At 55.7% G+C, this 105,877-nt stretch overlaps 4 protein-coding genes and 1 pseudogene across 18 annotated transcripts; 2 read left to right on the plus strand and 3 right to left on the minus strand.

Moving 5' to 3' along the window:
• Window positions 1–202: 202 nt before the first annotated feature.
• On the minus strand, window positions 203–31,559 carry TTLL1 (tubulin tyrosine ligase like 1). Of its 13 annotated transcripts, none has more exons than XM_043562817.1 (14): window positions 31,439–31,546; window positions 28,108–28,139; window positions 27,039–27,097; window positions 25,773–25,843; window positions 22,502–22,618; window positions 16,689–16,897; window positions 15,839–16,019; window positions 15,077–15,211; window positions 14,378–14,486; window positions 9,292–9,435; window positions 6,967–7,053; window positions 5,135–5,298; window positions 949–1,002; window positions 203–476 (listed from the first exon to the last, which is right to left on the minus strand). In XM_043562817.1, the coding sequence occupies exons 5-14, from the start codon at window positions 22,612–22,614 to the stop codon at window positions 347–349; spliced, it is 1,326 nt and encodes a 441-aa protein (XP_043418752.1). In that variant the 5' UTR covers window positions 22,615–22,618; window positions 25,773–25,843; window positions 27,039–27,097; window positions 28,108–28,139; window positions 31,439–31,546; the 3' UTR covers window positions 203–346. The 13 variants fall into 13 exon arrangements, with proteins under 13 accessions (XP_043418752.1, XP_043418749.1, XP_043418748.1 ...); XM_043562814.1 differs by lacking the exons at window positions 27,039–27,097; window positions 31,439–31,546 and adding exons at window positions 30,969–31,107; window positions 31,211–31,328; XM_043562813.1 differs by lacking the exon at window positions 27,039–27,097.
• A 13,675-nt stretch (window positions 31,560–45,234) lies between these two features.
• On the minus strand, window positions 45,235–45,762 carry LOC122473919 (annotated as a pseudogene).
• Window positions 45,763–55,925: 10,163 nt separating this feature from the next.
• BIK (BCL2 interacting killer) lies at window positions 55,926–74,169 on the plus strand. The gene is made up of 5 exons (XM_043562828.1): window positions 55,926–56,060; window positions 70,554–70,694; window positions 72,077–72,184; window positions 72,901–73,018; window positions 73,647–74,169. The coding sequence occupies exons 2-5, from the start codon at window positions 70,561–70,563 to the stop codon at window positions 73,731–73,733; spliced, it is 447 nt and encodes a 148-aa protein (XP_043418763.1). The 5' UTR covers window positions 55,926–56,060; window positions 70,554–70,560; the 3' UTR covers window positions 73,734–74,169.
• Window positions 74,170–78,928: 4,759 nt separating this feature from the next.
• Window positions 78,929–87,146, minus strand: MCAT (malonyl-CoA-acyl carrier protein transacylase). Of its 3 annotated transcripts, XR_006294538.1 has the most exons (5): window positions 86,584–87,087; window positions 85,157–85,244; window positions 82,468–82,685; window positions 79,886–80,842; window positions 79,324–79,518 (listed from the first exon to the last, which is right to left on the minus strand). XR_006294538.1 is itself a non-coding variant. In XM_043562829.1 (4 exons), exons 1-4 carry the CDS (start codon window positions 87,004–87,006, stop codon window positions 79,096–79,098), a joined length of 1,152 nt encoding a protein of 383 aa, XP_043418764.1. In that variant the 5' UTR covers window positions 87,007–87,146; the 3' UTR covers window positions 78,929–79,095. The 3 variants fall into 3 exon arrangements, 2 of the variants coding, with proteins under 2 accessions (XP_043418764.1, XP_043418765.1); XM_043562829.1 differs by lacking the exon at window positions 79,886–80,842 and having other exon boundaries at window positions 78,929–79,518; window positions 86,584–87,146; XM_043562830.1 differs by lacking the exons at window positions 79,886–80,842; window positions 82,468–82,685 and having other exon boundaries at window positions 78,929–79,518.
• A 7,430-nt stretch (window positions 87,147–94,576) lies between these two features.
• TSPO (translocator protein) lies at window positions 94,577–105,565 on the plus strand. Its single transcript, XM_043562832.1, has 4 exons — window positions 94,577–94,666; window positions 102,745–102,955; window positions 104,487–104,625; window positions 105,124–105,565. Exons 2-4 carry the CDS (start codon window positions 102,774–102,776, stop codon window positions 105,310–105,312), a joined length of 510 nt encoding a protein of 169 aa, XP_043418767.1. The 5' UTR covers window positions 94,577–94,666; window positions 102,745–102,773; the 3' UTR covers window positions 105,313–105,565.
• Window positions 105,566–105,877: the final 312 nt, after the last annotated feature.

Consider the following 105,877-nt stretch of genomic DNA (forward strand, 5'->3'; position numbering starts at 1 on the left):
CGGGACGTGGGCCCTTCCCCCGTGGGATCCGACGCCATCTCCAGGCAGATGGTGTCAGAGTTGAGTTAAATCGTGGGACACCCAGCACCAGCCGGAGACGCGCAGAATCGCTTGGGGTGGGAAAAAATCCCCCCGTCTGGGGCCCGCAGTACCGTGCGAGAGTGACCGAGAAGCAGGGCCCCTCTCCCTCGCGAGACACTCCTTAACCTTTCAAAGAAGTGCCTTTATTTATTTACAGGGCTTACGAAAGGAAAAAAAGCTCTAGAAAAAAGGAAATTTCAAAATAGGCCCAGGTGCGGGGAGCATTTGGGAGGGTCGGGCTGCGGTCTTCTGCGCCTCCTGGTGGTCACTTCCAGGTTGTGAGGACGGTTCTCCCCGAGTCTCTCGATCGGCCCCCTCTGGGCCCCAGCGACTGGCCCTGGCGACTTCTCAGCTCCCGGTCGGCCCCGTCGCCCTGCGCCAGCTCCTCATCATAGCTGGAAACAGAGGGACATCTTCAGGGTCCAGCAGCAGCAATGCCATGCACGGCCACTGGCCGCTGAGCGGCGGCGTGGCAAATCCCGCAGCAGCCAGGGAAGCGGCCCGGCCCCCACCCTGCGCTCCCCCAGCCCACCAAACCCTGCCCGAGGCCACAGAGCGCAGGCGTGCTGCCTCGTTAAACTGTTTTCGGGAACAGCTGACATCTTACAAAAGGCTACCAGATGGAACGGCGCAATGACCCCAAGGGACACATGAGTGAGACACCAGGGTGGTGAGGGAGAAAGCTGACGTCTGGAAATATTTTTACGCACAGCATCTGGGGGCAGGTTATGACTGACCCCGGTTGAGATCGGGAACAGGGTGTGAATGACCCACCCGGGAGGAGGGGGCCAGGACAGGGAGAGGCTCACAAGAAAGCAGGGCCCTCCCAAGAAAGGCTAGATCCCGCCTCCACCAGCCTCGACTTACCTGCCCCTCTCCATTAACATTCGCGCACCAGGCCTGTGTAGGAAAGCGCATGATCTGTGTAGGAAACAGAGCCTGGGCTTTCGCCTTGGAAAGAACTGAGCTGGGACCCTGGATGCGCCCGCCCGATGATGACATCTATCGGGGCAGTCCCTGGCCCCTCTCGCCACGATGAGCCCCTCTTACGGGGTCCGTGAGGGTGGAGAAACCCCACTGCACCGCTTGCCGGCCCTGGCAGGTGCAGGCTCTGGCGAACGAGGTCTCCTATCCCCGCCGTGACTTCACATCACCCTCCTGCCTCAGAACAGCGGGCCTTATGATCCCCACTTTCTGTATGCTGTGAAACCTCATTCACGGGGGTCATTTGGTGGCCACGCCCTGACTGAGGACCCTCTGTGATAAGCAGACATTCATGCCAAATGCGACAGGGACTAAGATGCTGAGTTATGTTGCGTTGGCTGAATTTTGCTCACTTTGGGAAAACGGTATATTCCTGTTAAATGTTTATTCCCAGAATCAGAATCTGCACGTTGAGTGTGGTGTGGGACAGAAGCTTCTCAAGCTGCAGAACACAGTCTCTGCATCGTGCTTCTGGTGGCAAACTGGGGGCTGAGAAGGAAGGGCAAGGAGGGGGAAGGCCAGTTTGTTGGGCTTCTCTCTGTCGGGATGGGGATCAGGGCAACAACGGGGGACCCCCGTCTCCCCCGTCTCCCTAAGGAGAGATGATGCCGAAGGGAGGACTCCCCAGGGACGCTGGAGGGTCCGCCTGTGGGGGGTCCTCCCAGGAAGCCTCCCGGGCCCCTCTCCACCCCAGGGACTGCTAGAGCCCCTGGACGCCCCGTTCGTATGTCAGCACCCACCCGTTGGCACCTGCTGCCGGTTCTGTGCCTGTGCTGCTGACCTAAAGGCCGGAGTGACCCCATCCATCTGGCTCGCACTTGCCCCAGCACCTCGCTCTGGGGCGGGTGTGCAATGAGAATGTACTGAATGATGGGGGGGGAGACCCACACAGGGATTACCAGTCTCACTGTGCATTTGTGCTGGTGTGTGCAGCTTGCAAACATGACAGAAACAAGCATTTGGCAAGCAGCTGGCATCTGGGACGAGCTGTTCCCAGGGGCGGGATGGTCCCCGATGGAGCTAATGTGGAGGAGAATCAGGCAGGAGGGTTTTCAAGGGCCCCCTCCCATTCTAGCAGGCTTTCCTCCTGGCTTTTTTTTTTTTTTTTAGTTGACTTATTTTGAGAGAGGGAGAGAGACTGAGACAGCTCGCACAGCAGGGGAGGGACAGCAGGAGAAGGAAAGAGAAAATCCCAAGCGGGCTCTGTGCCGTCAGCTTGGAGCCCAATGCAGGGCTCGATCCCACGAACTGCAAAATCGTGACCTGATGTGAAATCCAGAGTTGGTTGCCCAACCGACTGAGCCACCCAGGCGCCCCTCCCCCTGGCTTTTTGACAAGTGGATGGCAGTCATCGGCAGGGTTCAGGCAGTGTTTTAAAGCCTGTACGAGTGTACCCAGCACCTTCAGACCTGGGCCTGGAGGCCGCAGGTACAGAGGGCGGGGCCTCATGGCTTGAAGGCCGGGACGGCAATCAGGGTGACGAGAGCGCCTATTTCTGGGGGCCGGCGGCAGCAGCAGCCCTGTGACCTTGGGCAGTTAACTGGCACCCCGGCTTCCTCCTCCTCCTGCCGGCACCCCCGGAGGACGGCTGGGAACAACACTCCAGGAAGGCAGAGCACCTAGCTGGGCAGGAAGCCGGGGCCCGCCCTCCTGCTTCGGGAGGGAGGCAGAGGCTGTGAGCCACAAACAGGATTCCTGCCTATGAGGTCATCTGAAGCACAGGGAGCAGTCCTGAATGGAAGCGTCTGGAACTATCAGCTCTGTGCTGGAGCCTTCCTTACGTATGGGGTGGGGTGAGGGCAGCTGAGTGGGTTGGTGGGGGAGGGGGGGTTACCTCTCTGTCTCTCACCTAATGGCAGGGAGGCTCTGACCTCTGCATCTTCAACGGGGAGCAGAGCGCCGCCCTCCCCCGCGATCCCAGCAGCCCCGCCACCCACCACCCTGGGCTGGGAGCTCGCGGATCTGGATCCGGGTCCCTCACGCTGCTGGCGAGAGGCAAGACTCCTCCCCACGCTCTGCCCCCACCTGTCTCAGAGGCTGTCGGGGCTCAGCCCCCGTCTCCTCCATGTCACCCTGCACGTCCCTCGCTGCCACCCCCAGAGGCCCCGCACACGCTCCAGTCTGACTCCCCCCCCCCCAAACTCTTCCTTCGCGCCCTCAGATCTCCGTCGCCAGCAAACCCGAGTCCTCGGCCTCATCCTGGAAACGTCCCCTGCACCTTCCCGTGCTAAAACCTGGCTCTCCCTGAAGACGTTGCTCCCCTGCAGCCCCGCCCGTAGGGGTGCTCTCTCTCCCACCCACCATTCCCCTGGGCCTGCAGCAAGCCCCGCTCGTCAAAACCTCCTTCCCGGGTCGGGAGGACCCACCACCCTCCTTGCGCGGTTACCCAGAACCCTCCACGGCGCTGCCCCTAACTGCTTAAGGCTCAGGCTCCTGGCTCACAACCCCGGCGACCGCAATGACCAAACAGAGGAGACCCCAGTTCCCTGACCCTGCGCCCCCTCCCCCCACGACCTTGTCCTCCCCCAGCTCAGCCCATTCCCACGGCACCTGACCTTGTCCCGTTCAGCAACCGCCATTCCTGCAAAACCCGGACCGCAGACGCTCACCCTGACCTCTCCTCTCCCGCTCGCTTCCCGGGCGTCCCCACCCCAGCAACTCCAACCACCGGGATCTCGGATCACCTCCCACCCCTCCCACTGTCCTCCTCTCTCGCCATCCTCCTTGCCTGACAAGCCCCCAGAGCGGCTCACTTCCCACCCTCTGCTCACCCTGCACTCGGACCAGGCAGCTGACCGGGGCTGGAGAAAACGGTCAAGGGCACCGAGCGCTCGCGCTTGAAGCTCCCCTCCGCCACCCTTGGAGGCTCCGCGCTCTTCTCTGCGGAGCTGACCTTCCACCCTCCCCTGTACCGCTCGCCCATCATCAACGCCACGCAGGGCAGAGGCTCTGCGGTCCAAGCCCCCGCGCCCGCCGCGCCTCCAACTGGGGGCCTGGGACCTTGTGCTGCGAGAAATTCACTACAAATTTCTTCCCTTGTTTTCTTGAAACATTAAACACCCGTTTTTACTTTCACAGAAATACGTAACGTGAACCTGACACACGGGCCCCTTCCAGTTCGGGACACTATCTCCCTTTTCTCTCCGGCTCCCTTCCACACCTCACGGCCTGTGGCGGCAACATCCGTGTGGACAAGCTGATGCGCGGCCCTCCACGTTTCCGGGCTCGCCCACGCTCACGGAGGCAGCCCGACACACAGACGTATGTCCACGCTGGGGGGGGGGGGGGGGGGTTGAGGCCACTGCCCGTTTAACAAGGATTCTGGGATGCGCTTTCCTCCCTCAGCGTCCCCGGCCCCGCGGCAGAGCTCCTGGGCCACGTTCCAGTGGCCACCCACCACCCAGTGGTACGAACGAGTGGTACTTCACGTATCCACTGCCCTCCTGACGCTGCTCCCACTTTTTGTCACTGTCGATGGGCCACACCACCTCTCTAAACCTTTGTTTCCGCATGCCTAAGGTGGAGCTAATGATGACACTGACCTCGGGAGGTGGCTGGGGGAACGAAGCACGGGAACACGGGAGTAAAGCCCTTGGCAGTTTCTGGCATGTGGTCAGCCCTCAACTGCCTGCTACTATTGTTACCATTTCTTGTCCTTCCCTCTGTACAACAGCCCCACTCAAAAGGCGCACAAACTGAGGCTCAAAGAGTTGCAGAGTTCCTCAATGTCATCCAGCTCCAAGTGGCGGGGCCTGGGTGCGAGCTGGGCCCGGGGTGGGGCGGGGGGGGAGGGAGGTAAGCCACAGAGATCTCCTGTTCCCACCTTACAAGGTGCCCAGCGTGTGGCAAACGCTTCATGAATAATTATCAAACAAAAGGCCTAGACAAACACCTAGTTTAATATCCGTTTCTTCGCTACCACGTGATCTATCCCGGAACACCGTTAGTAAAAGAAATACTCGGCCCAAACAAGGCAAGTCCACACGCAACCAGAAAATCCAAGCTGGGCCTTGCCACCCCTCCGTCTGACACACACGAGGACGGCTGCCCGGTCTGCACGCCAACTTACAGAATTTCGTAATTGCCAAGAACTTCCTTCGGGGGTGATTTGTTCCATTTACAGTCTGGAATCTCGCCATTAGGGACTGCGATATTGAGGGTGTCATTGATCAGGTTATACTTAAGGATTCGGTCGTTGGCGGTGCTGGAGGTGAGAGACGGGGACGCGTTCACCTATGAGAGGAAAGGAATCACTCTTCACGTGGATCACTGGCTCCTCTGGCATGAAAACACAGACTGCAGAGGAAAACGCTGGCTACCGCGCCTTTTAGGCAAAACTGTCAATTCGTCCCCTTAACGTATAGTATCTTCAGGCACCTTGTATAGGAAGCGTTTTAGGGTCCTACTTTCATCAGCTGTTAGACGAAATATAAAAAGTCAGACACAGGTTGGGATTACGACCTACAAATCGCTCAGCGCACAGATAAAAATGTTGAGTGAACGCAGATCATAAACCTAACCTCTGTGTCTACCTGTGTGGACACTCTACCCCAAGTATTGGAAGCCACTCAGAGCTTTGCTAGAATCAGCAAAGCCAATTAACCTGAGTAGCATCGTGGGGTTGAAGTAAAAAGTCATGTGTCCCCGGGGCGCCTGGGTGGCTCAGCTGGTTAAGCGTCCGACTTCGGCTCGGGTCATGATCTCACGGTTCGTGGATTCAAGCCCCACGTCGGGCTCTGTGCTACCAGCTGGGAGCCTGGAGCCTGCCTCTGATTCTGTGTCTCCCTCTCTCTCTGCCCCTCCCCTGCTCATTCTCTCTCTCTCTCTCTCAAAAATAAATAATAAAGATTTTAAAAAATTAAAGAAAAAAAAAAGGAATGTGTCCCCTTTGCTCCGCCTTTTAAGCAATCTCAACACTCAACATGGGGCTCGAACTCACAACCCCGAGATCAAGAGTCGCATGTTCCACCGAATGGGCCAGTCGGACGTCCCCAGTGGGCCCCTTTTTGGCGAAGAGAGTAATACCTCACCAATAAAGCAATATTCTGACAAATGGAACCCATCTGATAAACGGAAGGTTAGTCCCCTAAGGCCTCTGAGGAGCTAAGCAACGTCAGGAGTCCTCAGGTTAAAATGCACGGACTGGGTGGAGAGTCCCGCAGGCCCTCAGTCACCAGCTATTTACTCCACTTCAGGCACAGCTGTAAGGACCTTGGTTAGCTGCTTCCTCAGGCCATGGCAGAGTGGAGGCAAAAACCTGCAAGTTACTCGGGTTTCTCCCAAACAGTCAGGCTGTGTCTTCGTGCTGCTGGTAGGGTATCCAACGTATACAGTCAAAGGGGCTGCATGAACCTCAGGCGCCCTTGAAATTACCACTGTAGCATATCATCATGCCCTAATTATCATAAATAGGCTACAATTAAGGTCTGTTATGTTAGAAGGAGTATTCGTCATATTCACAATTAAGGTCCTGGCTCATCAAGGAAAGCTCGACTGCCATTCAAGTGAGTCGCTTTAAAATGGAAAAAAAGGGCTCTGCAGCGCAATGGCTAGCGCACTGAACTTCTGAAATGGAAAAACAGAGCACGTAAATATTTTACACACGCGTCTGTCGATCTCTCTACATATCTGTGTATGTCTCTGCACACGCGGGTTGGGCAGCGTAAGAAGTAACCCGGGAAGAGCTATTTTGGAAGTTTGCTCTCTGATAACCTGACTCTTCCGGCAGCTTCCCGCAGGGGCGGCTCCCACTGTCCACCATCAGCAAACTTGTCCGACCTGCCCGTCTGTCCCCGTCACCTTCCAGAGCCTCACGTGCCCCGGCCCTGCCGCCTGGCCTGAGAGACGGGGCAGAGGCAGCCGGGAGGGCGACCGGCCACACGCGTTCCTGCAGGCGGTTACCTCAATCAGCCAGGGCTTCAGCTTGTCGTCGATGATGATGTCATAGCCATAGCACTCGAAGCAGTGTTTGTCGTTGTTCATCACCGGCTGTAAGACAGGAACTAGTGTCTTGTACAGCCAGCCTCGGGAGGGCCCGGCTGGGACCACCGCCCCGGACACACGGCAGGTCACAGGGCAGGACCTCCTCGGGGTCCCGACGTGACGTGCGGGGTCTCACCACCGAGATCAGCGCTCCCCACCTCCACCCCCAGTGCCGCCTCCCATCCTTCCCCGGCTCCTCCCACAGGGCCCAGACTCAGAAACCTCCCTCGGCCTCTGAGGGCACTTCCTGAAGCGATTACCGGTGTCTCCGGGTCTCACTCATCAGAGGCTTGATCAAAGCAACCATGTCTCTGTTGGCATGGGACTGTCCTCAGAGTGGACAGAAACCCAGCTCCAGAGTCCAGGCCTGTGCAACCTCATCACAGGCCCTTCTCAGGTCCTTAGGGATGCGGGGTGCCAGCCTACGAACCTCCCTTCTCTTTGTTTTTTTTTTTTTTTTTTTTTTTTTTTTTTTTTTTTTAAATTTTTTTTTCAACGTTTATTTATTTTTGGGACAGAGAGAGACAGAGCATGAACGGGGGAGGGGCAGAGAGAGAGGGAGACACAGAATTGGAAACAGGCTCCAGGCTCTGAGCCATCAGCCCAGAGCCCGACGCGGGGCTCGAACTCACGGACCGCGAGATCGTGACCCGGCTGAAGTCGGACGCTTAACCGACTGCGCCACCCAGGCACCCCCCTCCCTTCTCTTTGACAAGCCAATCCGTTTACTAAAAATTTGGGGACTTTCTTTTTAACTTTTTTTGTTCCATTTTTATTTTAAAAACTTTTAAATGTTTATTTTTGAGAGAGAGAGAGACAGAGCATGAGCGGGGAGGGGCAGAGAGAGGGAGACGCAGGATCCCAAGCAGGCTCCAGGCTCTGAGCCGTCAGCACAGAGCCCGACGAGGGGCTCGAACCCACAAACCGTGAGATCCTGATCTGAGCTGAAGTCCGACGCTTAACCCACTGAGCCACCCGGGTGCCCCTCTTTTTAACTTTCAATTCCACTTTATAAACCGTTCTCCAGGTACATAAAAAACCCTGCCAGCCGCTCGCTTACAATGCAGGTCCCCAGGCCCCACCGAGGCTGCGTGGATGAAAACCTGTGGGAAGGCCTAGCAAGCAGCCATGTCACATACACCTGGGGACCCTGCTGCCCCCCACAGTGAGTAAAGCCCACAGACACAGCAGTGAGGCCTTCTCACACATTAGCGGGCGTGTGGACTCTATTTCAAACACTGGATCTAGAACCAAAAACTCCTGAGGGGGAGACAGGCCAGTCCAGCCTCACTCACTGGAGGAAAACTAGGGTGGGGGGGGGGCAGAGGCTGGTTTCCCAGGGGAGTCAGTGGGCCCGCATCTCGCCGGGGAGTGGTCCTACCCCGGCCACTGCCCACACCACCGTCCCAGCAGCCCGTGCAGGACAGGAGGTTGCTAGCTCCCCCGGCCCCCACCCCACTGTTTCCCGGTTTCCCAGAGACGGCCTCCGAGGCTCAGAGGGGCTGGAGCACCCTCCACGGGACGTGCCGCCTACTCTCCGGGCCGGGCCGAGCGTCCTCGGGTGTCACACCCACTGGGCCTGTCTGCTGGGAGCCCCCTCGGCAGGCCTGGGCCCCAACGCCTGTCCCCGCGCTTCCCTACTCCGGGGCCGGGCCTCCCTTTTGCTTCTGAGTCACGGGGTGATGAGCATCTGGGACCCCACATGTGAAGCTCGGGGCACAGCCGCCCGCGCACCGGTGGCCTGCTGTTCATCCCTTCCCGTTGCCTCAAAACCAGCCGCACACCTGCTTCGGCACAGCAAAACAAGACACCAACGGGGACTGCGAGCCAGCCAACGAGGAGCACGCTTGGGGCAACAGGGAGGTGGGTTTCTAGCACCCCGATGTCCGTGACCCCACAGAGCGGGAGGCCCAAACTCGAGGAGGCCACCGCGAGTCCACCTCTGACCAGCAGCTTGCGCCAAAACACGCCCCCTCGATCCGATGGCACGGACGGGCTGCAGGGGACACCGGCAGGACTCGCCCGGGCCGGCGGCTGCCGCGGAAGGCCCGGCAGCCGGTACGCCCTGGGCGGCACCCGGCCGGAAGCTGGCCCCTCTCCCTCCGCCAAGCTGCCCCGGCCTCTGGCAGACGTGTGGCCATGCGGCAGGTGGGCCCGTAAAGGCAAGTCTCCATAGCCAAAGAACCAGCAGCCCTCCCCGTCCCACTCGGTGGCTCCCAGGCCCGACCCCCGCCTTTCTCTCACCGCCACGGCCTTCAGCGACTGCACGATGATCCAGTGGATCTCGTCGAACAGCTTGCCGGTCACCTCCTTGCCTCGGGTGCTCTCCAGGTACAGCCGCAGGTTGTTCACCGTCCACTTGCCCCCGTGGATGTGGTTGTAGTCCTCCTGGCGACGGGAAAGGACACGGGGCCCCAGGCAATGCACCCTGAGGACCCCAGCACTTGCTCTCTCACCCTAGAACGGTGCTGGGTGCTCCTGCCCCGTGAGGACCTGGACCTCCTATGTGGCGCTTGGTTTAAAATACCCACCTGTGGGCGCCTGGGGGGGCTCAGTCGGTTAAGTGCCCGACTTTGGCTCAGGCCGTGATCTCACAGTTCGTGAGTTCGAGCCCCGCGTCGGGCTCTGTGCTGACGGCTCGGAGCCTGGAGCCTGCTTGGGATTCTGTGTCTCCCTCGCTCTCTGCCCCTCCCCCGCTCATGCTCTGTCTCTCTCAAAAATTAAAAAAAAAAAAAAAAAATTAAAAAAAAAATACCCATCTCTGGGCACCTGGGGGGCTCAGTCGGTTAAGTGCCCAACTCTTGGTTTCAGCTCAGGTCACGATCTCAGGATTCACGAGTTCGAGCCCCACATCAAGTTCTGTGCCAACGGTGCAGAACCTTTTTGGGATTCCCTCTCCTTTCTCTCTGCCCCATCCCACTCGTGCTCTCTCTCAAAATAAACTTTAAAAAAAAATTAAAAAAAAAAAAGAACCACCACCTCTGTAGTTCACTCACAATTAGCAATTCATACCCTGCAATGAGGGCGGAGTATGTCACCCAGACCCCCCTTCAAGATCACGACACTCACTCTTCTGGCGGAGACCCTCGCTGGGAGCTGCCCTTGGCTAAGGGGAGCAGAACGGTCCAAGGTCACGCCCGCCCCAGCGGCCCGTAGTCCGTGACGGGCTGATGCCAGGGAATCTCGGTCCCTGCTGCAGCTGCGCCCCAGCTCGACCCTCCCTCTGCCCTGTCCTCACCCCCCTTCCCTCCCCATGTTGCCCCAGCAAACCCCCCATGCACTCATCTCTGCCTCCGAGTCTGTTTCCGGAGAACCCAACCTGAGACAGGCCGGTGCCAGGCACCGTGGTCCAAGAGCACCCCACAACTGGTCACAACATCCCATCTGCGCGTAAGAGGGCTCGGGCTCGGGGAGGTTACCTGACCTGCCCAGGGTTCCACGCAGGCTGTGAGGGAGCTGGGACCCCCCATCCAGAGAGCTCTCTATTTCTCTGACTCTACACGTGAAATCTCTACCCCACTCCTCTTTTTTTGGAGGCAAAAAGCTAAAAATCCCAAAGTACATCTGGAGGTTGTGAGGCTAGGTTTCACTCTCCTAAATAAAAAGTTGAGAACTTTTGAAAAGAAAACCAGCCTAAGAAAGGACAAACACCACCGACTCAAAACGGACTTGGTTTTCATAGAAAAACAGAATTAACCACATTAAAAAAAAATACCTTTTGAGGTCAGAGACACATTTACACGTCAGTTTCACTTACCTTAAAAGACGAGCTACGCAAGCATGTTCACCTCAAATGGTCTCTCTAATAACTCAGTGTCTGTACCCCAAAAACAGGGACTCGGAGAAGTTACAGGGAAGCCAGGCTACCTGCCCACCCACACCTTTCTTTTTCCAGTTACAGATTCTCACTAGCAAGGAAAGTTTACTTAAAAGATAAAGTTCAAGGGGCGCCTGGGTGACTTAGTCGGTTGAGCGTCCGACTTCAGCTCAGGTTGTGATCTCGCGGTCCGTGAGTTCGAGTCCCGCGTCGGGCTCTGTGCTGACGGCTCAGAGCCTGGAGCCTGCTTCGGATTCTGTGTCTCCCTCTCTCTTTACCCCCCCTCCCGCCCCCACTCGCCCTCAAAAAATAAATAAATAAATAAACAGGGGTGCCTGGGTGGCTCAGTCAGTTAAGTGGCCGACTTCGGCTCAGGTCATGATCTCGCGGTCTGTGAGTTTGAGCCCCGCGTCGGGCTCTGTGCTGACAGCTCAGAGCCTGGAGCCTGTTTCAGATTCTGTGTCTCCCTCTCTCTGACCCTCCCCTGTTCATGCTCTGTCTCTCTCTGTCTCAAAAATAAATAAAAACATTAAAAAAAATTTTTTTTAATAAATAAACATTAAAAAAGAAATTAAAAAAAAGATAAAAGTTCTAGACATATAAAGTATACACGGCAAAACACTGTCTTCCACAAGCACAGACCTAAAAAGCGAGGAAATGTGTCCTGCTGTTAGGACTGTAGCAACACTAGTTAATCAGATTTACTCCAGGACACTCTATCAAATCAATCTGCAAACACTGCCCATGTCGGGATGCACCCCTGATCTCTCCATCCCCTTCTCTGCCTGCTGGATTGATCCCGCCTCCCGGTGCCCCCCGCCCCACACTCCTGCACCCCCTCTGCAGCCCTGCAGCCTCCCTTATCATCAGTCTTCTGTGATCTGCCTCCCCTGCTGGTCTCTGAGCCTCCTGAGGGCAGGCTGTCCGAGGGCATCTCTGTCCCAGGTGTCGGGCTATGCTCTGCACCCAGGGACACTCGGGAGATGCAGCCGTAGACTGCTTGACGTGTCAGTGTCCCCTGTAACATCTGTCCTTCATGCGATTCTGAATCGGAGCCACGTGAGGCTACCAGCAAGTAGTCTCCTCAGAGGAAGGACTTCCTCACGTTAAAAAATTAAGCATTTACCAACAGAACCGACAGGGACGGCACAGAGGCTTCTGGAACACTGCAACGATGCCAAGCTAAGGTCCTGCCTTCTGCTCTCTCCTTCCACGGGTTAAAAAAAAGTGACTTCTGTTTCTTATTGATGCAGCAGTGACTCAGCTGACTGGTGTCCTGAGAAGGCCCATCAAATGGAGCCCTCCCAATGTCAGTGTGGCCCTGCAATCCACGGGGGGGTTGGGGCAGGCCAACGTATTCTGCACTGTCCTCAGAGAAACCAAGAGGACTGGAGGCCGGTCACTGGCCACACCCACACCCACTGGCCACACCCACACCCAGGCCTCACTAACTTGGCTACAAAGGGCCTGATGTCATTGCTCAGCTTTCTCCAAACGGCTGCGTCCCCTGAAAACTCATTTTCCCAATTCATTTTTTTTTCAAGATTTTATTTTTTACATTTTTTTGATGTTTATTTTTTGAGAGGGAGAGAGAGACTCAGAGTGTGAGCAGGAGAGGGGCAGAGAGAGAGGGAGACACAGAATCCCAAGCAGGCTCCAGGCTCCGAGCTGTCAGCACAGAGCCCGACACGGGGCTCGAACCCACGAACCGTGAGATCATGACCTGAGCTGAAGTCAGACGCTTAACCGACTGAGCCACCCAGGCACTCCAAGATTTTATTAAGTAATCTCTACACCCAACGTGGGGCTCGGACTTACAACCCGGAGATCAAGAGTCTCACACTCCACTTACTGAGCCGGCCAGGCGTCTCCGTTGTTCCAATTCTTCTGAATAAAGTTCTGGCCAAGCCATCCTTTCTCCTCTAATCTTGACCATGTAACAGTGATGCTCAGAAGTTTGCTCTCACGGAAACCCGAGGGACAGTGAACCAGGGTTGGCCTCACACAGAAGACCGTCAAGGCCCTCAGTAAATGGTGGCCATTGTCATTTCATTACCAGCAAGGTAATACCAGGGATCTGTTTGCAGATGAGGAGGCCCAGGGAGGCCGTGCGACTTGCCCAAGTCACACAGAGAGAAGTGATAGATGGAGGACTGAGCCCATGCTGCTCTGAACAAACCCTTCAGTAGGTGACTCAGAAAAGCTTGGTTTGGGGGCGTCTAGCTGGCTCAGTCGGAAGAGCATGCCACCTTTTTTTTAATATATTGTTTTTAATGTTTATTTGTTTTTGTAGGAGAGAGACAGAGCCTGAGTGGGGGAGGGCCAGAGACAGAGACGGAGACACAGAAGCCAAAGCAGGCTCCAGGTTCCAAGCTGTCAGCACAGAGACTGACCCGGGGCTCAAACCCACAAACTGCAAGATCGTGACCTAAGCCAAAGTTGAATGCTTAACCAACTGAGCCACCCAGGTGCCCCAAGAGCCTACAACTATTAATCTTGGGGTCATGTGAGCCCCACAGCGGGCATAGAGATTACTAAAACAATAAACTTAAAAAAAAAAAAAAAAGAAAGAAAGAAAGAAGAAGCTTGTTTTCTATCAATGCTTACCCTCTTTCCACTCCAATTATACAAAAAGGACCAGGATACTCAAGGCCTCCAATCAAGCAAGATCCAAACAGAAGAGTCTTTCATAAAGAAATGAGACCTTCAGAACATTTTTGTTAGGACCAGATTAAAGCCCCAAAGCCCACACAGAACCGACAAGGTCCTGGGGCCCGGCCTCGCTGGCCTCACCGGGTACCTCTAACTCCACCACCCTCAGTCTGGGGGCTCCAGCCACCCTGGCCGTCTCTCAGCTCCTGCAACACTCCTTCCTGCCACGGGATCCCGGCACAGGCTGTACCCTCTGCTAGAACGTTCCCTCCCCACCTCCACCCGGGTAACCCCTGCTTATACTTCAGGTCTCTGCTTGAGCATTTCTGCACACGGAAGCCTTCTCCGGCCACCTGGACCAGGGACTTCATTCCATGCTCTTCCGGATCTGTGTCCCCTAGCTTGAGAGCACGCGGCTCAGTTCGTGATGACACATTCACCGCTGTGATTACTTGACGGCCGTCTTCCCCTACGGGCCAGGCTCCGTGAGTGGGGACCATCAACGTCGCCCTGGCCACTCAGCACGAGACCAACCCAGACAGGTGCTCAGGGAGACTTTGCTGAACGAATGGCCATGCAGGAGCCCTCTCGTGAATCCTTCCGCCACCCCCATGAGGGGGTAACAGGATCTCCTTTCACAAATGGAGAGACCGAGGCCCCGAGAGTTCCAACGGACGGGCCCGCGGCCACGGAACCAGAAGGGCTGATGTGCCAGATCCTTAAAGCTCCCACTCCTCACGAGTGCCAGGGCATCTGGAATCCGGCTCCCGGACCCGCTTCGCCCGCGCACGCGAAAAGAAGGAGAGAGAAACCCACAAAAGCAGCCCATTTCCGTAAGCTGCAGCGAAGGGACGCACTCACCCCGTGCTTCTGGATGGCGACGTTGGTGAGATGAACAAACATGTTGTCCAGCTCGCTGGTGCTTGGGGTGTACTTCACCGTGCAGAAGCGGCAGAATCCAAGTTTATACCTGCGTGGGAATTCAGACCGCGTCAGCACGCTGAGGAGAAGCACAGATGAGACCGAACACTTTGCTCTCTTCCCAGAGCCGCTGTTTGCAGCATCTGGGGGACTCAGCTGGTCGGGCGTCCGACCTCAGCTCAGGTCACGGTCTCACGGTTCGCGGCTTCGAGCCCCGCGTCGGGCTCTGTGCTGACCGCTCGGAGTCTGGAGCCTGCTTCGGGTTCTGTGTCTCCCTGCTCTCTCTGCCCCTCCCCTGCTCACACTCTCTCTCTCTTTCTCTCATAAATAAACATTAAAAAAAAAAATAATAGAAAGACCTGCTTTTTGATTCAGGCCGTTAAAAGAGCTGCTTTTTCATTTTTCACGGTTTTCTTCTAACGGTCACGCTAAGGTACAATTCCTAGGCCACAGGACTCCCCCACCTAAAGTGTATGACGCAGTGGTTCTCGGTATACTGAGACTTGTGGGGCCACTACCACGATCGAGAAACCCTGTGACCGCCAGCCGTCACCCCCCACGCCGCTAATCTGCTTTGTCTCTGAAGGGCTGCGTCTCGTGAGCTGCCGACCAACAAGACAAAACCCCAGCGACTCTCACATGTAACAGCGCAGTGGGCGGTACGTAGACACCAGCACGTACAAGCGCAGGTCAAACTTCCTCCCGCCGATCAGCAGCGGGTTGTTAATGTACAGGGAGATCACGTAGGCCTCCTTGGTGGACTGGGTCACAAACCTAAGGGCGGCGGAGACGGTCAAAATTAGATGGCAGAGTCCAAAGGCCCCCATCGCGTCGGGGGGAGAAGACGGCGGTGAGCTGGCGTCCACGTGGGAGCCCCCAAGCCTGAGACCCCGCCCCAGAGGACAGTGCCAGCAGCCCCCCCCCCCGGGAACCCACCAGGGAAGTGCTCCCTGCGCCTGACCCACCTGGGTGCCGGCAACGTGCACTCAAACTTCAATGCTCCGCACAAGGAGGTGACCCTGCCACGCCCGGGAACGGTGAGCCACCAGCCCTCCGGGAGAGAACCACCTCCAGCATCTCTGTACAGTTCAGGACCCGCAGAGGCAGGGTGGGCCCCAGACAAAACTGCCTGGCCTGGCATCTCAGTTCTGGGGAGCCCTCAAACGCTGGGCAGAGACCTGACCTGACGCGGCCTCACACTACCCCTGCTACTGATCACAGACACTCCTGTGTTCGCCTGTCCCATCCCCGTCTTGCCCCCGTGATGGTGCTGCTACTGTCCCCAGTTTACCCAGGTGAAGCATGTAAGCGTCCACAAAACAAAAGGTACTCAGACGGTAAGTGTAGACAGGGATTCAGACCCACACACCCTGGGCCCTGATCTTAAGCAGGTGCACTCACGACGATGTTTTGCTGTCCCGGGACCACTTTTTGATCTGCGAGAGCTTGTTGATCAAAAAGATGCCCTTTCCCTGGGCTTTGCCACAAGGTTTCATGATCCAGGTGCTGGAGGGGCTTTTCCTGAACTCCTCCACGAACAGGTTGTAGTCCGCGGGCAGCATGTAGGTGACCGGAACAAAGTCTGCAAGGTGAAAAAGAGGACGATGGCAGGTGAGCTAGCCCAACAGCGGCCACGGACGGAAACACACTGCCACGGCCTTTCCGGAGGCTGCTTCATGCCCTCTGCCCCAAGCCAGCGCCTGAAGATCAAGGCCCTGTGCCGTTCAGTTCCCATACAATAACCTCATCGCCCGTGTGCTAAGCGCTTTACAAACCTGTAATGCCCACAGCAACCTGTTGTCATTCCCATTTATCAGATGAGGAAACGGAGGCCCAGAGAGATTGGCTATATAATTTTTCCCAGGTAGGTAAAAGGATTCTGGAACTATCTGGCAGGCCAGCCCACCAGATAGAACAGGGACACGCCGTTCCGCCTGGGAACAGCCAGATGCGGTAGTGACCGCGAATTCCAAAACGCAGCTTGCAGCTCACGCCGTTTCCCTCCATCCACACACCGGGGACACTCTCTCCCTCGCATGCACCACACTCCCTGGGCACCCATGGAAACTCAGATCCCAACGTGAGCGCCAGCCTGCCCATTCCAGACACACGTGGAATGAGAGAGGCGCCTGTCACAGCTGGCACGAACATGTTCACCCACCAAAGCCAGCAGTCGCCATCCCGGTAGCTCGTGTGACTAAGGAACTCTAGGATTCATTTAACACGCGAGCCCAGTGAAAAAGGCACAAACCCAGATAGAGGTATTTCCCGTTTTCATCTTTTTCTGCCAGGGGACTCCCTTCTTTCTCCAGCTCCTTCCTGTATCTTTTAATATTCTTCACCATCAGATCCTTCCGGGTCAGTTCATAGTGGTTCGGAAAATGGTTGACTATTTGATCGTCTGAGAGCCGATAGCCAGTTTCGACACTAAAAACGTTTCGGATGGTTTGCACACTCATCCTAAAAGAGAAGCACAGAAGGGACGTGCAGGGCGAAAGCTCAGAGGAGGTCCCCGTGGTGGCAGTTCTCATTAAAGCTCGCGACCAGAAGGGCTGGCCTGTTCCCTGAGTCCCAGCACCCAGACCCGGAGATGCCCGGGCCACAGCGGCACAGCGTTGGGTCTGGTGACCGGCTGTGACCTGAACCTGAACTGAGGCAGGAGCAATTCTGAGTCCGTCTTACAGTGGGCGGTGTCATTGCCCAGCACAGAGGAGATACTCGATAAATGCTTAGTGATGAATCAATGACACCATTGACTGCTGATTACAAACTAATGAAAAATGGCCTCCTTCAGACTCTGAAATCAGGAAAACCATTTACACAGTATTTGCGCCCAAAGTCAAGAAGCACCCGGACCACTTTAAACCAAAATCACAGGGCAGGGGCGCCTAGGTGGTGGCTCAGTCAGTTAAGCGTCAGACTCCTGGTTTGGGCTCAGGTCATGATCTCACAGTTCGTGGGTTTGAGCCCTGCTCTGGGCTGACAGTGCAGAGTCAGCTTGGGATTCTCCGTCCCTCTCTCTCTGCCCTTATCCCGGTTGCGTTGTCTCATCTCAAAACAAATAAACAAACTTAAAAAGAAAATCACAGGGTGATTTAAGGGCTCTGGGTCATATTCTTGTAGAAACCGATGACAGGCCAGCACCCGAGTAAATGAGGACGGTTGAAAAGGAAATTGATTCCCTCTAATCCTCTAAGAAACCCAGCCTCCCGGACACACCCCTCCACCCTACCAGCCCCTCAGAGAGGCAGGGAGGGAGGGGGGGAGCAGGAAGGACTGGACTGGCACTCACAAGGGAGCCACAGGCAAGGCAGGCTGGCATGGCTTCTTGCTCTAGGCCCCCACCCCACCCCACCACACCCCGGGCACCAACCTACAGAGGGCCCCAAGCACCCAAAGGGTCTCTTCTGAGTCTATGATCATTAGAATGATGGGGGAATTTTCAAACTTTTAATTATGAAAGAGCTCAACCACAAGCAAAAGCAGAGAGGAAAGTGTAAGAGAATCCATTGCTCACTTTCGGGGCTGCAACCAGGCACCCAGTCTTGTCTTGATTGTACCCCACCTGTGCCCCACGGCACTGGCTTATTTGGAAGCAATTCCCAGACACGAGATTCCAACCAAAATGCTCCTGTGAGAATGTCTAACAGTTACGGACTTCTTAATACGTGATATCCTACTGGGGCGCCTGGGTGGCTCAGTCGGTTGAGCGTCCGACTTCAGCTCAGGTCACGACCTCGTGGTTCATGAGTTCGAGCCCCACGTTGGGCTCTGTGCTGATGGCTCAGAGCTTGGAACGTGCTTCGGATTCTGTGTCTCTTTCTCTCTGCTCCTCCCCCACCTGTGCTCTGTCTCTCAAAAATAAATAAATGCTAAAAAAAAATTTTAAAGAGAGATACGATATCCTCCTTCGTACTGCTGTCACAACTAAAAACAAGCAGCAGTGATTTCTGGATATCATCAAATATTAATCAGCGTTCATATTTCCCAAGTCATCTGATAAGTATTTTTAGAGCTCGTACAGATAAGGGTCAGGCCTTCTGATGAGTTGTTCTCTCTCTCCCGACTCGTTTAACCTACGGTCTCCCTGCTTTCTTTTTCCCTAGGCCATCTGTTTCTGGAGGACCCTGGGCCACTTGCCTTCTAGGTCCTCACACGCTTCTTCCTCAGCCCAGTGCCCTGGCTCCCGTGCCACCTGTCAATCAGGAGTCAGACCGCAAGGCCCGGGGAGCTGCAGGGCCATTTGGGGCACACCTACAACTGGGCCCGCCACGCCGAAGTGCTCGTCAGCCCTGAGCTCAGCGGCTCCCATACTGGGCGGGCCTAGACCCTTAGGTCCTTAGGGGAGACAAGATGGTGGACCCTCTGCTTTCATTTCTTCTTCCTGTGTTAGCAGGAATATTTCTACAAGGAGAAATGTCCCTTCATCAACAATCTGGATACCCCAAAACATAGCTCATAGAGGAAAGACTAACTAAATGCTTGGTTCTTGCCCTTTATTTATCGGTTTTCAAGATAATGAGCTGCTTCCCTACCACTCTCGGGTATGTGATGATATATTCTGGGTACCTCTTACTGCAAAGTGAGGTGCCTGGTGTTAGCAACTTAAGACAACAACCATTGGATCAGATCTTGTGGTTTTGTGGACCAAAACATTTTTTAAAATTTTTTAATCTATTTTTTTTTTTATTTTTTTTTTCAACGTTTATTTATTTTTGGGACAGAGAGAGACAGAGCATGAACGGGGGAGGGGCAGAGAGAGAGGGAGACACAGAGTCGGAAACAGGCTGCAGGCTCCGAGCCATCAGCCCAGAGCCCGACGCGGGGCTCGAACTCACGGACCGCGAGATCGTGACCTGGCTGAAGTCGGACGCTTAACCGACTGCGCCACCCAGGCGCCCCAAATTTTTTAATCTATTTATTGAAAGACAGAGAGAGAGAAAATGCGTAAGCGGGGAAAAGACAAAGAGAAAGGGAACGAGAGAGAGAATCCCAAGCAGGCTCTGAGCTGTCAGCGCAGAGCCTGACGTGGGCCTCGAGCCCACAAACCGCGAGATCATGACATGAGCTGAAGTTGGATGCTCAACCCACTGAACCACCCAGGTGTCCCTGTGGACCAAAATTTTGGGCAGGGCTCAGGCGAGCCTGCCTCTGCTCCATGTGGCACGGACTGAGGCCACTCGGTGGTATTCAGCCAGCGGATGACCCCATCTGGAGGGTCCAAGAAGGCGTCGTTCGTATGTTTGGCACCTTGGTGGGCACGGCTGGAAGGCCAGGAGTGGCTGTAACTACCACACACAACACAGCTCCTCCAGCCAGAGAGGCCCCACCTGGCAGCTTGGGGCTCCCGCAGACAGTTCCCATAAAGGAAGGGGAAGCTGCTAGTTTCTTAAGGCCTGGGCCCAGACCCGTCTCACCTCGGCTCTGCTTTGGCCAAAATGCTTCTGAGACCAGCGCCGAGAGGCCTTGAGAGCTTCCTCCCTCCCTCCTGGACCCCAGCCGCCCCAGGAGGGCAAGCCCAAGCCAGCTGGCTGGAGGGCCACGAGAGATCTGTGGCGAGAAGCCACTGTGGTCTTGGCCAACGGCATCCAAGACCAGACAAGCCCCGGCTGGACCCCCCAGGTGACAGCAGGGGAAGCCCAGGCAGGATCAGCTAAGTCCTGCTGGACCAAAGGAACCGACCAGCCAAACCGATAAATGCGCGTGCTATGCAAATGGTTGTTCCAAGCCTTAAGTTCTGTGGTGTTTGTTACACGCCATCAATCTGGCAGTCGCTGATTAATGCATCTCCCTAGCGCAGCCCTGACTCCCATGTTTCACGTGCTCCTACTTCCTGCCCTATACTCAAGCTGTGATCAGAACACAGATACAGTTTCATAATATGTTTTTCTTCAGATTTTTTGTTACACGATTTTCCAAATTGCTTTATAATTGTCCTAATTATTTTCATGGCTGCACCGTAATCCACTCGGTTAACTTGGTTACCTTTTCCTAACCATTTGACATTTAGTTGTTTCCGGTATTTTACCCTAACCAATTTTTAAGACTCGGTACACAGAGTGCTTAGGACAGGAGCTCTTAAGGCACCAAAGAGCCAAAGTTACACAGTTCCGCTCTTTTCTCTCTCTGTCTTGTGAAGACTGGCTCCAAGATGCTTCTTCCGTGGTAGGAAGCAGGGAGTCGCTCGACACCCTCCCCAGCGCCGATTAATTACCCAGAGAAGCCAAAAGGGCTCGCTGAGAACTGGCTAAGCCCATGGCACAGAGCCGTGGGACGCAGAGCGTAAGTACCAAACTCTCTCCTTTCAGAGCTCCCATGAAGCAGGGCTCTGGCTACATTTTTTCGCTCTACCTTCGAGGACGTGAACCCGATGCCAAAGCCCACACAGGGGCTGCACTTCTCTACCAGCCTCTCCCCGTCTGCATTCCATGCTCCCCCGGGGAAACTGGATGGTGGTTTAAAGCACAGGTATTCTCAGCTGCCAGGGGAGCAGAGAAAGGGTCATCCCTGCAGTGGCTGCTGGAGATGGAAGCGGGCTGCCAGTCTACACCGCACCTGGGCCAGGGCCGGGCTCTGGGAGGCTGGGACCAGCCAGACAAGGTCCTCAGTGTCATCGGGTTCACAGCAGCGCAGAAAGACGGGACAGGCGGGGAAATCCCAAACCCTGGCACGCGGCACTTGCTGCACAGCACTGAGGGGAGCCGTCTGGGAGGCTGGAGGGGCACAGGTGGCTTCTAGGGCAGGAGGCTCGAGGAGTGGTGTGCGAAGGCCAGCGACCGGTGGCCGCTGTCACATGCCACACGCTCTGTGCTTTACTGACTCATTTCAGGCTTCCGACAGCTGTGTTTGAAGGGAAAGGTCAAGTCCTCTGCTAAGGGCCACACAGGCAGCAGCGGGGGAGCCAGGGTGTAAAGCCAGGCACGACTTGGCTCCAGCGTCTGGACGTCTAACCGCCGGATGCGTGGCGTCCCCGAAGGATGGGCTGAGGAGGCAGAGAGCACCGCCCGTCTTAGCGGGTCGGCAGGGGAAAGCGTGCCGGCGGCTGCACTGGGGCGTGGGGGGGAAGGAAGTGGCTGGAACAGCAGGGAGTGGGTCTCAGGGAGTGGGGGACGCATAGGGTAAAAAGGCCCCCGGAGACCCACCAGCTCCCCTCCCTCAAAGGTTCGCTCAGGGCTCCGGGCGCGGGAGCTGCGGAGGATGGGGCCCGGCGAGATGACCACGGATCTGTGTTCGGGCGCACGACCCTGCCAGAGGGTGGAGGCCGGCCTGCGGCGGGCAGCACACCAGGCCCAGACAAGGGAGGACACGGGACCTCAGCCCACGAGGAGGGGGAGGCGGGGCGGGGGCAGGAGGCGAGGACAGCTCCCAGCTTTCTGGCCGGAAGGAGCACCACCGGGGAGTCAACACAATTGCTCTCCCGTTCGTGCGTCTCCCTCGCTTTTCGGTTGTCGTTACCCAGTGCAGCCAGCGCCCTCTGCCCTGCGAGAGGAAGCAAGGGAGGCACAGGCCCCTCCCCCGCGGTCCCCTTCCCCAGCGCCGGGCAATAAGGCACTGACTGGCGCCGCCAGGAGGGGCCTCTGGCTTCTCACCCGACCCCCCACGGGACTCGCCAGGCCGGGTTGTGCAGAACCGTCCTGGGACTTCAGACGCCAGGCTGGTAAACGGGAGTGTGAGGGCACCCCGCAACGCGTGCTCCCAAAGAGCTTGGGATGAAAGATGTGTCAAGGGGCGGGGGCGCCCCTCTGAGAACACAGCCTGTGCCTGGGCTACCGCCATTCACAAGACTGGTAAGAAGCCTTCAGGGGCGCCTGCGCGGCTGAGTCAGTTGAGCGGCTCTTGATTTCCGCTCAGGTCATGATCTCGCGGTTTGTGAGACCGAGCAGCCCTAGGGTCGGGCTCCGTGCTGACAGCGCACAGCCGGCTTGGGATTCTCTCTCTCTCTCCCTCTGTCTCTCCCCCGCGCGCACCTGTGCACGCTCTCTCTCAAAAATAAATGAAAATAAATGTTAAAAAAGAAAAAAGCAGGCTTCGGAAAAACAACCAAATCCTGCTTTTCGTACTTACCAGTAGAAGTTCCAATCTTCGTTTTCTGTCACTTGGACCCATCCTCTCTTTTCAAAGTTATTTATCAGCACCGACTTCTCGATATCAGTGACCCATTTCACTTTCCCTGCCATAATCCTGGAAGAAGTCAACTTGTTAGAGCTTTGAAACGGCAGTGGCCACAAGCTTCCCCTTCGCACACCCCAAGTTCGACCTGCTGGGCAGTGGTTCTCAGCCAGGGGCCACTCTGGCCCCCAGGGGACATCTGGCTGCGTCTTTTTTTTTTTTTAAGTTTATCTATTGATTTTGAGAGAGAGAGAGAGAGAGAGAGCAGGGGAGGGGCAGAGAGAGAGTGAGAGAGAGAGAGAATCCCAAGCAGGCTCCACACTGTCAGTGCAGAGCCCGACGCGGGGCTCAAACCCACGAACCTCAAGATCATGACCTGAACTGACATCAAGAGTTGGGTGCTCAACCGAGTGAGCCAGCCAGGCACCTCTGACCTCGTCTTTTGTTGTCACAACTGGGGGCAGGGAGGCTTCTGGCATAGTGAGTAGAGGCCAGGATGTTGCCCAATACCCTGCAGTGGACAGGACGCCCCCCCCCCCCCGCCCCAAAGCAAGTCCCCTAGGCCAAAATGTCAACTGGGCCAAGACTAAGAGATCCTGGCCTAAGCGGGGGAGAAAGACAGTAATCGGATAATTGCCACCCAGTGTATATCACGAGGCACGAGGCAGGGACAGCACTGGGGCTGTGAGAGCCACGGCAGGAGCTGCCCATCAGGGTGGCTGGGGAGAACCACCCTGAGCAGGAGGCCCTGGAGCTGACTTCCAAAGGGTGGGAGAGAGCGCCTGACCCAGCGTGAGCACCCCCAGCGCCCCCAGCGCTCCCTGCCTCCTCCCCTGCCCCGCTCCAATTCACTCTCTGTAAGTGCCGGTGACGCTTATGTGTTTATCTGACCCCGTCACTCCCGTCTACCAGTCTCCGGGCTCCCCAGTGAGCTTAAGATACGCAGACCCCTGCCCCTCACCTGCTTCTCCTTCCCCTGCTGTGTTCTCACCACACTGGTGGACTGCTCTGCCCACACTCCACCCCGGGACCTTGGCACATGCTGGTTGTCTCTGCCTACAGCACTCTCCCTCCCTCTCAGCCTGGCTGAGCTGCTGCCCACTCACCTGCCAGCATAAGCGAATGTCACCTCCTCCACAAGGCCTCCCTGACGCCAGGTACACAGGCACACAGCCCCTCAGCACTCCTGCAGTTCTGTCCCAGCTAGAGGGCAAGGGGGCCGGCCTTCTTCCTCGCTGCTTCGTGCCCAGGGCCTAGCACTGTGCCTGGGATGTGGTGGATGCTCCATTCAGACTGACCGACTATGGCCCCAGGCCTGTCAGTACCACGGCGTGACTTGGACAAAGTTAAAAGGTGGGCACCCAGGTCTGTGCTTGCTTTCGGAGAGGGAAAGAGAAGGCACTCCCGTGGGGCTCTCACACGAAATCAGCCCACTGCCTCCTCAGAGGAGGGACTGTGGTAAGAGCGCGGGCTCTAGGGCTTGAGTCTGAGGCCCAGTTCTGACACTCACTTGCTGTGTGACTCTGGACAAGTTACTTAACCTCTCTGAACTTCTGTTTCCTTAGGCATAAAATAAGAGTAACGACAGCAACCACCCATCTCACGGGGTTATAGTAAGGATTAACTGAACGAACACGTTAAGGCACTGAGAACAGGGCGCTCAAGAAATATCTGGTGTTATGACTGTCATCGTCCCCCTTATGGGTAAGGAAGCTGAAGCTCAAAGATTAAGAACCCGTATGAGAATCGGACTGAACGCTGGGGCGCCCGGGTGGCTCAGTCGGTTTAGCGTCTGACTCTGGCTCAGGTCATGATCTCACGGTTCGTGAGTTTGAGCCCCGCGTCGGGCCCTGTGCTGACAGCTCAAAGTCTGGAGCCTGCTTCGGATTCTGTGTCTCCCTCTCTCTCCGACCCTCCCATGCTCACACTCTGTCTGTCTCTCTCTCTCTCTCAAAAATAAATAAACATTAAAAAATTAAAAAAAAAAAAAAAAAGGAATCAGACTGAACGGGGCGCCTGCGTGGCTCAGTCGGTTAAGCATCTGACTCTTGATTTCGGCTCAGGCCATGATCTCATGGCTCGTGAGATCGAGCCAGCACAGAGCCAGCTTGAGGCTCTCTCTCTGCCCCTCCCCCGCTCGTGCCTGTGGGTGCCCACGCTCGCTCTCACACGCTCTTTCAAAATAAATAAATAAACATCAAAGAAAAATCATACTGAAGGGACCCATGGTGCCCTGATTTGAATTGAGGGTGACCCGACTCTGAAGCACCACCTCTTTTCACACAGTCCTCTGCCTCCCTGGCCTTCATTAGGATGATGCCAGTGGCCATGGGGTCAAGGTAATCGTCCTCTGTGAGCCAGAAGGTGCCATATGACAACGTAAGGCTGTTAACGTGGAGAGTCAGCAGTCACCGCACAGAAACGACGGTAGGGGCAGCTCGGGAGCCAGATCCCCACGGCTGTTACCCCGCACCCCTCACCGAGCAAACTCCCCACAGTGTCAAGACCCACAGTGGAGCCCGGGAGCCCGGTTCCCCACTTGAGTGCGGCCTCTAGAGCCTGCATCCCTGCCCAATCCGGCTCCAGCTCTGCTCTGCCCCCTCCAGTCCGACTGCAGACTCCAGGCCGGAAACGCCCACATCACCACCACCACCACCACCAGCAGGGGCGAAGTCCTACATCTCAGCGTGCCCCTGCCCCCTGGCACAGGTGCTGACCCACCCCGGGTGACCCAGCACAGTGCCTGATACCTGCCCTGTGCTTTAACAGTCAGCAAATACTTCCGGGGGGCCGGGGCGGGGGGAAGGGGGGAGTTGTCCTGGGTGGCTTAGTCGGTTAAGCATCCGACTCTTGATTTCCGCTCAGATCGCGATCTCGCAGTTAGTGAGATCGAGCCCCACGTCGGGCTCGGTGCTGACAGTGCGGAGCCTGCTTGGGATTCTCTCTCCCTCTCTCCCTCTCTCCCTCTGCCCCTCCCCTGCTCATGCTCTCTCTCATACTCTCTCAAAAATAAGTAAACATTTAAAGAAAATGCTTTCCAGGCACGATCCCCAAAACCAGTAAGGCAGACCGGACAGATATTCTCATCCTCACTTTACTGAGCAAGGACACGGAGCCTTCAAGGGGAGGTTTTCCTGGTGTGCCCCCGCCCCCCCTCCCCGGCTCCCCCTTTCCATCGTGTGGACAACGGGTGCTAAGGAAAACCAATCGCTCAGGCCGGACCCACCATAGGTACTTATGGAGCCAACAGGAACGTCCAATTTCTCTCCTTCAGTGACTCGTGCTGCGGGTTCTTACCTAAAACAAAATGAACACGCAGACGAAATGTACACGGCACAAGACCAAGAGACAGAGAACACCGCAAGCCGGCGCCTCGCCACGGTATCCGGGACATACGTCTTCTGCCGAACAAGGGCACGCCGCCAGATGCTTCGGGGCCTCACTGTGCTAAGTATCTCTGAATTCTATTACTTTCTGGCTCCCGCGGCCTCGTTGAGCTGCCGTGACACTCCTTCGTTTCGCGCACCCCTGCCTCGGCGAAACACCACCACCTCCCCGCTGCTGCTCCGGATCCAGCTCCGCCAATCACACAAGGCGCGGTTTAAAGGCCGCCTCCCCCAGGGAGCCGCTCTGGTCACCTTTTCCCTCCACCAAACCTCCTGTATCCCTCTCCTGGGATACAGTCGGCACACAGAACTTCCTGGCTTGTGTTTTAGTTCTCTGCGTACGTTCCTTCTAGAAGTGTGCGAGGTGAGGGCTCTCTCAGTCACCTGTTTCCTTCTCATCCCACCGATTCTTTCTAGGTTCAGGTGGGAGCCTTTGCAACAGAGCTCACAGTCCCTTCGGCCGGCCCCATTATCTCCAGATGGCGGGCTCAGTCGGTGAAACACGCGACTCTTAATCTCCAGCTTATGAGTTCAAGCCCCACACTGCGTGTAGAGATTACTTGAAAAAAAAGGAGGAAGAGGAGGAGGAGGAGGAGGAGGAGGAGGGGTGCCTGGGTGGTCCAGTCAGTCAAGGGTCTGACTCTTGGTTTCAGCTCAGGTCACGATCTCACTACGAGTTCGAGCCCCACGTCGGGCCCGGTGCTGACAGTGCAGAGCCTGCTTGGGATTCTCTCTCTCCCTCTCTCTCTGCCACCACCCTGCTCACTCTCTCGGTCTCTCTCTCTCAAAAATAAATAAACTTAAAAAAAATTAACAACAACAAAAAAGGAGATCTGGACACAGACACAGGCAGAGAACGCCATGTGACGACACAGGGTCGTACAGACACATGGGGAAGACGGTCACGGGAACATGAAGGCAGAGATCACAGCGATGCTGCCACAGCCAAGAAAAGTGTGGGTCCGCCAGAGGCTGGAAGAGGCGAGGAACCCGCCCCAGATTCTTCAGAGAGACCGTGGCTCCACCGACACCTTGATTTCAGACTTCTCGCCTCCCTGAGCCACCCACTTCGTGGCCCTTTGGCAGTACGGCCCTCGGAAACTTACGCAAAATAGAACCGTCCCAGACACGAGGAGACGAAGAAGAAACTTCCACCCATAAAGGGCTTTAAATACGCACGTGGGAGCGAGAGCACAGCACAGTGATGGGCGACAGGGCAGACCAGTTATTGACGGTTAAAAAAGAAGAGAAAGAAACGAACTCAGGCCACCTCTCCTTTAAAGACACACAGGACTTCTTTTCAGAAATGCACCGAACCAGCACGGCCACCACCACGGAGAACCAACGACGAGGCAGCCTGGGAGGGGCCAGAGGACCGGATGGCAGGTTCCTCTGCACCTGAACCCTGGAGACGGTTCGTTTCCGGTGCTCGCACGCCCACGGGTGCTCACTAGTTCTCTTGGGGCCTCGGCACTCCCCCCCAAAACGGGAATGAAAGCCACAGGTCCTTCATGGTATTGCGGGGGTCACGGCACGGTCGGCAGGTGTGGGCCTGGCACACCACAGGGACTCCGGTTCACTGGGTTGGAAACGAATGCCTCGGCTCTCCCTGATTCGGCCCTGCACACTCCTCCACTCCGCCCCACCTGCAGTGGGCCCACCGGGCCCTTGGCTGGGTGCTGGCGACCCTCCCCACCCTCTCGGGGTCGGTAATTGCATTTATATGCTATCACTAGAAACAACGGCTACCATTCACGGAACACCAGGACCCACGGGGCACAGAGCTGGGCAGTTTGCACCCGCTCTTCGCTACCACGGGTACCGTTCTGGCTCCCGGGCTGCCGGGGGGCAGGTGTTCTCCCCATTTATAAGATGGGGACAGTGGGGCTCCGAGAGGAACGGGCAGAGCACAGACAGCAGCCTGAGGACACCCACACTCGCCTCCCTCCCACAGTGTCGACTGTCAGTTCACCCACAGGGCCGGGGGTGGGCTGATTCGTCTCTGTCCCCCCAGCACCCAGCCGGGGCCAGGCACAGTGAAGGGGGCTCGAAATGGTCTGCGGAACAGGCGAAGGAGCCAGCTGGCCAATCCGCCCCCGGCACAGAAGCTGGGGCTGCCTGCTTCCCAACCCTAAGAAATACTAAGCCCTTTGCCTTAGAAAAATCAAGAAATACCTGACGTCAGATGGTCTTCCTGTTACTTCCTCCTAGAAGAGGGAAAAAAAAAAAAAAAAAAAGCTAGGTTAACAGTAGCTTGCAATGAACTTGATAGGTCACCTCTCTAGTGGTTCCCAGGAACTGCGCGTTAAAGCCATTCGGTCTGCTGCTTTTCAAACTGAACGTCAGAAAACCTAACCCAGAAAAACAGTCAGTTGTGTGCTGATCTCTACGCTGACCGTGCTCGAAATCATAGCGGACTGTTGTCACCTCCTAAGGTACGTCAGCCAGGCAAAGGCATTCGGAAACCAGGCAGTTGACAATTTTCAGAACACGACGTGGGACCCACTCCTGGGGCCGGTGGGTGGGACCTTCGTAAGCTTGAGGACAGGCTGGCACAGGGATGGCCCTGGGGTCTGTGCTTCGACAGCCTAGCTTCTTTCTCACCCACCCCCTCAGCACCGACAGCCGCTCTGTGCTGGGTCCATGACGGGAGGCACAAAGCTGCCTGGGACGAGGTGCCCGTGGACGGTGTTGATCCAAGGAGGCAAGAAACACACCCCATCCGCTGAGGGCCCCAGCGGCAAAGTACGTCGGAGCCCCAACAAAGCTCAACTGTGGTCCTGAGGGGGAAGTAGCTACTAATTCATCCAGCAGCAAATCGTGCCAGCTCTACTCCAGAAGATTCCAGATCTGTCTATGTCTCTCCCCAGCGTCCCCGTAATCCCGGATGACCATGGCAGGCTCCCACTGGCTTCCCTAGTGCCGGCCGCACCCCAACGCACCCATTCTCCGCCCGGCAGCAGACTGACCCCTTTCACACGCACCAAGCAAATCGCGTCACCCTGCCCCTAAGCCTCCAGGGGCTTCCAGAATAAAGCACCCAGAATAAAGCTGTCAGTCTGCCGATGACTTGCAAGGCGGACCCCGTGAAATCTAGGCTTCCCGTCACCTCTCGGGCCTCGTCTCCAGCACCCTCCCCACGCGCCAGCTCTCTTCAGCTGCTCACACCCACCAAGCCGCATCCTGTTTTGAGGCTTTGCTCTTCCCCCTGCATCTGGCCCCTTCGCAAAGGTCAACCTTTCCGAGTGGCCTTCCCAATTCCCAACCACTCACCACGCTGTCGCTTTGCTTCCTGGTGGCACCCCGGCTGTGCCCAATCGTTCGGTCCGGGGCCAACTCAAAGCATGGCAGCAGCCGCACCACCAGGAGCTTGTTAGAAAGACACATTCCTGAGCTTCCCCCAACCCCTACACCGACGCACACGCTCAGACTCTCTGGGGGTGGGGCCCAGGAATCTGTATCTTAATAACCTCTCAGGTGAGATTCCTACCCCTGCCCAAGTTTGAAAAGAACTGGTCTAGGGGCGCCTGATGGCTCAGTCGGTTGAGTGTCTGACTTCAGCTCAGGTCGTGATCTCACGGTGTGTGGGTTTGAGCCCCGCGTCAGGCTCTCCGCACTGTCAGCACAGAGCCTGCTTCTGACCCTCTGTCCCTCTCTCCCTGCCCCTCCCCTGCTGGTTCTCTCTCTCAAAACTTACCCAATAAACATTTTACAAGAATCTTCAAAAAGAACGGGTCTAGTTCATGAACTCGGTTCCCCGGTGACTCCCTATCTTTGACACACACATCTCCCACCAGGAGAGCAGACATGTTGTTCCGCATTATTGCCTACTGAATCCCCTGCGTCCAGAGTAGTGTCTAAAAACAGCAGGTGCTCGGGGCGCCTGGGTGGCGCAGTCGGTTAAGCGTCCGACTTCAGCCAGGTCACAATCTCGCGGTCCGTGAGTTCGAGCCCCGCGTCGGGCTCTGGGCTGACGGCTCGGAGCCTGGAGCCTGTTTCCGATTCTGTGTCTCCCTCTCTCTCTGCCCCTCCCCCGTTCATGCTCTGTCTCTCTCTGTCCCAAAAATAAATAAAACGTTGAAAAAAAAAAAAACAAAAAAAAAACCAGCAGGTGCTCAATCAATATTTGACAAATTAACTAAAATAAAGATGGGAATTCCCTCCGCACACCATCAAACAAGTGCTGTCTGCGCCAAGTAGAGAACGAGGCACGGCCCAGCCCCACAGGGGCCGTCAGCCCTGCAGGGGACAGAAAACCAGTAAAAGCACCCACAGATCCCACAGCTTTTGCAGGGGCCTGAAGCAGACCTGGAGTTGGGCGGATTTCTGCTGAGCGAGAGAACATCTCCGGGAATAGCTGGACCTACAACCCCAGGAGGACACAACTTTGCCAAAAGGCCTTTCACACCCCGGAGTTATGACTACAGCCAGTTACAGCCAGGACAGCCATTCAGGAGAAAAAGCAGACAGAGGGAAGCACTTCCATTCATAGAGTCACTGCACTTTTCTGGGTCCAGCCATAAAAAAAAAAAAATAACAACAACAACAACAAAAACCGGAGCCGTCTCTGTCTCCATCCCCACTACCCCTCCCCCCACAAACACTCTGGTCAGTATCACTTTCCACAAAGTCCCAACGAGCCCAGGATTCTAAGGGCATTTCGATTCCTTTCCGGCCAGTCTTCCTTGAGAAGGAAAAAAAAAAAAAAAATGCCACCCTTAAAGAAAACAATAGCTCATAGTGAAAAACAAGGACTTTCCGCACCGCTGGATGGCCACCATCCATGTCCACACCCGACCGGGAGGCAGTGCCAGCCTCCACAGCAACTACTCAGCACTATTGGTAATCCCCCGGGCACAGAGCAAGACCAACCTTTCAGCGCTGCCACAAGCCAGCACTGAAATGTGCTCATTAAATGTTTTCGTGAACAAAGAACCTCTCTGCAAACCGTAAACTGCTTACAATAGGATACTTTTACTTCTCGAACGAATGCCCTGTAATGCCCCAGCTACTCTACCGGGTGCATGGCTACCTACCCACTCACTCCCACTCCCTTTGAGTGATGAGGGCACGGGGAGGGGCAGTGCCTAGGTCCCATCCCTCAGAGAAGGGCGAGCAGGGCGGGGGACACAATCTGCCTCCAGACCACAGCTGCCGCCACAGGTACACCGCGCCCTGCAAAAGATGCCGAGAGAAGCAATCCAGACTGCAAATGAATGGGAAAAGCCCAGGAACGATGAAATGCGGGGATAACCCATATGAAGAAGAATGCAATTACAACGAGCGGGCAGCACAAGGAAAGTCACAGGAACTCGGAGGAAAAACAGGGGCACAGTGATCGGCGCAGGCTTCCCGGGGGCCGCGGGTCCGGCAAGCAACATCTAAACCACACGGCCGCGGCCGCGTAGACCCGGGCGCCCACGCTCGCTCGCGCATGCGCACCCGCCCACCAGGAGCGGCCACACCCTCGTCCGGGGAGGCGGCGGCCTCGGCGGCGGGACCTCACCTGCGGGACCTCACCGGGCAGGGCGGCCCCGCGCCGGGCCCCGGCCCCGCCTCCAGCCCCACTCCGGCGCCGGCAGCAGGACGCCGCTCGCCGCCCCGCGGACCGGCCCGCCGCGCGCCGCGCTCTACTTCCGGGGCGGCGCTCTGGCAACCGAAGACGCGGCCGCTGGCGCCGCGACTGCTTCCGGGGTCACATTTTCCCGGCCGCTCCCTAGGCCCCCCGCCCGCCGCGCGCTCGGCGGAGATCCTAGAAGAGCCGGCCCTCCATCCCCGGGAACCTCGCAGCCTTCAGGACCCGGGAATGAGGTTGAGAAGGGTCGGGGCGCGAGGTGGAGCCTGACAGTGGGAGGCAGAGCCGTGGGGTGATGAGGGCCCGGGGTCCGGTCCCCTCGGCTGCTCAGCTAACGTGTGTGTGCGCTTGGCGCTGTCGGTAGTGCCTCCCTTGGCGGGTGCGTTGTCCTTAGGTGACATGTGCTCGGCACGTAATAATCAGTACGGGGCCTACTCAAAGGTCACCTCATTTGTGAAATGTCCCCTGAGCGTGGCGCAGGTCTAGTTTCTCTAACTGTATTTTGTAAACTCTATTAGGAAGAGGCAGCTTGGCCCAGTGAGAAATTTAAAACCAGAGCCAGACCTGGATTGAGCCCTCGCTCCAAAGTCCACTAGCTTATGTGGCTTTCGGCAGGTCACTTCCCTTATCTGACCTTCAGTTTTCCTGTCTATAGCCGGAAAGAAGAGAAGCAGAATTTTACGTCCCTGCTCTGATACATTCTAGCTGTTTGGGCACAGGCACCTCCGATCCTCTCCATTACAATTTGTCCCCAGAGAAATCTCTGTCTCTCAGGGGTGGAAGAGATTTTAAATTCCTGGTGCATGGCACCTAGGAAGTCGCATCACTTGGCTTCCCACATACTCCTGCCTTATGCAGCATACGTGCCATTCCAGATGCATCACCAGCAGCCAAAATACTAGAAGGCTTGGCGACAGCCAATGGAAGGAGACCAACATCACAGGGAAGAGCAAATAGTAAAAAAAAAAAAAAAAAAAAAAAAAGTTGTGGCCAATATGAAAAATTAACTGGGAGCTAGGTGATCCCAGAGGGAAAAGACAAACTGAGATCATGTAAACGTAGTTTAAAAAGTTTTCAAGGGCTTGGGGCTCCTGGGTGGCTCAGTCGGTTAAGCGTCCAAATCTTGGTTTCACTTCAGGTCATGATCTCACTAGTTCGTGAGTTCAAGCCCCACATTGGGCTCTACGCTGGTAGCACAGAGCCTGCTTGGGATTCTCTCTTCTCTCTCTGCACCTCCCTGGCTCTCTCTACCTCAAAATTAAATAAGCTTTTTTAAAAATGTATTTGGGAGTACGTGGTGGTTCGGTCGGTGAAGCATCCAACTTTGGCTCGGGTCATGATCGCACATGGTCAGTGGGTTGGAGCCCCACGGAGGGCTTTGTGCTGACAGCTCAGCTATCCGGAGCCTGTTTCCGACTGTGTGTCTCCCTCTCTCTCTGCCCCTCCCCCGCTTGCACTCTGTCTTTCAAAAATAAAACGTTAAGAAATAATAGTAAATAAATAAATGTATTTAAAATAAAAAAGCCTTCAAGGGCTTTCCATTGCCATCAAGATAACCAGGTCTTAGTTTTTAAAGTAGCTACAATCTGTTAACCCTTTTCCAGTTTAGCATCTAGCTTCCTGTTGTGCTTAGAAAGACCCATCCTCACAAGTTGTAAAAGCATAACTTGTAAGAGGCTAAAAAGAAAATCAACTAAGCTAAATGATACATTGAAAATGCGTGTTAGGGCACCTGGGGGTGGCTCAGTTGGTTAAGCATCTGACTCTTGATCTTGGCTCAGGTCATGATCTCACCAGTTGGCGAGTTTAAGCCCCGCATCAGGCTCCCCACTCTCAGTGCAGAGCCTGCTTGGAATTCTCTCTCTCCCTCTCTCTCTCTGCCCCTTCCCTGCTCATGTGTGTGTGCTTTATCTCAATAAATAAATAAATAAATAAATAAATAAATAAATAAATAAATAAAAGAAAATGTGTTTTTGAGAGAAAGAGAGAGGAGGAGAGGCAGAGAGGGAGGGAGACAGAATCGCAAGCAGGCTCTGTGCAGTCAGCACAGAGCCCAATACAGAGCTCAAAGTCATGAACCATGAGATCGTGACCTGAGCAGAAATCAAGTCAGATGCTTTCCCAACTGAGCCACCCAGGCAGTCCCAGCCTGTATCTTTTATTGTGTGGATTTTAGTAGCACAAAAATATTATTTTGTAATTTTTTAAAAGCTACAATAAAATAAAGTTAAACTTTTTTCAATTTTGAAATGGCAGTCTGAACATACGTATTTCCCTTCACACCCCCAAATCGCAATGAAAAAGCAGAAGAGATAGACAAATACAGTAGAATATGAATCATTCAGGATTCTCAATACCAAAGGCATCCAAACCAAAGAATTACTCTATCAGGTTTTGTCTTAAGATCATCTGTTTCTCATGGGAATGCAAGCTGGTGCAGCCACTCTGGAAAATAGTATGGAGGTTCCTCAAAAAACTGAAAATAGAACCACCCTACGACCCAGCAATAGCACGACTAGGTATTTATCCAAGGGATACAGGTGTGCTGTTTTGAAGGGACACACGCACCCCCATATTTATAGCAGCACTATCCACAATAGCCAAAGTATGGAAAGAGCCCAAATGTCCATCGATGGATGAATGGATAAAGAAGATGTGGTATATATACACGATGGAGTATTACTCGGCGATCAAAAAGAATGAAATCTCACCATTTGCAACTACATGGATGGAACTAGAGGGTGTTATGCCAAGCGAAATTAGAGAAAGACAAATATATGACTTCACTCCTATGAGGACTTTAAGAGACAAAACAGATGAACATAAGGGAAGGGAAATAAAAATCATATAAAAACAGGGAGGGGGACAAAACACCAGAGACTCTTTTTTTTTTTTCAACGTTTATTTATTTTTGGGACAGAGAGAGACAGAGCATGAACGGGGGAGGGGCAGAGAGAGAGGGAGACACAGAATTGGAAACAGGCTCCAGGCTCCGAGCCATCAGCCCAGAGCCCGACGCGGGGCTCGAACTCCCGCACCGCGAGATCGTGACCTGGCTGAAGTCGGACGCTTAACCCACTGCGCCACCCAGGCGCCCCCACCAGAGACTCTTAAATATGGAGAACAAACAGAGGGTTACTGGAGGGGGTTTGGGAGGGGGGGATGGGCTAAATAGGTAAGGGGCACTAAGGAATCTACTGAAATCGTTGCACCATATGCTAACTAATTTGGATGTAAATTTAAAACCATAAAATTAGGGGCGCCTGGGTGGCGCAGTCGGTCGAGCGTCCGACTTCAGCCAGGTCACGATCTCGCGGTCCGTGAGTTCGAGCCCCGCGTCAGGCTCTGGGCTGACGGCTCGGAGCCTGGAGCCTGTTTCCGATTCTGTGTCTCCCTCTCTCTCTGCCCCTCCCCCGTTCATGCTCTGTCTCTCTCTGTCCCAAAAATAAAAATAAAAAACGTTGAAAAAAAATTAAAAAAAAAAATAAAACCATAAAATTAAAAAAATAAAAATAAATAAGATCTTCTGTTTCTCAGTCATGCCTCTGGGTTTGCTGAGGATCAATGGCCATATCCCGTTGTCACTGGTGCTGGAAGATCCAGCAGGCGGGGCGAGATTCATTGCCCATGTCAGGTGGTCCCCGTGGGTAGAGTGACGACAGGAGATATTACGTGGTGAGGTCACAGCACGGGTTCTGGAAAATCCCAGTTTGTGTGTTTTTGAAGGATAACAATTGTATAAAGTCCTAAGTTGAAAGTGTGCAAATGTAAGTGCATTGGTTGGTAAGTTCTTTTCAAGGACATGACTCTCTTTAGGTGCTAAGATAATGGAGTTCCAGAAATAGTCTTTACCCAGGACGGATCCGCTTCCAGAACTGGTTCTCTGCATGAATGACCACCTGCTCTAAATCTGTGACATAGCTGGGAAGCTGGAAGAGATGCTCCCGACAGACAAAACAGTGAGGAATTCCTGGAAGACGTGTTCAGAACCGATGCATGGGCGGCAACCCCGGTAAGATGGGGACAAATACTCCCCACCAAGCAAAAGAGAAAAGCTCCAAAAAAGGTGCATTTTCTGAACAAAACCCTGGCACACCTCTGAGGTAAGAAGCAAGAGGGAAGGTGAGAAAATACGCATGTGGACAGTTGGCCAGAAAGTTAATTAATGGTGTGGCTGGGTCGTTGGTCTCCCCAGAGAGCAGTCTCCCATTTCACTGAAATGCCTTAGACCGTCTCAGATTGCCCAGACCACCATCACAAATCCCCAGACACTGGTTGCCTTTCACATGCCACAGATTTATTTCTCAAAGTTCTGGAGGCTGGGGAGTCCAAGATCAAGGCACCAGCAGGTTTCGTGTCTGCTGGGAACCCACTTCCTGGTTCACAGGCCATCATCTCCTTACCCTGTCCCCACAGGACAGAAGAGGTGAGGGAACTCTCTAAGGTCCTTTTTTTTCTTTTTTTTTTTAATGGGCACTAATCCCATTCATGAAGGCTCCACCCTGGTGCGCTAATCACTCCTCAAAGCCCCCACCTCCTGTCATCATCACGTCGGGGATTAGAATTGCAGCACATGAATTATGTGTTGGGAGGGGGATGTAAACATTCAGTCCACTGCCCTATGAGAATAAATAGTTCATGAAAGAGAGAGTTCGGACGAAAATATTAAAGAACAACAATGGCACAAAATTCAGCCAAAGGAGAACTGAGCACCAAGGAAACAGAGTTAATACAGTTAATACGCTAGGTCAGGAGACAGCAAACCACTGGCCACATCCAGCCTGCCACCTGTTTTTTTACAGTTCGAGAAAGCTAAGAATGGTTTATACCCATGACCATTTGCAATCGATTGGATGACAGGGAACACGCTAACTTTGAACCCCAATTTAGTGAAAGTTATCCCCCTCCTCCCCCCAAGAAAGAAATTCATCCTCCTCATTAGTAGACCCATATTACAAAAACATATGTATATTCTCAATTATGTTTTTAACTTAATTCAAAAGTTGTGAAAATTTGTGGACTTTGTAAGTGGCAGAGCCTGGATTTGAACCCTGGAAACCTGACCATTCACACCACTGCCTCCCCAGAACATAAAGAGCCGCCTTCTGGAGAAGACAGGTGCATTTTCTAGATGGTGCTCTGAGCTTTGCTTAGGGGCATTCCTGAAACCTCCCCACAAGTCTAGCCAAGGTCCATCATCATTTCCATTCAGCGCCACCTAGTGGAACCAGCACTAACCGGGAGCCTGACTGGCCGAGTTTGCACCCTCTACTGCCCCTGTCCCTCCGTGCCTGGTCTCTCCGGGGCTCCAGGCCTTGGTGGTGTCACCTTAAACCAAGGAGGTGAACGAGAACAGGAAGATCATGCAGGTGAGGCTTTCCGGCCTCGCGCTGCTGGCTCATGGGTGTTCAATAAACCTTATCTCCTGGATGAAATGTACCAGCAATGGCCAGTTTCCCAGGCTGGTTCCAAGGGACACTTGAAATACTGACTTGCGCATCGTTAGGGCCATTTTTTGGGACGATCTGGACCCAGCCCCTTCCCAACCTCTGCTCTCTGTGGCCCTCTGCCCTCTCCGCAGGTGGCCCCACTGCTTCTCAACCCCCCTGCCCCGAGAGGTCATCATGTGGCCCTGATTCCCTTCTCTACCCCCACCATCCGTGTCCCCTACACTGAGCTCTTCCTGCACAGAAGTAGGGACAAAGTCTGTCCAAGTGTCCTTCTTACTAAGAACCACCAGCTCCTGTGGTTCTTAGGGGCCGAGGGCCAGAACCAGCTCCATCATTGGAGGGGCCCAGTGCAAAATGAAAACGCAGGTACTCTTGTTCAAAAATTATGAAGCATTTTAACAGTTACAGTAGCATTAAGCCAGCTGTGGGGCTGCGGGAGCATCAGTTGCCCAGGTGACAGCCCACAAAGCCCAACCCACCGTGTGCAGGACACCGGCCAGAACGCCCCTCACCGAACCCTCACAAGAGTCTTGCCCAGCAAGTGGTGTTCTTCCACTTTTTCTTTTTTTAAATTTGTTTGTTTGCTTATTTAGAGAGACAGAGTGCGAGTAGGGGAGGAGCAGAGAGACAGGGAGAGAGGAAGAATCCCAAGCCGGCTCCAGAGCACGATGCGGGGCTCAAACCCGCAAACCATGAGATCGTGACCTGAGCCAAAACGGAGTCAGGCGCTTAACCAACTGAGCCACCCCGGCGCCCCCTCCCACTTTTTACAAAAAGTGATGGCAAAATACATAGAACATAGAATTTGCCGTCTTTACCATTTTTAAGTGTACAGCTCAGCCGTGTTAAGTATATTCACGTTGCTGTATAATCCCCAGAACCTCATCAGCTCGCAAACCCGAAACTTCATCCACGAAATGATGACCCTTCCGACCCTCTCCCCCCAACCCCTGGCAACCACCATTCTACTTTTTGTCTCTGCAAACTGGAAGGCTCTGGAGACCTTATATAAGTGAAATCATACAGCATTTGTCTTTTTCGCGACTGGCTTATTTCACTTAGCATAATGTCCTCACTCAAGGTTCATCCCTCCTGTAGCCCGGGTCAGGATTTTCTTCTTCTTTTTTTTTTTTTTTTTTTTTTTGGGACAGAGAGAGACAGAGCATGAACGGGGGAGGGGCAGAGAGAGGGAGACTCAGAATCAGAAACAGGCTCCAGGCTCCGAGCCATCAGCCCAGAGCCCGACGCGGGGCTCGAACTCACGGACCGCGAGATCGTGACCTGGCTGAAGTCGGACGCTTAACCGACTGCGCCACCCAGGCGCCCCTCTTCTTTTTTTTAAGGGCGAATGATACTCGATTGTATGTACAAGCCACGTTAGGCTTATCCATTCATCGGTGGATGGACGTTTGGGTTGTTTCCACCTTTTGATTGCTGGGAATAATGCTGCCGTGAACGTGGGTGTGCAAATATCTGTTCCAAAACCCTGCTCCCGATCCTTTTGGATATTTACCCAGAAGTGCGTTTGCTGGCTCACGTGATACTTCTTCAATTTTTTTTAGGAACTGCCGTACTGTTTTCCATAGTGGCTACATCATTTTATAGTCTCACCGATAGGGTGCAAGGATTTCAATTTTTTCCACATCCTCGCTGATCTTTATTTTTTCCTTTGTTTTTGTTTTATTTTTTTTAAGTTTGTTGTTTTTTTTTTTAAGAGAGACCGTGCGCGTGTGCAAGTGTGAGCGGGGGAGGGGCAGAGAGAGGGGGAGAGAGAGAATCCCAAGCAGGCTCCCCACCGTCAGTGCAGAACCCGACGCGGGGCTCGAGAGATCATGACCTGAGCAGAAATCGAGTCAGATGCTTAACGTACCGAGCCACCCAGGTGCCCTTTTGTTTTTGTTTTAAATAGCAGTCATCCTAATGGGTATATTTCCACTTTTTAAAATATGGTCACGCTGCCACCAAGGAGGTCTGCTCACCATTGTCAAGGTGCCAGCGGAAAGCACAGTTGAGAACTTTGAAGGAGCCCCAGCGCCTTGCTCCCTGAGGCCATCGTGAGCCCCCAGTGGCTCCATATGCTACTGTGGAAGCCAGCGACCCACCCACCCAGGGCCCAGGCTCTCACAGACCCGCAGGCCCTGTCCTGCAGCAGGCACAGACCTGTGGTCTAGCCAGGCACTGCCCCACCTTCAGAGCCTCCAGCGGCCCCAGGGCCACCCTCGGGCTTTGGCTCACCGGTGTTTCTAGCACCCCCACGCCAGCCCCTTGCAGCGTGGAGGCCATGGGCTTGATGGTGAGAGTACCCGGACCCAGACTGGGCACCTACCAAGGATGGAGAGGGGCTGCATACTAGGGCCCAGCTCTGGCTTTGTGGTGCCCACTTCTGGTAGGTGGTGAGGCGGGAGGGAGGGCGTTGGTGGGGGGAGGGATTGAAGCCCAGAGGGCAGGCTGCCTGGCCTGGGGCCAAAGGAGTGGAGTCCTTGGGGGCTCAGAAATGATGAGAACCGAGATGGGGAGGGGTTTGAAAGCAGGGAGCCCCTGCCTACCCCCCTCCCTGCCTCCCCCCACTCCTGCCACTGGAAAGAACGCTCTCAAGAATAGTCTCTTTCTTGGTAGTTGTCCAGGACTGGGAGACAACCCCCTGGTGGGCTGTGAGCTCTGTTTAGAGGGTCATGACCAACATTAAAAAGCAAACATTAATTCATTCAATAAATAATTACCGAACGCCTCTCCCATGCTTGGCTCCGGTGGGGACAACACACATTCCGCGGGCCAGAGGAATGATCGGCAAGTAAATGAATAAATACAAACATACCAGGTCGTGTATAAGAGAAGACACACAGGCTCTGTGGGGCTGTGACTTCTGGCCTCCCGGAGGCTGTCACTGGAGGCCTTCATTCCACCCCCAGTTTCTTCTGTCACGTCCTCTTTCCTTCCTCTCTTTTATTTATTCAAAAAAAGTTTTTAAATTTGGGGCACCTGGGTGGCTCAGTCAGTTAAGCGTCCGACTTCGGCCCAGGTCATGATCTCGCGGTTTGTGGGTCCGAGCCCCACGTCGGGCTCTGTGCTGACAGCCTGGAGCCTGGAGCCTGCTTCGGATTCTGTGTCTCCCTCTCTCTCTGCCCCTCCCCCGCTCCTGCTCTGTCTCTCAAAAATAAATAAATGTTAAAAAAAAAAAAGGAAAAATTTTTATTTTATTTTAGAGAGAGGAAGCGCGAGTAGAGGGGGAAGGGGGGGTGGAGAATCCCGAGCAGGCTCCACACTCACTGCAGAGCGCAGGCACCCCACTCAGAACTACCTTCAAATCTCAGTCCTGCCAGCTCTCTGGCTGTGCAACCCTGGGCAGCAAACATAACCACTGGGCACCTCGGTTTCCTATCTCATGACCCTTGTCCCAGGCCTGGCACACAGCAGGGAACCTGGCCCAGGGGTAGCCAGAGGGGCCTAGAATGCCACAGGGCCCCGTCCAGGAGCCTGGGCTGTTGGGAGCTGAGCCCAGCCTCCTCCCGTCCCCAAGTCAGGGCTGGCACGGGGTAGCTGAATGGGGAATAAACACAAGAACAGGGTTTTGGCGACACCTGGGTCACACTGCCACGTCAGCCTCATCTAGCTAGGTGACCCGGGAGGCTCGTGGACACAGCAGAGGGCGGAGACAATTCAGCAGAGTTGTGGGCCCGAGAGGGCCTTTCAGACATGAAAATGCCCTCCCTGCACTTCTGTGTTCCTGGCTAGAATCTTCAGTGCCTGGAGCCGGTGGGAGGCAAGGGCCACTCCTCAAAGCCAGCTGGGTGGGCCATTAACGTGGGGGGCCCCGCTTTCTCCCACCCCGTCCTTCCCTTCTCATCCATTTCTGCGCCTGCAGGGACCCCGCCCCTTTGCCCTCATGCTGGGATCCCCCAACTGTCCCCCAGCCCTGGGGGGCCCCAGGTGTTCAGACCCTCCACCAGGTAAGGCTGAGTAGGTGTTTAGTCAGCAGTAGAGGAAAAACAATGACAAAAGAATCAATTTATATCCCGGAAAGCCGCCCACAAGCTGTGGTTTTGAATTCTTAGCCTCTCGGGTGCTCAGTTCCTCCTCTTTAAAATAGAACCAGCTGGGGGGTTGTGAGGTTCAATGAGGCCGCATGGAACAGTCCAGCAAGAAGCCGGGCCTGGGGGCGGGGGGGGGGGGCGGTTTCTATGATCATTCCTGTTATTACTATTATCATTCATTATTAATGAAAGAGAAGCACTCAGATGAGGACCACATTCTGTGTGTGTGTGTGTGTGTGTGTGTGTGTGTGTGTGTGTGTGTTTACCCCATGGTAGGACTGAGGTTTGATGGGTTGGGATGGGGGTTGAGAGAGAGTCTAGAGTCCAAACCTTCTCTCCAGACAAATCTCAGATTCATGGGAAATGCTCCCCCCCCCATGTTAAGGCCCCAGGACAGACACCAAGCCAGTGAGAGAGATGGGGTCCTGTCCCCCCACCCCCCACCTCCGAGTGCCCTTGAGCCAACCGCACACATTCGTATCTTGTCCTGCTCAGTACTGCTCATATGGGGAAACCTGCACCATGGAGGGAGCCAGCTGGTGCCAGAGGGGATCTGAGCCCAGGTCTGGGGGACTCGGAGTTTGCTGCCCTTTGTCTTGGGGCAGCTGGAGGCAGGCAGGCTGTGCACCATCGGTGGGGGAAGGCGGGGTGTGCGGGCGACTGCCGTGGGTGGTGGAGGCCTAGAAGTGCAGCTGGAGGTCAGGGAGCCCATCATAGGAGGCTGGCCGATCACCTGTCTCCCTCTCCGACCGCCTGTGACTATTCACGGCTGTGCCCCCCGGGGGCCTGGCATGGGTCTGGCCACGGAAGGTGGCCAGTGAGGACTGGGAAGGACCAAGAAAAGAACAGCTCCCTGTATGAGCGCGCGTCTAAAATACCCAGACTTCTCCCAGCCCTGGGGCCCCTCTCTCTCAGAAGAAAAGGTCTGAGTACGTACCTGACCATCTCTTCTGGACCTGAGCTCGGCCTTTAGGGCCCCTGGGCCTTGGTTTCTCCATCGAGAAGGGTCCACGCACCTCACCTGGCAGTGCTTTCGACGAGATGGAATTTAACAGAACCGTGTGAGCGTATGGACCCTAATGTAATAAGCCCTCGATCCTCCCTCCGGCCCCCACACACTTGACCCCTCACCCCCTCAGACTGCCAGAGGCGGTTGCACCAGACGAGGGAGTGAGGAGGAAAGCATCTGCAGGTGGCAAGGAGGGACCGGGTGTTGGTGAAGAGACCCAAGAAAAGTTCCTACCAATGAATTAAGCCACCCGGCCTCGGGCAGGAAAATCTGAGCCCCGATTCACATCATGATATCTGCGACGGCCTTCCGAGGTTCAGAGTTACCCCTGTTCAGCACTGAAGGGAACTGAGGCAGAGGTGAGGAGGCTGGCCCAGGCCCCACTGTTCATCTGGGGCCAACACAGACCTGACGCGGGACCTGTAGAAAATTCTGGGCAGATGCCCTAAAACGAGAACGTGCACCCGAATGGGCTGCACTGGGTTCCATTTCTGCCCCTGCCCCGAACCCCCAACCCCATCCCCCCAAAAAGACCCACATTATCAGAGGAGGATTCAGGCCCCTAAGCCTTTAGCTGGATACTTTTTCCCATTTTCGACCTCCCCTCTGGATGCTGAGTCCCCTGAGGGCAGGGCTTTCGACACCCCGTGTTGTTCCCAGAGTCTCACTGCTCAGTGGAGATGCCAAGGGGAGGTTTGGGCATGAATGGATGACCTTGAAATCGGGAATTGGACACAGCTGAGTGCAAACTGGTTTTTGTTGGTTTTTTTTTTTTTTTTTAATTGCATTATGACTTCAGGGTTGTTGCTAAAGCCTCACTGAAGTCAACTTCCTCATCTGTGAAATGGGCTCTAGATACAAATTTCACCAGATTGCACTGGAGAAATAAAACAAACCCTCACTGGCCAAACGCAGGCGGCTGAGGGATCAGCTTCCAACCCCCTCCCCCCCCCCAGTGGGCTCCAGGCCCAGGCCTCCTCCAGCCAGGATCATTGGCTCCCTGAGTGCTGAGCCCAGTCCTTGATGGGGGTGATCCGTCCTGCCACCGGGCTTGGCTAGCAGCTCCCTCCTTCTGGAAACAAAGAGCCAGGTCAAACGTCTGTGCTTCAACTCTCCGGCCTTCATACCTCTGCTCACGCTGTTCCTTCTACCCTGAGTGTCCTTTGGTGAAATTTCTGGGTCGTAGACGTTTTGAGATGTTTACCAGGCTGACCTCCAGGCTGCATCTCTGTGTGTTCCCAGTCCCAGTGCCCAAGGAGACGGGGCTCCCCACTCCCCTGTGGTCATCAAAGGCTCGATTGCTCGGCAGTATCTTTATTGATTCGATTTGGGGGAAATGGTGACCCCTACACTTCTTCAGAAGAGAGGACGAGACTGCAGAACTTTTAAGTAAGAAGAAAAATTATTTCTCTACGAAAGAAAAATTCCCAAAGTGCTGTGGTCTCTCGGGGTCCTCCTCACTTTTCGAGGCTGGAGCAGGGGCGTTTGGGACAGCTGTGGTTAGCAGTCCTGGGACGGGGAAACCTGCGGGCCTGGAGGGAGAAACGGGGTCCCGCTCGAGTGGCCCGCATCACCTCCTGCTTTCATTTTCCTCCTCTATAAAATGGGAACAGCCCTGTTTGTCTCCTAGGTTGTTGTGAGGACAGAAAGGGATGGTGAAGGGACATTCCCTCATTTGTAAACCAGAGATCTACAGAGGGTCCGGGGTGCGGGGTGCAGGAGAGGGAAAGTGAACCCGGGCCCCGCCCTCTCGGAGCTTACAGACCACAGGAAGCCAGACTGGGAGAGGGCCTTCGAAGGGTGCCTCCTCCCCCCGGAGAAGAGGTGTGGACAGCAGCTGCCCTGACACCACAGGCCAGCCCCTCCTTGTGGACTGTGGGCATGTGAGCCGTAGAAACTGCTGTTACTGTTTTCAAAAAATCTGCCATCACTGATAAACTGAGCTGTCAGAAGGGATGTTATTTCTGGGTGAAAGGAGATTCTGCAGAACCGGGGCTCCTTCCTGCCTGCAGCCACGTGGGCCAGGTCCCTCTCGCCAGACCTGACTTGAGTGATAACCTGGGGCCTTGAACCTGCTCCTGGCATCCAACAGCGGTGGCCGTCGCTGCAGGATGTCCACGGCCTGCGGCTCAAGGCCCCCACAATGCTTCAGGAGCAGATATCACCTTCTCTCTGACCCTGGATTCCTGGAATTGTCTGATGGAGCGGAGGCCTGTTCTCTGTCCCCCTGACAGGTTGCATGAGATTAGGTTATTTTGGTCACTCGGGGCCATTTGGTTTTTTTGGCCCGAACACGTGTCTATTAAATTGTTGTGGCACAAGTTCAGTGGCCTGGCTGGTTAAGCCTCCTTAATCTGCTCTGAAATGCACGGGCTCTGTTTTCAATTGTGATACAACCCTTGTCACCAGCAAAGGGGGCCCCTCGGGTTCCCATCATGGGCTCCGCCCACCAAGTAAGTACTCCTGGCAGCCGGGCATCTGGGTCTTAATTAGAATCCTTGCTCTTGGCTATTTTAAGCCTGATGCGTTGTGCTTTGTGTTGTTTAATTTTATTTTCTAGTATCGAGTTTTCATTTACATACCGGAAAGTGCGCAAATCTTAAGCGTTCAGCTGGACGCACGGTTACATAGGTACGTACCCCGTGAGCACCATTTGCACCACCCCAGAAAGTTCCCTCATGCCCTTTCCCAGCCAGTACCCACCCCCACCTCGAGACCTAGCCAATAGTCTCACCTCTATTACCATAGATTAGTTTTGCCTGTTCTTGAACGTCACCCAAGTGGAATTGTGCAGTATGTTCTCTCTGATGTCTGGCTCCTTCCACTCATCATGATATCTACTAAAAAGTTATTGTTTTGGGGCGCCTGGGTGGCTCAGTCGGTTGAGCGTTCAACTCTTGATTTTGGCTCAGGTCATGATCTCTCGGTTGGTGGGATCGAGTCCTGCGTTGAACTCTGTGCTAACAGCTTGGAGCCTGCTTGGGATTCTCTCTCTCTCTCTCTCTCTCTCTCTCTCTCTCTCTCTCTTTCACCGCCCCCCACTCTCGCTCTCAAAATAAATGAACATTTAAAAAGTGTTATGGCCAGAAACATAATACATCTTCATTGGAAAACTTGCATATAATGTACAAGAGAAAGAAAAAAAAACAACAATATCTGCACCTATTAACCACTCTTGACCTTCTAGAATGTTCCTTACAGACCTTTCAAGGCAAATGAAAAAAATTTTTTTTTCTAATGGTGAAAAAATTTATATTTAGATTTGGCCAGCTGGACTCAGTTTAGATGATCCCCATTTTGTTGGCAACATCCAAAGCATCATGGTCGGGAGCCAGTCGAACATATGCCGTCTTCTCTCTATCGGGCCTGATCCGGGTGTTGACCTTGGCCACGTCAATGTCATAGAGCTTCTTCACAGCCTGTTTGACCCGGTGCTTTGTTGAACTTGACATCTATGATGAACACAAGTGTGTTGTTGTCTTCTATTTTCTTCATATCTGACGCCGCAGTCAGGGGGAGCTTGATGATGGCATAGTGGTCAAGCTGGTTTCTCCTAGGGGGCCTCTTTCCAGGATATTTGGGCTGCCCTAGGAGACGCAGTGTCTTGGGCCATAGGAAAGTAGGTGACGTGTGGATCCTCTTTTTTTTTTTATGGCTGTGGACGCCTTTCAGCGCTGCTTTCTTGGCCTTCAAAGCCTTTGCTCGGGCTTTGGTTTCGGGGGGCGGGGGTGGGGCAGGGGCTTCCTTCTTTGCCTTTGGCGCCATCTTTGTGAAGGGGGAAAATATTTTCCAACTTAAGTCAACTCCTGTGAGTGATACATTTTACCCTAGAACATTTTTGTCTCACTCAGCACAGCCGAGGTGCGATGCCTTTCCACGTCAGGACGTGTAGACCCACGGCTGCACAGCACGGCATCTTTCATCCCCGGATGATGGGGACTCAGGTTGTCTCTCCCATTTGACTTCCTCTTGCTTCTCTCTCACTCCCGGGGCAATATGCTCCATAAGAACAGAAAACGTATCTGTCTGTGTGCCGCCTCCCCCACACGGCGTGGGTGCGGGAGGGAGCGGACAAGTTTCAGAGAACGTGCTCGCGCACACACCTGTGACAACTAGTTTAACTATGTTTGCAAGAAAATTCCTGAAATTCGGATTGTTGGCCCCCAAAGAATACACATTCTTAAGTTTTTGGGTTTTCTTATGAATATATTTTTTTAAATGTTTATTTACTTTTGAGAGAGAGAAAGTGCACAAGCAGGGGAGGGGCAGAGAGGAAGGGGGACTGAGGATCCATCCGAAGCAGGCTCTGTGCACGCAGCAGGGAGTCCCATGTGGGGCTTGAACTCAGGAACTGTGAGATCCTGAACTGAGCTGACGTCAGCCACTCAACTGACTGAGCCCCCACATTCTTAAGTTTTTTTGTTCTGCATTGCCAAATTACCTTCTGGAAAGATCTGTTTACTCATGCGTTCATTCTGATTTTTAGTGAACACCTACTCTGTGCCAGATACGGTCCCAGGCGCTGTGTTTATAGCGGTGAGCAGCCCGCGTCTTCATGGAGCCCGTGTGTACCCCCCACGAATCGGGAAGGCCCAAGGCCACTTTCCCACCGCTCACCCTCACTCAATTACCTCGTGCTTTTGAAACATTCCCCACTGGGTGAGAAGAGATATCTCACCACTTTTTTAAAATGTGTATTTATTTTTGAAAGGGAGAGAGGGAGAGAGAACGAATGGGGGAGGGGCAGAGAGAGAGGGGGTGGACAGAGAATCCGAAGAGGATCCGTGCTGACGGCAGAGAGCCCGATGTGGGCTTGAAGTCACAAACCGTGAGATCACGACCTGAGCCGAAGTCAGACACGTGACCGACTGAGCCACCCAGGAGCCCCTCAACAATTTTTTCAAAATGTATTTATTTGGAGAGGTGGGGGGAGGGGCAGAGAGACAGGGAGAGAGAATCCCAAGCAGGCTCTGCGATGTCACCACAGAGCCTGACACGGGGCTCAAGCCCACCGACCGTGAGGTCACGACCTGAGCGGAAACCAAGAGTCGGACGCTCAACTGACTGAGCCACCCAGGCACCCCGAATGCCGACTCCAAGTTAAGCCTTGTTCTAGGCTCTGAGGATACGGCGGTGAAGACAGGAAAAAGGATAGACAAAGATCCCTGTCCCTGTGGCGCTTTTATGCCAGTTGGGGAAGACGTACCATAAACAAAATTGAGAACTATAGTGCCCGTAAGAGGTCATAAATGCAAGACAGTCGTAAAGAACTCTAGGAAGCCAAGGATTGCAGGGTTAGATGGGAGTGTCAGGGATGCCTTGCTGACAAAGGTGACGTTTGAGCCAAGATTTAAGGAGATCAGAGGACCAAGCTGCAGATTTCTAATGGAAGAGCAATCCAGGCAGAGGAGTACGTGTAAAGGGCCCGAGGCAGCCGAGAACCTGTGTTTGAGGAATCACAAGGAGGCCAGGGTGGCCGGAATGAAATGCACAATGAGAGGAGTAGTTGAAAATGAGGCCAAGGGGTGCTTGGGTGGCTCAGTCGGTTAAGATTCTGACTTCGGCTCAGGTCATGATCTCGTGGTTCGTGGGTTCGAGCCCCGCGTCGGGCTCTCTTCTGTCAGCATGGAGCCCGCTTCGGATCCTCAGTCCCCCTCTCCCTCTGCCCCTCCCCTGCTCATGTGTGCGCGCTCTCTCTAAAAAATAAACATTAAAAAAAAAAGAAAAAGGAAAAGAAAATAAAGCCAAAAAGGTAAAATGGGGCTAGGTTAGGAAGGGCCTTGAGGACTTTGGCTTTTACTCTGTAAGACAGAGAGCCCTGGGAAGATGTGTGCCTCGGGGGAATGCAACCTCAGGGTCCACTGGAGGGCAGGGGCACTTATAAGGCGCCGGCTGTTGGCAGCTGGCTTTGGAAGTCCTATAGCGTCATTTCTGCCAAATTCTGTTCATTAGAAATTAGTCCCCCGACGGGCACCTGGGTGGCTCAGTCGGTTAAGCATCTGACTTTGGCTCAGGTCATGATCTTGTGATTTGTGAGTTAAAGCCCCGTGTCAGGCTCTGTGCTGACATCTCAGAGCCTGGAGCCTGCTTCGGAATCTGCGTCTCCCTCTCTGCCCCTCCCCTACTCATGTTCTGTCTCTCCTCCTCTCTCTCTCAAAAATAAATAAACGTTAGAAATTAGTCCCTGGAAATCAGTCCCTGGCTGGCTCAGTGAGTAGAGCAGGCGACTCGTGACCTTGGGATTGTGAGTTCAAGGCCCACGTTGGGGGTAGAGTTTACAGGAAGAAAAGAAGGGAAGAAGGGAGGAGGGGAGGAGGGAGTTGAACCTGGCCCACATTCAAGGAGGTGGCAGTGTGTAAGAGAAGGAACCATCGAGGACAACTCTGAGGTCTTTGGCTGCCGTCAGCTGGGACGGGATGTCAGCTGAGACTGGCGGATGCCGGTGTGGGAGCAGGTGAGTTAGCGGGGCTGTGAGAAGGCCAGCGCCAGACCCTTGGGAGAGATCTGAGGGGGTAACTAAGCTCTCCGGGTTTCCAAGGCATTACTCAAGCAGCTGAGAACCAGCCCTGACTTTCAAAAATACTCTTACTACCCCTGACTCTTGTCCCCTAAGGCCTCTCTAGGGCCTGGAGAAGTATCTGGCTCCAGGCTCTGGGCACCCAGGGACCCTTCCCCACCTCCACCTTCCCTCGATCTCCAGCGGCTCCCCAGCTGAAGACAGATGCTTGGTTCTGGCCATTGACCTTGATCTCGGTCATTCCTGAAGCTTCCTCGAATTCCCAGAGAAGCCAAGTGCTATTGGCTGTATACAGCCCGGACTCCAGATTCATGTGCCCCGGGGCCCCCACGGATGCATGGTCACACAGCCCTACGGTGACCTGTAGAGACTGCCTGGACCTGCTCCCCAGAAATTCCAGGCAGGGCTAGCCTGTGGGGATGTGTCTCTTAACCCAGTGACCCGGGGAAACTCCCCCCTGCACAAAGGTTCAACCCCCCCCCCCCGCCTCCCCCCCCCACCATGTCACTGGACTCCAAGGGGGACCAACCCCCAGAGGTATCTGGAGAATGTCCCCATCTTCCCCCCCTACAGCTCCATAGACAACATGTGAATATGCACACACATACCCCACTCCCCAGGTTGCAAAGCGGCAGTTCCTCCCCCACCCTCACTTAAAGAAGAGGGAGGAAGCTGCGAGCTGCCATAGAAACTATTGTAAAATGTGGTTCTTGGGGGAGAAATGATGTAAGGACACAGGGAGGAAACTGACTCAAAACAGACAAGCCCGGAGGTGCTCATCCTCAATGCATTTGCTGGCTCAGCAAGTCCTGACTGAGCCCCCACCCTCCAGCCCTGCCCAGAACAAACCAAGCCTGGCTCAGTCTCAGTGGGGAGCGGGGAGTCCGACAATAGACAAATACATTTGTAAATAAATACGGGCCACAGCAGAAGGTGTCCTGGAAGGACAGAGCAAAACAGGTAACAAGGAACGCAGTAGCCCCACCAGCTGCTGAGTGACCTGGGACAGTCACGGCATGACGGTCTCTTCAGGCACCCGCTGCCGTCCTCACAACTGGGTGTCACTGTCCCCCACTCCCTGCAAAGTGAGAGAAACAGGCTTGGATGCAGTAGGTGAGTTCCTGCTCACATAGCTGGGAAGGGAGCCCCCTCCCCTCATCCCAGTGCAAAGGCACCTCCCTATCCTACAGCTCAGCTGGCCTCTCTGAGCCTCAGTCTCCTGGCCTGTAAAATGGGAATGTCATGAGGTTCCCAAGGGCTTCACAAGAGGTCCATCCATAGGGGGCCGCACTAACTGTGGACTGCAGTATCGTCTGGGTCAGATGAGCAGAGCAAAGTAAAGGAGACCCTGCTGGCCAGCTGTGGGGGGCGGGGGGAGGGTAACCTGGGTCTTTCTACTAGTTGGATGGAAGCTGGGATGCCCTCCCTCCCCCCCAGTTCAGGAGCCCTGGCCACTCTCAGAGACCCCAGGCTCCATCTGCCATCCAATAACATCTCATGTGGCTGCCGGGTCCAGTTCCTAAAGATCTAGTCCTGCTCAGAGCGCTTCCATCGGCGCCCCCAGTACCCACAGGACAATAGGACCAGACTCATCTTTCCCTTTTGGTCGAAATCCAGCCCTTTCTGGCTCTCAAATCTAGCCCTTCAAAGACCTCTTCCTCCAGGAAGACTTTCCTGATATGCTTGAGTCTTCTCTAAGGAGCCTGACTCGGTTTTCCCTCTCCCGAGGCCAGGAGCTTTCTGCCTGAGATCCATTATATTCTTCTGTCTTGCTTTTATCGCACTTGGAGCTATAGATTTGCCCATTGTCTTTGGCTCAGCTCCAGTCTGAGACAAGACCAAACAGTTTTCTTTCTCTTCCTAAAAAAAAAAAAAAAAAAAAAAATTTTTTTGATTCCCAATACACATCTGTAGAGAAAAAAAAAAATCTGGAAAATACAGAAAAGCACAAGGCAAAAAACCATACCAGTTATCTGTATGCCCAGAGATGACCACTATTCCCGTTTCGCAGTCCTAGATTTCTTCCCAGACTTTTCTATAAGGATATTTTCAAGATGTGGGATTGTAAGTGAACGCACTGGCTTGTAAAAGTGTGTTTTCTCGTTTAATAGAAGCTGTACCTCCGAGATACAGTTTCTTTGGTGAACATGCCAAGTGGATTCCTTCAGTAATAGCCTCTGGGTTTCCTGACCTCCAGCTGTGTGCCGGGCACTGAAGTTTTCCTATGCTTCCATTTCCTCAGCAGCCCGAGGCCACACAAGTTATAGAGTCAGGATCCAACCTCAGTGCTGAGTGATCCCAGAGTCCCCATTCTCGACTTTCTCACTCACCAGGCTGCAGGCTCCCTCTCTGGAAAAGGCAAATACCCCAACTGAAAGTTTACTTCGTTTGAAGGGGTCCACAGACTTCCTGAAGCCTTGGTACAGACCCCCAAGTCGGATGGGACAGAGAGACCAAGGTTCAAGCCCCAGTCTTCCGATCTCTTGGCTAGGTGTCCTCAGACTCTTCAGGACCCCTCTCTGAGACTCAGTTTCCTCGTCTGTGCAGTGGGGAGGCCTACCTTGCAGGAGCACATGAAGGTGACACGAAATCACCCAGGAACACGCCCAGCCCACAGAGCTCTCCACAGCCTCCTGGCGAGGAGCTCAGGCACAAGTCAGGAGAGAACAGCAAAGCCCTTTGATGGGTCCCTCCTGATATTATGAAGCTTCTCAGAGCAGGAGAATTTTCCAGATAAGGTGTCCCAAGGCGAGGCCAAAAGTCTGGGATGGCAAGTGGAAAGACAGGACCATTGAAAATCTCACCGATGCCGGGTTCCCCCACCTGGGCCCCGGTCACTGAGGCTGGCGCTTGGCAGACACACTTGGCCAGCCCTCCTCGCCCCTGCCGCTCCCACCTCCCCTCCCCTCCCCTCCCTCGCCTTAGCCAGGGGAATGTTCTCATCTAGGGAAGGCCCTGTCCTCATTTCTTTCCATCTTTGCAGGAAGGTTGCGTCCTCCCTCCACCACCTTGGCTAGAAGACCTGGCCCTCCCCCTCTCCCCACTCACCACCTGGCTTTACTGTGCCCCCTCCAGCATCCACGTGCTCTAAGCTGCCCCGCTCTCTGCTCCCTCTTCCCACCACCCCCCCCCCCGTCTCCCCACCAGCCCCCCCCCCCCCCCCCCGCCTTGGATGAATGTCCTGCTAGAATGTGTTATCTCTAGACCCCCATCAGCTACCACTGCCTGGCATACAGTGACAATCAACATTCGCTAAATGAATGATCCAGAAAAAAGTCATATCAAGGACAATACTCAACCCTAAGTTGGTGCCAGGAAGGGGCTGCCCCACCAGGTCGTGGTGTTCTCTTAGAGAGCGGGATTCATGGCATGATGGCCCTGGGACAGGCCAGCAAATCCCTATGGAGAAGGGGAAACTGAGGCCCAGGAGGTTTGAGCCCAGCTGTGGAGGGGTGGAAAGGGCACTGAAAGGACCTGGGCTTGTAACTGTCTCTGCACACAAAGGCTGGCTGCGTGATCTCCTGCAACTGACCTTTTTTTTTTTTTTTTTTTTTTTTTAAGGTTTATGTATTTATGTAAGTAAGCTCTACACCCAACCCCGGGCTCGAACCCGGCACCCTGAGATCAAGGGTCGTACACTCCTCCGACTGAGCCAGCGGGGCGCCACTAGCCTCCTTTTTTAGATCCTCAGTTTCCTGATCTGCAAAATGGGGCCGCAAGTTGTCTCTTGCCTGCTCTGGGACCCGTTGTGGGTGCTCTGGTGTCTGTGACACCAGGATGCTCATTCCTGCTGCATCAGGCAGTCCGAGGAATGACAGAGGATAATAAAAAGTCGTTAGCCCAGGGACGGGGGGACAGAACAGATGGTTGTGGATGCCAGCATTCTCATTACTGTTATTATCTAACCCAGGGCTTTTTCTTGGACTAAAAGGAAGCCAAGGCCTTCTACAGGCCCAATTTTTTTTTTTTTTAAGTTTTTTTTACTTTTGAGAGACAGAGAGAGAGAGAGAGAGAGGGAGGGAGAACAAGCTGGGGAGGGGCAGAGAGACACAGAGACACAGAATCCAAAGCAGGCTCCAGGCTCTGAACTGTCAGCACAGAGCCCGATGCAGGGCTTGAACTCCTGAACCGTGAGATCATGTCCCGAGTCGAAGTCGGACGCTTAACCAACTGAGCCACCCAGGTGCCCCTCTTTTAAAAAAAAAAGGTTTTTTTGGGGGGGGGAAATGCAAGCTGGTGCAGCCACTCTGGAAAACAGTATGGAGGTTCCTCAAAAAACTAAAAACAGAACTACCCTACGACCCAGCAATTGCACGACTAGGCATTTATCCAAGGGATACGGGTGTGCTGTTTCGAAGGGACATATGCACCCCCATCTTTATAGCAGCACTATCGATAATAGCCAAAGTATGGAAAGGGTCCAAATGTCTATCGATGGATGAATGGAGAAAGAAGATGTGGTATATATACACAATGGAGTATTACTGGGCAATCGAAAAGAATGAAATCTTGCCATTTGCAACTACGTGGATGGAACTGGAGGGTATTATGCTAAGTGAAATTAGTCAGAGAAACACAAATATCATATGACTTCACTCTTATGAGGACTTTAAGAGACAAAACAGATGAACATAAGGGAAGGGAAACAAAAATAATATAAAAACAGGGAGGGGGACAAAGCATTAGAGACTCATAAATATGGAGAACAAACTGAGGGTTACGGGAGGGATTGTGGGAGGGGGGTTGGGCTCAATGGGTAAGGGGCATTAAGGAATCTACTCCTGAAATCATTGTTGCACTATATGCCAACTAATTTGGATGTAAATTTAAAAAAATAAAACATAAAATTAAAAAAATTGTTTATTTTTAAAATGTTTTTTAATGTTTATTTATTTTTGAGAGAGACAGAGAGACAGAGTGTGAGCAGGGGAGGGGCAGAGAGAGAGGGAGGGACACAGAATCCGAAGCAGGGTCCAGGCTCCGAGCTGTCAGCACAGAGCCTGATGCGGGGCTTGAACCCATGAACCATGAGATCATGACCTGAGCTGAAGTCGGACGCTTAACCAACTGAGCCACCCAGGTGCCCCTCTTTAATTTTTTTTAAACTTTTTTTTTTTTTTTTTTGAGACAGAAAGAGACAGAGCATGAACGGGGGAGGGGCAGAGAAAGAGGGAGACACAGAATTGGAAGCAGGCTCCAGGCTCTGAGCCATCAGCCCAGAGCCCGACGCGGGGCTCGAACTCACGGACCGCGAGAGCGTGACCTGAGCTGAAGTCGGACGCTTAACCGACTGAGCCACCCAGGCGCCCTCAGGTGCCCCTCTTTAAAAAAAATTTTTTTTAAATGTTTATTTATCTTTAAGAGAGAGAGAGACGGAGCATGAGTAGGGCAGGAGCAGAGAAAGAGGGAGACACAGACTCCAAAGCAGGCTCAAAGCTGTTAGCGCAGAGCCTGACGCAGGGCTCGAACTCACCAACCAGGAGATCATCATGACCCGAGCTGAAGTGGGAAGCCTAACCCACAGAGCCGCCCAGGAGTCCCTCTACAGGCCCAGTTCTTATTCAAAAGCTTTTGTCTCCTTCTCATCTATTGGCTCAGCATACTGTTTTAGGACCTTGCAAAGCAAATATTTTTACATACCCCTCCCTCGGGGACAGTTATCCCTCCTCTGTCCCCAAACTGTCCTTCCTCCTCCATCCGTTCCACTAATGTTTGTTCAACACCTACTATGTGCCTGGCCTCTGCACCTTCAGCCTCGAAGCCCCTCTGGAGGTATTCTCCGGCACATCGGGTCTTTTTGGCCCACCAGCCTCTGTGTCATTACTTTCTTTCTGAGTGAGGCATTTGGAGAGGGTCCCCTATTTTATAGGCCTCCTCACTCCTGCCTGTAAGGCAGCCTGTGGCTCTCAGAGAAGGTTGGGATGATCCAGTCTTTGTGGGGCTTACAGGTGATGGGATTTGGGGGTCCTCAGAGGATTACAAAATGTAAGAGGTCAGAAGAGCCCCCAGAGAGGGGCCCCTGAAGCTTCAGCTCTGTTGTTTACTAAGGATTATCTGTTGGTGGTCACAGATCATTATCTCCTCTGATCCTCCCCTATAGCCCTGCCTGGTGTGGGGTGGGGTCAGCCCATTTCACTGATAACACTGAAGGAAAAGTGGGCATCACTGCCTGTCACTCCAGAAGTGGGAGGAAGGGGTCAGGGGGCCCCAACGGTAGCAAACGGCAGAACCCCGGGGGGAGGGGAGCTCCCCTGGACCCGCAGTTCAGCCTTCAGAGACTCGTAAACAAGCCTTGTTGTTGTGTTCTTGGAAAAGCGGTTACTTTGTAATCCCAGCCCGACCTCTGCCTTTCTCTGCCTCCATCACCCTCCTGTGCTGCAGTTCTGGGATCGGTCCTACCCCTCCCTAACCGGCCCCAGGGCTGAGTCCCACCCTACTTAGAAACTTTCCCATTCTCCTCCCTCAATAGGGGCTTTGCCCCCCCCCCCCATTTCTCCCCAGCCCAGGAGCCCCAGGGCAGGGCCGGCTGCTCCCATTTGGAAGGCAGCAGGGGAATGGGGGGGGGGGTGCCGCGATGGTGCAGGTAGGTGTGGGGTGGGAAGGCCCAGCCTTGGATGCTGCTGCTGCTCTTTCTACCGGTCTTAGTTTTCATATTTGTGAAATAGGTTCAAAAATACCTAATTCCAAGTGGGTGCCAGAGCCTGGGGGAGGAGGGAATGGGGAAGTGTTTGTTGTTTGGTAAGCAATCTCTGTACCCAGAGAGGCGCTCGAACCGTGGACCCGGAGAGCAGGAGTCCGTAGGTCTGCGCACCGAGCCAGCCAGGAAAGGGGAGGTTTTAATGGGTCTAGAGCTTGTTTTACAAGATGGGTGATGGCGATCGCTGGAGATTATGAATGTATTTAATACCACTGAACAGTGCACTTAAAAATGGTCAATATGGCAAATTCTGTTATGTGTATTTTACCACAATGAAGAAAATTGAGAGAAGCAAAACAAAACCCAACTCCCGAAACTGCTAGCACAGAAAGCATGTATATTTGAGGATTTCCACTGCCCTTTAGCCAGTCGTGTGGTCCTCTCTAACCCTCAGTTTCCTCATCGGTAAAATGGGCACGAAAAAGCAGCACCGAGCGCTTAGGACTGCGTGGAGGGCGACGCGGGACCAGCCACGTAAGGATCCTGGGTCATAACACCCAAATTCAGCCAGCGGATCGGCCCACGAATCCTCCCCGGGGCCCACTGTGCGCACCGCCGTGCGGGGAACCCGCGCACACGCCAAACAAGCTTGCAGACGGCCGCGGGCAGGCAGCGAACAAGTAAACATCACACTTGTAGCAGTTCTGTTACCACTGGGACCCGGGTCCCGGGTTCCGAGCTCCTCGCCGGGAGAGGCGGCCCCGGGGGCGGGCCGGGGCGGGGCCGGGCGGTTTATACGCTCGCGCGCCGGCCGGCGGCCGCAGACAATACGCTTCCCGGCCCGAGCGCTCCGGACGCCGCCACCATCGCCGCCGCCGCCGCCGCCGCCACCGCCACCTCCGACTCGAGGTGAGTCCGAGCCCTGCCGCCCCCCGGCTGTGGCCCCAGCCCCTCTGCCCTGCGCCCCCGCGCCAAGCCCGAGCCCGGCAGGTGAGCGCGCAGAGAGCGGCTGGAAGGTGGGGGACCTGTGCCCAGGGTTTTCCGTCCCGGGCAGCTGTCGGTGTGTCACTTTCGGGCGACGTTTCGGGACGCTGGCTGCGTAACGCACCCTCTCTGGCGGGGTCTCCAGGCCCCCGCCGGCGACTGTACCAGCCGCAGCCCGCGCGGGCCTCAGTCTCCGCCTCCGTGCAATGGGGCGCCCCGCCCCGAGGGCCGGATACCCCGTCGCCCCGCACCGCCCACCGGCTCGGCCTCCCGGGGCCCGGCTCCCACCGCCCGCGAACCGGGCGGGCCGGAGCGCGGGACCGCCAGCCCCCGGCCGCACGGCCCGGTGTCCACCCCGGGAAGATGGCGTCGGGCGCTGGCCCCCGCCGGGACCCGGGGCGCCCCGAGTCGCCCCGAGTCGCCGCGCACCTGCCAGGGGCCGGAGAAGGGCTTTATTGTGGCCGCGGGGAAGTCCGGAACAGGAACTGCGCGCGGAGCGGGGGCGCGGCCGCCGCCCGGCACCTGCCCTCCGCCTGCACAGGTGCGCCCGCCGGCGCCGCAGACCCGCTGGAGGGGTCGCGGGCGCGGTCCAGCCGGTGGCCCGGAGGGGTCCCGCCGCCAGCCCTGCGCGGCCAAAACAAGGCCGGGGACGCTTGGTGTGTGTGTGGGGGGGGGGGTGCGCCGGCCTTGGTTCGCTTTCGCTACGAGCCCCGGCCTCCTGGGCGCGAAACCGCTTTGTAAAACCGTTAATCGTTACTGTAATTTTCGCTGGCAGGAGCCACCCCGGGGGGGGGGGGGGCGGCGGGGGCGGGACGTTGTTGCTGCGGCTGCAGTTGTAACACTTTCCCCAGCGCCTACCGTGGCCGGGCCCTGGAGCGGGTCTTCTTCGAGCTGCGCTCCAGCTCCCCAGGAAGGGAGGCTTATCAGCTTTCTCCTTCCCGCGCGAGGAGGGGGGCGCACAGGGGAGCTCTGTGCTGGCCTCGTTTGCGCATGGAGAGTTGGTTCCAGGAGGCGGCCTGCAAGCCGTCAAGCCAGAAAGCCCAGAGGCGTTGTCTGGAAGCCCCGCCAGATCTCTCCACCCGGCCACTTTCCAACGGTGTCTGTCTTAGACGGGCCCCTCGGCCTTCTGAGCCTCAGTTTGCCCGTTCTGTGAAATGGGTCTGCGAGGCTCCCCACCAGGTGTGGGGAACGCCCACCCAAGTGATGGTGGCTGTCAGTGGCCTCCCTTAGAGTGAACACTCCAACCTTATTTCTACTTATCTTGGGCATGCCTTTGGGGTGATTCTTCGGAGTGGCGCATCGTAGGAGTTTACTAGTGTGGTTTTGCACTGGCTCTTTAAATGGTCCGTCTGAGGCTGTAGCCGGGTCTGGATCCCAGCTTCAGCACCTGGCTGGTGCCGCCCCTCTTGCCTTCCCGCGCCAGGATTTGGGGGATTTCCCACCATTTTAACCTCAAGGTCACCGGGCTGTCACTGATGGCTTTGGCTGTGGCCGCTTGAGCTTTACCAGCCTTACGCGGTACAAGTTTATTTTTGCCTGTTTTTGGTTTAAAGTGTCGAAAGCATCTGGGGAGACTGGCTTCCAGGGTGTGGGCTTTCAGCCAGGGCCTCAGAACGCCCTCTGGGCAAGAAACCTGTTTCATCAACCTTCTAAGATGGCTGCCAGGTGACTTTTTTTCCCCCCCTTTTTTTTGGTGGGAACCACCTCGGCAAGGATGTTTCTGCAAGCACCAGGGATCCTGTGAGGCCCTCTCTCTATGGGATGGCGAGAGGCCTGAAAGGAAAGGAGTGATGAGAGACTTAGCGCAGTCTCTAGGGGCATGTGGGTATCAGACTCGTCATCTCTTCCCTATCTCGGTTCCATGCTGCCTCCTCTGAGCAGTCTTTCCTGATTACCTCATCAAAGGTGCAGCCCTTCCTCTCTTTCTGCCAGTGCCTCTGAGCAAGGACCCCAGTTTACATTTTCTCGGGACACTAAAGAGATTGTGCTACCCTTTTGTGCTTAGTGACCCTGGGCTGCAGCTCCATGAGAACAGGAGGACCAAATGTCACCCTTAGTGGAGTATCCCCAGCAACTCACAGCCTGGGCATGCTGGGAAGAAGCTGGATGGAGGGTTGTATGCGTGTTAATTATCCTAAGTTTTTTTTTTTTTTTTTTTTTTTTTTAACGTTTATTCGGTTTTGAGAGCGAGCATGAGCGGGGGAGGGACAGAGAGAGGGAGACACAGAATCCGAAGCGGGCTCCAGGCTCCGAGCTGTCAGCCCAGAGCCCGACGCGGGGCTTGAACTCACGGACTGCGCGATCATGACCTGAGCCGAAGTGGGCTTCACCCACTGAGCCCCCCAGGCGCCCCCGTATCTTAAGTGCTATTAGGTGGGTATGAAAGCTGGGTTCACGGAGCTGCAAAGAAACCAGCGAGCAGTGTCAGCCCAGTTCAGTTCTCTCCCGATCGGCCCTCTAACATATGGAAGGGGCTGCTGGGGGATGGCTCCATCCGCTGGTGAGCCTTGAAGCTGACCCCCGAGGTATTTTCCCCTCTCCCTGGAAAGCATCCTGTTTTTAGCGAACCCTATTAAGTTTGTAGACAATTAATGGCTTCTTGCTTCCCCTTGCCTCCAACCTAGTGGATCCCACGAGAGTCCGGCTGTTTGTTCTCCCTGCTCAGAACAATTCCAAGAGGTTTCAAGGAAGTTCCCGGCACGCTCGGGTTTTATTGTGGGTCGCGGCCAGGAAGCCTGCAGCGGGTCCGGAGTGGACACAGGCAGCCACTCCCTCAACTTTTTGTCCTGCCGCTGGTTGGCCGGGGCCAGGCCCTGGGAGACACACAGAATGTAAGCAAATAAGGCCACGGCCCCCAGTTCCTTGTTGGCACCGAGGCCGGCGGGAGCGAGGCCAGGGCTGGGTGGGCAGCTGATTTTCGTAGTGTCAATATTAGGATGTGACAATACAAAACACCCACCGGGCCTTGCCGGGCAGCGCACGGTAAACCTGTTTTTCTGGAGGTGGGAGAAGGTACCTTGTCACCCGGACTGAGAGGAAAGTGCAAGCTTAATAGCCAAGAGCAACCCGTCTGGCTACTTGGGGGGGGCGTCACTGTGACATGAAGTTTTAGGCTGGCGAGTTCCTGCCCCCCCACCCCCAGCCCAGGTTGGCACTTGTGTGCCTGTGGCTTGGAGCTCAGAAGAGGCAGAGTTCAGAAGGGGAGGGCACGGATCTGCCGGACTGCCCATACGCAGACAGTGACGCATCAGGAAAATCCCAGCTCTGACTGGGAGGTGGTTAGCATGGTATGCACCTCTCCCGGGCCCCGGGGTCCCAGGTTCGTGACGGTTTCTCATTAGGGAGCACTGACTGTATACAATGCACGCAGCCTCCGCCTCCTTCTCAACAACTGCCCTTCCTACTGGGCTCTCAAAAGGTGAGGGTCTCCTAGCCAGGAATTGCCTGTCCCTGTGATCTGTCCCTCGATCGGTTTTACAGTCTATTACCTGCCTCCCCTGCCCCCTCATTGTCCCTGTTCACTAGGTCCCTGCTCTGAACTGGGGCAGACAGACAGGTAAACATTTAAGGAGACTATCAATGGGCTAGGTGCCCAATCCAGGTCTGTTTGCCCAAGGTGCTGGGATAACTCAGATGAGGGGCAGTTAATTCTGTCTTGGGGAGGGCAGAGAGGAGGTGGGGTCTGGGCTGGGTCTGAAAGAAGCAGCAGGCATCCTCCCCCCCCCCCCCCCCCCCCCGCCCCTGGCCATGCCAGCCTGGGGAGGCAGAAGGAGGCCAGAAGGTCAGGTTGAGGGTTCAAAAGGGCCAGGGTGGCTGGCCTCTGGGGACCTGAGGACTTTGTCCTAGGGAGGAAATGGGAATCCCTAAAACTACTGACCAGGATTCGGGGAGTAATTAAAACTCCTCTACACTGAGGGAACACCCAAAACTCTGGAAGAAAGGATCCCTGAGGGCTGTGTCTCTCTCCCTGGGCCCTTCAGACCTCGGGCCTAGCAGGGCACTGTCTTTGACTCCTTTTAAACACATGGTAAGAACTTATTATAATTAGTTAATGCTTCTTTAATGATTTTATTTGTTTATTTATTTTTCATGTTTATATTTTGAGAGCAAGAGAGAGCAGGGGAGGGGCAGAGAGAAAGACCAAGGATCAGAAGGAGGCAGCTGGAGCCCAATGCAGGGTTCGAACTCCTCAACGGTGAGGTCATCAAAGCCAATGCTTAGACTGAGCCACTCAGGAACCCCTAAAGATTTTATTTTTATTTTTAAAAAAGATTTTATATTTTAAGTAATCTCTACACCCAGCGTGGGGCTTGAACTCACAACCCCCAGATCGAGAGTCACATGCTCCACTGACCGATCCAGCCAGGCACCCCCACCGCTGCCAGAACTCATTTTAAATACATGCTTTTTAAACTTGAAAACTGCAGGCCCAGGTAGTATCTTGGCACCCTGTCCTTTCTTTTTTTTTTTTAATTTTTTTTTTTTCAACGTTTATTTATTTTTGGGACAGAGAGAGACAGAGCATGAACGGGGGAGGGGCAGAGAGAGAGGGAGACACAGAATCGGAAACAGGCTCCAGGCTCCGAGCCATCAGCCCAGAGCCTGACGCGGGGCTCGAACTCACGGACCGCGAGATCGTGACCTGGCTGAAGTCGGAGGCTTAACCGACTGCGCCACCCAAGCGCCCCACCCTGTCCTTTCTAATGGTGATGGAAAAGCACAGAGATCCACTTGGGTCCCCTTTTGGATACCAAGGAGGACTTTGGGATCCCTTGGATTCTCCTTGCCCTGTTTCCACACCTGCTTTCTGTTCACTCTATTGAACTGTGTATTATAACAAAACACCACAGCCTGGGTAGTTTATAAACCACAAATTTATTTCTCACGGTTCTGGAGACTGGAAATCCAAGGTCAGGGTGCCACAGATTTCCTGTATCCTTGAGTGGGGGACTGGGGGACCGGAAGGGAGCTTTCCTGGGCCTCTTTTAGAAGAACACTGATCCTGGGGTGTCGGGGTGGCTCTGTCGTCGGTTAAGCGTCCGACTTTTTTTTTTTTTTTTTTTTTTTTTTTTAATATTTGAGATAGCACAACTGGGGTGGGACAGAGAAAGAGGGACAGACACAGAATCCGAAGCAGGCTCTGAGCTGTCAGCACAGAGCCCGATGTGGGGCTTGAACTCACAAACTGTGAGATCATGACCTGACGTGAAGTCGAAAGCATCCCACTCCAGATTTCAGCTCAGGTCATGATCTCTTGGTTCCTGGGTTCGAGCCCCATGCTAACAGGATAGAGCTTGCTGGGGATTCTCTCTCTGTGCCCCCCCCCCCCCCCATTGGTGCATGTTCGAGCTCTCTCTCGAAATAAATAAGTAAACATGAAAAAAAGAGCACTCATCCCATTAGTGGAGCCTGCCTGATCTAATTGCCTCTCAAAGACCCCGCCTCCCGATACTGTCACCCTCTGCATTAGGTTTTCAACATATGAACTTGGGAGTGGGCACAAACATCCAGAGCACAGCAAACTGGGGTAAAGCCAATTGCAAAATCAGTCGCCAAGAGAATTCTTGTGTTGTACTTCCTCTAGGTTAGAGTGTCTTCATAGCTGCTTGAGCAGGAAAGGACATAAAAGAAAATCTCCCCCAGGCCTGTTTTCCAAACGCGGAATTAGGGGTCCAGAGGGGCTAAGGAACTTGTCCAAAGCCAAACGGCCAAGCTGGACTAGGACCCAGGTGGCCCAGCAGCCGAGTGCCCCGTGGCACAGTGTCCCTGTGCATAGGTAATGAACAGAAGCAGTGAGACGTGGGTATTTGCATAAATGCATCACAGAGGATCCTCATCTTGCCATGACTTCTTTCCCTGTTGCTACGCCGACCCACCTCTTTCCATTTTCGTGGTGGCCGACCTGACCGGGTGTGGATGGGATGGCGGGGGGGGGGGGGGGGGATGATGCACTGGTTTTGCATCGTTTCCTCTAGCAAACATTCCTGAGCGTACTGATGAATCGGGCCCAGCTTGGGGCTCCGGGGACCTGGAGCTGAATCAAGCCTGAGCAGACTCCCGCCGGACTTTGACCTAAGCCGGCTGCAGGGGCCAAGCAAGTGTCTCGAGTTGGAGGCCAGGTTTAATGCAGCTCCCGCCCTCGCCTCGGGTGCGGGACAAGCCCTTCCCAGTTCTAAACCTCATCTGAGTGGTGGGTGATGTTCCTCTCCCTCCCGGAGGGGTCAGGCCTGTAAAGTGCCTGATGCTGAACACTGCACACGCGTGGCTTACATTCACCGTCATGCCAGGCTCCCCGCTCATGTGCTCAGAAGGCACGATGCTCAACGATGTATCGGGCCGTGACTGGGCCCTACACACGGCCCCAGCATGTCCGTTGCGTCACTGTTCAGTGGGGAAACTTATCTGGCGTTTCAGGCCCCAGCAAGGCTTTTTTTTTTCTCATAATTGTCAAAGCTGCCTTCCTTTTTCTAGGCCGATGTATTTTTGGAGCCCGGGGGTGGGGAGGATGATTGGGTGGCCGAGAGGCTCTGAATTTCCGTTCTCAACCTTCCTGATCCCCCCGTCGGTGAAGTGGGGCAGACACCTCCTCCTGAGGGAGGCTGGGCTCAGCAGCTGCACAAAAGAAGAACATGAGATCCCCGAGAGCCCTTAGCAGCAGGCCCAGAGAGGACAGTCCTTGCCCGAGGCCACGGAGGCCAAGCCGAGATGGGCCACCTGGGTTCAAGTGGGTCAGGCCAGCATCTGCGCTGGGCTTCCCGGGGTGGAGGGCTGCGGGGCTGTGGCTCCCGGGGCCCATCCCAAGCTGCCACTTTCCAGAGCACCGAACAACTCCCACAACCCTCCAGGGGTGAATTTCCAAGTTGTCTTTCTACCTGAAACCCCTTTCTGCCTCTTTCCTTCTCTCTCCTTTTTCTCTCGCTGCTCCCTGTCTTTCCCCCCCCCCCTCCCCCCAGTTAATTTCTCCATCACTCAAGGGAAGTGAGCCCTGCCTGCCTCAGAGGAGCGGTTTTGGGCATCTGCAGGTTCCTAAGGGTGGAGGCTGGAGGCCAGACTTCCCCCACCAGGTGGGGAGGGTGGGTTGGCGACTTGATTCCTGAAATAGACCTTTAAGACAGATTATTTCCATTTCAGAAAAATTCCAGCTGTTAACCCCAGAACAGTTTTTGCTTTATTTTTTGAATCTGCGATCACAGCACGTGGGTGATAGTAAAGGTTCGAGAACACAAAAGCGTACAGTTAAAAAGATTCAGTCCCCTTCCCCGCCCCTGCTCTGTCCCAGAGCGACCCCTTCCCCTCTTCACTAATCTCCTTGCCTCTTTCAGGAGATGACCTGTACAGATAGAAGTGTTTGTCTGTTTATGTCCTTTATTGTTTACACACGCTGGGCAATACAGTTACAGTTACGAGCTGTTCTGTTCCCTGCTGTGTGCATGTAGCCATGTGCTTTCAAGATCCTGGCACGTCAGCGCTCACAGGTTGGTTGCTTATGTTTTTCAAGGCTGCCGGGTACATGCCGGGGTCTGCACGGGAACAGTCCTAGAAACCAAAGGCTCTGTGCACTTGCTACTTTGGTGGATACTAATCTCCCACTCTCCTGGGTTTGTTGATTCCTTAACCAGCTTTGGAGCCCCTGCTGCGGGGCAGAAAGGGGGCAACAGCTGTATCTGTTAATCTCACTCTTTGCTCTGGAGGCTGTGCTATTTCCATGCAGAAGAGCCGTCTCGGAGCTAGGCTCAGTATCAGGTGACTGGTCCTGGTCACACAGCGGTGGCAGAACTGGGACTGGAAGGAACCTGGGTCTGTCTCGGCTGAGGTCAGGGCTTTAATGCTTGAGCGAGCACCTGATGCTTTGAGCGCTGGGTGCTCTGTAAACCAGGACCCCACCCCCGTCGTGGGCAGCGGCAGGGCTGGGGATTGGGTCAGGTGTGGGTGGGAAGCCCCGATGGAAAAATACTGAACTGAGGACCCAGGGTTTCTCGGCTGGGTCCACCCCGCAGCCACTGGCCCCGTACCCAGGACTCCGGTGACCTGTGGGAATTGATGGGGCTCCAGGGGTGTGGCCACCTGTTCCAAGGCATGCAGGGACACATGGCAAGGCTGGGCTTGGGGAGACTCAGGAAACCGCAGGCTGCTGGGTCCAGAGCCCGCCCCTCACCATCTCCCAAGCCCCGCAGGTGTCCTTGTGGCTGTGTGGGCTGCACTCTTCTGCCCAGAGGCGAGATTGGCATCCCCAGCTCTGCCAGTAAAAGAGCGCTCCTGGCTGGTGTTTCCACGGAATGTGTAGGAGGGTGAGCGTGTGGGCTGCAGCCTGGGTGGGGACGCATGGCTAGGTGCGCCTGCCTTTTTGCAAATCTGCTGGAAGAAAAATAGATGCTTAAGAGCAGTCCAGGCCCCTGGGCCACCAGTGACCTCAGTAACGGCCTTTGTTTGGTCATTTGACAAACATGCTCTGTGCCGTGTGCCGGAAGCCAGAGATCAGTGACGATGGCAAGCACCCGGTTTGTCACCTTACGTGGTGTTGGTGTTGGTGTTGGTGTCGGGACATTAACATTACTCTTTAATTTCTCGGTTGTTATTTTTTTATTAAAAAATTTTTTTAAATGTTTTATTTAGTTTGAGAGAGACAGAGCATGAGCGAGGGAGGGTCAGACACACACACACACACACACACACACACACACACACACACACAGAATCTGAAGCTGTCAGCACAGAGCCTGACGCGGAGCTTGAACCCACGAACCACGAGACCATGACCTGAGCTGGAGTCGGAGGCTTAACCGGCTGAGCCACCCAGGCGCCCCAAGTATCCTCATCTAGAAGGGGAAGAAGCTGGAGGCACAGAGAGTCCATGCTCTAAACCCCCAAAGAGGAAGAAACAGCAACTCAGTGTGGTCGGTTGGAGATAGAAGGGACCAGGGACAGGGGCTGCCTGAGCTCCCTGAGCGCCCCCCTAGCCTGGCTCAGAGGACCTGGGAAGGCAGTGCCGGGGGCTGAGCTCTCGGCAGAGCGTGGTTCACAGAAGCACGTGGTCTTAAGTGTGTGGGAACCTTGGCCAAGGTTGGATTGGCAGTGCTGGGGCCGGGGAGGTGGCCAGGGGGAGAAGAGAGGGCCCTGATAGCCACGTGCCACAGCTCCCGAGGGGACTGGGGAGCCGAGTGGAGCGGTGGCCGGGTCAGATCTGAGGCTGCTGCATGGAGATCAGATTGGAGAGATTCTGGTGGAGACTGGAGGCCGGCTGGGCATCTACAGAAGAGCCGGGCGGGAGGTGGCCAGCTCTGGGCTCCCCTGGGGCGGTGGGACTGCTTCAGGGACCTTGGCTCCCACCTCCCTGACCACACTCTGATTTCTCCCCCTCAGATCTAATAGCCCTAAGGCCCACCCAGGCCTGGCTGGGTGAGCATTTCATGAGAATCCTTGCACAGGGCTTAAGTCAGGGCCAAGTCGGGGCCGGACAGAAGTAGGTGCTCAGACATCAGTCTGGATTATCGTAGGCAGTCTGTGCTGCTGCTTGCCTGGAAAATGAACCCTATTAGTTTGGGGTCATTCATCCCCAACTGATAGATGAGGAAACTGAAGGCCTTGCCCGAGCAAGTGAGCACTTGGGTTAGGAGGTTCACCCAAGACTCCCCCCACCTGTCCAGAGGGTCCCATGCTGGAAGCTTAGCTCCAGGGAGCAAGCACAGACCTGGAGAGGGGAGCCTGTCCCCGGTGTCTGTCCCCGGTCAGCTCAGACTGGAGGTCAGTCTGGTGGGTTCGGGGGACCCTTAGGAGGGGACAGTGTAGACCCTGCCCCCAAACAGTTCAGTCTGCTGGGGCCGTCCCACCCCACCGCACACCCAGCCCTGGAGCTAGTGAGACACAGGCCTCCGCCTCCCCCCTACCCGCCCGCCCCGCCCCCGCCAGCTGGGGTGCTCGTGGTCACTGTCCCTGGTCAGGCACATGCTCCTGCAGGGCTCGGGGGCCCCATTCCCATTTGGTGCCCAGGGATCCTGGGAGGGTCTGCTGGAGGCAGATGGCTGCTGGGACAGTGGATGAAGGGGAGGCTCAGGCTACGTGCCCACCCACCGAAGTCCCGTAGTGGCCCCTTGGCTGCGGGGAGGCAGGGCTTTCCATAGGAGCACACCGCAGCCTCTGGGGAGAGAGCAGGCCCCTTGCTGGGGTGTGGTGTTGAGGGTGAGGGCTGCTGGGGGCGGATGCAAATGAGGGCTGGGGCTGCTTTTCTTGGGGGATTGCCATTTGCATAGACACCAAGCTCCCTGGGGCCTGGGGGCAGCCAGAGGCCCTGGTCCCAATTCCTTAAATGCCACACCCCCCCCCCCCCCCCCCCCCCCCCCCCCCCCCCCCCCCCCCCCCCCCCCCCCCCCCCCCCCCCCCCCCGAGTGCAAGCCGAAGGGTGTACTCAGTCCTCAGACTCTGTGCAGTGTTAAAATAGCTCAGCTGTGAGAGTTGTCTCTCTCCGGGTCCTTCATGCCCTTTGCTGAAGTTTGATACGTTTTTCTTTTAAAAAATGTTTTTAAAAGTTTATTTTGAGAGACAGAGTGAGCAGGAGAGGGGGAGAGAGAATTCCAAGCAGGCTGTGCACTGTCAGCACAGAGCCCAGTGTGGGGCTTGAACCCACAAACAGCAAGTTCATGGCCTGAGCTGAACCAAGAGTCAGACACTTAAGCAGTTGAACCACCCAGGTGCCCCTTACATTTTTCTCCATAAAAGCTTTAAGGATTTAAAATTTTTTAGGGGCGCCTGGGTGGCGCAGTCGGTTAAGCATCCGACTTCAGCCAGGTCACCATCTCGCAGTCCGTGAGTTCGAGCCCCGCGTCAGGCTCTGGGCTGATGGCTCGGAGCCTGGAGCCTGTGTCCGATTCTGTGTCTCCCTCTCTCTCTGCCCCTCCCCCGTTCATGCTCTGTCTCTCTCTGTCCCAAAAATAAATAAACGTTGAAAAAAAAAATTAAAATTTTTTAAAATTTTTATTTGAGAGAGAGAAAGTGAGTGAGTAGGGGAGGGGCAGACACACAGAATCTGAAGCAGGCTCTGAGCTGTCAGCACAGAGCTTGACGCGGGGCTCGAACTCACGGATCGCGAGATCATGATCCGAGCCAAAGTTGGATGCTCAACCGACTGAGCCATCCGGGCGCCCCAGTCATGTTTAAAAAATCAGATTCATTCCTGGGGCGCTTGGGTGGCTCCGTGGGTTAAGCGTCCAACTTCAACTCAGGTCATGATCTCGCGGTTTGTGGGTTTGAGCCCCGTGTCAGGCTCTATGCTGACAGCTCAGAGCCTGGAGGCTGCTTCGGATTCTGTGTCTCCCTCTCTCTCTGCCCCTCCCTGGCTCATGCTCTGTCTCTCCCTGTGTCAAAAATAAATAAAAACATTGAAAAAAAAAAAAAAGATACAGGGAAGGGGTGCCTGGGCGGCTCAGTCGGTTAAGCGTCTGACTTCAGCTCAGGTAATGATCTCGCGGTTCGTGGGTTCGAGCCCCGCATCGGGCTCTGTGCTGACAGCTCAGAGCCTGGAGCCTGCTTTGGATTCTGTGTCTCCCTCTCTCTGTGCCCATCCCCCACTCGTGTTCTGTCTCTCCTTCAGAAATAAACATTATTTTTTTTAAAATCAAAAAAAAAAAAAAAAAAAGGGCGCCTGGGTGGCGCAGTCGGTTAAGCGTCCGATTTCAGCCAGGTCACGATCTCGCGGTCCGTGAGTTCGAGCCCCGCGTCGGGCTCTGAGCTGATGGCTCAGAGCCTGGAGCCTGTTTCCGATTCTGTGTCTCCCTCTCTCTCTGCCCCTCCCCCGTTCATGCTCTGTCTCTCTCTGTCCCAAAAATAAATAAACGTTGAAAAAAAAATAAATAAATAAAATCAGATTCATTCCTGACTGCAAGCCTTCTATGTCTGCAAATACAGATTTATTTGCTACTGTATTTTCTGGTTGCCTTGTTGCTGTTGGTTTTTGCGTGTTGATCTTGTATCTGGCAACCTTGAAACTCTTCCGTGATTCCAAGAGGTGATTCTCTTTGTTTCCTACGTGAAAGTTCATTTCATATCTGCTAGAAATCGTCTTTCTCTGCTCCTCTTGAAATGATTGCATTTTGTTCCGTGGCTTGAATATTCTGCGTCTTCTATTATTTCAGCAGTCTAAATGATTTCACTGGTGAGTTCTTTTTTTCCTTAATGTTTGTTCATTTTGAAAGAAAGCTCGAGCAGGGGAGGCACAGAGAGAAAGGGAGAGGGAGAGAGAATCCCAAGCGGGCTCTGCACGGCCAGCACAGAGCCCATCCGACGCCCGGCTCCATCCCACGAACCGTGAGATCATGACCTGAGCGGAAACCACGAGTCGGACGCTTCACCGGCTGAGCCGCCCAGGTGCTCCTCTTTCTTTTTTTAAAAGTCCGCTCTATGCCCAGCGTCAGGCTTGAACTCATGACCCCAGTATCAAGAGTCATGCCCCAGAGACTGAGCCAGCCAAGTGCCCCACACCTCGTAGCTTTTAACTGCTACCTAGCGTTCCCCGGAACAGCTGAATAAGGATTATGCACTCAGAACGGTGCCCGTGCTGCTAGGTTGCTGGCAGCAACGTTTTGGGTTTTTAGAAATGCCACCTGACCCTCCCTGTTGGGGGCGTGCTGGCCTGATGGTGTGGGAGGGAGTCGCTGGGTCTCAGGCCTGCAGGTGCCCTCAGCAGGTGGTAGCACCCCTGCACCCCCCCCACCCCCCCCACCAGGTCTGACCCGACGGCTCCTTTCAGCCCACAGGGGATGGTGCTGCCCTGACAGGTGCGGTGACATATGTCAGGCCACGGGCTCTTTGTGGCCGTTGTGGCTGTGTTTACACGTCTGATTTCTCCAGCCCTCGCTCCTGCTACAGCTGCCTTTCAAGCTGGGCTTTCATCTGGAACAGACGTGAGCCTACTGGCTTCCCTTTAGGAAACCGAAGCAGCCCTCTTGAGGCCAATTCTGGGCATCTAGTCTCTCTGGAACGATGCTGTTCTTGTGTGGTGTCCTTTCTCAAAGGCCAGAGTGCCCCAGCCCCTCAAATCTCAAATACCTGTCTGCGCCCTTGATGACATCACAGCGCGCCCAAATCTGACCGCGTTTTGGATGCTGTGTTGAGAATAACCTGTCTAGACTCGCCCTTCAACACCTGGAGGACCCAAACTCTCTTCTCTGCTCCTGTGAACCTGTGTCCTGTCTTTGTGTTTCCAGTCATCACCCTTTAATGCTGAAAGCAAGTTGTGTGCGCACTCTGGCGTAGACCCGGTGTCCCCGGAGGGTCCCCGCGTGCGGGATCCGCTTCAGGGATGAACATTGTCCACCCTGGACCTGGGGAGCAGTGAGGCTTCACTCTCTCTCTTCTTGGCTTAATCCTGAACTTTTCTAAGCCGCCAGTGCCCTCTTACTAAATACCTGCCTTGAAGGTTAGGGATCCAATGAGATGACAAAAAGGTTCTGTCAACTCAGGGCAGGCTAACGTGAAGAATCAGAAAAAATCGTAAAGCCCAGGCCGTTATCGTAAGACAGTGGGTTGAAGTGCAGAGGTCATAACAATTGGTGCCCGTTCCCGCAGCATCACACCTACTAAGTGACACAGCTGGGATTTGAACTCTGGTCCTTTGGGTCCACATCCTTCATCATATTCTGGACCTACGGCTGTTCGGTACAGTGTGGGGTAAATTGTGGTGAATCGGGTCATAGAATCCTACCTAACTATCACCGGCGACGACTTGGGAGTCCACAATTGGACTAGGAGTGCTAAATATGTGAATGGTGATTTGAACGTGTTGAGTTTTCTTTTTCTTTTAAGACCTTTTTTTTTTTTTAATTTTTAATGTTTATTTTGAGAGGGAGAGAGACAGAGAGAGAATGAGTGGGGGAGGGGCAGAGCAAAAGGGAGACAGAATCTGAAGCAGGCTCTCCACCGTCCGCACAGAGCCCGACGTGGGGCTCGAACTCACCAACTGTGAGATCATGACCTGAGCTGAAACCAGGAGCCGAAATCAAGAGTCAGACGCTCAACAGACTGAGCCACCCGTGTGCCCTGGGTTTTATTTTTCTTCCACAGCTGGGCTGGCTGTGGCTTGTGTTTTTGCGAGTGTTGGATCATGCCATCAGAGAGCCGGGCTCTGTCCCTGTCTCCTCTGCATATTCTTGGCACGCTGGGTATCCTTAATGTTCAACACCCTGGGGTCATAAAATGGCTGCTGCCGCTCCAGCCTTCACTCCTGTGTTGAAGGCAGCAAGGAGGGGGAAGAGCCGCCCTGGCTGAGGCCGCTCCCTTTCAACTCCCGCGTCAGACTTCTGAGGCCCCGTTGACCGGAACTGGGTTATGTGCTCCCCACCAACTGCAAGGCATGCTGGGAAAGTGAGGACGGGAGAGTCCCGGTTGGCTTAGACGCACCAGGACTCAGTCAGTGTCTCTCTCCCCCAGAGAAGAAATGTCTCACGCAGGACCCCTCTCCAGGAACGTCTTTTTGAGCACCTTCCTGCAGGAGCATGGCCCGGAAGTTCTGGACGTTCCTGGCATGACCGATCTCGTGGAGTACTATGATCCTGGGCCCTCCCCTAACAGGTAGGTCCCAGTAACCCTCTGGGAGCCCCACCCCACCCCCCATTTCTGGTCAGTGACTTTCAGGATATGGTTAGAAGAGCAGGCCTTGTGGGCTCCCTAGGCAGGGCTCCAGAGCGGAAATTCCCTAGGTGTGGTCGTGGAGGCCTTGCCCTGGGCCCGGCAGCTCTGCTCTGATAACCAGCCCACAGAGGCCCTCAGCATCCAGCATATTCCCAGGACGGGTCTCGGCACTGCTACCAAAATGGCTTAGACCTGTGGCTTTAGGGCCGGGTGTCTCCTGGCCCTCAGTGACCACGATCGCCTCTTCACGGCCTTCTGAGTTGGTTCCACATTTTAGAAAATCAAGATGGAGCCTGAGGCGACTTCCCACATGGCTCCTGTTAGGGCGGCAAAGGAGGGGTCTTCCCAGGATCAGCCCCTGGCTTCTGGATGGTTCTCTTCTGCCTTAGGCCTCAGGATTGATTCTCTTAATCTCTATTAGGCCCTGGACCTGGGCACTGGGGCTGGTTGGGATTTTAGAGCTGGAGGGACCCGAAAACCTGCTTCCTCTTCTGTCCCTGCTCCACCCGTAGATGGCAACAGGGGTCGTTCTGCCTGGGGCAGTGTTTTGCTGAGGTCCCACAGGGTATTGGGATAGAGGTGGGCCCTCAACCCTCCATCCGACCTTTCAGCACCGCTGGAATAAGAGAGCACGGACCCCGGGGAAACTTGGGCAGGTGGCCGGGGCTGAGCCGGATCCGCTGGGAGGCCTGTCTGCCTGGAAATTCCCAGATGGAGTGTGCGGGCAGACCCCCGAGAGCAGGGCTGAAGCCGGCCCACTGCCCGGAAGGTGTCGGATTTGGAGATCAGGTGTGAGCGCGGGCACCTCTTTCCATCCGCGATTCCAATCAGGGAGCGCAGGGGCCCGGGAGCCCCTCCTTTCTGAAAGGAGTGAGGACACCAGGAGGTTTAAGGATTGGGAAGCAGGGAGCAGGTCCTAGAACCCCTCCCACCAGGAGGGGAGGGTAAGTCGAGGCTTCATAGGAAGCCAGTCCCAGTGATCCAGGGGGCTCAGAGCCCCAACCTGCCTAGCCCCCGCTGGGTGGTCTCTCCAACCTTGAGTTACCCTTGGAGGGGAGGGGGAGGCTGGAACGGGGTGGGGGGGCAACCCGCTGTTCACGCAGGCGCTAAATGGCTCCCTGCCCTCCCTCGAGGGGCCTGCACGTCAGGGAATGCACCTGCGGACGGGGCCTCGCTGGCTTTTTCTCACTGACAGGTTCTCTGCTCCCACACCTCGCTCTGTTGCCCCTGGCCTCCCAAGAACCCGGGCCCGGTGCCTGGTGGGCCTGGGTGTGTGGGGTCAGTGCACAACCACAGCCCTATTCCCCGTGCCCTCCCTACAGCAACAGCCCCGACGATGTGGCCATGCGGCTGGCCTTCATCGGGGACGAGATGGAGGTGAGGTGGATGATGCCCCGCGTTGGCGAGCTGCCCGGGATGGCCGTGTACAGGTGAGCGGCGCCCCCAGGCCCTGGGAGGAAACCGCTCCCCTCCCAGGCAGCCCCGAGCCCGCAGCCCCTGCTCCCGGGCACCAGACGAGCGGAACCCAAGTGCCTTTCTCTGCTTCCTCATCGAGCTGAGGCCAGATGTTTCCAAAAGGGCCTTGACCTCACGTGCAGACGGGGAATGCCGAGTGTGCTCGGCGGGAGCTGTCCGTGCGTCCTGCGCGGAGGCATCTGTCCTGAGCACGCTGTGCCTTCACGATCTGCCAGCATCTCTGTGGGTTCTCAGAACCTCCCAGAATTTCTCAAGGTGGGGGTGTTTGACACCAGAGTGAGAGTGGTTTCTTCTTGGTCCCCAGAGAGGCAGCCTTCCGTTGGCGAGCCTGGGCCTCCATCACAACAAAGATCCTCTGGACGGAGGACGTGCTCCCCTGGACCTGCCTCCTTGGGCCTGCGGGCAGAGGAGCATTTTCCACAGGGCCAGCTCCAGAAACCAGACCAAACCCCGAGTGGCCTGGGGGGGGCGGGGGAAGGAAACAGGAATTTTAGGCCCAGAAACCGCCCATGGAGAGAGGCCCTCATCCATGGAGCCAAGGGGGATAGGTTGGCGGTGGACGCGAGGGGACGAGGCCCTCTGCTCCCCACAGGGGTGCCCTGAGATGAAGGCCGTCTCTGTCCCTGTTCCTGCAGTAATGGCCCCGCCTCCCCTCCCATTTGTCTCCCAGCCTGGCCTTCACCTACAACCAGACGGGCCTGAGAGGTGTTCTCAGAAGTCTCCTGGATGGTCTGGCTAACCTCAGGGAGAACATACGGATCTGGGGCTTCCTGACCCTCAGGAGCAGGGTAAGATCTCGTGACCTTGACTTCTTCCCCTCCTGCACGTGGTGACACGCTCCCTGGGGCATGTCCTCTCGGGGCACCACAGACCCCACTGACGCCCTGTTGTCTTGTCTCGCCTGCTTCTCCTCTTCGCTACTCGTGCCCGGTCCCGGAGGCCTCTGGCTTTGAGGACTCCATGCTCGAATTCAAGAGCGTGTTTGCCGGCTTCCCCGCCTGCCCTCTTGCTTCGTTGGGCAGCCGTGACTGGTTCCTCCCTCCCCTGCCCAGCAGGCGCCTCCTCCCCCTGAGCACCTCTCCTCCCCCCTCCTCCTTCCTGCGGGGCCCGAGTCCCCAGCAGACTGGCAGCCCGGGTGGCCTGGCTTCTCCTCCTCTGCCCTGTCCTCGGGGGCCTTTGCCCCACCCCACCTGTGCTCTCTTTCTGGCCACCTCGGCCCAGACCTGTCCCGTTCGGAGCGGGGCGCTCCTGTGTCCCCCACCTTCCCTGACTCGTTCTTCCCACCCGACGTCCACCACGCGGGGCTCATCCCCGTGTCCGCGGAGCCGGCGTAGGAGGCGTTGTGGAATGGGCACCCCTGTTCCAGGCTGGAGGTCCTCACCTCTCTCCCCCTCCCCCTCCCCCTTCGTCCCACAGGTGTCCCCCAACTCGGGGCGCGGGCTGGCGCTGTCCCTGCTGCTGCTGGTGTTGCTGCTGGGCTGGGGGCTCCACCTCCTCCAGTGACTGTCCCCTGCTGCTCAGCACGGGGGCGGGGCTGGCCTCGCCCCCCCTGACCACCACCCTGGAGGTGGCCTCAGTTGGTTTTGTTGTCTTTTTAACTGTTTTCTGATGATCCCTTTTTTTTTTTTATATTTAAACTCTGAGTGCTGGGACACTACTGAGGTTTCATACTAGTTTTTTCTTTTTCTTTTTGTAAGAGAGATGAATTCATTATACCTCTGGGGTCGTTACTGGGTAACTGCCCGCGCCAAGGCCTGGCTGGGCCTGCTCTCCGGGCCCCACACCGCGCAGTGGCCGGTCCTTCCTCTGGCAGGTCGGTCACACGGCGGGCAACGGGGGGAGTGCTGGCCGCACCCCCGTGTCTGTGATGCCCGCAGCAAAGAATCTGCTGGAATAGATTTGGGAGGGGTAGGAGAGCTCAATAAAATGTTGGTTTCCAGCTGCTCTCTGGTCCTCTCTGGGGTCTGCAGCATGGGCTCCTCTTGCGTCGCGCGGGAGAGTCAAGGTGGGTAAGGGGGGGCAAGGGGAGCGGGTGGAGAAAGGGTGGGGCGGGCGCCCAGCCACCTGCGCGTGATCACACAGCCTGCAGGCTCTTTCCTGCACCTGCTGTCAGAGTTAGGCCCAACACGGTCAGGTTTACTCCTCTGCCCTGCCTGGTGCCTGAAACCTACCGTTAGGGATTATTTCCTTTGGGCTGTCAGTCTCTTATAATTGGGCTGCCTACCCTCCCCGTGTTTGGCCGTGTAGCCCGTGGGGCTACTCACATAGGTGTGGGGGCGGGGGAGAAGGGGCACCAGGGCCAGGCTTCCCACCGTGCGGGCTCAGACTGCCCCAGGCCTAGGCCCAGTGCTCTTTCTAGACCGCCAGGCCCTCCTCCCAGAACTTGTGCTCTGACTCCCTGCACCTCCACCCACAGTCCCCGATCTCAGATGCCAACGCTGGGCTGGGGTGAGCCACTTGCCTCCAGCCCCTCAGCCCCCCATCTTCGCCAGCCTCCCCTTGCTGTCCCCTCCAGGGCCTAGGCTTGGGGAGCCTTCCCTGCCCTCCATTCAACCCCAGAGCCGTGCTGCGCCCTACCCTCCAGCCAGGCTGGTCAGGTCCTGCCCACTCCAGCTGCCCCCTCCCACCCTCACAACTGAAGGGACCCTCCCAGCCACCACTGGGCCTCCCAGGCTGCAGCTCTGTAAGGTCTGGCCCTTCACAGCCTTGAGGCCTGATTTCACCTCCTTCTCCTGTGTCAGTTGTCCCTTGGGGCTATGTCAGGCCCTCCCCAGGCTTCACAGGGCAGGCCCAGAATCCCCCAGTTCCCAGGTCCTCGCTGGGAATGTTCCATCCTGACCCCTCACTCCACCCAAAGAACACTCCATCCCCAGGCAGGCACCACTGGGCTTGGAGACCTGGGAGTGGCCCAGGGCTTGCCCTGTGTGGGTGCCTTGACCCTAAGGCCCTGGGGATCCACTGCACAATCAGTAGGTCAGGCCGTGGCTAGACCCGTTCTAGAGGCACCTTTTTTTTTTTTTTTTTTGCATTTTTTTAATGTTCTTATTTATTTTTGGAGAGAGAGAGGGAGACACAGAATCTGAAACAGGCTCCAAGCTCCGAGCGTCAGCCCAGAGCCCGACGCGGGGCTCAAACTCACGAACCATGAGATCAGGCCTGAGCCAAAGTTGGACGCTTAACCGACTGACCACCCAGGCGTCCCTAGAGGCACCTCTTCTAAGAAGTCTTCTGTGACCGCCAGCTTGCTCTCCCCTAAACTGTGGGGACAGAATTGCCCACCCAACCACGTACCCAGCTTAGATGTTAGATGTGGCCAGGGGTGCCCGTGGCTTCTCCAGGAGTTTGGGGTTCTTCAGAGAGAGGAGGGAAAGGAACTGCTGTTTATGGAGCCCTCGGGTATAGCTGATGCAGTGGCTCCTCCCTGCGGGAATTTGGGGACCCCTTCGCCAGTGTTCTAGGGTTTGTGATATTCGCACCCATGGACATCGGAGGAGCCCCTACTGTGCTAGGCTTGGGCACAGGTCCTGGGGGTGTGAATACCTAGTCCCTCAAATCTCCCATTGTTTTTTGGGAGGAAAAAAAGCACACGCAGATGAGCTAAGACCTGTGGGCTGTGTTCTGAAGGCGGGAAAGGACTGAGAAGATGGCGGGGCCGGGGTGGACAAGCCACGGAAGACCAGGCCCGTCTGGAGACGCTGGCTGTGGCGAAGACGAGAGGGGAAGGGTCACCCAGCTACTGGGAACAGCACGTACAAAGGCCCCAGGCCGGGGAGACCCTCCCGAGCATGAGGGAGGTGGCCGCGGCCAGTGTCTACTCCGTGCCAACCCCGGGCCTTGATGAGCTGGCCCCAGCGTCTGCGCCCCCACGTGAGGTGGCGGCCTCTCGACCCCCCGAGCCGGCGCAGCTGTGGCCGTCTGGAGCCAGCACTTTACTTGTCTCCTCAAGAAAGCCCACCCTTCCAGGTGGGGAAACCGAGGCCCAGAGAAGGAGGAGGCTCGACCAGAGTGGCACCAGGATCCGCCAATCCCCGATCCAGTTGGGGTCCTCTGACCACCAACGTGAGCCGGTCCGGGCAGTAAGACGCTGAGGTTGAGGCCCACAGACGGGGAAGGGGGCGCAGCCAAACCCAGTCTGGTTCATCCACGTGGCAACTTGCACGAGCTGCAGACAGATGCTGAGCAACAGTGTTACTGGAAGTCACTCTCCCAACAACCGCCAAAAGGCAGGACCGGAGGCCCGTCCCTCCCCGGCAGGGGGCAGACTGCGTGGTCGCCCAGGGGCCTCATGATTCTTTTTTTTTTTTTTTTTTTTTCCCAACGTTTATTTATTTTTGGGACAGAGAGAGACAGAGCATGAACGGGGGAGGGGCAGAGAGAGAGGGAGACACAGAATCGGAAACAGCTCCAGGCTCCGAGCCATCAGCCCAGAGCCCGACGCGGGGCTCGAACTCACGGACCGCGAGATCGTGACCCGGCTGAAGTCGGACGCTTAACCGACTGTGCCACCCAGGCGCCCCAGGGGCCTCATGATTCTTGAAGCATCTCTGCGTGATGCCCCTGTCTCCTGGGCCTCTGCAGCAGGTCCCAGGGGACCACAGGATCCCACTGTCACAGGGTGGACATGGACCCTGACCCCCTGGGGAGACAGGAAGTACTTTCCCAGAGGAGGGGATGAGGCTGTGGAGGCACGAGGGACCCCCTCTTTGCGGTTTCAGAGGCTTTTGATCAAGGCCCTGGGTCCAGGCAGCATTTCCGCACGTGAGGCAGCAAGACCTGATTCTCTTAGAAGGTGCCCAGGGAAACCCGGTCCCGCCAGGCAGGGAAGCGGCCCCGGCCCCCGGCGGACTGAGGGAGGCAAGGTGCCGGGAGGACCAACGGGCCAAGGGTCTCTGGTGGTGAGGGACCCGAACGCGGTGGCAGGTGGGATTCCTGCCTCAGGGTGGGCCGGCACTGTGGGACCAGCTATGGCACAGGGTATTTTCCTCGGGGTGGAGGAGGGGGTGCGAACCAACCTGCATCCTGCCCAGGAGCCGGACGCAATTTCCACCACCACCCAGACCCTGGGCTCCCCCATGACTCCCCGCACCTCGTGACTCACCCAGACTCCAAGTCTGCGGGAGCAGGGTGGGCGAGGGGCCGCCCGGCCCGGGTCTCCCCCAGTGGAGGTGAACACTGCCTGCTTTCATCTTTCTGTTCCCCCCCTACGGGGCAGAGATCTTGCCAGCTTTCTGGAAACTTCTTTAAGGTAGGACCATATGTCCCTTGACTGCTGTTCCATCCCCCTCCTCTGGCTTGGACCTGAGGACCTAAGGACCTGGTAGTGCCATCCCAGACCCCCGAGGAGAAGGGCCGTGGCCCAGAGAGGCAGTGAGGCCTGCCGCGTGGGAAGTCTCAGCTCCCGCCCCTCCAGCTCCCTCCTGTGGGGCCGCGTTCCTCGGGGTCTGCGGCACCATTCCGCCTACCGCACGGCCAGAGAACGAAAGCCTGGCCTGGAGAGCCTGGTCTCCCAAGGCTGCCTGCGAGGGAAGCCCTCGGTGAAGAGGGTTCAAACGGACTTGGCAATTATTTAAAAATAATAGCAAGGTTCTTTGTGAATATTTGAAAATTTCCACAACAAAATTTTAAGAGAGAGTTACTGCGTCACTGAACTCCAAAGAGCGGTCACCTTCAGGCCAGGTATCTGCAGGGGTTCTCTGGGGCTGCGGACACACGTGGGCGTGTGGGGGTCACGATGCCCAGAAGTGCTGTGGGCGTGGAGCGGCCAGGAGCCGGGACGGCTGTCCACGTTGTGCACCACAGTCCCCCACGATGCAGTCCAGTTCCGCCCAGAGGCCAACGGGGCCCCTGTTGAGAAACACTGCTGAATTCAAAAGGAGAAACCTATCCAGGATTTGACACGTGCCCACACAACAGCAACATTTCCAGACAAACGCGGCGGTTTCTTACCAATGTTTTCCCGCTATCGCTGATCCATGAAAAAGCCACCGAGAAGCTTAGGATTACCCCTTAGTATCAGCGCAGGAGCTGCGTCCACAGAGAACCCGCACTTTGCTCCCGCTGTGGGGCCGGCGGGGAAGCTCAGTGAGGATCGCCCGTGGCAGGCTGGGTCACGGGCGCACAGTAGACACCTGGCGATCACCGTGTGAAGGGACGCCTGGGGGTGGGGGAGGCAACAGGGCCCCCGGCCAGCCTCCCCAGACCCCTCCCGCCTCGCTAAGGACCCTCTTCCCCACCAGGGCAGGGGCCACTCGTTCACAGGCATACAGCAGGCACTCAATACTATCTGTCGGGTAAGCAAACGAATGTTGCCCCGGGTCTCCCAACTGCTGAGTGACGGGGTGGACAGAATGGCTGCCAAGGCCGACTGTGTCTTGCAGCCCTTTGCATTCAGTGACGAAAGCGCGAAGGTTCTGGCGGTGGGTGTCCACGGGCTACCAGGGCAGCGGAGGAGCCCGCGTGGCACCGGCCTGCCTCGTGGCCATGCCAGTATGCCCATGGCACCCACAGGGCAACAGGCCAAGCCTCCGCAGTCCCTAGGCCCACCTGCCAGCCTGGCGGTGTCTGCCCACTTCACAGAGGCGCCCCGTGCCCCCAGGCAGGGCTGGCGCGGGAGGAGCCAGACCCCGCCAAGACTTCCTGGCATCTTTCCCCCCAGCACCGCACACGCCCCAGGGGGAGAAAAGGAGACGTGCACCCCGTCAGCTGGAGAAACTTTGAACGCTTTTTATGTGGCACTCAAAGCACTTTGCAGACCACGCCTCCCCGTCACTCCGGGAGGAGGAAGCCTACAGAAGGGCCGGCCCGCCCCCCCTCCCCTGCAGCCCCTCCCGGGGGGCCCCCTCTCCCTCCCTCCTGCAGGGCCCGGCTAGGTCCCGGCGTCCTCCGGGTCCTCCAGAACCTCCACGTGCCCGTAGGACCTCCAGGCCTGCAGGTTGCAGCTCTTCAGGATGCTCCCCAGCTGCTTCCCCGGTCCTACTTCAAAAGTCTTGGGGAACTCCGTGCCCTTTCTCCTCCCGTAGACGGCGTGCATCGTCTGCTCCCACTTCACCGGGGAGACCACCTGCTGCGCCAGCAGTTTCCGGATGTGTTTCGGGTGCCTGTATCTGTTCCCATCGACGTTTGAGTGGACGGAAACCAGAGGCTCCTTCATAGCGACCGACTTTAAAACTTGGGCCAGGGGCTCCAGGGCCGGCTCCATGAGGCGGGTGTGGAACCCACCGCTAACCGGCAGCATCTTGGTGCGTCTGAAGTGATACTTGGAGGAATTCTTCTGGAGGAACCGCAGGGCCTGGAAGGAAGGGAAAGGGAGTTTCAGCCAAGGCCGTCCTAGGGGGAGAGACACGGGGCGGGGGGGGGGGGAGGCAGTCCCGCACGGAAGCTGCTACCCCCGCACGCCCACACCTGTCCGTCCCGCAAATGGCTGTGAAGGACAGGCTCCCTCCCCTCTTTGTTCCAGTTCAAACCAGCCATGCAGCTGGCACCCTGCGAGTCCCCCTCTGGGGCGCGGCCACTCGCACAGCCTACCGTGCAGGTGACCACCGCGGGGCTGGGAAGCGCGGTCCCTCCCAGCGCGCCTCCTACGCACCTTGGGGGCCCAGGGGAAGTCCCTCAACCTCTCTGAACTGTTTGCATCCGTAAAACGCGCACAACTGCACCTGCTGCACCTGCCGCTGGGAGGTGACCCGACGGGAGGTGTGAGAGGCTGGGACACACGGCTGGCTTTCAACGATCTGTCAGCCACCCTCTGAAATTGTTCGTGAGCCTCTTTTCTTATACTCCGTAAACCTCAAGAGAAAAATTCGGGAGGCTCCAAGCCTCGTTTCCTTCTATTGGAACCCCCTCTTCCGAGCTTTCTCTAGAGAAGAAAAGAGCTCTGTCTCCCAGAAGCCAAAAGCCTTCTCCTGAAGGGGGTCTCCGCTCAGAAGGGGCCTCCCTGGCTAACCCGCCCAAACTTGGGACTGTTTGCAAACAACGGCATTTGCAAATATTTAAAAAGTAGTAGATATTCTTAAGGGACCCTATACCCTCCGGACACAGCCCAGGTCCTGCCACCCCGACGGCCCTCCACTGGGATCTGCTGCGGGGCTTCCAGGGCACTAAACCGTCCGTCCGGCCCGGTCTCTCCAGGCTGTCCCCACCTGCAGCGGCTCAGAGGCTGGGCAGCCGTTCCCTAGAAGACCGAAGGGAAGCCTCGGTCACAGCAGCTGTATGACCTTGGGCAGTTTTGCCTTACCTCTCTGTGCCTCAGTTCCCTCTTCTGTGAGATGGGGATAATGACAATAGTTACCTCCCAGGCTACTAAGGAGAACTCTGCTTGGCACACAAGCGCTATATACGGGTTAGCAAGGATTTTGTAGGCCAAGCCCATCCACGTCCACTGGAAAAAAGTACGTAACAGGATGGCTCTTTGTGTCCCCAAAGGGCAGGAAGGATTCGAGTTTTGGCTGGATGGCACTTGTTCACCCGTCCCTGGGGCCCTCCCGGCACGAGTGTACTTCGTCTGCCCGGGCACGGCCGACGCAGCCTGTGGCTCGCCGCGTCTCGGTGTCCTGTGCCGGGAGCCCGTCAACTCAGCACAGCTCAGCACGCTGTACCCGAAGTGTGAGCCACGTCTGCGGGAAGCAGTGAGGGGTCGGGCTGGCTGTCACTGCAGCAGAGTCCAGCCTGTCGTGACAGTTCACATCACCACCCCTCTCCCTCGTCCCCACGCCACTGAGGGGCACCCAGGAGCCCCCTCCGAACACAGGCCTTCCCACCGTGCCCGGACCGCCCGGGCAGCGGTGTCGACACGGATGGCTACTCTGTGGCACTTCCTGCATCATTCGGCATCCTTCCACGCGAGGTCCCTGGACTCATCCAGCTCAAATCCGAGGTTAGGGCCACAGGACTCGAGGCCACGGCCTCGGTGCAGCGGGCTCCTCTGTGGCTGCCCTTGGCCCAGGTGCCGGTTTAGCAGAGGCCAAGGAGGTTTGTCACATCAGCCGTTGCACAGGGACTGCCTGCTCAGGGAGACCCCGCCCTCGCCTGAGCTCTCTGCTGTGGCACTTCCGAACCCCCCACAGGGCCAAACCCGGGAGCCCGGGGAGTCGTCATCGTGCGTACCCGACTGTCCGGGAGCTCCTGAGGGAGACACCGGCCCTGACTCGGAGCCCCTCCTGGCCCACTCCAGGCCCTGCCGAGGCTGTTAATGGGAATGAGCAAGCAGCTCCATGATGAACGTGGGGCCACAGTCACTGGTCTTCCCGTCACCTCAGAGCACAAGAGGGACTGTGGCTCTCACTGGTTCAGAGGAGATTCACAAAGACGTCGGGCACACGGGCAAGGCCTCACAGGGATGATGGATTGAGCGCAGTCAAGTGGAGGAAGAAGGTTCCAGAGTGAGACAGACCGGAGCTCCATTCCGCCTCCACCATCTCTAAGCACTGGCCGCTCTCTCTGCCTCAGCTTCCTCATGTGTAAAACACGCTTCTGTGGAGCAGAGACTGGCCGCAGGGCCGGGACGAGTCCGGGAGGCACAGGCCCGTCCCCGCAGCCCCTGGTAGGACCCTGTGAGGACCCACCTGGCATCCCCTGGGCCAGGCCCTTTCCTGTGGTGGCTCCCTGCCTCTCCGCTGAGACGCCCTCCCCCTGCAAACTTACCCTCCCAGCACCACTCCTGGTGGTGCCTCAGGCCCTCTGGCAGCCAGCCTGACCCTTGCTATGCCCCAAACCTGAGGCCACCTGTTCACGGCTTGTCAGTTTATGTACCCTCAGTGCTCATGACAGAGGAGCTGCTCGGGAGATGTCTGGAAACACAGTGAATGGAAGGAAGGACAGGAGGAAAGAAAATGAACTCGGGACAAAAACAGACACCTAAGAAAAGACACAGCAGGAGGGAGCAACCTGGCAAGAATGGCTTCTCTGTCGCCAAGAAAGCAACCAGATCAGAGGTGAGAATCGCAGAATTTACAGGAAGGCCCTGGATCATCTGGTCCAGCCCCTTACCTTCCACGAGGGCCAGGTGATCTGGTTATTTGCCCAAGGTCCTCATCTATGCGTGGCAGGGTGGGGACAGCAGCCCAGCCTCTTGCCTCTTTCTGCAGTGCTACCCCTGGCTCTGCCCCCTGCTGGCCCTCAAGTACTTCCCCAAGGCCACGGCTGGGCAGAGTGCCCATCACGCCACCGCGGGCTCACGAGTGTGGGTGGAACCTTCTGGGCTGGACTGGGGTCTATGAAGGCTGTTCCCATCAACACCAACCTCCAGGTGTCCTGAGATCACCCTGCAATCAGGAAAGAGGTAGCTGGCCACCTCACACACGGGGTCCTCTATGCCCAAAGTCTTGCAGTGCTCCCGGGCTTCCAAACAGGCGAAGGTGAACTTGGACTGAGGCTGGCCAAGGACAGACAGCATCCCACTGGGGACAGTTTCCGAGGCTTCCTGCATGGCCTCGGCTCGGATTTTCACCGCATGCAAACCTATCCGGAGAGAAGCGCATTTGGAACGATCAGGGCACATGAGGAAGGAGGGATGCCCAGACCCGAAAGACAAAGCACCAGTTCCACACTGCGGGCTGGAGACGCAGACGGTGGTATCTGTCACCAGTCCACAAGGCCACAGTTCCACTACATCTGTACCCATGACACAGGGGTGGTACTGCCATCACGAAAAGGGTGGGGGCGTCCTTGGCACCATAGAAATTGAAGCACGGAGTTCCCGGCCTTAAAGCCGACTTGATGTACAAGGGTGGTTCTTAACCAGGGGTGATTCTGCCTCAGGGCGGTGTCTGGAGACACTTATTGTCACAAGAGTGGAGCGTGGGGGGCCGTTGGGGGGGCATGTGCGCGTGCTACCGGCATCTGGCGGGTGGAAGCCAGAGATGCCGCTTGACATCTTACAGCGCACAGCCCCACCCCGAACATGGAATATCCGGCCCCAACGTCAACAGTGCTGGTGCGAAGGAACAGACTTTGAGCTACACTGCTTTGGGCAAGTCATGACCTTCTGGGTCCAGTTTTTAGTAAAATCAGGATGAGAATATCTCATCTGCCTGGATTGTTGTGAAAACTGGGAATTAGTGTTGCAATAGTACATGATTCTCATAAATCCGGCTTTGCTGCCCCCACTTGGGGCTGGAGAACAAGGACACCGCCAAGGCAAACAAGCTGAAATGCAGAGCTCCCGGGTCAGTGCAGCTCAAGTGCAAGGTGAGAGGACAGGCCAGGCAACTCCACTGACTGTGACGTAAGAAGGGCCTGTAACCACTGGACGTCCATCATCCTGGTCCTGGGTCTGCTCCCTGGCGGGTGGGGGGTGACCGGGCCAAGGAGAGGGTAAGGGACCAGTCCGGGGTTTGCTGGGACAACAGAGGTGTGAGGGGCACCCCCTGCACCCTTTCTCACGCACGTTCCTTCACTTGGCACATACACTCATTTGTACTGGCTTGCCGGCCCCTTACACAGGTAAGACTGCGGAGCGGATACAGAGACGGCCTGAGGTAGGAGGTAGGAGAGAGTATTGCAAGTCCTCCCGTGCAGGCATCAAGTAACCATGCAAAACGTCAAGTGAAATAAAACCAGGAATACACATACGCTCTAATCCTGCAAATTATGTGCACATAAAACTACGTACGTATAAAATAGTTTTATTAGGATGTGTGAATATGCAACATTTCTTATCGCTTCCTTAATAGTGCCATAACGCTGCATCAAAGTAAAATGCAGTGAAAGTCAGTTTCAAGTGTATAATTCAGTGGTTTTTGTTGTTTCCATAAAACACCCCGTGTCTGCTAAGTAATCTTTCCCCACTTCTCCTTTCCTCCACCTCCAGTAACCTGTCATCTGTTGTCTCTGTGGGTTTGCAAATTCTGGATATTTCATAGAAAAGGGGTCACACAACATGTGACCTTTTGTGTCCAACTTCTTCTACTGAGCATGCTTTTGAGGCTCATCCACGTTGCACCATGTGTCAGCACTCTACTCCTCGTCATGGCTGAATAATATTCCATGACGTGGCCAGAGCACAACTTGTTCATCATCTGATGATGGACATACGGGTTGTTTCCATCTGTTGGCCATTGCGAATAATGAACACTTTTATGAACATCCATGTACAGGTTTTTCTGTGTGGACACGTTTTCATTTCCCAGGTATATACCTATGGGTAGAATCACTGGGCCACAGGGTAATTCTATTTGTAACTTCTTCAGGAACACTGCCAAACCGTCTTCCGCAGAGGCTGCACTGTTTTACAGTCTCACCAGCGATGTCTGAGGGTCCTATTTTTTCATTCTTGCCAACGCTCATGATTACTACTATTATTATTATTATTTTAGTTAAAGCCATCCTAGTGGGTATGAGGTGGTATCTCAGTGTGGTTTTGATGTGCATTTCCCCAATGCTGAGTGATGTCGGAACATCTTTTCATGTGCCTGTTGGCCATGTGTATGTCTTCTTGAGAGAAATGTCTGTTCAAGTCCTCTGCCCATATTTAACTATAAGTGAAACAGTTTATGAGCAAAACTCTTAGGAAGGAAAGGAAATACTTAGGAAATAAATACATATTAAAAAAAAAAAAAAAGAAGTGAAACTGATACGTTCAAGATCAAACAGTCAGTTACCCTTTTTCATTCCGGGACTGTCTGCTGAACACCTATCACGTGACAGGCACTGTGGTGTGGGAGTGGACTGAGAACACCCAGGACAGGGTGCAGGGCAGGCAAGCAAGCAGAGTTCGGGAGATTCCAAAAAGGAAGAAAATCCCCAAGGAACCCTTCAGGCTTAAAAGGGAATCAAGGTGAAGTCTGGTCCTCAGGTTCCCATGCCATTCTCATCTATGTGCTCCTCTATCACCCGAGTGGCTCTAGAATGGTTTCTGGCAGTGTCCTTTGTCCCCAGTTGAGCCCAGCAAGAGAATACCCCAGCACAAAACCAAACCCCTTCCTGGGTACCTTCAGAAAATTCCATGGCTCCGGCAAACACTAGGGCTGCAAATTCTCCCACACTGAATCCGGCAGCAGCAACACAGTTCTCAATAACCTGTGGTGACAGAGGCAGGACATGAGGCCAAGTTCTTGGGGTGGGGGTGGGGGGGGTTCAGTCTGGGGCTCTGCACCTGAGAGCTGGCAGGGTGTGGAGAGGCTCCAGAAGCCAGGAGCCGCTGGCCCGGTGCTCCAGCTAGAAGAGGGCACTCCTCCTACTGATGAGGACCTTTCCTGGCCAGGCAAGTTAAAGCCTGCTAGCTGGTTCTGTGGTGAGCTGGGACTCCAACCCAGGGCTCTGGAGTCTCTTGCCTCCACCCTGGAGATGCCCCTAAGGCCCGATGGAGCTGGAGGGAGCTAAGGAGAGAAGAACATGTCTCAGAGTCAGAGCTGGATTTGATTCCTAGCCTGGGAGAGTTCCCTAACTTCTCTGAGCCTCAGTTATCCCGTCTGTGGAATGGGGACAGGGCAGAACCTACCTCACAGGACTACTGGGAAGGTTATGCAAAGATCATGTCTCCGAGGTGCTGAAGCACAGACCTGGCCCAGGGTGAGCAGTTGTTACCGCCACGACTCAACAGGACCACTCGACTAAGTCTGTTAGTGTCTCTGAGTCATCCACAAAGTAACTGTATTTACCTCACCAGGTTGTGAGCACGGAGTAAAGGGGGTAAAGTAGTAGCTTCGCATTTACTGTTCCGATATCATTAAATATTAACAGCAGTCAATTCACACCTTCAAGTGAAGTGACATTCTCACACATCCTCCTCCTCATGATCCTTCATTTAAGGTTGAAGTTTAATCCTTCTAAAATAATTTAGTAATGGGGCGCCTGGGTGGCTCAGTAGGTTAAGCTGCTGACTTCCGCTCAGGTCATGATCTCACAGTTTCGTGGGTCCAAGCCCTGCATCGGGCTCTTTGCTAACACCTCAGAGCCTAGAGCCTGCTTCGGATTCTGCTTCCTTCTCTCTGTCCCTCCCCCGCTCATGCTCTGTCTCTATCTCTCAGAAATAAATAATTTTAAAAAAAGTTAAAAAAAACTTTAAAATAATTTGGTAGTCAACAAATGACTCGGGTTATTTAAAATTGCAGCCCAGCCCTCGACTTCCCAACCCCTTTCCCTGCTCTATTTTCCTTTCTAGTACACCCTATGTAACATGCTATGTCATTGACACAAATAGTTCTTCATTATCTATCTCCCTTCCCCGAACACGCAGGCTCCCCTAGGGCACGGATCCCTGTTTTGTTCAGGGCTGTATCCCTAGCGCCTAGAACAGCGCCTGGCGCCGAGGGGGAACTCGGTGAGAATGTGCCCCGTGCGTCGTACGTGGGAGCACTGGGGCCTGACAGGTGCGTCCTGGCCTGGCTGGCGGAGCTCGCGCAGGGCCGGGCCTCACCGCGGGCTGCAGGTGATGCAGTTTCTCGACGGCGGCCAGCGAAGCCACGAAGACAGCGGGCTGGCAGTGCACGGTGCGGTCCAGGGCCTCCTGCGGCCCGTGCAGGCTCAGCTCCAGCAGGTCGTAGCCCAGCACGCTGCGGGCGGCGGCGTAGAGCTCGCGGACGCGCGGGTAGCCGAGCAGCCCCCGGCCCATGCCCACCACCTGGCTACCCTGGCCCGGGAAGAGCAGCACCGAGCACTGGCCCGGCGGCCGCCGCCGCGCCGCCGCCTCCCGGGGCCCTTCCTCCGCGGCCGTGGCATCTCGCAGCAGCTCCGCCACGTTCACGGCGCCCGGCGGAGGCAGCGGGAAGTTCGAAGCGCCCCGGCGGCAGCCCGCGCCCCAGTCCCGGGCCCACGCAGCCCGCGCCACCCGCACGCTCATGGCAAGGCCGCTGCCCCCGGTGCGTTACCGTGGCGACCGAGGCGCACTGAGGGCGGCGCGGCGCGGCGCGGCGCGGTCCTTGTCGCATTTCCCGCCGGGCGGGCCGGGTCTTCCGGGGGGCGGGAAGAAAGGTTCCGCGGCTACTGGTTCCGCCCCGGCTCCGCGAGCCTGTGCGGCTGCGCGCCGGGGCCTGGGGTGACCCAGGCGCTCGCGGGAACCCGCGCCGGAGCGAGTAAGGGTGGGCACCGCACAGCCGTCAGCCGGCGCAAGTAGTTATTGAAAGAACGGCGAACGCGCTGTAATACTCACTCTTTCTACCTAGCTTGTGAAGGGCGGTTGACACGCTTCCACGTTGTTCCTCCTCCTGCCTGATTTCTCAGCAGCTCTGTGCGGTAAGCCAGAGAACAGCTCTCTCGAAGAATCTTGTCTACAAGCCAAACAGGCACCTGTAAGCATCCAATAAGTATCTGTTCCATTGAACAAAGTCCTGGATGTTTTTCAGACCTTAGCTTATTTTGTATGTATGTATATATGCATGTATTTAATTAATTGATTGATTATTTTGTTAATTAACGTTTATTTATTATTGAGACAGAGAGACAGAGCATGAGCATGGGAGGGGCAGAAAGAGGAGGAGACACAGAATCCGAAGCAGGCTCCAGGCTCCGAGCTGTCAGCACAGAGCCCGACGCGCTGCTCTAACTCACAAACCCAGGGAGATCATGACCTGAGCCGAAGTCAGACGGTTAACCGACTGAGCCACCCAGGCCCCCTTAATTTATTTTTAAAGTAGGCTCCATGCCCGATGTAGGGCTTGAACTCATGACCCTGAGATCAGGAGTCGCTTGCTGTACTGACTGAGCCAGCAAGGCACCCCGTGGCATTATTGGCTGATTCAATTCCTCAGGCAACGAAGTGATGGATAGGTGCTATTATTATCCTCAATTTACAGGTGAGTGGGCAAAGGCACAAAGACTGAATGATAGGTGGTTGGAGACAGAAGGGGCGTTCGAAGTGGGGGTTATAGGTTTCTGAGCAGTAGTGTGAGTCTGCTCAGGGAGAGTGTAACTCTGACCTCACCCCACTTACCCTCTGCTCCTCTCTCATTTCCTGCCAGCCCAGGAGACACACACACACACACACACACACACACACACCCCATAATGAGAAAGATTCAGATAGAATTACATCAGCAAATCTACTTCAGTGCGTTGGTCCTAAGAATCACATGTGCAAAGCCCTAACTCTCAGAACATCCAGTGCAGCCTTGCTTTTAACAAGGAAAAAGGGGAAATAAGCCATATATTCGACCAGAGGAGATTCCTTAAATGGGTTACGGCAGATCTATATGACCCTGTGGTCATCAAAGATGTGGAGGAGGTTTTCAGGTCAAGACATGAATAGAGCACACGCTGCCTCCAGAAGCCTATAAATCCACAGTAAAGGAATCTTTGAAAGACATAAATCCGCAAGGACAGGGAGAACAAGAAAGAGGGCCCTTGCAACAGAACTTCTGGAAGCTGAAAAGAAGGAAGACCAGTATTACCTGACTTCGTAAACTCCGGATAGCCAAATCCCTCCTGACAGTGGGGAAAGGTGACCAAGTCCTATTTATCAGCAGACTCCTCAAAAGCTTAGGAACTGGCAGCTTATAGACGTAGGGGTGGAAGAAGGTTAAAGTAAGGAGGTATCTTGAAGGTATCTTTGAAGAACAGATCTTTATTTATTTAAAAAAATTTTTTTTAGTTTTTTTATTTATTGTTGAGAGAAAGAGAGAGAGAGAGAGAGAGAGAGCGAGCGAGCGCAGGGGAGGGGCAGAAAGACACAGAATCCAAAGCAGGCTCCAGGCTCTGAGCTGTCAGTACAGAGCCCAACACAGGGCTCAAACTCCACAGATCATGACCCGAGCCAAAGTCAGACACTTAACCGACTGAGCCATCCAGGCGCCCCGATCTTTGTTTATTTATTTATTTTATTAATGTTTATTTTGGAGAGCGTGAGGGGGGAGTGGCAGAGAGAGGGTGGTGGGGACAGAGGATCGGAAGCAGGCTCTGTGTTGACAGCAGAGAGCCCGACGTGGGGCTCGAACTCACAAACCGTGAGATCATGACCTGAGCTCAAAGCAAGAGCAGGATGCTTAACCAACTGAGCCACCCGGGTGCCCCAAACAGTTAGATCTTTAGGCCCCTCTCTCGAGCCACTGAGTGGAACCCCTCCCTCATCTGGCAAACATCTGGGGTTTAGCTCTGGAAAGGACTGGACAGGGACAATGGTGAATGTGGGTACTCTGCTAAAGTGGTTAGATACTGAAGGCCGAATGCAGAGGTCTCCAGTGCTCTCCCCCACTAAGCTCCCAGAAACCTGGAGCCAGGCCCCTACCTTCCACGGAAGGGACTGAAGGATCGTGGGGAATCTGACCAGTTCAAGAGGAAATCCGAAAGATATTGACAATCCAGGAAGTTCCCAGACAAATGGCCAGACAAGTTCCAACTTACAGTGATGTTAAACCAACAAATACTATCCTCACACGGGTTTTCTTTCCTCATAATCATGAGCAGCCAGCCCAAAATTCCCAAGCATCTGAGGAAAGCCTCTTACAAACAGAACACACACACACACACACACACACACACACACACACCCCACAATGCATGGGATTCAGAGACTATGGTAAGAGAAGAAAATAATAGTTTTAAGAAAACTATCACAGATAGTTGAGAGGTAAGAGAAGATGCTGTATCCATGAACAAAATCAACGACAACAAAAATATATAAAAACATTTAGAAAACAAATAAGAATCTCCTGGAAATTAAAAAGAGGACAGCAGGAATGAAACGCTCAATAGAAGACCAGGAGGAGAAAGTTGAGGAAACCTCACAGCAGGTAAAATATAACAATCCTGAAATCCGAAAAGCAAACCAAAACCAAAAGCCCTTGAGAAGTGGAAGAGAAAAGGAAGTTACGGGACCAGCCTAGGAGGTCGAGGATTCTGAGTAACAAGGGTTTCAGAAAGAGAAGAGAGAAAATGGAGGGAAGGAAATCATCCCAAAGAAATTCGATTTCTGAAAAACGAAGGGTATGAGTTTCCCATATGGGAGGGCCCCCTGAGCACAGGCACAATGGATGAAATTAGACCCCCATAGAGGACTATCCGTGTGACAGTCCAGACCTCTAGGGACAAAAGTCTTAAAATCTTCCAGGAAGAACAAAATAGGTCACATGCAAAGGCTCCAATCTCTGAATGACTCCGGCCTGCTCATCAGCCCGGCGTCAGCAGGAAGACTGAATGTCTTCAGGATCTGGATGGATAACGGTCTCCAACTTTGAGTTCTTCCTCAGCCAAGCATCAGTCAACCATGAGATAGAAGGCAAGATTTCTTTTTTTGAAAAAATATTTTTTTAATGTTTTTTATTTTATTTTTGAGAGACAGAGACAGAGCATGAGCAGGGGAGGGGTAGAGAGAGAGAGGGAGACACAGAATCCGAAGCAGACTCCAGGCTCTGAGCTGTCAGCACAGAGCCCGACATGGGCCTCGAACCCATGAGCTGTGAGATCATGACCTGAGCCAAAGTTGGACGCTTAATTGACTGAGCCACCCAGACGCCCCTGGATTTCTTTTCTTTCTATCTTTTTTTTTTTTTTTTGAGTTTATTTATCTTGAGAGAGACAGAGACAGTGTGAGAAGGGGAGGGGCAGAGAGAGGGAGAGAGAGAAAATCCCAAGCAGCTCCACACCGTCAGCATGAAGCCTGATGCGGGGCTCGAACTCAGGAAACTGTGAGATCATGACCTGAGCAGAAACCAAGAGTTGGACCGTTAGCCGACCGAGCCACTCAGGCGCCCCTAGAATGCAAGATTTCAAAATGGCCCTTCCTACACAGTCTTTCTCAAGAACCCCTGGAGGATGGGCTCAGCACAAACATGGGTGGAACCAACTAGGAAATGAGGAGCCAGCCAGCAGAAGGGGTCGAGGGCATCCCCGAGGTGGTGGCGAAGAGGGACCCGGAATGATGTGTGCCCCACGCCTACGAGGGCTGCCATCACCAAGACCCTAGCAGTGGCTCTACTGCCTCCTTGGGAACAGAATCCCCAGTGAGCCCGGCCCAGATTCTTGTCTGCACTTGGCCGATCTGGATCACAGGGTGGTGAGACCCTCTTGTCCCCTCCATTCCCTGCTGCCTGGCTCAGCTGCCTGTTCCCCCCTCTCAGAAGTGTGCACCCCTACTCCTGAGAGCTGAATACAGGTCCGGTGAGCTCACAAGCAACGAGGCAGAAAAGCCCAAGCCTCTGCCCATTTCCTGCGAAATGCCCATGTCCCAGCCACAGACGTGCCGGCAGGGGAGCCTCACCCCCAACCTTACCCTCTGCCCCTTCAGGGGCTCTCGCCAATGTTTGTCAGAGGCCCGATCCAGTTTTCCCTTCCTAGGGGTCTTCCTCTGGTCTGACCGTCATGCCCACTCTCTCCAGCCAGTTTTGTGCTGCCCCGCTGTTCAAAGCTAATCAATAGAGTGCTCAGGGAGTCATAGCTGGGTGGTATTAACAGAACTCTAAAGGAAAGCACGGCCATGTTTAACACACAAGTCCAGTTAGAGGTGATCTTGGGGTGGCAGGGAGGAATCAGAATACCAGGAGGCCCCTGGGGCGCTGGCAATCTTCTATTCCTTGACCTGGGGAGTGGATACACTTTTTATTTATTTTTATTTTTATTTTAAAGTGTACACAGCATTTTATATATATTTCTGTTTGTAGGGAACACTTCACAATTAAGTAAAAACACGGTAGCCAAACGTTTGCTAGCGTAGAAAGGCTTCTGGTTTTTTGTAAGGGGAAGGAAGAAAAATTATAAAACCATTTACAGCATGAAGGCATTCTTTTTTTTTTTTTTTAACATTTATTTATTTTTGAGATAGAGAGAGACAGAGCATGAACCGGGGAGGGGCAGAGAGAGAGGGAGACACAGAATCAGAAGCAGGCTCCAGGCTCCGAACCATCAGCCCAGAGCCTGACGCGGGGCTCGAACTCCCGGACCGCGAGATCGTGACCTGAGCCGAAGTCGGACGCTCAACCGCTCAACCGACTGAGCCACCCAGGCGCCCCCGTGAAGGCATTCTTGTAAAGGAATGTGTGACACCCTTAGAAAAGGGCGTGGACAAAGTCACTCACTGAAGTATGGGCAGTGTTTTGCTCTAGGCGATGGGTGAGTAGGTGGCTTTATGTTTTCCTCTGTGCTTTCCAATTCTTTTACAATAAATGTGGATTTCTCATGGAATAAAGTAAACTCATAAATAACATATAAGGAAATACTGTGCCTGAATCGCGCTTGGAATTGGGAAGCTGAGTGACACATCGGTTAAGAGTGCAGATCCTGGGGGCGCCTGGGTGGGAATCCTGACTCCATCGCTCTGGCGCTGTGTGACCCCGGGATGTTCCCTCCCCTCTCTGAGCCTGTGAGGGTGTTTTCCATGCCTCCTTCCTGGATTGACTGAGGCCAAAGGTTGGGTTTGGTTGTGTTGTATCCTCCAGGGTTCAGCCCAGCGCTGGGCACCTTGCAGCGCTCAAGATACAGGCCAAATGCCCGGGAGAAGCTCCAAGCTCGGTGGAGTTCAGAGGTCACTGCCCACTTAGAATGGAGGTGGCACAGAGTTGGGGTTCTGGAAGAACTTGCTGGCGCAACACTGGAGAGCAGTCAGGCTCGGACACGAAGAGGTGTCCAGGTAGGGGGTGAGGGGTGCTTTGGCAGGGACACAGAGGAGGGAAAGGGTGGGGTAGTCGGCTTGACCCCATTTTGACAGGGCCTCCGGTGCCAGTTTGGACTGGATCCTAAGCAGCTGGAGGGTCCTCAGCAGAGGAGGGCAGTGGAAGGGACCAGAGGGGAGCTGGGGGCCAGCTAGAGGCTGCGGCTGCTGCTCAGGGGAGGGACGGGGACAGTGGCCCAGGCTCGGGTGGGGTCTGTGGGGCTGGGCAGGAGCGAGGCGGAAGTGATGGGAGGTTTCCAGGCACATCAGGTGCGGCATCGCGGTCTGCACGAAGACCTGCAGTGTGAACCCCTCGGGCAGCGGCTGGCCCCTCCAAACTGCAGGGTCACATCTGTGAAAGGTGTGCACACTTCACACAAACCTTGTGTGTTTGTTCTCAGTCCCTCCCTTTGGCCCTGGCAAGCAGCAGACATGTGGGGGCAGAAGTCTCTTGAGCCTTGAGCCCCATGTGTAGTAGGGGTGAGGCTGGAGGGAAGCTGCATCGTCTCCTCCCCACGAGTCTTCCGGGGGGAGGTGAGCAGCGGGCCACTTGGCCAAGCCACAGGCACCTCCTTACAGGAAGTGGGTGAGGGCTGCCTGGCAGCTCGCTGGGAGGTGTGCCCAGACCGATTTCATCAAGGACAGCAGTCACAGGACCAGCTGCCACAATACTTTAAGGGACCCAGGAAAATGTTTTAATTTCTTTTATTTTAATTAACTAATCAGTTAACTTATTTTAATTAACTAATTAGTTAAAATATTTTACTTTTTAATGTAAGCGCTACACCCCACATGGGGCTCGAACCTACAACCCTGAGATCGAGACTCACATGCTCCACTGAGCCACCCAGGCACCCCATCTTTTTTTTTTTTAAGTAGGCTCCCCCTGCCCAATGTGGGGCTCAAACTCACGACCCTGAGGTCAAGAGTTGCATGCTCTACGGGCCAAGTCAGCCAGGAACCCCTTGTTATAATTTCTTTTAAAATCAGAAGAAAAAGAAACAATGTAGCCTGGATTATACTTGCCTTTTTACCAAAGCAATCAAAGGAGGAAGGGGCTGCAAAGGCCCAAATCATTTGTGCTGCAGCCGGGAGGCTCCAAGCTACTGTGGTTGGGGAGAAGGAGCTACAGTTCATGTTGGTCCCCCGAGGACCAATTTGGGCAACTTTGGCTCCTGCAGGCTGAGGGTCCCTCGGCCCAAGGACAGACTCTTGGCTTCAGCAATAAAGCAGCACCTGCAGATGAGGAGGTGAGGGGTCCAAGGCCTGGGGCTGGACATGCTGGGCCCATCAGGGTGACTCTGACAAACTGGAGGTCACCTCTGGGCCGTGATGGTTGCAGTCTCCCCTCACTGAGTGCCAAGCGTCTGCAGGGCTCCCTGCCCACACTGCTCTGTGGCATCCTCATTTTACAGATGAGGAGATGGAGGCGGAGAGAACCAGTCACAGAGCGGCTGAGCCAGGACTAAGAGTCCAGCCTGCCTCGTGCCCGGGGTACCAGTTTAAGGAAGCGGGGTACTCTTCCGGGGATGGGGAGCCAGGGCTACTGTATAGGGGTGTTCGGGGCTTTGCTATCAGGGGGCGTAATTCCCCTCCCCGAGGTCGGGCCCTGTTGCCCCATTTTATAAACGGGAAAGGTGAGGCTCAAGAAGAGAAGCGACCTGCCAGCCGGCGCAGCCGGGAAGGTCGCCAGGGGAAGGACTGGGGCTGACGGAGCCTCGGGCGCAGAGGCGGAGACGGAGGCGTGCCTCGCTGGCGGGAAGGAGGCAAAGAGTGAGCTCTCCGGCGGCTTCCAGCCAAGCGGGGCGGAGCCGGGGCGGGGCGGGACCGGGGCGGGGCCTCGCGGCCGGGGCGGGGCGGGCCGGGGACCTGGGCCGCCGCCTCCCGCCGCGCAGTGCCTTCCCGGAGCGCGTCCCCGCGGCTGGTGAGTGGGGCCCGGGCGCCGAGGGGGCAGCGGGCGGGGCGGCCCAGCGCAGGTGCGACACCCGACGGCGCCCGGCCGCCTGCGCGGGGGCCGGGGGCGACGTGAGGCGGGAGGAGGCGGGCGGGAGCGGCGGGGCGGGGATCCCAGGGGCGGCCGTGGGGCAGCGCTAGGGGCTCGGCCGCCGGGTCAGCGGGCAGGGCGGCCCGGGCCCTGACCTCCGCGGTCGGGGCTGCCGTACGGCGGGGTTCCGGTGGGCGAGCGGGAGACGGAGGGGGAACTGGGGCAGCCTCGCCGGGGCCGGGCCCTCCTCGCCCCGCCCCGGCCCTCTTCGCCCCGCCCCCGCCCCGCCCCTCCTCTCCGCGCCCCTTCCCTCCCCTCCCCGCCGCTCGGGTCTGGAGGGAAGCGCAGCCCCCGGAGGGACCGGACGCTCCCGGCTCCCGCCCATTCCGCAGATGTGGAAGCAGGGGTGGGGATGGGAGGAGGGCGAGAGTGGCTGAGCGGGGTACCGTGAGGACCACAAAATGCCCGAGAGACCTCAGGCTGCTGATCAACTTGAGACACTCCATTTCTAGGGGAGGAAACCCAGGCCAGATTGGGAGGTTACTTGCACACAACCGGTTAAGGCCCCAGAGGGCCTTAGAACTGGGTCCCAAGATTCCCAGTTCAGTTCTCAGGTGCGCTGTAGCCTGGACAGAGGTCTGGTGTGGGCAGAACATCGCCTAGGACCTGCCTGTCCCCTGGCCCTCCTGCAAAGGAGCTCAGAGCCTGGGTGGTGGTGGGGGGCTCCCGCTGTGAACACACTGCCAGTTCTGGGGTCCACCCTGCTGGCCTGGCCCGGCCTGCGAGCCTCTCTGGCTGGCCTGCTAGTGCCCGATGGTACCTGGTGCCGGCCGCGAGCTCTAAGGTGGATGGCAGAAGGGGCTGGGCTTGGGCCTGCCCTAGGGGCCACGGACTGGGGCTGTTCCAAAAGGGTCATGGGGCTAGCAGAGGGTCAGAGGAGGCTGTGCACAAGAAGGGTGCCAGGGTGCCTGGCACACAGCAGGCTGCTGACCGAAAGGCCTAGCTGGAGGAATGTGGGCCTGGAGCCTCTTCCTCTGCGGGCAGAAGTGGGGAGCCTCTGTGGGGGATGCGGGACAGCAGTGGCCGATGCCTCCTTCATGGAGCAAGGGTGTTTGTCCACTTGCCTCGAAAGGAACCGGGGAGCAAGGGGTGGGGGTAGCAAGCCTCTTGGTGGAGCAGGGGGTAGGCTGCCTCTTTCCATCTCTAGAAGGCTGCACAGCACACCCAAAGGGAGTCTCTGAGGGAATCCTTTGAACTGAGGGAAACTGAGGCTCACCCAGGGGCCCTTGTCCGGGGTCACACAGTGACAGCGGTGGAGCCAGGGTTTGAACCAGTGTGGTTCAAAGCCTTGCTTCCTCCACCAGGCTCGAGAGGCTACTTTCTCCACCTGCTGTGTGTGTGTGTGTGTGTGTGTGTGTGTGTGTGTGTGTGTGTGCCAGGCACACATTTGTGCCTGGCAGTGACTGAATAACAGCTGGCTGGATCTGCCAGAAGCCGCTGACAGTGGGTTCCTTGGGGTGGGGTGGGGGCTTGGGCTCAAAGGGAGGGAGCCTTCTTTTTGCTTTTTCAGTATTTTATTTTCAAATCTGTTTGTCTCTCTTTTTTTCAAAGTTTATTTTGAGAGAGAGGGAGGGAGGGTGGGAGAGAGGGGGGCAGAGGGAGAGGGAGAGAATCCCAAACAGGTTCCACGTCCATGGAGCCCCACGCCGGGCTTGATCCCAAGACCCTGGGATTATGACCTGAACCAAAAACAAGAGTCAGATGCTTAACCCATTGAGCCACCCAGGTGCCCTATTTTTTCTTTCTTTCTTTTTTTTTTTTTACTTATATCTGATTATGCAAGCCATGCCTGAATATGCTCTTTGTGTTTAAAAAAGTAGTCATCTGCCCCATAAAGCAAATACCCCCTTGTCACTCCCAGCCTCACCCCATCCCAGACCTCCCAGGTCACCAGCTGGATGGGGATCCTTCCTGACCTGTTGTCTCTTATGCTGGGCACTTTCATAATGAAGAAGATTCACAAAGGTTATGAATGAGGAGGATTCGCTGTGAGTCATTTAAAAGTAGAAAGGATCGGGGCGCCTGGGTGGCTCAGTCGGTTGAGCGTCCGACTTCGGCTCAGTTCACGATCGCGCGGTCTGTGAGTTCGAGCCCCGCATTGGGCTCTGTGCTGACGGCTCGGAGCCTGGAGCCTGCTTTGGATTCTGTGTCTCCCTCTCTCTCTGCCCCTCCCCCGCTCATGCTCTCTCTCTCTCTCTCTCTCTCTCTCTCTCTCTCTCTCAAAAATAAAATAAACATTAAAAAAAAAAGTAGAAAGGATCTTCTGTGTCTCCTTCTCTCTCTGCCCCTCCCCTGTTCGCACTCTGTCTCTCTCTGTCTCTCTCAAAAATAAATAAACATTAAACAAAAATTAAAAAAAAAAAAAAAGTAGAAGGTTTTAAAACAAGTCCCTGGCCAGCGGTGGCTTGAGTGAGAAATAAGGCCGAAGAGAGCTGGGCATAGCTGGGGAGGCGAGGGTGGGAATCAGAGAGACAAAACTCTTTTTTTTTTCCCCTGGGGAGCAGTTTCTGCCACCCCCAGGGAACAGGAGGATCCCCTGAGACTCACTAGCTCAGTCCGCATTTCACAGATGGGGACATAGAGGTTTAGGAGGTGAGATCTTAGGGCCAGAAATGGGTCTGGAGTCTCTTGGCCAGGAGCGAGGCATCTTAAGGACAGGTCCTGACTCCCACCCTGAGGGGAAAGGAAGGATTCAGATCCTATAAGTGCCGCCCCTGGGCCAAGGTGGGGTCTGATGCCCTGTGGGGGCTGGGACACTGGTGCTGGGACTGGAGAGAGTGAGCCTGTTGACCCTGACAGAATCTTCTGACACTGGGCAGAGGGTGGGACCGCTGAGGCCAGCAGACTCCCAGCTCAGGGGTGGGGGTGCTTTGGGCCTCAGAGTCACACAGATCTGGAAAATTCTGCGACTCCCTGTGCCTCAGTTTCCTCATCCGGACGGCGGGAATAGTAACGTCCACCACGGAGGCCGGGAGGGTGTGGCTCAGGGTCCCCGGAAGAGAAGCAGCTGGTCGCCTCCCCTGCAGCCACTGTGACGAGTTGAGTGAAGTAATGACCAGCAGCATGGGCCTGGCCCACAGCTTGCCACCCTCCAAACACCACCCATGATGCTCATTCCCCAGAGGCCTAGAACCTTCTCCTGACCCCAGGTCCTGAGCCCTCTGTGTTGGAAGTGCTCCTCTGGGAGTGGCCCCTGGCCGTCTGTGAAGCATCTTGCCCCATTTAGCGCCCTGTGCCTGACTGGCTGATGTTTTCTCAGCCTTGGGTCTATGCCACGGGGCTGTTTCTTCCCCCGGAGGAAATGGGCTGAGTGGCCCCAACACTGGCAGCACAGCGCCTCGCTCATCTGGTCCTCGCTTGGGCCTCCCCATGACCCCATGAAGCCGGCCGGGCAGGTTTTCCACGCAGCTGATCAGCCCTCAAGCCCTTTCCCAGCCTTGGGTGCTCCCTCACCTTCCCCAGCCCTCCCTGGGACCCCATCCCAGAGCAGACCTCTCTCAGGCCAGCCCAGCCCAGCCCAGCCCAGCCGAGCGTGACTCAGCCTGGTGGGTCCCCCCCACCGTCGTCGGGTGATTCAAGGGCTGAGCAGTCCCCGAGAGGCCACAGGAAGCTCCCTGCCCGGGCTCTCTGCGTGGGAGGCATCTGGCCTTTCTGTGTTCGACCTTCGGGGCGGGCAGACTCTCAGATCCCCTAGGCCCAGTGAAGCATAACCACAGCCAGGCTCTGGAAGGTGCAGCCGGGGGTGGGGGCAGGAACACGGGCTCAGACCCTACTCTGTCCCTGAGGCCTCAGGGAAGCCACCGCCCTCTGGTGGCCCTTGGTTTGTCCTGTACCTCAGGGACCGGGTTGGTGGGCTGTAGGGCCCGCTGGCCCTGTGAGCGAGTCCTGTGTGGGATTTCCTGGGCACGGGCTGGGTGCTGTGGCAGGGTGGCACGGGCGCCCCTGCCCACAGCACCTTGGGGAGGAGCATGGACCCACGCGGCAGTGTGAGCACGCCTCGGAAACATCACGGTCAGGGAAAGAAGCCAGGCCCCAGAGGCCCCGTGGTGTATGATGCCATTTACATGAAATGTCCAGAAAAGGTAAATCCACAGAGACAGAGGGCTGGTTACCAGGGGCCGGGGGAGGGAGGAGCAAGGAGTGTACGGGGGTTCACTGAGGGTTTTGAAAACGTTTTAGAACTTGGTGTGGATGGTGATTACACGACATTGGGAGCGTAATACTGTCACCGAATTGTGCGCTTTAAGGGGTTAATTTGACGTCATGCAGACTTCACCTCGATTAAGAAAAAAAAGTAGGAGAGAAAAAAAAAAAAAAGCCAAAACCCGGGACCGGAGCCACTGACAGTCTCAGAGCAGGAGTCTTGTGGTGGAAATGGAGGCTCGGAGGCTCTTGGTGGCACTTGCAGCGGGGTCTGGGGCCCGGGCTCAGGGCCTGATGCAGTGACAGATGCCGAGCGTAATAAGCTTGGGACGGTGCAAGCTGTTATCCAAACCAGGATACTTCTTTTGAACGGTCTACTTGGAACCAACTTGGGACTTTGTAGAGAAGTTATGAAAGTGGTACCGAGAGTCCCCACGTAGCCTCCACCCAGCTGGGAAGTCACTGTGGTGTGGCGCTCGCGACCACAGACCCCCAGTCACCCTGAGGAGACTTGAAGTCTGACATTCAATGCCTGACCCCCAGCCCCTCCCCTCGGTGTCCGGGCCTCAGTTTCCCGGCCGGCATGTGAGGATCAGGATGGTGTGAAGGCCTCCCACCTGCTCAGCCATGTCCCAGTCTGGGGGAGACCTGGGGCACTGACCACAGCTCCTGGGGTTGCCAAATGCTGTCACTTTACTGTGGATCCAGCATATTTGTTAGGCGGGCTGGGCTGTGTCCCCATTGCATAGATGAGAAAGCAGCTAAGAAGGCCCGAGCCCATCACATGTGTCACATGTGTCACCAGGTCACATGCTGGTGAGCCCAGTGGGACGGCTGGGTCCCAGGGCTCTGCGTCCAGAGTTCCACATCCACCTGGCAGGAGCACAGGGCCAGGGGTCCTGTCGGTTGTGAGACAGAGCCTCAGGCTCACCTGTTCTGTGCTCTCTGGAAACCAGAGGGCAGCGCAGGAGGGCGGGGGAGGGAGGAATCAGTCAGTCCCCAGATGGCAGAGCTGGAATCTGCTAGCACTTTCTCGATTGTTCCCTTTAAAATGACCTTCATGGGGCGCCTGGGTGGCGCAGTCGGTTAAGCGTCCGACTTCAGCCAGGTCACGATCTCGCGGTCCGTGAGTTCGAGCCCCGCGTCGGGCTCTGGGCTGATGGCTCGGAGCCTGGAGCCTGCTTCCGATTCTGTGTCTCCCTCTCTCTCTGCCCCTCCCCCGTTCATGCTCTGTCTCTCTCTGTCCCAAAAATAAATAAACGTTGAAAAAAAAAATTAAAAAAAAAAAAATAAAATAAAATGACCTTCATTATAGACGTTTTGGAAAACAATAAAGACGGAATGAACGTAGCGTTGTAAATCCCACTGCCAAGGGCAGCCCATAGAATCCTCAGCTGCCCCTTGCAGAGGGGTCCCCGGCCGACGCCTGTCCTGCTCTGTGCCACTGGCAGATGGGATAAGATGACATTGTTCCCCGCAGGGCTAGGATTGAAGGGTGGTGGGCGGCCAGTCGTTCCCCAGCAATGTTAGCTTTGTGATTATGACGGTTGCTAACATCTTCGTGAATCTGTTACAGGTTTTATTTTTGTGTTTTATTATTTTTTTAAGTTTATTTATTTACTTTGAAAAGGAGAGATCACAAGCAGGGGAGGGGCAGAGAGAGAGGGAGAGAGAATCCCAAGCAGGCGCTAGGCTGTCAGCATAGAGCCCGATGCGGGGCTTGAACCCACCGACCATGAGATCATGACCCAAGCTGAACTCAAGAGTTGGGCGCTTAACCGACTGAGGCACCCAGGCACCCCAAATCCGTTACAGTTTTTTTAAAAAAAATTAATGTTTATTCTTGAAAACAAAATTTTAAAAAATGTTTATTTTTGAGAGAGAGAGAGAGAGAGAGAGAGAGACAGAACATGGGCAGGCAAGGGGCAGAAAGGGAGACACAGAATCTGAAGCAGGCTCTAAGCTCTGAGCTGTCAGCACACAGCCCGACTCGGGGCTCGAACTCATGAGATCATGACCCGAGCTGAAGTCAGATGCTTAACCAACTGAGCTACCCAGGCGCCCCTGTTACACTTTTTAAAATGCTTGTTTGTGTTATTTATTTATTTTTAATTGGGATCATTCTGTAGTCAATTTTATGTTCTTTCCTCACTTCTGTGGAGAACAATTTTCACGTTATGAGAGTCGTCAACAGCTGGCTTTGGGGGTTGACCAGGCCCTGATGGCTCCCCATTGCCTCCAGAGTGAGCACACCCCCCCTTCCCTGCACCTGCTCCCCCGCAGCCCGACCCCCTCAGCCCATGCCCATCATTCTCTTCACCCTGACCACCCCCGCCCCCGTGTCCCTGTGAAGGAAGGGCGCACTGTGCCGCCACGACCTTCTTTTCTTTGAGCCTGGGTCAGGGGTGCCCTTTCTGACTGAGGTCTGTGTGCCTCTCCGGGACCCCCACTCCGTCTACCCTGGGCCCCAGCCCCTGCCCCAGGAGGCCGTGCTACAGGTTTGCTGAGCTGAATCTGGGTGGGTGGCTTCTTATCTCCTGCATACAAGCACCCCCAGATTCTCCAGTTAGGATCAGGCTCTGTCAGCGGGAGCCCAGCCTCCTCATTTTATGGGGGGGAAACTGAGGCCCAGTCAGGTTGCTCACAGGCTTAGAGTCCCACAGCAGGTGCGGTCAGAGCTGGCCTGAGATGCCCCCAGCTGGGGGTCCCCCTTGCTGTCACTCTGGATTCTCAGCCCCAGTGAGCAATTCAGTCTGCTGAGAGCCTCACTGGCTGCTGGGCGCCTAGTAGGTTCTCCGAGACCTCAGGGCTGCGGGGTAAGGGGGCGTAGCTGTTGAGCACAATGTACAAGCCTGATGACTGGGTCCCCAGCCCTTGAGGTGGCAGCATCCAGGCCTGACGCAGGGGGCCTTCCTTGCCCTGAGCCCTGCCAGCCTCTCAGGGCCGCCGAGGGGACCTCACCAGCCTTGAACTCTTGCTAACTCCTGTTCTTTCCCACCCACCTCCTCAATGAGCCTGGGCGTCATGGAGGGAGCAGCTTCTGGACTGGGCAGAGCCTGGCCCCAGAGTGCTGTGTGACTGCTTTCCCTCTCTGGCAGGCAGGGCAGGGATGGTGATTTTAGGGTGGGCCTGAAGGTTGGTGGTAAATTACCTGTGTACTGGGATGCTCCCCTACTGAGCTTGGCCTTGGTAGGTAGGCAGTGTTGATATCCCATTCTGCAGAGGGGGATACAGAGGCCCAGAGGGCTGAAGTGATTTGCCTGAGGTCACAGTGAGTCAGTGGAGAGCCAGGGTTTGAGCCACGCTCTGTGTGATCCCAGCTACTGAATGAATGAATGAGTGATGAGAGAATGAATGAATGAGAAGTACTAGAACATAAAGTAGAGGGTGTGGACTGATGCAGGCTTCCTAGGGCACGGAGCTGTCAACTGGCCTGGGGAAGAAGGGTCGGGAAAACTTCTTGGTGGAGGAGACACGGACTGGTCTTGAATCCAACTTGACAGGAGCCCCAAGGTCAAGGGTGAGGGTAAGAGAGAAGACAGGGCCCTGGCCGCTGAGGCAAGAGCGGAGGTTGGGGCCACCTGTGGGGGCAGGGGTGACCCCAGGCTCCTGCCAGTCAGGGCAGCCTTCTGGGTTGGGGGGCAGGAGTTTGGGTGGAAATGCATTCGTTGGAGCCAGTGCACTCGGCTGGCAGGGGCTGCCTGGGTGAACCTGGCCCCTCCCCGCCCAGTGCTTGGGGAGGCCTCGCCCCAGTTCTGGAGTGCTGCCCCGCCCCTCACCCCACCCCTCACCCCCACCCCTGTCTTCTCTTTCAGAACTTTCCAGAACAGCAGCCGCAGCAGCAATGGCCCCGCCTTGGGTGCCCGCGGTGGGCTTCACTCTGGTGCCCAGCCTGGGGGGCTTCCTGGGCTCGTACTATGTCCGCGGGGAGGGCCTCCGCTGGTATGCCGGCCTGCAGAAGCCCTCCTGGCACCCGCCCCGCTGGACGCTGGGCCCCATCTGGGGCACCCTGTACTCGGCCATGGGGTAAGTGGGCGGGGCCGTCCTCCCCCTTCCGAGCCTTAGAGCTTCTCCACGTGCTCCTGGGGCCGCAGGCACCGTTTCCTGGCCGGGTTTGCCAAGCGAGGGTGGAGGCAGCTTCGGGACCGTTGCTCCAACAACTGAACTTTCTCCTCCAAGGCCTCCCGGGAGGGGCGGGCCGGATGGCGCAGCCTCACGCTGGCACCCTGGCTGTTTTCGCAACTCTGGGGAGTGGGGGTGGGGTGGGGGAGAGCCTGGCTCAGGGTGTCAAGTCCAGACCTGGGCGGCTTCCAAGACCCACGGCGGCAGCAACAGGAACGGCAATTCTCGCAGCTGCCGTTTGTCGAGCACCTGCTCCGTGCTAGGCTGGGTCTGGGTTAATTTGCAAGGCCGCCCACTTGACAAGGGGTCTGGAGAAGACACACAGCTAGCAAGTAGGGACCCTGCAGGAAACCCTGTGGCGAGACGGCGGCAGCTGGGCGGGTGAGGGCACCCTCCTGGTGGCTCTAATGGGAACTGCTACCGGCCGCTGCGGCCTGCTTCCTGCCCTGGAATGTTCGTTGCCTCCCTGCATCCTGAGTCTGTGCCAGCCCAGGGTGGGGCTGCAGATGCCAGGCGCCCGGGGAGCAGGTGGCACAAGCCAGGCTGGATGCCCCCCGGGGTTCTGATGGGACCGAGACACACGCAAGTCCGCACAACCCGGTATCACGTGGGCATCACCCCCAGAGTCCCAGGCCCTGCCCAGTCAGGCTCCCAGCTCTTCCTGTGTCCTGCTTTCTCCTCCCCAATCCTGGCCCAGGCTTCACTATGTCTACCTCATCTTGCTTCAGTCTCCAGGCCTCCCACTCCTTCTTGGCCTTCCTCCTCCAATGAGATCCTGATAAAGCACAAATGCGACCCTGGTCTCTCTGTCGTGGGACCCTGCGGAGGCTCCCTGTGACCCTGATGAGGTCGAATCTCTCACGGAGTAAAGACTTCGGGCTCTGGCCCTGGCCACCCGGATTCAAATCCTGACTTTGCCCGCTGGTTGCCTGCTAAGGGGTCTTAAGGGAGTCACTTCACCGCTTTGTGCCTGAGTTTCCTCACCTGTAAAAGGGGGGTGATGATACTGCCCACCTTCGTTTATCACGAAGATAAAACAAGTCAACGCTCGGAAAGTGCCAGGGCAGGGCCTGCGTGTGTAAGAGCTGGAGGACGTCACCTGTACCTGTGCCGGTCCCATCCCGGGCTGGGCCAGGAGCCTCTTTCTCACTTGTGTGCCTCACGTGCTTTCCTCTTCGGAGCCTGATGTTAATGATGGCAGATATTTATTGAGTGTTGCATGTGCCAGGCGCTGACCGAAGCATGGCCAGTGTGTTAACTCACATCCCGACAGCAATCCTGTAGAGAGAATGAAGGCCCAGAGAAGTCAAGCAACTTCCCTGAGGTCACAAGGCAGTCAGCGGCAGAGCGTGCCTGAGCCGTCACTGTGTGGCCCCATAGGTGAGCTTTCGCGTCTCTTCCCTGCTGGTGCCCTGACCCGTGGCCTCTGTTTCAGGTATGGCTCCTACATGGTCTGGAAAGAGCTGGGGGGCTTCTCGGAGGAGGCTGTGGTTCCCCTGGGGCTCTATGCCGGGCAGCTGGCCTTGAACTGGGCGTGGCCTCCCCTCTTCTTTGGGACCCGACAAATGGGTTGGGTAAGTGTGGCCTTGGCCAGTCCTCTTGGTCCCTGGAGATGGCCTGTGGAGGAGTGGCCTTTCCGTGGGGGACATGGGGCATCACATCCTAGATGGAGTGAGGGTCTCGCGACGGGGGCGGCTCATGGTCAGGATCTCTCAGAAGCTCAGGGGGCCGGCAGCCCTCCAGGGCTGCTCCTCCTTCAGTGAAGGGAGCACTGCGGACTCCTGATGGAACCAGACGGGCTGGCGGGCTTGGTTGGGGGGCCATTGTATGCTGAACACAGCGCACCTGGTGATGTGCCTCCTCACCCAGCAGGGATCGGGCGGGGGTGATCGTTCCCATTTCACAGATGGGAAACGGAGGCACACAACGAGGGAGGGGCTTGGCCGGGTCGCTTAGGGGTGGAATGGAGAGGTGTTCCCTCGATCGCCGCCTATAAGCGGCCAGCTGGGACGCACGTCTCGTGGCTACGTGAGCCTCAGGCCTCCCTGACCTCTCTGCCCGTGTCTCTGCAGGCCCTGGTGGACCTCCTGCTGACGGGTGGGCTGGCGGGAGCCACGGCCGTGGCCTGGCGTGGGGTGAGCCCACCAGCCGCCCGCCTGCTCTACCCGTACCTGGCCTGGCTGGCCTTTGCGGCCGCGCTCAACTATTGCGTGTGGCGGGACAACCACGGCCGGCGCGGCGGCCGGAGGCTCGTCGAGTGAAAGCGCGCCTCGTCCGAGGACTGTGGCTGCCCGCCGGTCAGGTGGTGCCCGTGGTGGTGGCTCTTCTACTTCCGTGGCCATCGGGCCTGTAGGTGTGCCCGGGTCTCAGCCCCAGGGGGCTCACCACCCGCTTCGGAAGTGCTCTAGGCCAAGCTCCTGCCCCAGAAACAGCGTCCTGTGCTTTCTGCACCTGCTCCGAGCAAGCTCTCAGAACGTGGAAGGTCATAAGGCGAATAAAGTTTTTAACCTCCTGGCAGTGGCCCTCTTACTTGGGCAGGGGCTGCTGGCTGCGGGTGGGGGCGGGAGGGACTCATCCTCCTGCGGGATCTGTCCAGGCTGCACCATCCAGACGGGGCTGGACCAGGTCAGTGCTCACCCACACACCTCGCGCCTCCCCCCCAGACTCTCTGAGAGGCGGGGTGTCTTGCCTGGCCCAGAGCAGCCTGGGTTCAACCCGGAGCCCACACCGGCTATGCCGCGGCTTGGCTGGCGTCCGGCAGGCTGGGACCTCAGTCCTACCCACTCTCTAAGCCCCCCGGGAAGCTCAGCCTGGGGCGTGGGCCCA

Source organism: Prionailurus bengalensis, chromosome B4 (assembly GCF_016509475.1).
Source record: "Prionailurus bengalensis isolate Pbe53 chromosome B4, Fcat_Pben_1.1_paternal_pri, whole genome shotgun sequence".
Taxonomy (NCBI): domain Eukaryota; kingdom Metazoa; phylum Chordata; class Mammalia; order Carnivora; family Felidae; genus Prionailurus; species Prionailurus bengalensis.

Excerpts from the sequence above, each read along its gene's own strand:
- TTLL1 (XM_043562818.1), bottom strand. The coding sequence starts at position 22,614 with ATGGCAGGGAAAGTGAAATGGGTCACTGATATCGAGAAGTCGGTGCTG. Across the intron at positions 16,020-16,688 it reads CGGGAAATACCTCTATCTGG|ACTTTGTTCCGGTCACCTAC; the intron begins GTTTGTGCCTTT and ends TTCACCTTGCAG. Across the intron at positions 5,299-6,966 it reads TGAAGCCCTGGCTGATTGAG|GTGAACGCGTCCCCGTCTCT; the intron begins GTAACCGCCTGC and ends TTCCTCTCATAG.
- BIK (XM_043562828.1), top strand. The coding sequence starts at position 70,561 with ATGTCTCACGCAGGACCCCTCTCCAGGAACGTCTTTTTGAGCACCTTC. Across the intron at positions 70,695-72,076 it reads CCTGGGCCCTCCCCTAACAG|CAACAGCCCCGACGATGTGG; the intron begins GTAGGTCCCAGT and ends CCCTCCCTACAG. Across the intron at positions 72,185-72,900 it reads CCCGGGATGGCCGTGTACAG|CCTGGCCTTCACCTACAACC; the intron begins GTGAGCGGCGCC and ends TTTGTCTCCCAG.
- MCAT (XM_043562829.1), bottom strand. The coding sequence starts at position 87,006 with ATGAGCGTGCGGGTGGCGCGGGCTGCGTGGGCCCGGGACTGGGGCGCG. Across the intron at positions 85,245-86,583 it reads TGCATCACCTGCAGCCCGCG|GTTATTGAGAACTGTGTTGC; the intron begins GTGAGGCCCGGC and ends CTGTCACCACAG. Across the intron at positions 79,519-82,467 it reads TGATCTCAGGACACCTGGAG|GCCCTGCGGTTCCTCCAGAA; the intron begins GTTGGTGTTGAT and ends CCTTCCTTCCAG.
- TSPO (XM_043562832.1), top strand. The coding sequence starts at position 102,774 with ATGGCCCCGCCTTGGGTGCCCGCGGTGGGCTTCACTCTGGTGCCCAGC. Across the intron at positions 102,956-104,486 it reads ACCCTGTACTCGGCCATGGG|GTATGGCTCCTACATGGTCT; the intron begins GTAAGTGGGCGG and ends CCTCTGTTTCAG. Across the intron at positions 104,626-105,123 it reads GGACCCGACAAATGGGTTGG|GCCCTGGTGGACCTCCTGCT; the intron begins GTAAGTGTGGCC and ends GTGTCTCTGCAG.